The 121,808-nt window shown below is 39.5% G+C and overlaps 3 protein-coding genes and 2 long non-coding RNA genes across 13 annotated transcripts in view; 2 read left to right on the top strand and 3 right to left on the bottom strand.

The window, feature by feature from the left end:
• LOC131504713 (UDP-glucuronosyltransferase 3A1-like) overlaps positions 1 to 15,115 on the bottom strand; it is a 29,568-nt gene extending 14,453 nt beyond the window's left edge. The window contains exons 1-2 of one of the 4 annotated variants that reach the window (XM_058717360.1): positions 14,954 to 15,115; positions 8,961 to 9,062 (exon numbers count right to left, since the gene is read on the bottom strand). In XM_058717360.1, coding sequence (XP_058573343.1) covers positions 8,961 to 8,994 — 34 coding nt within the window. In that variant the 5' untranslated portion in view covers positions 8,995 to 9,062; positions 14,954 to 15,115. The other 3 variants (XM_058717353.1, XM_058717343.1, XM_058717369.1) reach the window with 3 other exon arrangements.
• On the top strand, positions 11,646 to 17,055 carry LOC131504770 (uncharacterized). Its single transcript, XR_009258148.1, has 2 exons — positions 11,646 to 11,741; positions 15,546 to 17,055. It is a non-coding gene; the product is annotated as an uncharacterized LOC131504770 (long non-coding RNA).
• LOC131504768 (uncharacterized) lies at positions 15,409 to 19,556 on the bottom strand. The gene is made up of 3 exons (XR_009258147.1): positions 19,197 to 19,556; positions 17,174 to 17,319; positions 15,409 to 16,489 (listed from the first exon to the last, which is right to left on the bottom strand). It is a non-coding gene; the product is annotated as an uncharacterized LOC131504768 (long non-coding RNA).
• A 7,944-nt stretch (positions 19,557 to 27,500) lies between these two features.
• Positions 27,501 to 81,842, bottom strand: LMBRD2 (LMBR1 domain containing 2). Of its 6 annotated transcripts, none has more exons than XM_058717499.1 (18): positions 81,502 to 81,842; positions 68,494 to 68,720; positions 62,155 to 62,252; positions 60,724 to 60,819; positions 57,730 to 57,897; positions 56,286 to 56,496; positions 53,145 to 53,219; positions 51,883 to 51,996; positions 51,332 to 51,515; positions 48,266 to 48,447; positions 47,524 to 47,657; positions 46,069 to 46,174; positions 45,310 to 45,407; positions 40,081 to 40,184; positions 38,860 to 38,906; positions 37,227 to 37,332; positions 34,471 to 34,597; positions 27,501 to 33,592 (listed from the first exon to the last, which is right to left on the bottom strand). In XM_058717499.1, the coding sequence occupies exons 2-18, from the start codon at positions 68,665 to 68,667 to the stop codon at positions 33,508 to 33,510; spliced, it is 2,109 nt and encodes a 702-aa protein (XP_058573482.1). In that variant the 5' UTR covers positions 68,668 to 68,720; positions 81,502 to 81,842; the 3' UTR covers positions 27,501 to 33,507. The 6 variants fall into 6 exon arrangements, 5 of the variants coding, with proteins under 5 accessions (XP_058573482.1, XP_058573473.1, XP_058573499.1 ...); XM_058717490.1 differs by having other exon boundaries at positions 34,471 to 34,600; XM_058717516.1 differs by having other exon boundaries at positions 27,501 to 33,568; positions 81,502 to 81,841.
• A 200-nt stretch (positions 81,843 to 82,042) lies between these two features.
• On the top strand, positions 82,043 to 114,799 carry SKP2 (S-phase kinase associated protein 2). Its single transcript, XM_058717544.1, has 10 exons — positions 82,043 to 82,221; positions 82,722 to 82,993; positions 94,181 to 94,292; positions 96,737 to 96,880; positions 98,167 to 98,301; positions 99,895 to 99,993; positions 101,402 to 101,532; positions 107,979 to 108,030; positions 108,200 to 108,307; positions 112,852 to 114,799. The coding sequence occupies exons 1-10, from the start codon at positions 82,178 to 82,180 to the stop codon at positions 113,063 to 113,065; spliced, it is 1,311 nt and encodes a 436-aa protein (XP_058573527.1). The 5' UTR covers positions 82,043 to 82,177; the 3' UTR covers positions 113,066 to 114,799.
• The last annotated feature ends 7,009 nt before the right edge of the window (positions 114,800 to 121,808 follow it).

Raw genomic sequence — 121,808 nt, forward strand, 5'->3', positions numbered from 1 at the left:
AAGATCTTTGCTTTTTAGTGCTTGTAATTTCATTTCTTTATTAAAGTAGTAAATAAATTAACAAGATGGGGAAATATGTCCAAAGAAGGAGTTAATAAACGGTTCAAATGTTACAATACAGGAGGAGTTAAGATGGCATAGACATAAGGAGATCCTGGGCTATCCTTGTCCTTCAAACACAGCTGTATTGAGGTCAGACCCTAGGGGAGGCAAGACTCCCTTACAACAAATTCCTCCTTCCCATTCCCCTCCCAACCCCCCGCATGAGGCACAAGCTTATTTACTGGGGCAAACTGACTCTGAACCAACACAATGGGCCTCTCCACCAGAAGACCAGCAAAGGCAGCACCTCACGTGCACCAAGGGTACTGAAAATCAAGGGCTTCAAAATGACACCTGCAGTTCTGGTGATACTAGGACCAGGCTTAATTTTTTTTTTTCTTTTTTCACTTTTTTTTTCTTCCTTCTTTGTTTTGGAGTCAGGCTTGCAGTTTCTTCTTAGTTTGTTAGTTTTCTTTTTTTTCATTTCCTTTTTTCTCTCTGTTTGTTGTTGTTGTTGTTTGTTGTTTGTTTGTTTTTCTTTTTGGATCAGACTTTTTTTTCCTTTCTTTCTTTTTCTTTAGAATCAGGCTTATAGTTTTTTGATCATTTGGCTTTTTTCACTCCTTTTCCTTTTCTCTTTTTTTGGAATCAGGCTTTTTTCCTTCTATTTTTCCAGGCTCATATTAACAAACTAATCAAAGCACACCAAGTAAAAGGTCCAAACAGTCACCACTGCAAGCAAGGAGGACCTCTGCAGAGGACCGGCCAGTGGGAAAGAGCAGCCAAATTTCAATAGCAGAGTGCACAGTGTACACTAGAGATACTTCCTGAAGTGCCAGACACTCACAGTGTATAACCCCCTTTTTTGAAGTTTTTTTTTTTTAACATTTATCCATCTTTGAGAGACAGAGAGAGACAGAGCATGAGCGGGGAAGAGGCAGAAAGGGAGACACACAGAATCCGAAGCAGGCTCCAGGCTCCGAGCTGTCAGCACAGAGCACGACTCAGGGCTCGAACTCACGAATGGTAAGATCATGACCTGAGCCAAAGTCGGACGCTCAACCGACTAAGCCACCCAGGTGCCCCTATGACCCCTTTTTAATAGAGCATTATTCTCAGGTGCAGGAAACATAACAAGCTTTGAAAACATGCAGAACACAGAAACTTAGCCAAAATGACAACACAGAGGAATCCTCCCCAAAAGAAAGGTCAAGAAGAAATCACAGCCTGGGACTTGCTCAAAACAGATATAAGCAATATATCTGATCAAGAATTGAGAACAGCAGTCATAAGATTACAAGTTGGGCTTGAAGAAAGCATAGAAGACACTAGAATAACCCTTGCTTCAGAGATAAAAGACTTAAAAACTAGCCAGGCTGAAATTTAAAAATGCTATAAGTGAGATGCAAAATCTAGTGGATGCAGTCACAATGAGGATTGAAGACATGGAGGAAAGAATAGGTGACAGAACATAAAACTATGGAACATAATGAAGCTGAAACAAAGAGGGAAGGAAAACCATTAGATCGCAAGGGGAGACTTAAGAATCTTAGTGATTCTGTATAATGAAATAATATCCATACCACAGTACTCCCAGAAGAGAAGGAAAGAGGGCGAGAAGGTTTATTTGAACAAATTTTAGCTGAGAACTTCCCTAATCTGGGGAAGGAAACAGGTATTCAAGTCCAAGAGGCACACAGACTCCCCGCAAAATAAACAAAAACAGGTCAACACCATGACATATCCTAGTGAAACTTGCAAAATACAAAGATAAAGAGAGAATTCTGAAAGCAACTAGGGACAAAAGGTCCTTAACCAACAAGGATAGACACATAAGGTTAGCAGCAGACCTGTCCACTGAAAGGGAGGCCAGAAGGGAGGGGCAGGAAATATTCACTTTGCTGAATGGGAAAAATGTGCAGCCAAAAAATTCATTATCCATAACAGTTGTCATTAAGAAAAGAAGGAGAAATAAAGAGTTTTCCAGGCAAACAAAAACTAAAGGAGTTCATGACCAACTAACCCAGGCCTGCAAGAAACTTTAAGGGGGACTCTTTTGAGTGGAGAAAAAAAAAGGCCAAAGCAATAAAGACTACAAAGGACCAGATAACATTGCCAGAAACACCAACTCTACCGGTAAATAATGGCACTAAATTCATATCTTTCAATAATTACTTTGTGTGTAAAAGGACTAAGTACTCCAATAAAATGACATGAGGTATCAGAATGGATAAAAAAATAAGATCCATCTATCTGCGCCTAAGACAGACTCATTTTAGAGCTAAAGACACCTGCAGATGAAAATGAAGGGGTAGAGGACAATCTATTATGATAACAGATGTCAAAAGAAAGCCAGAGTAGCCATACTTGTGTCAGACAAATTTTATTTTAAAACAAAGACTGTAACAAAAGATGATGTAGGATATTGTATCATAATTAAGGGGTCTAGCCATTCAAGAAGATCTAATAATTGTAAATATTTATACCACCAACTGGAAGCACCCAAATATATAACTCAATACATTAATAACAAACATAAAGAAACTTATTGATAATAATACAGTAATAGTAGGGGACTTTAACACCACACTTACAACAATGAACAGACCATCAAATCAGAAAATCAACGAGGAAACAATGACTTTGAATGAAACACTGGACTGGATGTACTTATATCTGGACAATTCTTAGATATATTAACAGATACAGTCAGAACATTTCATCCTAAACCAGCACAATACACATTCTTCTCGAGTGCACGTGGAATAGTCTCCAAAATAGATCATATACTAGGTCACAAATCAGCCCTCAATAGGTACAAAAAATCAAGAGCATACCATGCATATTTTCAGATCATAATGCTATGAAACTTAAAGTCAACCACAAGAAACAATTTGGAAAGCCCCCAAATACATGGAAGGTAAAGAACATCCTACTAAAACTGAATGGGTTAACCAGGAAATTAAAGAAGAAATTATTTTTTTCTTTTTCTAATGTTTATTTATTGTTGAGAGAGACAGAATATGGGGAGGGTGGGGCAGACACAGAGAGGCAGACACAAAATTCAAATCAGGTTCCAGGCTCTGAGTTATCAGCACAGAGCCTGATGCAGGGCTCGAACCCATGAACTGCAAGATCATGACCTGAGCTGAAGTCAGACACTTAACCAACTGAGCCACCCAGGTGTTCCAAAGAAGAAATTAAAAAATACATGGAAGCAAATTAAAATGAACACACGACAGTTCGAACCCTTTGGGATGCAGCAAAGGCAGTCCTAAGAGGAAAGTATATTGTAATTCAGGCCTCTCTCAAGAAGCAAGAAAGGTCCCAAATACACAACCTAACCTTACACCTAAGGGAGCTAGACAAGGAACAGCAAATAAAGCCTAAAGCCAGCAGAAGAAGGGACGTAATAAAAATTAGAACAGAACTAAATGATATAGAGACAAACAAAAACAAACAAACAAAAAAACCACAGTAGAATGGATTATAGAAACTAAGAGCTCATTCTTTGAAAGAATAAACAAAATTGATAAACCCGTAGCCTGACCTATCAAAAAGAAAAGAGAAATGATCCAAGTAGATAAAATTCATGAATGAAAGAGAAGAGATCACAACCAACACAACAATAATAAAACAATTATAAGAGAATACTATAAAAATTATATGCCAACAAATTGGGCAATCTGGAAGAAATGGACAATTCCTAGAAATGCACAAACTACAGAAATTGAAACAGAAAGAAATAGAAAATTTTAATAGGCCCATAACAAGCAAAGGAATTGAATTAGTAATCAAAAATCTTCCAACAAACAAGAGTCCTGGGCCACATGGCTTCCCAGGGGGATTCTACCAGACATTTAAGGAAGAGCTAATGTCTATTCCCCTTACATTGTTCCAAAAAATATAATGGAAGGAAAGGTTTCAAACTCATTCTATGAAGTCAGCATTACCTTGATCCCAAAACCAAAGACTCTACTAAGAAGGAGGATTATAGGCCAAAATCCCTGATGAAACTGGATTCAAAAATTCTCAACAAGATACTTGCAAATCAAATTCAACAGTGCATTAAAAGAGTTATTCACCATGATTAACTGGGATTTATTCTTGGACTGCAGACGTGGTGCAATATACACAATATGATCCTCTCAATAGATGCAGAAAAAGCATTTGACAAAATACAACATTCATTCTTGATAAAAAAAAAAAACCCTCAACAAAGTAGGGATAGATGGAACATACCTCAACATACAGGCCATATATGAAAGATCCACAGCTAATATCATCCTCATTGGGGAGAAAATGAAAGCCTTTCCCTTATAGTCAGGAACAAGGCAAGGACGCCCACTTTCACCATTACTATTTAACATAGTACTAGAAGTCTTAGCCTCAGCAGTCAGACAACAAAAAGAAATAAAGGGCATACAAATAGAGAAAGGAAGAAGTCAAACTTTCACTATTTGCAGATGACATGATACGCTATGTAGAAAACCTGAAAGACTCTACCAAAAAATTGTAAAACTAATACATGAATTCTGCAAAGTTGCAGGATATTAAATCAACCTGCAGAAATCTGTTGCATTTGTATACACCAATAATGAAGCAGCAGAAAGAGAAATCAGGGAATCAAACCCATTAAAAATTGCACCAAAAACAATAAGATACCTGGGAATAAATCTAACTAAAGAGGTAAAAGATCTGTACTCTAAAAACTATAAAGACTTATAAAAGATATTGCAAAGGACACAACAAAATGTAAAAGCATTCCATCCTCATGGATTGGAAGCACAAATATTGCTAAAATGTCTATGCTACCCAAAGCAATCTACACATTGATTGCAATCCCTATCAAACTACCACCAGCATTCTTCACAGAGCTAGATCAAACAATCCTAAACTTTGTATGGAACTATACAAGACCCCAAATAGGCAAAGCAATCCTGAAAAGGAAAAAACAAAACTGGAGACATCATGATTCTGCATTTCAAGCTATATTACAAAGCAGTAGTCATCAAGACGGTATGGTACTGGCATAAAAACAGACACAATTGTACAACTATGTAGTCAACTCATCTTTGACAAAACAAGAAAGAATATCCAATGGAAAAAAAGTCTCTTCAACAAATGATTTATGGTTAGGTAAGGGAAATGAATGCAAAAATGAACTATTGGGACTTCATGATAAAAGTTTCTGCCCAGCAAAGGAAACAATCAACAAAACTAAAAGGCAGCCTACAGAATGGGAGAAGATATTTGCAAACAACATATATGATAAGGGGTTAGAATCTAAAATCTTTAAGGAACGTACCAAACTCAAAACCCCAAACCCAAACAACCCAGTTAATAAATGGGCAGAAGACATAAATAGACACTTTTCCAAAGAAGACATCCAGATAGCTAACAGACACATGAAAAGATGCTCAACATCATTCATCATCAGGGAAAGAAATACGCATCAAAACCACAATGAGATACCACCTCACAACTGTCAGAACACCTAAAACTAACAACACAGGAAACAACAGCTGTTGGGGAGGATGCAGAGAAAAGGGAACTCTCTTGCACGGCTGGTAGGAATGCAAACTGGTGCAGCCACTCTGAAGAACAGCATGGAGGTTCCTCAAAGAATGAAACACAGAACTACCCTACGATCCAGCAATTGCACTGTTAGACATTTACCTAAAGGATACAAAAATACTGATTCAAAGGCGTACATGCACCCCGATGTTGATAGCAGCATTATTAACAATAGCCAAACTATGGAGAGCCCAAATGTGTGTGTGTGTGTGTGTGTGTGTGTGTGTATATGTGTGTGTATATATATATATATATATATATATATATATATATATATATATAAGAATATTATTCAGCCATCAAAAAGAATGAAATCATACCATTTGCAACATCATGGATGCAGCTAGAATGTATTATGGTAAGCAAAATAAGTCAATCAGAGAAAGACAAATACCATACGATTTCACTCATATGTGGAATTTAAGTACGAATACAGATTAACATATGGGAGGTGGGGGGAAGAGAAGAAAGGGAAACAAACCACAGGAGAGACTTTTAACGACAGAGAATCAACTAGGGTTGATGGAGGGAGGTGGGTGGGAGATGGGTGATGGGTATACTAAAGAGGGAATTTGTGATGAGCACTGGGTGTTGTATATAAGTGATAAATCACTGAATTCTACTTCTGAAACCAATATTTCACTGTATATTAACTAACTAAACTTTAAATTAAAAAAAGAAAAAAAGAAAATAAATTCCTAAAGCAAAGGCAGTTATTGTGACCTGAAGGTCACAAAACAAGAAGCATTCCACACAGCCCTCCACCAATACATCACATGCACAAATAACACTGGGTGTGTTATTTCCTAAGGTCGGGAAGACAGACAAGTCTACACACAGGCCAAGAAGCACCTCTGGATGATTCATTTTGAAGAAATTCTAAGAACTTTTCCTCCAAAAGTTTATCCCCACATTTGCTTTCCAAACACTCTGTTAAACATTTACTTTGGATCAAAGATCAGGCTTCAGTTTAAATGATGGTGTAAATGTGAAAATATCTATCCCAGTGCTAGTCACATAGCATTTCCTAAGTAAATGTTTACTTTCAAAAGAAGCCCTCCAAATAAAGCCCCCCTCAAAAAAACACAAATGTTACATTACACTGAAATGGGAGGCAGGTCAGAAATAACACCCCAATCATGTGTTTTCCCTGTTTGCAGATGTTTAATAAAGCTCTATTCCTGAAGTAAAGAATGAATATGCTGTTTCAAAGCCTCAGAAATGCTCGTGATTGGGGCATATTGAAAGAAACTCTACTCTAGACTCTTTCTTGTTTTTTTTTATTTAAAAAAATTTTTTTAATGTTTACTTATTTTTAACAGAGAGAGATACAGAGTATGAGTGGGGGAGGGGCAGAGAGAGAGGGAGACACAGAATCCGAAGCAGGCTCCAGGCTTTGAGCTGTCAGCACAGAGCCTGACTCGGGGCTGGAACTCACAGACGGCGAGATCATGACCTGAGTCGAAGTTGGGCACTCAACCAAATGAGCCATCCAGGCTCCCTTAGATGCTTTCTATTTAAGTTTTATTTTATTTGGGAGAGAGAGAGAGAACCAGTGGGGGACGGGCAGAGCCACAGGGAGACACAACCCGAAGCAGGGTCTGTGCTAACAGCAGCAAGCCCAATGCAGAACTCAAACTCACAAACCAGAAGATCATGACATGAGCCAAAATCAGATGCATAACCGACTGAGCCATCCAGGTGCCCCTGCTGAAATTATTTTTTAATCAATCTGAAATTCTAATTTAACATAACTTCATTTAAATTTTAATTAAATTTAATTGCAATTTTCAAAATCAAGATTAACTACACTGACAAATTATCATCAACAAACTACAGCTCTTTATTCATGTCTGTCATCAAGGCAGATACAAAGAGATATGTATATAAATAATATTCACTGAAGAATGAAGAACCTAATCTAGAAAGTGATTTAAATGGCCTTAAGTAGGCACTCAAAGACATATTTCTAGAGCAGCTTTCACGACAGCATTATTCACAATATCCAAAAGGGGGAAACAGTGCAAATGTCCATTGACAGATGATGACTGGATTAACAAAATGTGGTATGTACTTACAATGCAACATTATTCAGCCTTAAAAAGGAAAGAGATTGTGATCCATACAACAACATGAATGAGTCTTAAAGACATGATACAAAGTGAAATGAGCCAGACACAAAAAAACAGATACTGTATATTTCTATTTAAATGAAATACCTAGAATAGCCAAATTTTTCGAGAAGTAAGGCACAGTAGTGGTTACCAAGGGCTTCAGGCAAAGGGTATTTGGCAGTTACTATATAATCAGTACAGAGTTCCTGTTTGTGATGATGAAAATGTTCTAGAGTGATGGTTGCACAACAATGTGAATGTACTTAAAGTCACTAAACTGTCCAAAACAAAATGTTTAGTGATCAATTTTATGCTGTGCATATTTTACCACAATAAATACCTTAGAAGAAATTTTCACAGTAAAAAAATTTTGTTTTTAATAAAATCTAAACAACAACAAAGGCTGATCACCTTCAAAATTTTATAATTTCTCAGAATTTTATTCCTCAAAGATGCTGATTAAAATTGAATCTTTTTAAAATCAAAGCCTGAGAAAACTACAGATTGAGCAATCCAGAGCTTAAAGTCCTAAAGCCACCCAACACTATTATTAGCCTGCCATATGACCTTGGGCAATTCATTTCAGTTCTCTGGGTTGCTGATGTCTTGTCTGTCAACAGAGAAGAGTTGATAAGATTTCCTTGCTCATTTTGACTAACATTCATTGGATTCGATGATTCAGTTAAGAACATCCAACATCATTATCCACAAACTCATGGGCAGTCATTGATTTTTCAAAAAAACAAAATCATCTCAATTATGGGATCTGATCTCACCTGCCTAAATAAGGGGCTTCCTGAGAGACCTTTCTTAAATTTCAGTTATCATAGGAAGAAAAGTAATCTCTGATATAAAAAAAAAAAGAATGATCCTTTCCTATTAGAAATCTTATATATGGATGAACACTTCTGTTCACATATTTTCAAGCTATGTTATGAAGTGCCATTTACCAAAATAACCTGTAATAATATGTGGACTGTTGGTTGGGATGAAGGTAAGGGAGGAAAATATGAGACTACAGAGTGTGGAGTGCTGGTAGACATAGCCAGCAAGTTTTACAACACCTTACTTAAATGCGCGCGCACACACACACACACACTTTTCATTGTTTGGGCCCAATTAGATTTTAAAAACACTTTTCTGAGCCCATTTATGCAAAAGGCATTGTTGCTTCACTCTACACTTTGCATAGAGCAGAAGGAATCAAGGATTAGTGGGAAAAGATACCTGATATGAATGAATTCCCTCTCTGGTGAAGCATGGTGACATTATGACCATGATCTTGAAGAATCTGAGACACCCGGTCCAGCAGCAGATGATGGCTCCCACCTAGGAACAATTCACAACTGCATCTTTGTAATCATGAGAATAGAGTGCCTGAAGTTGATGGGGTGATAGAGCCAAGACATGAGAGATAGAGAACAGAAAGATGACGGTGAGTAGAGGAAGATCAGCTTCATCAGTCACGCTGCCCATCTCCATCTGGGTAAGGCACAGCCACTCACCCTGAGCCTACTTGCCCAAACCCTTGACCTTGGCAAACCTCCCTCTGATTCTTTTGTGTGACCCTGGTCACAAAAGTGACCAAACATCAGTGTGATGAGCCTCTCTGTGCTTAGGCTTTAAGGAGTTCCTGATTCTAAGCACATGCTGATTCTAGCCAGGCCTTATGGACACTTGGTGCCCTACAGAAATAACTGTACTGATGGAAAGTTTGGCACAGTGCTATATATGAGTGTGAAGGACTCCTAGCGGAAAATTAATCAGAGCATTTCTGGAATCCTTCTCTCTGGAAGTTTAGGCTAATGTGAGGGCCAAAACATGGGAACTTAACATCAGTCCAGGAAAGAGCCACTGGAGCAAAGGAGAGAGAGACACCACTTAGAGCCAAAATTCTTCAGATTCAAATATATTTGGCAGGAGGCTTCTCAGTTGGGGTCTGCATTTTGCTGAATATCAAATTAAGGCATTCAGAATTATTGTGGACCCTTCCAGTGGAACTGCAGGATCCTGTATGCATGAGAGACTGAGACACCACCCATCGTAGAAATATCCTGGGATCCCAAGGAAACAGAGTATGACCCCCTGGGGAGGTACAGTTTCTATCACATCAAGTTGTATCTAAAACCATATGCTACCAGGGGCCATTTTTATGGAATCTATGAGTCTCAGCAATAGTCAAAGCCAGACCACACGGGAAGGAATAGAATTTGCCCAAGCTGGGAACTGGGGGTTGTTTGGAAGATGAAGGTCCCATGATGATTGGGTCAGCTCACATGGATGTGGAACCACAGTAATAAAAAAGTTTAAAAAAGAACTACAGCAATAGTGTGCATCTAGTTTCTTATACTCTAGTTTTTAATAGCTATACTTGTGTTGCCCTGAGGTAACACAGATTACATAAAACATGAACCCTACTCCCTCAGACTCCCTGCTCTGACTCTACCTTTAACCCATGCAGGAAATGGATTCAGGAGAGAAGGCTTCCTGCACCTGCACAGGCAGCCATTCCTAAAGGTCTTGGTGAGCACAGTGCATTCTGGAACAGAGGCAGGGCTTCAGTGCCTCCAAACCACACCTTCCTCCCCACCTCACAGAGTCCAGAGGACATGTACTCACAAGAAGGGAGGGAGTGCTTTTGTGTCACTGCTACTAACAATCAGAAAGAAAACTAAATGAATAAAAAAGGAATTCAAATGCAGTTACAGGGTTTCTTAAAGAGTGATTTTTAAAACTACCCACTAAAAGTGCATGAGATTGGAAGCTGTGAAAAGGCTGCTCCTGGGCTGAGAGAGCGGAGTAAATTCCTGCTGTGTGCCTTTAAGGAGGTCCAGTGTGCTCTGGCAAAGGTGCCCGACCCTTAAGTTTCTTGTTCAAGAAAACACTGTGAGGGCTAAATGAGATGATTCAGCGTCCTTCCAGCTCTAAGATCCCCCGATTCCCAGTGGCCTATACAGTCAAGTGACCTAAAAGAGCCCCCTGTGAGTTGAAATACAATGTTGGGGAAGCTCCATCCTAGGATGACCCTTCATCCTGATATGATTTTCCTTTTCATCTGCTAGTCCCTTTGGTGCAAAAGTAAAGGAGATAAAACTGAGGCCACAAAATGCAAAATTAACAGTCCCTCAAGTCCTTCAAACACTTCCAGCCCCACGGGTGAAAAGGAGTGGGCACTGGAGAGACCTGAACGCCCAGGGTCCAGTCCCCAACCCTGGCCAGTTCTCTAGGTTTTCTCTGGATGAAAACACCCTCCTAACTGTTATTGAAATGGCTTCCCTTCTCCAATTGGCTCCCATGCAGCCTCAGAAAATCCGCGCTGCTGTCCCCGTGAGCTCTTCCCTGGGCCTCCAAGAGCCTGCAAATGCTCCCCCCGACCCCGTCTCTGTTGACAATTGCTACACACCCCTGAGAAGCTTAGGGTGAGCCTCTGAATGTCCAAACCACCCTGGGGAAGACGCTGCCCTGCGTCTCGAGCACAGGGAGGGATCTCAAACCTCTCGCCCCATCCCTGTGCCTTGGAGAGCTAGTCTGAATAGGAAGAGAGAGGAAAGGGTATTCTACTTTCTCCGGAAGTATCTTCTTCACCCCTACATGAGGCAGGGGCTCCTCATGCCCCAACAACCCCCTCCCGCCTCTCCCTCCTGCAGCCTGGGACCCAAGCGCTGCCTGGAAAACCCCACAGAGTGACCCTTTGGCCCAGGGCTATGTGCCTGAGCCTTCACGCAGGTAGAGTCTGGGACGAGCCTGTGTCTGATTCTCCAGCCACGCACTCACCCACCAAAGACAGGGTTAGGATCTTGGCGGCCTCAGAGAGCAGGAACCCGGGCAGAAGGAAGCCAGCTAGCAGCAGCACCCACTGCCCTGCCATGCTCACTCCTGTACCAGCTGCGGAGCCCGGTCCTGTGCCCAGAGCCTGCACCCCAGGCCCCAGACAGTAACCTGTGCGCCCTGGGGACATGCACTGCACTGGCAGCCAAGGAGATGCGCTGGCAGGCAGCTTGGGAAGAGGTGAGAGGTGGATCCTGCCTGTCGTCTCTTTCTGTCTGTGACTTCTTGCCCTTCTGCTCCTCCTCCCCGGGTGTTTGCTCCACTGGCTGATATGTCCTCACCCTCCCTAACCTCAGGCATCTGGCAGAAGGAAGGAGGGGTTAGTGAGCTCTCCTTAACCCCTCTCCTTCCATGGAATCACTACACTCTCTGCGGAGAACATACTCTGAACCAGGAATGGCAGGGACTTCAGGAAGTCATTTCCAAGATAGTGCCACACCCAGGTGACTCAGACCCATCTCCGTTTTAGAGATTCTTCCACGAATTTTCCCACCTCCTAACTGCACTATTGACCTCATACTGTCATCCCCATGCCCCATTTCCCCAGGTACCTGCTTAAAATCTCTGCGAGTCTTCCAATCTCAAGACACCGCTCCCTGGAAGGAGTTGTGTCTACTCTCTAGAAGTCAATCCCCAAGAGAAGTCCACCTATCATTCCTGGACTGTATTCTGAGGACCTCTTAAGGAGGTCATTTATTTATGAAGACGTGCTAGAGTCCTAACTCTACAAGTCCAAGTCTTTACCTGAAGGTTTGAACCTCTACTGCTGAGACTATAATTCCAATGAGCATCATAAAATAGGACTGGGGATATTTCCACAGTCTCCTCAGGCACAAACTGAGGACATCTTGTCATTCTGACTCTGCAATATTAGCCCTGGGAAGGACAGGGCATGCAAGCCCCAGAAGGCATTTTTGCATTTTCTATCCTCAAAACAAGACTGGCTCTTATAAAGGATTTCGGTGCAGCTTCCCTTACAGCCTTGAGTTGTCAGGTGACAGAATTCTGGGGAAGGAGGACGGAGTCTCTTTTCCAAGTGGAGGGGTACGATAATTCTGGAAGACTTTTGCTTTCCATGAGGCAGGGGCTCCTCTTGCCCCAATAAGATAGATTGACAAGAGTTTATAGGAAAGGCAAATAGAAAATGAAAAAGTTTGTCAGGTGCCTGTTTTCAGTGTTATAGCAGGTGGCGGAGGCAGGAGCGAGGGAAACAGGCTGAGAACGGACTGGACATGGAGGCTGGAATGGTTCAGGCTGATGCTCCTCCAACAGGGGCATGACAAAGAAGGTGGCTTCAAGGCTTAAAATATGAGAGCCACTGGTCCAAATTACCGTGGGAACAAAATCATACAACAGCCCTGCCTGACTGGCAAATAAAGAAGGCCATACAGGCTGAATAAAGAATTCTAATTTTAGGAAGAAGCCAATGAGCAGGTATTTACAACAAAATTAGCACATGGATATGATATGGATAACAGGAGTTGCCAGAACTGGTGGGAAGCTCATAAGAAATTGTAACACCTCCCCTCCAATATGGCATCCCCCAAGCCTACACTTGGCTTCGGGCCTTCAGCTTCAGGGCCCACACAGCCACCTGGCCACCACACTCAACAGCTTCCCACACAGCCACACAGTGCCCAGGGTGACCATCAGCAGGGACAATAAGACATTCAGGAGGTACGTTCATGCCACAGTTATTGGAAAGTGTGGGCCTGAGTTGTGCTACACCCCCTACCTGGAGGATGTGGTAGATCCAGCCCACCAGCCCCTGGTGGGGGTGGGGGGCTCAGGGTGCAGGAGCATCTGATGGTGCTGGGGCCACCACTGCTGAAACGTACAGGTTGGCAGAGACAGAGGGTTGGTGGCAACATTAGATGGCAGGTTCTCAGCAGCTTAGGCTGAACAGAGAAGGCTGGTTTTCAGGTAATTATAACCTGGCCTGCAATTTACCAGCTGGATGCCTTAAAGAGTTTAATTTTATTAAAACTCCTGTGTGCACAGAATCCAATTTAATGCTGAAAGGTAAAGCTGCCCTTTATCAGTCCCTACATTCATGGAATTTATGATCTACTAGACCAAAAGATACCTATATGGTTGCTAGGTGTGCTCATTGCTAACAAAGTGCCACTGTTTATAATCCTTTCAGTGGACAGAATTAGGAAATATATGGCTATAGATGTAGATATCAAGATCCTATATTTATTTCTCTGCCTATAGATGTTGTAGCTATGTCTACTAGTCAGAAAAAAATTATTAATTCATACTGATATCTCAATTTAATATATCACAGGGGTTGTTCTAATCTTCCTCATTTCCACATTTGTAGTTGTCTTTTCCTAATGTAAGAAACAACATCAATACATTTCCTCATTTGCTCAGTCCTATCATGCCTAGAAAGTGAGGTCAAATACACTACCCCACACAACTGTAAAAAACCTACTCAGGGGCGCCTGGGTGGCGCAGTCGGTTAAGCGTCCGACGTCAGCCAGGTCACGATCTCGCGGTCTGTGAGTTTGAGCCCCGCGTCAGGCTCTGGGCCGATGGCTCGGAGCCTGGAGCCTGTTTCCGATTCTGTGTCTCCCTCTCTCTCTGACCCTCCCCCGTTCATGCTCTGTCTCTCTCTGTCCCAAAAATAAATAAAAAACGTTGAAAAAAAAATTAAAAAAAAAAACCTACTCAGTAGACAAGTTGTGTTTGCAGTTCTTTCTGTATTTAGACTGAATATACATAATTGACCCTTGAACAGATGGGTTTGAACTGCACAGGTCCACGAATATGTGGATTTTTTTTCAATAAATACAGTTTAGTACTATAAGTATATTTTGCTTCCTTATGATTTTCTAATAACATTTCCTTTTCAGTTTTGCTCATTCACTTTGGGATTTCACACAGACTATGGAGGGAAAGAATAAAAAATAGTGGTTGCCTCACAGTCAGATTTATAGCCTCAAATATTTAGTCTGTATAAATGCAGTTTGGTTGTTGTTGAAAATGCAAATTACCAGGATTCAAACCTGGAGATTCTATGCAGTAGTTCTTGGGTGGGGCTTAGAATCCGTATTTTTAATAAGCATCTCAAGTGAACCTGACAAAGATGGGCTAAGAACCACACTTTGAGGAAAACTAATGCAGAGTGTGACCTGCATAATCCAGAAACACCAGTGTGGAAGGGTAATGGCTCACTGGAGCTGTATATATGTAGACTGGGGTTGGGTTGGGAAAGGCTCTGACAAGGCAGCATATACAACTGATGAGACACCCATAGTAGAGCACCAATTGTTTCAGTGCTCCCAGGGCCCATATATCACCTTATTTCTCTGAAAAATGAAATATTTCTTGTCAAATACATGAAGTGAGCAAATTATTTGAAAAAAAAAAAAAACGCAACTTACTGGGGTGCCTGGGTGACTCAGGCTGTTTAGCGTCCGACTTCGGCTCAGGTCATGATCTCATGGTTCGTGAGTTCCAGCCCCGCATCAGGCTCTGTGCTGACAACTCCCAGCCTGGCACCTGCTTCAGATCTGTGTCTCCCTCTCTCTGATCCTCCCCTGCTCGCACTCAAGAGCAAAACGCACATAAGAGTCTGCGCTGGCAGTGGGGAGCCTGCTTGGGATTCTCTCTCTCCCTCTCTCTTCCCCTCTCCTGCTCGTGCTCTCTCTCTCTCTCTCCTCTCTCTCGCTCAAAATAAATTTAAAAAAACTTAAAAAAAGAGAAAGAAAATATAAACATTAACTTAATATGAGAGAGAAAAGACTTGCATAAATAGTGTTAGGCCCTGTAGGTCGCACTCTAAAAGTGTATGTTCCCTGCTAAATCTAGTTGGAGGATGGGAGAACAGAGGGAATACTTTTCATTTGTTTAGGTCTGTTTTGTTTTGTTTTGTTTTGTTTCTGTGCCTATTGGCCAGTCTCTCAACTCCCTCCAATATTCTCCCAATAGGATTTTCAATAAGGTCAACTTATTGACTAATTTTTTTCCCCCCAGAGATGTTCTTCCTGGATTCTTCTATCAATTCAACCTGGACCAACTGCTCTCCAGGCCAACTGCACAGCTGATACCTTAGGACAAATCTTAACACTCTCTTGCTTTGCCACTTCTATATACTTACCCTTTGTCTTCCTCTTTCTTGGTCACCCCATTGTTCTGCTGGGACTAAACTCTGTAATAACTTCTTAAGAAGTGGTATATGAAAAGGAAAACCTTTGAGACTATTTTACTGTCAAGTCTTGTTGGGTTTTCTGTGTCCACTGCTGTATGTCAATGCTAAAAAGTTTGATGCCATTCTGAGTCCTACTCATCATTGCAGTATGTCAAAACATTTACGTTGCTTTTAAAATAGTTTTTTTTTTAAGTTTATATTTACTTTGAGAGAGAGAGAGAGCACATGTGAGTCAGGGAGGGGCAGAGAGAGAGAGAGGGAGAGAGAGAATCCTAAGCAGGCTCTAGACAGTCAGCGTGGAGCCCCATACAGGGCTCAAACCTTCTCTGTGGGATCATGTGGGAACTGTGAGATCATGACATGAGCTGAAATCAAGAATCAAACACTTAAGTGACTGAGCCACCCAGGCACCCCAAAACATTTAGATTGCTTTTTATTAATCACTGCTATTCTGAAATGTCACCATGATTTCCCCTGGTGTAGGTCATTTTTTTATTCTTTGTGTTGAATGCTAGGTGGGATCTTTCAGTATGGAGCTACACGTATTTTAGTTCTGGAAATTTTTCTTGTATTAGTTGTTTGATAAGTTTCTCCTGCAATTTTGCTGTTTTCTTTTCCTGGATTGTCATCAGAAAAATCATTGTGATGGGGTGCCTGGGTGGCTCAGTTGGTTAAGCATCCGACTCTTGATCTCTCAGCTCAGGGTCTTGATCTTAGGGTCTTGAGTTCAAGCCCCAGGTTGGGGTCCACACTGGGCATGGAGCCTACTCTAAAAAGAAAGAGAGAAATCATCTTGATCCAATCTCCACAAATTATACACAAGGTTTCATGCAACATAAAGCAGCATTTTGTCAAATTGATCTGGAAATGTGTGCAAAGGGTTTGCATGAATGGGTTGAAGACACAAGTGAGAGGATGTGAGATGGAGGGATGCAGAAGATGATGAGGAGAGTGAAACAGTGTTTCAAACTTTCTTATGCTAGAGTTATGGTTTAAGATGGACTTTGAAATAAACACAGATACCACACACATATCATTTTTCATCGTAATAACTCAGTAGAACTAAAATGAAGTTTTGCTGAACATTTAACATATGCAAGGTTTATCACCTATGGTAGGAGGGTCCAAACACTACTGTCCAATATGGCAGCCATCAGCTACATGTGGCTACTGAACACTTGAAATGTGGCTAGTGTGAATTGTGAAATACACACCAGATTTCAAAGACTTAACACAAATAAATGTGAACTATCTCATTAATAATTTTTATATTGTTTACATGTTGAAATGATATTTTGGATATATGAGGTTCAATAAAATGTATGATAAAAATTAGTTTGACCTGTTTTTATTTTTCATGTGTCTTCTGGAATATAAATACATCATGGGGCTTGCATTTATAGCTCATGTTGTATTTCTATTGGACAGAACATGGAATAGAAAGACAGGATACCTAATGTGAACGAAAGTCCATTCTGTTGAAGTAAGATCACATCATGCCCATGGTCTTGAAGAATCTGAGATCCCTGGGCCATCAGTAGATAATGGCTTCCCCTTGGGAACAGGGCTTCATTTTTGTGAGGTCCATGAAGAGAAAGGCTAGGGTGGGAGGGTAGGGAAACAGAGAAGCTTCAGGATAAACCTTCGCTGGATGGTGAGCAGAAGGAAAGCTTCATCTGCCTCTTCATTTCCTATATGGGCAACCCCGCCCTGGACCCTCAGAGTCCTCATGCAGAATGATTCCTGACTCTCTGAGCCCTCACCTGCCGCAACTCTCCTCTACAGTTTCCCTGGCCTGTGACCCAGAATGATAGGTAGAGAGGAAAAGGTTAGGACTTGCGGTCCCTGGATGTAGAGAAAACACATATTTTAAAACAGTGCTGGGAACATCTGACCATGAGAGAAACTCCCTCAGACTTAAAGTTTTTCTTAAGAATGTAACAAACACTACCTACTCCCTCCCCCACTCACGTTTCCCACAGAAATGAACAACTCAGCACCTACAGTTATCAGGCCAACAAAGGAAAAAAAAGTTGGGGGGGGGGGTTGGGGAATGGACCAAAACCGTATTAGATAAAGTCCCTTGCCCATAGTTGGGGGCATTCACTTTCAAACGTCCCCTCTCTGTAAAGAGAGCTTTCATACTATAATTACTTTCTAATCTTATATTCTAATAAACTTTTGCCTGCTGCTCATTTTATTTTGTGTCCACTTCTTCGTTTTTCCAGGTGGGGAGACAATAAATTCTGAGGAAGTGAGGTAAAAAAAAAAAAAAAAAATCCTGCAACGGGAGGGGCTCTATCCATGACAATGTGATAAGTTCTTGAGGACTTACTTAGAGCTTAAAACATTCTTCTTTCTAGGAAATAGACTACATTTTTTAAAAGGTCAAGCCCGTTGGGGCACCTGGGTGGCTCAGTCAGTTGAGTGTCCGACTTAGGCTCAGGTCATGATCTCACTGGTTGGTGGGTTTGAGCCCCACAATGAGCTCTGTGCTGACAGCTCGGAGCCTGGAGCCTGGAATTCTGTGTCTCCCTCTCTCTCTGACCCTACCCCCCTCGTACTCTGTCTCTAACATAAATATTAAAAATTAAAAAAAAAAAATTTTAAGGTCATGCCCCTTAATCAAGCTCCAAAACCTAATTCCACTTGGTGGTATACCTACGACTTCCTATAGCAGACAGCAGATCAGGGGTATCCTAGATACCCAAAGAGGAGGGGTATCCTCCTCTTTGGGAATTTTTGCTACAGTGGAAACCAGGAAGTGGCTGGAAAGTGAGCCCAGGAGGCAGTCATGGGGCGGAGGTGGAACTAGTCCTTAAAACTAGAAACTTCCTTTAAGTGTAAATGCTTTGTGCGGGGGGGGGGGGGGGGGGGGGTACTTATTTTGGGTCTGAGCTTGGCTCCAGTAAGAATTCAGACGTGGTGGGTGTGAAAATAAAGGAAACCTTTAAAATAGAGCGAGGTGGGGCGCCTGGGTGGCGCAGTCGGTTAAGCGTCCGACTTCAGCCAGGTCACGATCTCGCGGTCCGTGAGTTCGAGCCCCGCGTCAGGCTCTGGGCTGATGGCTCGGAGCCTGGAGCCTGTTTCCGATTCTGTGTCTCCCTCTCTCTCTGCCCCTCCCCCGTTCATGCTCTGTCTCTCTCTGTCCCAAAAATAAATAAAAATAAATAAATAAAATAAAATAAAATAGAGCGAGGAAGCCCTGAAGGGGGAGCTCTCACGCACGCACCACACAGCCCACGGAAGCAGCAGGAAGAAGGAAGATCATTGTTTCCACCACGGGAGGCGCTTTTCACACGGGAGGTTTTTTTTTATCTCCTGCCTTTAAGAAAAGAAAAGGAGCTCTCAACCTGCCCCAGCTGCCTGCAACCAATGAGGAACTACCCCAGTCTCAAACTCTTGTTCTTCTCCAAGGAACTTTTGTTCAGAATAAAACCTCCCCAATTTCCTCCTCAGACCTAATAAAAGCTGACCTTCTCTTCGTCTCTTGGGCTTCGCATAGGTTCCTTGTCCTGAATTGTAGTTCCTTTGCTATCTCCACATACATTCATTCATTTTTTTTGCTTACATAACATTGCTCTTTGCTCTGTTTAAAGTTAACGAACGGTCCCTGCAGCCCGTCCTCACTCCCGCGCCAGAACTCTGCCCGACCAGATTGACGTGAAGGAGCGAGGGAAGGCTGGCGGAGACCGCCTAGGGCAAAGGGCACAGTCCTCCTCGCCGGCGCCGCCCCCAGGCGCCCGCCTGCAGTCACCTTCCGCCGGCGCGCGGCGGCGCAGCCTCCGGGGGCTTCCCCAGCCCAGCGGCGGAGGGGCGGCCCAAGCGCGCGCGCTGCCCGCCCGGCACTCACCCCAAGAGGACGCGGCCAGGATTTGGGCGCCTTCCGGCAGCAAGAGCCCCGGCGGCAGCAACGCCAGAAGCAGCGCGGTCGGCCCTGCGCTACTCGCGCGCGCGGTGCCCGCCACGCCGGGCGCTGTGCTGCGCCGTGGGCCTGGCACCGCTTGGGGGGCGAACTCCAGGCTGCAGGACCCGAGGGCGGGGTGCCTTCTCCGACCGGGTCGCAGCCAAGGGTCTGGCCTGGCTTCTTTCCCTCGCCCCTGCTCGGCCCTTTGATAGCTGTTGGGGCCCACCTCTTAGGCCCTGCCTAGAAATCCGGGGTTGGAGGGTCTGCATGAAAATCTCTTGAGGACAGGCACCTCCTTGAAGTGGGCAGGTGAAACTCAGCAGCGCTAGCCTGGAATGCTAACTCAGGATACCCGGATTCTTCTTTTCGTATCCCAGGGTCCCTTTTTTTGGACCTTTCTTCTGACTTTTGGGTGCCCATTGCCCTTCTCACTAATTCTAATAGTCACACATACCTGATCTCCAATTCTCCCCTTCTTCCCCCAGAGGGTGGCGATGCTGTTTAAATCTCCTCCCAGAGGTGTTGATGTTTTAACAATATCCCACTCAAGCCCCGGTACCTCCGATAATTAGCAGTAGCACAAATCGGGCGGAGATGGCGACTGAGTAAATTCACCCATTCAACACAAATTTATTGAACACTTAGTATGGGTCAGGCAAGAGTGGGTGTGCAAACAAAACAAAAATCATTCCTCACGGAACTTCTGTTACGGAGATGAGTACAGTATTGGCAATAGTATGTTAGGTAGTGCTAAGTTTTAAGGAAAAAAAATTAAGTAGGGATGGCCCCTCTGAAAGATGACTTCCAGATAAGGCTCTGAAGGAAGAGGATGAGCTTGACAACGAGGATGTTCGCTGTTTCTTAATAAATGAGTGTCTGCTATGGGGCAGCACTATGCCTTGCCTTGCTTTGCCTTTCTTCTCTCCCTCCCTTTTACCTTTCCTTCCTACCTTCCTTCCTTTTATTTATTTATTTATTTATTTTTTGGTGTTAAGGTAGCATTATTTATTTTGGCATTTTCAAATACATTATTTGATTATAATCCTCACAACCACCCTGATGAGCTCTGTTATAAACGATCTCACTCCCCAACTTTTTCTGACAAAGGAATCTGAGGTTCAGATTTACTGGGAGTCTCTGACTTAACCAGGATTCAGGGGATCCAAACACCATATTAAGAAATGCCACTTTCTTATCGATTCTTACAGTAAGATGTATATTTTTGGTGTTTTTTAAATGTTTATTTATTTTTGAGAGAGAGAGAAGGGGGCAGAGAGGGAAGGGGCAGGGAGAGGGGGAGACAGAGAATCCCAATCAGGCTCCACACTATCATCGCAGAGTCCAATGATGGGCCCGAACTCCAGAACCCGGAGATCATGACCTGAACCTAAACCAAGAGCAGGAGGCTTAATGGACTGAGCCACCCAGGAGCTCCTCTATATTTTTGGATCTTCCACATACATAACCATCAAAATCAAGATAAATAAAAGTTTCCTTCTTCTTTTCTCATCCTTAGGTCTTATAATTATGGAACATACAATGCTGAATAGAAGTGCTGATAGTAGGCAACCTTGGCTTGTTCTGGAACTCAAAGGTAAAGCCTGTAGCATTAAGGATGATATCTGCAGTAGTTTTAGGTTCCTCTTTATATGTATACATGTGTATATATACATATATAGATACTCATCCTTTATAAAAAAAAAGTTCTTTTAAAAAATGGGACTTTAAAAATATATAAATGAATTTTATCAAAATGTTTTCAGCATTTGAGATGATGATGTGATTTTGCTGTTTTCAACTATTAATGTGATTTACAGAAACTGACTTTCTAAAATCTTACATTTTGAAATAGAGACATTCAGAAAAGTGCATACGATACAAATGTATATTGTGTATAGTGTATAATGTATATAGTTGATAAGTAGAGACATGCTTGCAAAAAACACCCAAGTGAAGAAATTTGTTGCCCTTAGTAACCCTAAGCCCCTCTGAGCTATACCCCTGAATGTCCATTCCTCCCAGAAGCACTACTCTGACTTAATGTTAAATCACTTCACATGACTTTACAATGTGCCCAACTATGTGTGCATTTCTAAACAATAAAGTTTAGTTTTTGCCTGTTTTTGTTCTTTTGCTGTTTTGAATTGGATTTTTTTTTTTTTTTTTTTTTTTGGTCATTCCAACTTTCCTGTATTTGAAGCTATTTCCTATTTCTATTCTTTCAGTGACGACCAGAGAGATTATAGCATGCATCCTTAACAAAGTCTAGCTTAAGCGATATCTTCATTCCTTCTGCATGTTACCATGAGCTTAGAACACTATAATGCAGCTTCCCCCACTCCCAATTTATATGGTAAATTATATAATTTAATTCTCTCTAAAGATGTTAACATTACAAAATAAAATGCACATATAGCAAAGCACACATAACTACTCAACACTACTCAACAATTCATTACAAAGTGAACACCTATAAAATTGCCACTCTACAGGGGCACTTGGGTGGCTCGGTCGGTTGAGTGTCTGACTTTGGCCCTGGTCATGATCTCATGGTTCCTGAGTTCAGGCCCCATATCAGGCTCTCTGCTGTCAGCCTGTCAGTGCAGAGCCCACTTCAGATCTCCTGTTCCCCTCTCTTTGCCCCCATCCCCACTTGGGCTCTCCCCAAAATCAGTAAATATTAAAAAATAAAAATAAGTGCCATTCTACAAAGAGAACACAGGCAATGCAGAAGCTTCTCTTGCACTGCACTTCAATCACTAATCCCTTCCTCCTCCTCAAAGTTAAGCAATAGTTTGACATCTATGGTTATTTCTTCCTTAATTTTCTTATGGTTTTACTACAAAGCATTCATGTTTTTACTATACTTGGTTTTGGCTGCTTTTGAAGTTTGTCTAAGTGTAATCACACTATATTACTTTTTCACGTCTACCTTCTTTTGATACACATTTTGTTTCATCTATGTTGTTGCATAGCTGCAATTAACTCATTTTCATTTGGTTTTTTATGTACATATCCATCATGTTGGATAAATAAATCTATTGTTTATTGAACTGTTTATGGCTGAGGCTATTATGAATAATGCTGCTATGAACATTCTTGTATGTTTTCTTGTGCACATACACATTTTTGTGTGATATATATATTCATTGCCAAGACCAAAGTCACCTGTTTTCTGTTATCTTCTAGAAGTTTTATAGTTTTGTTAGTTTCAGATTTATGATTCATTTTGAGTTAATTTTTGTGAAAAATGTAAAGTCAGCAGTGTCTAGATTTTTTTTTTTTTTTTTTGCATGTGGCTATTCAGTTGTTTCAGCATCATTTGCTGAAAAGACTATCCTTCCTCCATTGAAGTACCTTCATTCCTTTGTCAAAGATCAATTGTCTATATGTGGGTCTATTTCTGGGCTTTCTATTGTGTTTAACTCATCTGTCTAGTCTTTTGTCAATCCCACAATGTTTTGATTACTGTAGCTGCATAGTAAGTTTTGAAGTTGGGTAGTGTCAATTCTCTGACTTTTGTTCTTCTTCAACACTGTGTTGGCTTTTCTGGGTCTCTTGCTTCACCATTTAACTTTGGAATTAGTTTGTCAATATCCACAAAATAATTTATTGGGATTTTTATTGGGATTGCATTGACTCTGTAGGTTGGGAAGAACTGACACCTTGAGAGTGTTGACTCTTCTCTCCATGAACATGGAATCTCTCCAGTTATTTAGTTCTTTAATTTCTTTCATCAGTTTTGTACTTTTCCTCATATACATCTCATATATACTTTGTCAGATTTATACCTAAATAGCTCATTTTGGGGTATGCTAATATAAATGGTATTGTGTTTTTAATTTAAATTTCACTTGTCCATTGGCTATATGGGAAAGTGATTGACTTTTGCATATTACTTTGGACCCTGCAAACTTGCTATAATAATCACTTATTCCAGGTGGGTTTTTTTGTCAATTCTTTTAGATTTTCTACATAGACACCATGTCATGTGCTAACAAAGACAGCTTTATTTCTTCCTTCCAAATCTGTGTATCTTTTATTGCCTTTACTTGTCTTAAATTGCATTAGCTAGGACTAATATAAATGGTATTGTTTTTATTTAAAACTTTTATTTAAATTCTACTTAATGCAGGGGTGCCTGGGTGGCTCAGTCCGTTAAGCGTCTGACCTCAGCTCAGGTCATAATCTTGCGGTTCATGAGTTTGAGCCCTGTGTCAGGCTCTGTGCTGACAGCTCAGAGCCTGGAGCCTGCTTCGGATTCTGTGTCTCCCTCTCTCTCTGCCTCTCCCCCACTCATGCTCTGTCTCTGTCTCTGAAAAATGAATGTTAAAATTGTTTTAAAAATAACTTCTATTTAATACAGATGGTAAAATGGGTTTCAGGTGTAGAACTTAATGATTCATCACTTACATATAACCTAGTGCTCATCACAAGTGCCCTCCGTAATACCCATCACTCATTCCCCACCCACCTCTCTCCATCAACTCTGTTTTTCTATACATAAGAGTCTCTTGTGGTTTGCCTCCCTATTTTTATCTCATTTTTCCTTCCCTTTCCTTATGTTCACGTTGTAAATTCCACATATGAGTATTTGTCTTCCTCTGATTTTATTTTGCTTAGCATAACACACTCTAGCTCTATTCATGTCGTTGCAAATGGCAAGATTTCATTCTTTTAATGGCTGAGTAATATTCCATTGTGGGTATGCGTGTATACATATATACACCACATCTTTATCCATTCATCAGATGATAGACATCTGGACTCTCTCCACAGTTTGGCTATTGTTGATAATGCTGCTATAAACAACAACCTCTTTGACCTCAGCCACAGCAATTTCTTACTTGACACATCTCCAAAGGCAAGGGAATTAAAAGCAAAACTGAACTATTGGGACCTCATCAAGATAAAAAGTTTCTGCACTGCAAAGGAAACAATCAACAAAACTAAAAGGCAACCAACGGAATGGGAAAAGATATTTGCAAATGGCATATTGGATAAAGGGCTAGTGTCCAAAATCTATAAAGAACTCACCAAACTCCACACCCGAAAAACAAATAATCCAGTAAAGAAATGGGCAGAAGTCATGAATAGACACTTTTCCAAAGAAGACATCCAGATGGCCAACAGACACGTGAAACGATGCTCAATGTCACTCATCATCAGGGAAATACAAATCAAAGCCACACTGAGATACCACTGGTATCTCACACTGGTCAGAGTGGCTAAAATGAACCAATCAGAAGACTACAGATGCCGGCGAGGATGTGGAGAAACAAGAACCCTCTTGCGCTGCTGGTAGGAACGCAAACTGGTGCAGCTGCTCTGGAAAGCAGTATGGAGGTTTCTCAAAAAATTAAAAATAGAATTATCCCATGACCCACCAATAGCACACTGCTAGGAATTTACCCAAAGGATAGACACAGGAGTGCTGATGCATAGGGCACATGTACCCCAATGTTTATAGCAGTGCTTTCAACAATAGCCAAATTATGGAAAGAGCCTAAATGTCCATCAACTGATGAATGGATAAGGAAGATGTGATTTATATACACAATGAAATACTACTTGGCAATGAGAAAGAATGAAATCCTGCCATTTACAGCAACGTGAATGGAACTAGAGGGTATTATGCTAAGTGAAATAAGTCAGTCAGAGAAAGACAGATACCATGTTTTCATTCATGTGTGAATCTTGAGAAACTTAACAGAAGATCATGGTGGGGGGGGTGGGAAGGGAAGGGGGAAAAATAGTTACAAACCTAGAGGGAGGGAGGCAAACTGTAAGAGACTCTTAAATAGAACAAACTGAGGTTTGATGGGGCAGGGGGGAATGGGAGAGAGGGGAAAGTGGGTGATGGGCATTGAGAAGGGCATTTGTCGGCATGAGCATTGGGTGTTGTATGGAAGCCAATTTAACAATAAATTATATTAAATAAATAAATAAGATAATGCTGCTGTAAACATTGGGGTGCATATATGCCTTTGAATCTGTATTTTTGTATCTTTTGGGTAAAAACCTAGTTGTGCAATTACTGGGTCATAGGGTACTTCTATTTTTAACTTTTTGGGAAATCGCCATTGTTTTCCAGAGTGGCTGCACCAGTTTACATTTTTATGTCTCTGTCAGTCATCTGGATGTCTTCTTTGGATGCCTGTTCATGTCTTCTGCCCATTTCTTAACTGAGTTGTTTTTTGGGTGTTGAGTTTGATAAGTTCTTTATAGATTTTAGATACTAATCCTTTATGAGATATATCATTTGCAAACATCTTCACCCATTCTGTAGGCTGCCTTTTAGTTTTGTCGATTGTTTCCTTTGCTGTGCAGAAGCTTCTAATCTTGATGAATGAAGTTCTAATAGTTCATCTTTGCTTTTGTTTCCCTTGCTTCAGGAGTTGTGTCTAGTAAAAAGTTGTTACAGCTAAGGTCAAAGCAGTTACTGCCTGTGTTCTCCTCTAGGATTTTGATGGTTTCCTGTCTCATATTTAGGTGTTTCATCCATTTTGAATTTATTTTTGTGAATAGAGTGGTCCAGTTTTCCCAACACCATTTGTTGAAGAGACTTTTTTCCATCGGATGTTCTTTCCTGCTTTGTCGAAGATGAGTTGACTATATAGTTGTGGGTTCATTTCTGGGTTTTCTATTCTGTTCTTCTGATCTATGTGTCTGTTTTTGTGCCAGTACCATACTGTCTTGATGAATACAACTTTGTATTGTAGTTTGAAGCCTGGACTTGTGATCCCTCCAGCTTTGCTTTTCTTTCTCAAGATTGCTTTGGCTATTTGGGGTCTATTTGGGGTCTTTTGTGGTTTCATACAAATTTTAGGATTGCTTGTTCTATTTCTGGGAAGAGTGCTGGTGGTATTTTGATAGGGATTGCACTAAATGTGTAGATTGCTTTGGGTAGTATAGACATTTGAAATAATATTTGTTCTTCCAATCCACAAGCATGGAATGCTTTTCCATTTCTTTGTGTCCTCTTCAATTTCTTTCAGAAGTGTTCTATAATTTTCAGAGTACAGATCTCTTACCTCTTTGGTTGGGTTTATTCCTAGGTATCTTATGGTTTTTGATCCAATTGTAAATGGGATTGATTCCCTAATTTCTCTTTCTGCTGCTTCATTATTGGTGTATAGAAATGCAACAGATTTCTGTACATTGATTTTATATCCTGTGACTTTGTTAAATTCATGTATCAGTTCTAGTAATTTTTTTGGTGGAGTCTTTCAGGTTTTTTACATAGAGTATCACGTCATCTGCAAATAGTGAAAGTTTGGTTTCTTCCTTGCTGATTTGTATGTCCTTTTACTTTTTGTTGTCTGATTGCTGAGTTTAGGACTTCCAGTACTATGTTAAATAACAATGGTGAAAGTGGGCATCCCTGTCTTGTTCCTAAATGGTATTATGTTTTTAATTTCAAACTTCAATTTATAAAGGAAAGCAACTCTCTTTTCTTAGCCTAGCTAATGGTTTCACCAATTTTATTGATATTTCCAAGCACCCAGCTTTTGGTTTGTTGATTTTCCTTATTGCTTTCCTGCTTTAAATTTCATTGACTTCTAAACCCCGGAGCCGGCTTCAGATTTTGAGTCTCCTTCTCTCTGCCCCTCTCCCACTCATGTTCTTTCTCTCAAACATAAATGTCAAAAAAAAAATTTTTTTTTAAACACAATTACTTATTTTAACTATAAACACAGGATAAAGTAATGTAGAACCTAAAGTACATTTAATTATTTATCTTAAAATATTTTGTTTGTAATACCTGTTAATATATTTGTAAGAAACAAAGAAAGCTTCAGGCTCCTTAAGAGTTTAATCTCTTAGGATAGTATGAAAAGATGGTATGAAATCAAACGCATAATCTGCAAAATTCTTAGGAACTTGTAGAAATGTACTTTATTTCATGCAAAGCTACATAATTTCCTATATTTTAATAGCTAATCAAATAAACATTTCAAAAAATTCATTACATCACAATAAGTTAAAATACTACAAAGCAACTGCAAGTCCACGAGTTTGTCAAAACCAAACTGAGAGAACATTATGCACAGATAAGGCCAAAGATGCTAACTCACGTATAGGTAGCACTTTGTAGCTTTTTCCACATACATATTTGAAAATGTAGTGAGAATATGCAGAGAAAAATAGTTAAATCCACAACCCATTGGTCAGACAGGAAAACATTTGTCATTACATATCAGGTAGTAATGGCTGATTAAAGATACATTTGGCATCATGCACCAAAAATCAACATAATGAACATTTAGAAAAATTATCAGATGCACACTTGAGAAAAACCTATCTTCCATTTCCCCTAACCCACTGAATTAAAGAACAAGCACTTTATTAATGCAACACAGGAATTGAGCTTTTGGTATACTTTGCTTGGGTACTGTTAGTTATAAAAAGACACTGAAGGGATGAAGGAATATTTCAAATTCACACTGGACTGAACTTCAGAATACTGCCCTAAGTAAACAGGATGTGGGTAGAACTTATTTGAGAAAGATTTTTAAACTACTTAAAAGCACTACAATTAGTTACTACAAAAACATTTTATAAAAATTAAATATCAGAAAGTAACAACATATTAGAGCTCTTGTTTCAATGCTATATAATTTATAAATATATATTAGATTACAGTAATTTAAAAGACACGTCCACATGTTCTCTACCTTCTAAGATGAGAAAAATCCTTCAAGCTGTTTTCAAAGTATGGACAAAAACAAATCCATTGGATTGCTTTTAATAAAATAAATACACAGTCTCTCCCCTACAACTTGGTGTACTAAGTTAGGAAGATGCTAGCCAGCACTCTTTTGAGACATACAGCTCTAAGTGACTAGGTTGATACGATTTTTATCAATAATATCAATTCAAAATTGTGTTGTATAGTCAGATTAATAAATTATGACTTTCCCTTACATCATGTCTGCCATAGTAAACCACTCTTTCTACTCTTTTGCACTAAGTACAGAAAAAATATTTTAGAAAATGATGGGAGATCAAGATAACCACAAAAGGAAAAGATTTTCAGGAGGAAAAAAAAAAAAAAAAAGGTTAATTATCCCCAGGGAGTGTGTTAAAAACAAATGTCTCTTAGAATATCAACGAGAAGAGGAACATGCCAATATTCTTGCTTTATCAACAAATTAAAAATTACAGCAAGGTTTCAATCAACCTCAACAGACAAATCTTTTGACAATAAAATTTTAGGAAGACCAGGCTGAGCATGAAAGGAATTAGAGGTGAGGTCATGCTCCCACTGATGGGACTCAGATGGGGCAAGGCTCGTGCCTGCTCTGCTGGGGGAGATGATCACAGGACCTGGTCCTCAGGAAATGGGATAGGGGATGACACGCCTTGGTCTTCCAGCTCTCTGAGCAGGAAAAAAGTCCTTTGGGAAGAAGTACCCTACATCGAGGGAATTCATATTTTAGAAGGCCTCCTGTAAACCCTCATGTAGTGTTCCAACCTCTTCTAATGAAAACTTTGCCAACGATGTAGGTTATTTATGAGTTTCTTTTCATAAAAAGATACCTCAAGGCTCTAAATCTTTTTGGGGGTTTTGTTTTGTTTTTGACAATCACTGGTTTTGGAAATCCATTTTTATGCCAAAACATTACACTGAAAATAAGGCATTTTAATGAAGTGCCCTCCTTAGTGACCTAAAGACAACACACCAAGCCAGCTTACATCACATTCACATTCAGATGCTGCTTAGTTGTCTAGAAAAATCTGTTTCACTACTTTAGGTGCAACATTGCTATTCAAGTAGTGGGATCTGGCATCAGAACTAGTTCCTTTTGAGTGTACAGATCATCAGAAACAACTGTGTACACAAAACAGAAGAAAAATCTGTCAGTACATTAAAAATCACACTATAAAGAGAGGGCTCAGGTAAAAAAGGAATGAGGAAGGGAGGAAGTAAAGAAAGGAAAGATAAAACTCTAAATCTATTTACTTCTCAACATTTAGAATTTAATGTAATGTGATCCACTACACTTCAGAGATTCAAGTATGTTAAGATCTTTCAGGGACATGTTTTGCCTTTTTAGTGCAAATACACTTATCCTTATGATTTTCAGTCATGGTCCATTCAAATCACAAGTACAAAACTCAACATTACTGAACAGTGTAAATTATAATAAGGGAGAGTTTGTTTTTCCTTTAAGATGGTAATCAACACACAACCAAGAACATTCCCTGAATCTATTACAAGGTAAAAAATGAGGTTTGTTATTGCACATAAATGAAATTCTTTCATTCGTATGCTAAAGTATACTTTAAAAAAAAAAACAACACAAATTGACTTTCCTCTCCACATTTAATTTCATTTGGGTACACAACCAGTGTAAATTTCAGAAGTGATACTCTAATCAAATAGAATTCAAAACCAAATCAACTGGGGCGCCTGGGTGGCTTAGTCAGTTAAGCGTCCGACTGAGGTCATGGTCATGAGCTCAGGTCATGATCTCACGGTCCGTGGGTTCGACCCCGCGTCAGGCTCTGTGCTGACAGCTCAGAGCCTGGAGCCTGTTTCAGGTTCTGTGTCTCCCTCTTTCTCTGACCCTCCCCTGTTCATGCTCTGTCTCAAAAATAAATAAATGTTTAAAAAAAAAAACAAAACAAAAAAACAAATCAACTCACAGCATTTTTTGATGGTATGGGTTGTCTAATTTTCCAATCTATTTTTTATAAATGGAAAATCCTTGAAAGTTTTAATTTAGCTCTTACCACTCTTGTGAAATGAGGGCCTCTTTTGTGTTGCAATTATTCCACAGCCCTGTATTCATTTGGAAAGAGAGCAAATTCTAGTAATTAGGCTTATCCCTTATGTTTTATTTTAGTAATGATTTTTATAAAAATGCTCTATTGATAACAAGTTATTGATGTAACAAAAGTTAATTAGCAACTTACAGGTGATTCATGAAATTAATAAATTATTATTATTTTCTGCAATGGCTATTTGAATTACTGGTTTACTGAATATCCTTACCTAACGATTATTTACAAAAATAATTTTAAAAGTGTAATCAGTTATCTATTATTTTATAAGAAAGACATCAAAAGCTAATTGTCAGAAGTAAGTCTTCAGGAAATTACTCTGCATTTACAGTATCTGAATTTAGCAGTAATGTTTTGCATAAGCTTCCCCCAAAAGAAGACTTTTGTTCGTACTCCAGTTTTTTACACAAGGTGGCTTAACAAATATTAACTTAGTTCTCCAGCAATAAACTCTTTATTCTTCAGGGGTTAAATCATTACCTTATGAACTCAAATTTACCCAGTCAGGTAATGCCGTAAAATCCTGTAAGATAAATTCTGCTTAAAAAGTTGAACAGTCTAGATCACTTAAACAACCAAAAATCATTTGGAGAGTAACAAAAAGTCACAAAGGGAGCTATATTGTTTGTGAAGTATTACATATACTTCAATTACTATAATCATAACAATTTTAATAATAAAGGAAAGTAGTACATTCCCCTACATATTCCTATCAATCTATTTTAGGGCATTATAAGTTACAGAAGTGACTGCATAATTTCTTCTCTTTTTCTGCTTCTACTTCTACAGCATCTGGGTTTCACGACAAAACCTGATGAGAAACAACATTATACTTAAGGAAAATATTTCAGGGTAAACCCAAAGATGAAAAATACAAAAATATTATTTTCACAGGACTTTTGATAAATTATTCTAAAAACTGTTTTGCTTTGGGGACTTATAAGCTTCTCTGTAATAATAAGAAACTGAACCCCTCTCTGGGCTGATCATTTCTCCACCCCACACCTTCAAGTACCACTAGGAAAAATAGTACAGCTAACAACTTATTTTGTTTTGTTTTTAACTCCAGCATACAAACATCAACTGAATACCCTCACAATAGTTTTGTGAGGTAGATCAGTAGGTAAATAGCAAGTATCATCTTCATTTCACAAATGAAGAAATTGAGGCACTGAAAGGTTACATAATTTGCCCAAGGTATTCAATGGTCGATCATGAAACTACAAACAGTACTGAATTATCTCTGCTCCTGGCCCATAGCTCACTAACCACACTTTACAATGAAAGGTTGTGTGTGTTCTCAAATGGGCAGTCTAAATGATCTTTGACTTTTGAGACCTTTGAGAATAAAATCTATCCATTTATAATTATTTTAAAGGGGGCCTAACCTCAAAGATCATAAAAATTGAAAAAAAAATCAGATAATTAGGATGATATACTATTCCTTTCAGTATCTGCATAGAACTGTCTTTAAAAAATTTACATGGTAATACTAACAGCAAAATAAAAAATTTAAAATTATGATTCAAGAGAGGATTACCCTCAAGAAACATATAATCATATTGTTAGGGTGACTATAGAATTCATTTTCAAACTGGGATATCTAAGAGTGAAAGTGAGCACAATTAACAATTACACAGAATTAACAGGTGTTAACCTGAGACTGTCGTGGGCAAGCTCAAGAACAGTCACCACTGGGTGAATCCATAGCAGGGGTCTCTGAATTGTAACCATTTCAGGGACATAAAAAACTCTCTGTAGCATGCTGTGCTCAACAGTACAGTATTCATTGTGCAATAAAACACTGATGATTTAAAATGTAATACGTAACTTTGGCTTAAACACAAAAGTTAATTTTTTTTTTTTAAATAATAAGCATGTTTAACGAAGTTATTGCACATTTCCACTCTATAAACCACCACTTAGGGGCACCTGGCTGGCTCAGTCAGTTGTCCGACTGCAGCTCAGGTCATGATCTCATGGTTCCAGTGTTCCAGCCCTGCGTCAGGCTCTGTGCTGACAGCTCAGAGCCTGGAGCCTGCCTCAGATTGCGTGTCTCCCTCTCTCTCTGCCCCTCCCCTGCTCATGCTGTGTCTTTCTCTCAAAAATAAATTTTAAAAAAATTTAAAAAGATTGAAATATGAACCACAATTTAGGTGTTAGTAATAACTATTTTTTTTTTACCTTTTAATAACCAAATGTTATTTTTCAAAAAGCATAAATAGGCACCTTTAAAAATTAGAGAATTTTTATGGGACTCTTTGGCTTTTAAAAAAAAACCACCTGCTATTTACCATTAATGCTTCAGATTTTCCTTGAGTGGAATGATCAACACGTAAGTCAATATGCTAAATGATAAAGGTGAACATTTCTCCCTGAAATGAAAATCTTTTACAAAGCAATACCAAAAGCGTAAAATAATTTCCAGTTTCTACCAAAGACTGAAAGAATAATACATCATCTGATTATAGTACACATGCTGAAGATACTGTCAGTTGAAGTATCATCTTAATTATACATGCAAAAACCCCAAAAATTTGCATATAGAGGTGAAAAAGAGCTTTCTACATTCAGTTATGTCTGGTAAGTAAGCCTTGTTTTAAGACATGGGTTTTGTAAATACCATTATTATTTGTGGTCTCCATCTCTTTGGGAAATACAGGATTAACATATTCTTTAGAAACAGCAAAAATGTAAATCACAACAATAAAACGTATGATGTTATTTAGTCATGACTTATGGCTTTCCTGGACCTTTAAAACAACTTTCCTGAAAAAAATTAACCTGAAGCAAACTGAACTATATATTCTCAACATATACTGATTTCTATCATGCACTGAATCCTTCCATTACACCTGCACTTCTAAAGCAGACACTTCAGGAATAGTAATAAATCCTATGAGAAAAGATGACACTCTATTCAATAGGCAATAAACTATGATTACTGAGATGTGATTAACTTTCAGTGCCATTTTTGTCCTGACACTTTTCATTAAGAGTACAGTGTAAATTCTAGGGCATACATATGTTCGTAAAGACTGAACTGATGTGTTGATCTTGGTTAGTTGTTCCAGAAATTCTTTTAGACTTTAAACATCATCGAATATTCTGCTGTGAGACATTGAGAGGTATCGTCCACCAGGCTGATACCTGAAAGGTGGATAAAGAAATGATCTGAGGCATCAAAAATAACAAAGGAGGAGAGAAAAACAAGGACACATTAAAAGGAAGTGGCTACATAATTAGTAAGCATAATTTGTAAAATCTATTCAGTAGCTGAAAGCAGAAACTTACTCTCCAAAGATATTACCCCAAGAGATTTACTTAATTATAAATTAACCAACAGCTTTTCTGGAGCCTAGAATACACATATGAGAGGGTGAGAGATGTTAAAAGAAAGGGAACACATATATCATGGGATTGAAGATTTAATAATCACTCTTAATTATTCAGTATAAATAGAACATTCTAGTGTTTTTCCTATTTGTAGGCAAACATGTCTTCACGCATATGATATTCATGCATATTTTCATGCATATGATATTTTGCTTTTGTTTAATCATTTTCACAGAGCATAGTGGCTAAAAGCACAGATTCTACAGCCAGAGTCCTGGGATTTGAACACCCAACTTTGCCACTTGCAAGCTGTGTGACTCTGGTTGAGTTACTAAGCCTCTCTGGATTCAAATCCAATTGGATTTACAATCATAAAATGCAGTATTATGGTTAATGTGCTTAGGATAGTGTCTGACACCCAGTCATAGCTATGTAGCTATTCCTAAATACGATAAATTTCACAGATTCTACCAATTTTAATTCTTTCTTGTTTATAATATCACTAGTAGTTTATGGAGACAGCAATTTCAACTACCATCACTGGATGCCATAATTTTTAAAATATAAAAGCATTAGAAGGTATAAAAAGGTACCAAAAGTTGATTAATATGGTTTTTATTAGCAGTAAAGAATATTTTCCTTATGCTTATCTCATCAAATTGTATGTTATTAAAATTTCAGAATACTGGAGCCAAAATGACACAGCTAAAGCTTACCTTCCTGGTTCAGATTCAAGAGGATCATCAGTGAATGTTTCTGCATTAAAATCCAAAGGTTCTACATCTTGGAGGAGCTCTATTCGGTCCCTTTCCGTCCTGTTATTAGCCCTGGTATATTTGGATGCTGTAAAAAAAGAAAAAAATTATGTCTACTTTTCTATGGTCTTTATGGGTCACAGTCTATGGACTCCCCCAAAATAGTCAAGATTATAAAGGACATGAATTTTGATTGTGAAGACAACAGTAAGGAAAGATAACTACTTAATTCCTTAAAAATCAAATTAAAATGATTAATAGTATGACAGAAAATAACAAGGAAAAGTTATCCCTTATAGCTAATCTAAGCTCAGAAGCAGGTACAATGCAAAGACTCAATTAAAATGAATCAAAATTAACATTAAACTATGGTATCATAACAGTGAAACTGTTCATTATCAAGTTTCCATTGGTTTCACAGTGAATCCAGGCTTGCTATATCTCAGTTTTTGACTAGAATTTTCTTTAAAGTGTATTCAACTTAAGCTCTTCAAGAAAGGCCTGAGTCTTTCTCCCATTAGATAAGAGTTTAGGGCAGCAATGTCCAACAGAAATAAAATGCAAGCCCCATATTTACCTTGAAATTTTCTAATAGCTACATTAAAAAAGTAAAGAGAAACAGATGAAATTAATTTTAATATGTTCAATTCAATACATCCAATATATTATCATTTTAACATGGGACACCAGCCACATTGCAAATGCTCAAAAGCCTCATGTGGCTAATGATTACCAGCTTGGTCAGCACAGATCTAGAGAACTAACTCTCCCTTCTCTATGTGGACGAGGCAGATTTTCTTCATAAACAACCTAAACTTTCACAATGTTGTTTCGAGCAGTCCAATAGCTTCAAAAGAACTTTATGACATAGCTCTTTTTGAAAATTTAAAGTAAGCCAATTCTATCGTATCTTACACTTTTGTCATCCTGGACTCTGCCCTTCATCTTTTCTCTCATTCACTTAGCACATATTGGTTGCCTCCCATATTCCAAGTTCTAAGTCATCATCCTTTATAAAGCACTGTATTTCCTCTTCTCTTGACTGTCCTCCCACACTCTCACATCTTTCCACTGCCCTACTCTGTGATAAACAAGCTTCCAAATCTTTCTAGAATTCTCCCTCTATTACCTAGCTTTTTATTTTTTAATTTTTGAGAGAGAGAGAGAGAAAGAGAGAAAGAGAGAGAGAGACACCACATGAGGGTAGAGGGGCAGAAGGAGAGAAAATCTCAAGCAGGCTCAGCTCGATACAATGACCACAAGACCATGACCTGAGCCGATATCAAGAGTCAGACATTCAACTTATTGAACTATCCAGGAACCCTCTATTTCCTAGTTTTAACTAAAACTTTAGCCCTCTATTTCTTCTTCTCTTTTCTGAAGTTTATTTATTTTGACAGAGACAGCGTGAGTAGGGGAGGGGCAGAGAGAGAAGGAGAGAGAGAATTCCAAACAGGCTCTGTGCTGTCAGTGCAGAGCCCGATGTGGGGCTCGACCTCATGAAAACTCGAGATTATGACCTAAGTAGAAACCAAGAGTTGGACCCTTAACCTACTGAGCCACCCATGTGCCCCTCCCATTTCTTCTACCCTAAATCTCATTCAAACACATCCTTTCTTCCTCATCTCCAAGGTCACTGCTTATTTTAGGCCCTCATCATGTCTTGATCGCATTACCAAAACAAACTAAACAGGTTTCTGTGTCTCACTTCCCTGGAAATCATGCTGTATATGGTGCTATCAAATTTATCTTCTAAACCAAAAATCTGAGCATGCCCCTTTCCTGATTGAAATCTTACCTTTGGGATAAAATCTAAACTTCTGGGCATGGTAATACCTGCTTCCCAACTATCTCTGCAGCCTCCCCTTATCAGGCTCCTCATACTTCAGGCTCTTGTCACAGAAACAAACTTGCGTTATTCCCCCAAAGATTCTCACAAGTCACTCATTCGCCCTTCTGCCTAAAGCACCTTAATCTGGCTAAGTACTGTTCATTCCCAAATACCCAGTGAATATTTCTTTATCACAGAAATCCTTTCGCAGTAAAGATCTCTTTTTCCATCCCCTGAGTTGAGTTCCCTCGGCATCAGGTGTGTACCCTCTACTCTCTCAGCGTTTCTGCGTCTCCCCCAAAGACAAGCATCCTCTGCCATCTACTCAGGTCAGAGTCCTGGGCAAAAACAGGTTTCTTGCCACCTTCCCAGGGCAGATGGCAGGGTCGAGGATGTGAGGAGGTTTCCCTATCTCAACCCACCGGCAAATGTCTTCTGCTTGGTATCAGTCCGTCACTAAATTAATTAGCAAACCCAAGGACGGGAAATTTATCTTCTCCATGTCACTGTGTATCTAGGAAAGTACGTGACATATATGGGTCAGTTAGGAAACTGTTATAAAATGACTGAATTGCCTACATCTACTAATAGAAAAGTAAAGAACAACATCGAGGTAAATAGTAGAAATCAGCATCTGCCTACAACATGCCTGGGTAAGTACTGATTACAACTCTTCATTCGCTCTCCCAATTTCTCCTTCTCCTCCCAGAATGCATATTTGGGTTTCCCTTCCTTCTATACACTGAGGGATGAGAAAGGAAAGAACTACAGAACCACATTTACAGTTCTATAAACACATTTTTGAGTGGATACCCTAATTCTCAGTCTCCATGCAAGCAAGCATAATAAAACAGTTTCTAAGGGAACAGGAAAATAAACTACTTACATCGGTTGGTACTAATATCTGAGAGGTTTGATTCTTTTGGGTCAACATGAACATTTCTGTTTCTAGTGGAGTCTTCTCTATTGTGTCCATAACGTTCTTTCCATTCCTAGGACGGAAACACAAATAAATATATAACAAAAGAACTCACAGGCAGAAAATAATTCATCGCTTTCAACAGATTACATATGCAGAGTAATAAAATTCAGTTATTCTCATCAGAAATTCACCAGATAATCAATATGATTAGCTTACTGCCATTAAAATTTTCAAAAATAATTTTTCTTGTCATTACATGATTTTAATACAGTCTCCAAAGTTTTACAAATGAATATTTACAGACATATTTGCTAGCTATAATTAACCATTTCAATTCTTCTATCTAATGTCAAAACATTAACCTTTTCAATTCCTCTAAAATGTCAAAACATTATAGCTACAGTAAGCTTACCTTGACCATATAAAAGTTATAAGAACTCATAATAATTCATGAGATGTTAACAAAATTTTCTCCCATATGAATAAACTACAACTACCAAAGACCTGAAAAGTCACTCTGGATAGCAAAATCAGAGTTGTGTACAAGATGATTAGATAACTGCAGTCAAACCATATTAAGGGAGATACTACTCAATAAATTATTAGAACTGAAAGGAACATTAGAGGTCACCTAATTCAACTGCAGTGCAGTTTCATTCTAAAATAGCCATGCCATGGGCTCTCTTATTAGAGGACATGGAAATTTCTTTCTTTTAGAGAGAAAGTGCACATGCTCTTGCACAAGCGGGGGAGGAACAGAGGGAGAGAGAATCTTAATCTCATTCTCCAGTGCAGGACTCGACACAGGGGCTTGATCTCATGACTGTGAGATCATGACCTGAGCTGAAATCAAGAGTCAAGAGTCGGACGCTTAACTGACTGGGCCACCCAGGGGCCTCAATGACATGAACGTTTCTATGTGTGAGCGGTCCATCACAATTCTGATAAACTGTGGAAGTTAGAAATTTTCATTGAGAGGTGAAATCTGTCTCCAGTAACTTCCCCTCTCTGTTCCTAATTATGTCTTCTGAAATAAACAAGTTTCCTTTCATACAACACACACTTTGAAGACAACCATCAAGTCTCCTCCTTTGAGTCTTCTCTTCTCCAGTATAGATAACACCAAGGTGTTGTAAATTTTGTGGTAACTGTGACTTAGATTTTTCTAATTTTATGCCCTTTCACTCTCTATGAGGAGATTAATTTGCCTCAGCAAACAGAAAACTGAAGAAAAATTGAAGAGGAACAAAATTAATGTCATATTACCAAAAAAGTATAACAACTTTAAAGCAATCAAAAGGACTTTAATAGCAAGACTGCATGAATTTATTAATTCATTCAGTATTTCCTGAGCACCTTTAGGCAAGAAACTGCTAGACACTGGACATGAAATAATTTAATACTAATAACTTTTAAAACAGGTCTGACAAGACACTTAGCATATACATCTCAAAGTATTAAAATTAACTTTTTAAAACAATGTGCCCTACGTCATTTTCCCACTGTTCTTTAGACTTTAGCCAATTCTAAATCAGTAAAATTCTCATGATACTTCACATTAGTCTTTAGGTCACGGCAAATTAAGTACTATACTTACTCTTCTTCGATTTTCACCTTCTTCTTGCCTTTGCCTTTTTCTCTTCTCTAGAGACAGAAAAGCGGTCTCAAATTTGGTATAACATGGTTTAATTAGACGTAGAGTAACTGAAGTAAAGGTATCAGGCTATGACCAATTTCCTTTAAATTACTACAAAGTCAAAAGTAATAGGTTATTGTTGGAAAGGACCTTAGAGGCCACCTAAGTCCACAGAGAATCTCTTCTGTATTTTTGTTGGAGATAACCTTTAGGCTTTGTCTGAACAGTTTTAGTGAGGAAAAAGTTCTTCTTCATTTGAAATTTGTTTGTAACTTCTCTTTTCTTTGCCTTATCTTCTAAATTAAGTTGATACTTCTTTCTGCATAAAAGTCCTTTCCTTTATTCTCTTCAGGCTATATACTCAGTGTTTTGTGCGTGTGTGTGTGTGTGTGTGTTTTATAAGATATGCTGTACATAATTCTGGCTGTCCTTTTCTAAATACCTTCTAACTTGTTAGTCCTACTCTTGAAATCTTACCCAGGACTGAATATGATACTCCAGATGAAGTCTAATTAATGCAAAAAGCAGAACCATCACATCAACTAGACCCCACCTTCCTAGGAGAGAATGTAAAGGCTACAACAACTTCTATTGGAGCTACAACACATTTTGGCTTACACTTAACTAATGATCACATAAAAACTCCAGACACACATAGGGAGAATGTCTAGGAATCCATGTCCCGACACTCCAGTTCTGTTTTCTTTTTTCCCTACCATCACTTAAACATCAGGAAATTTGATACATTCAGTGTTGGAATTAGATTCTAGTAGAATGCCACGCATTCTAACAGGTTGTTAACAATTATCACATTCTAAAAACCAGCCTTGGCTTGAACGATTTCCTGTGTAGTATTAAACCAATGATTCTTTCAACTCATGAATTTTACAGTTGTACTGAACTTGGCAAATCTGTTTCCAGACAAACATGAAAATGACTCCAACACCATCCAAGAGCATTATTTAGCTGAAGACATACTAATGATTTCTGCTACAATATTTCTTAAAGTCAGATGAAACCATTTGTTTTCAAATTATTTTTGCTATGAAGCCTGTACATAGATTTTTAGTTAAAAATATTAATTTCTTAAGATAGAATAATAATGACAAATTATACAATTTGAATTTTTAATATTTTGAGTCTTAGTACTTTCATTCATTTATTTTAAAAGACAAATCTTACCTCGTCTGATTAATTCTTTTCCTTCATCAACCAAGTCTGATGTCATGTCATTATCTCCCATGAACTGCTGGAAACCAAGCAGATTCAAACAACGCGTTCCCAAACTAATAAAAGATTTTAAAAAAGACAAGTATTATTTCTCATTGCAAATGTTTAGATAAACTGTTCTTTAACATTGTTGCCCCAAAGAAGCCTACGTTTTATTGTTAGTTAGCATGGCAAGTTACATAATTAAATTTGTCTTTTTTTTTTTTTTTTTAATGTTTATTCCTTTCTGAAAGAGAGAGAGACAGAGCACAAACAGGGGAGAGGCAGAGAGAGAGGGAGACACAGAATCCAAAGCAGGCTCCAGGCTCTGAGCTGTCAGCACAGTGCCCAACATGGGGCTTGAACCCACGAGCCACAAGATCATGATCTGAGCAAAAGTCAGACACTTAACTGATTGAGCCACCCAGGCGCCCCAACATCTGTCTTTCTTGAAGAAGGACTTATTTCTCTAAGGAGCTTATATACCCAGTATTCCACTGACAGGGTATGTACCATACCCAGATTCCTTACAAAAACAAATTAAATTGGGCCATTAGAATACCTTCAGAAATCATACAGGGATAAAAAAGAAAACAAACAAAAAAAACAATGCAATCACTATAACACAAATACAATTCATTCTTTCCTTATATTAAAAAATTTTTTTTAACATTTATTCATTTTTTGAGACAGAGACAGAGTATGAGTGGGGGAGGGGCAGAGAGACAGGGAGACAGAATCCAAAGCAGGCTCCAAGTTCCGAGCTGTCAGCAGAGCCTGACGGCGGGGCTCGAACTCACGGACCGTTAGATCATGACCTGAGCCAAAGTTGGACGCTTAAACGAATGAGCCACCCAGGTGCCCCTCTTCTCTTATATTCAAACAACAATTTTAGTGTTGAAAATACGCACAATCTGTATCTCCAAGTGTAAAATATCCTGGTTTAGACATCTTAATTATGCAAGTTGATATTCATGTTCATTTTTTTTAACCTGAGAGCTAATCAATTCTATTAAATAGCTTTTATTATAAACTCAGAATTGATTACTATATCTTACCTGGGGGCTATTATTTTATCTTATTTGGTATTTACTTTAAACCTCATTGCTGTGCAGGACAAGAATACTCTGAAAATATGATACACAAGGAAAGAATCAATGGATAGACAAGCAGGATTAATACTTAAGATCCCATTATACATCAGCCAATTTACAGATACTCTCTTATTTTCACTGTAATTCTAAGAGATAGATATCATTTTACAGATAAGGAAACAGAGGCCCACAGGGTTAAATACTTTGCTAATGATCACTGAATAAACTTTAGAGCTGGGATTTAAATCCAAGACAAAACAAAGACTAAGCTCTTTTTATTACCTTAGTTTTCAAACTTTTTTACTGATGTACTCCTACTGACAGAAGCCTGAACACACACATGGAGCAAGGAGGGAGAGAAAAAAAGGAGGGAATAAGCGTGTGTGTGCACACAGGTGCATGCACTGGGAGGAGAGGAAAACAGTGGAGCAGTTACACGAAAGTGAAGGTCTTCCATTTTATATTACCAATGTGTAACACTCTGATGAATTCATAATGTCTGCTTGCTTTAATATATAAAGAATGTTTTATATAACTTATCACTGAGCAAAATTGGGGTGTTGGGTAGATGGTCATGCTAATTCTGTGACTTTAATTTTTTTTTTTAATGTTTTTATTTATTTTTGAGACAGAGAGAGACAGAGCACGAGCAGGGGAGGGGAAGAGAGAGAGGGAGACACAGAATACAAAGCAGGCTCCAGGCTCAGAGCTGTCAGCACAGAGCCCAACATGGGGCTCGAACTCACTCACGGAGTGTGAGGTCATGACCTGAGCTGAAGTTGGACGCTTAACTGACTGAGCCACCCAGGCGCCCTGCTAATTCTGTGACTTTAAATATTCCTTTACTATATTCATAGCCTTGTAGGAAGAATATGACACCCTAGTATGAGAAGCCCCAAACTAGATCATGGTCTCTGAGAAGGTCATAGCTTTTCCTAAAGTATCAGGAAACAGCCTTATGTTCTCTAGGCAGTTAAGTCTGAATATGAACTCTGGGCATGGCTGTGTTGTTAGTAATATGAAAATTAGACTAATTATGGCAGCATTCCAAAGAAAACAGAACTAGGAAGAAAGTTACCATTAAAACGTCAGTAAGGCATTGCTTCATACGTTTCTATAATAGAATATCTATTTTGAAAGGTAATTTGAAAATTCAAGAAATCTGCCCTTTTCCTAAAAGACAAATTGTGACTTTGAACTAAAATAAAAACTCAACTTGTTAAAAAATAAATAAAATAAAATAAAATAAAATAAAATAAAATAAAATAAAATAAAATAAAATAAAAAAATAAAAGACAAATTGCAAATCAAAGCTTATCCTAGTTCTAAAACAATACCTTTAATGGATTATTTTCAATTTTAACAAATTTTCTTTTAGACATAATTCTTTATATTTAAGATTTTATAGTTGATAAACCATTAGTTATTCTACCCATCTATTACTTTATCCACATAACAATCTAATAAGGTAGGAAGAGATGCTAATCTTGCCAACAAAACTACTAACGTGTGAAAACATAATTCACATATCACAAGCTCTTAATGTTTCATTAATAGTTTTATAAACTTAAAAAATTTTTTTAAATTCATTTTTATTTTTTTGTTTTAGAGATAGAGTGTGAGTGGAGGAGTGGGGCAGAGGAAAAGAGAGAGAGGGAGAGAATCCTAAGCGGGCTCCACACAGTACAGCGCCCGACACAGAGCTCAATCTCATTGCCCTGGGATGATGACCTGAGCCAAGATCAAGAACAGGATGCTCAACTGACGGAGCCACGCAGATGCCCCAGTTTTGTAAACTTTTAAAATGAATAAACATATAATCAAAACTAAGTTTTGGACATGCAAAGTACAGTGTCTTCCTTTACTAGGCCATTTTCACGGTATAAACAAAACTATTGTCTTTTTTACTTTACGGAAAAAAACTTGAAAATCAGACGCATTATTAGTTCATAATAGTTCATATATAAAACAGTTTTATTTGAAAATATAATCCTTTATTTTACCTATGAGAAGGCAAAATATAAATGTTTTAATTTTTTTTTAATTTTTATTTATTTTTGAGAGACAGGAAGAGAGAGAGGGACAGCATGAGCAGGGTAGGGGCAGAGAGAGAGGCAGACACAGAATCAAAGCAGGCTCTAGGCTCCGAGCTGTCAGCAGAGAGCCTGACGCGGGGCTCAAAGTCGTGAACCGTGAGATCATGACCTAAGATGAGGTCGGACGCTTAACGGACTGAGCCACACAGGCGCACCTGCATTAAACAGAATTTAAATAAAAGCTTGAAATAAAAAACAATACCATTTATATTAGTCCTAGCGAACGCAGTTTCAGTAAAGGCTCAGGTCATGATCTCATGGTTCAGGGTCTGAGGTCTGCATCAGGCTCTGTGCTAACAGCTCAAAGCCTGGAGCCTGCGGATTCTGTGTCTCCCTCGCTCCCTGCCCCTCCCCAGCTCACGTTCTGTCTCAATCTCTCTCTCAGAAATAAAGAAAAATGTTTTAAAAAATTAAAACATTTATATTTTGTCTTCTCATAGGTAAAATAAGAGATTATATTTTCAAATAAAACTGTTAATATGAACTGCTAATACGTCCGATTTTCAAGTTTTTTTTCTATAAGGTAAAAAAGACAATAGGTTTGTTTATACTGTGAAAATGATGTAGTAAAGGAAGACACTATACAGAGACAGGGGAACAGGAGATCCGAAACGGGCTCTGAACTGACAGGCTGACGGCAGACAGCCCAATGCGGGGCTCTAACTCACGAACTGTAAGATCATGACCTGAGCACAGACGTTCAACTGACTGAGCCACTCAGGCACCCCTATAAACGTTTTAAAACATCCAATAGAGAATTTATTTCAAACAATATTTGTTTATTTAACTTCTTAATGAGTACATATACATTATCTGTAATAACTAATGGTATGGGAAGTTTTTTTTTTTTAACGTTTATTTATTTTTGAGAAGAGAGAGACAGAGCATGAGCGGGGAAGGAGAGAGAAAGAGGGAGAGACAGAATACAAAACAGGCTCCAGGCTCTGAGCTGTCAGCACAGAGCCTGCTGCGGGGCTCGAACTCACGGACCGCGAGATCATGACCTGAGCTGAAGTTGGCCGCTCAACAGACTGAGCCACCCAGGCGCCGCTAATGGTATTGGAAGTTTTAAATGAAAAGTGGTTGGATAAAACATTTTCATCAGAAAAGCGAAGTGATTTACGTCAATTTTTTTTTTTTTTAAATGGTATTTTTGGCTTGTCACAGAGCACTTAGGCAGTCAGCAGAAGAGGGCAGACACAGTACAGGATGAGGGTACCTGACGTGGAAGTAGGGGAGACAGGGTGCTAGAAGCCAAGTAGATCTGTCTTTACCTCCTTGTGAGTCACACCGTTGCCAAGAATCAAGCATCTTTCTAATCCTATAAAAAAACATACCCTGTGTCCTTTCCTGTCCAACCTCACATGTACGTACTGCCTAATTACAGTTGCTCCTCACCTGATGCTTTGTGCTGGCTAAGGTCTGAGGCATCTAGAAACCTGGCGATGATTGTGGGGAAAGCCTTAAGACTCATTTTTTTTTTCAAGTTTATTTATTTATTTTGAGAGCGAGTACGTCTGAGAGCCAGGGAGAAGCAGAGAGACAGGGAGAGACAGACTCCCAAGCAGGCTCCGCACTGTTCTGACCACGAGATCAGACCTGAACTGAAATCAAGAGTCAGTTGTTTAACTGACTGAGCTACCCAGGTGCCCCACCCTCAGATTCATTTATGTTACTGGATAAAAGATGGGCCTGGGGGGGTATTTTATGAGCTACACTGGCTGTCAGTGCTGAAGGCCAGAACTTAAGAGTTAACATTCTATCCTATTATCTTGTAATCTAAAAACTTGTAAAAGAATAACTCTACTTCTCTTTTCTTAAAAATCCCTTCAGAGGGAGAACCTGACTTGATCATTTAAGCAAAGCATTTAAGCTATCCCTCACTCTCCCAAAGCCACAATAAAACAAACAACCAAAACCTAACAACTGAATATTTAAAAAGGCTTTAAGGAGAAAGGATACCCAGATTGAATAAGAGTGAGAGGAAAAATAACTGAGGTTAAGTTTCTTACCTAAAGTAAGTAGCAATGCAGAGAATAACCACCAACATAGGATAATATATGTAGAATCCATCTGCAATAAAGGATAAAACTTTCATGGAACCCATAATCTAAAGAGGCAAAAAAAAAAAGTAAGTTAAATTAGTACAATTCTGTATTTTTCATTCCTTTCCACCATTAAAAAAAATTCACTCATCACCAGTCTTATTAACAAATTTGGACTTTTCAAAAAGTAGAAATAAAGCACTAAATGGACTGATTTTAAGTTCTCATCACAAAAAAAACTTGTAACGATGTGAGGTGATGCGTGTTAACTTTTTGTGGCAATCATTTCAAAATACCTACACGTATCGAATCATTCTACTGTACACTTTACACTACATACAATGTTATATGTCACTTATATCGAATTTGCTTATTTATTAAGGTTTTCACATAAAGAAAATTAATATTTTATAAATATTACTAAAAATTATCATGTACATGAAGATTATAAATATGAAAGCTAATATTATAGATCAGGTCTATTGATATTGCTCATCTGGTCAACCTATGTGAACCAAAAAACTTTTTTTTTTTTTTTTTTTTTTTACAATAAAAGAGAACAAAATCATTTTTACCCAGTCAGATACAACCTTTAAAATAAGTTCGATATTTTAAAATATCCTAATAACACTACAGAACATTTCTGCTGGCATTAAAAGAAATTCCACAATAATACATCTTGTAGAGACAACAAATCTAAAAAAACTGTTTCCTGACCATACTTACAGATGTATAAGCAGTTGGCTGAGTATTCTGGTGAGAGATGGATGAATCCATATGGGTCAAACCCAAGAAATTAAGACATAAAGGAGGAGTCAAACGGCAAAATAACCTGCAATAAGCATATATAAACAGAATAAGAAAAAATATAGCAGCAAAGTACATTTTATTATGTTGTTATTGTCATCTATTTGTATTACATGTATCTTGAATTCTTAATGCAAACTGCCCTTATTTGAGAGACATTCTGAATAGCCTATTAATCACATCTCCCTAAAACATCAGGGCAAAACTCCAGCCTCAGGCTGCCTGCTTTGGTTGTGTCTGCCACTGTTTCATCCTAAGATTTGTGCAGTACCTGAAGAATTTTCGTACGCACTTTATTCAAATCTACCATCTGTGCAATCCGTGTCCACATGACCAGGACAGCAATATCCTCGAGGGGAACTGTACTCAGCACATAAAGGAGCTGAAGTTGTATTGAAGTAGGTCGCTCTGACAAGTTCAGGTACAAAGAACTGTTAGAGCTCAGTTTTGTCCAGATAAAAAGAGAACCTCACAGAACTACAGAGTTGGAGAACAGATGGGGAGGAAAATGAAGGGAGGGTGTGAATATAAAGAGGAAATATGGGGAGTTATTTTGTGATGATGGAACAGTTCTGTATCTTGATTGTGGTGGTGGTTATGTGAATCTACACACATACACACACACACGCACATGAATGAAGGATAAAAAGTGGTAAGAACTAAATAAGGTCTGTAACCTGATTCAGAGTAATATATCAATGTACAATTCCTGGTTTGGATATTGTACAATAGCTATATAAAATTTCTCCATTCGGGGAAGCTGGGTGAAGGTTAGTTAGTAGGACCCTTTGTACTGTATTTGCAACTTCCTGTGACTCTATAATTATTTGAGGGAAAAAAGCTTTAAAGAAAAAAGTCTTAAAGATGCTTCAGATATGGATTTCTCTGGGAACCTGCCTAAATGCAGCCTATTTTATAAATACCTAATATGACCAACTTACCAACAGGGACAAACAATAGCACAACCTAGCTATTACTAGCAATACTCTCTTAGCAAAGGATATTCCTGTTCATTTTAAGTCCTGCCCAATGCAGTTTGATGCCACTGAATCACCAAACACTCTAGGTCTGACTTAGCCTCTAAACTCTCAAATGGTCCTAGTATTTACCAACCTATTTATTGAATCTCTAACTTGTAAATCCAGGTTGTCTTTCTTTTCGTTCCTAACCTAGTAAACCTCTTGTATTATAACCTTAAACTTCAAGCAGGATTTAGCTAGCAGTCAGCAAACATCTAATGCTTAAACGTAATCAATGAGCTCACATAAATGCAGGTGTTAGTGGAATGCTCAGAAACAATAAGAAAGAAAAGGGACATCCATAGACTACATGCAGTGGGGTCACTCCCTTGTGTTTAAACACACTCCTACTTACATGCCACTGAAGAGAAGGCTGTAAGCATCAGTCTGGTGATGTGAAGCCAAGTAATAATAGTTAAAGACACGAATCCTGAACACAGTAGAATAAACACAGATACTCAGAAAGAAGATACTCAGGAAGCAAGCAATCTGAAAAACAAAAACAAACAAAATCAGTTTAAGACTAACAGACTTAAGACGAACGGACCTTGGCACTTTATACACTCTCACAAGCATTATCCTTTATCTCCAGCTAACATTTATTGACATTCTAAAAATTTTAGAACACAGTTCAGGTTTTAAACACCTGTAACTGGTTTAAACACAGTAACAGGGTTTTTTTTTAACCACCTAAGAAAATGAATTTATGAAAAAAATCTACGTCTTAACCAGTTCAATATCCTGTCCATAAGTTTCAAATCCACCTCCTGAAGTGAGCCCGTTGGCTACCCTCCCGTGCCCTTGGCTACCCTTCCCGTGAAGACTGTACATTATGCAGCTTCACTGGCATCAACAGGATCAAAGTATTCTCATAAAAGAATTCTGCATAAAAGAATTTGCACCTTGTCATCCCTCCTCAAACACAGTTTTTAGTTTTTATGGTCTGATAAATGGATGAAGCTCATTTTTGAAAGTCTGAATAACACTATGGGCAACTTCACTGCTTTCATTATTATTAGATTATATAAAGATAAAACACAGTTGATGACTAGACTATGAACTGACGTATGTTTATGACAGATGTAAAATAAACTGACCTCTATATAAATGTAATTGTATGTTTTCTCAGCCAGCTGTATGAAGACTGCGAAGAGGGATAAGACAGGTGTAGTGCTAAAGAATGTGCATTCTGACCACACAACAATCACAGAGAAGATGGACAAAACCACAGCAAGTATCCTATAAAACCACGGTCTCAAAAGACATTCCCAGTACCATTCTGAAAGACAAAAGAAAAAAATGATTAGGAAAAATCATAAAAGAGCAAGATATTTATATTGTTTCAAAATATCTCCATACAGGATTCATAACTGCAAAGAAGAAAACAGTAATATCACAGTAGAGGAACCAGGCAGGTACCATGTTCACCAAATAATCACCAATAACAGGATAAACTGACATCATGTGCCTCCTGCTATGAAGCACTAAGAACACAATGTCATTGCTGCAGCATTCCCACCAAAAATGCAAAACCTGCATCCAACATGAGAAAATACCAGACTCAAATCCAGGGACACCTAATAAAAGACTGGCCTATAGTCTCCGAAAACACCAATGTCAGAAGACACAAACAGAGACTGAGAAATTATTCCAGATGAATGAAAACTAGGGAGACTGGACACCTGAATATACTGCATGATCTGGGATTTTTTTTTTTTACAAAGAATATTTTAGAACAATTCGCAAAATCTGAGTAAGGTGTACAGAAACAGCTCTGTATCAAAGTTCATTTCCTGATCTGGTCACTGTATTTGGTTAGTAAGAAAATGTCTTTATTTTTAGAAAACAGACACTGAAACATTTAGGAGCAAAGAGGCATCATGTCTGGAATTCAACTTTGAAAAGATTAAGGAAAAATACATATACAGAGAGAAAGATAAAGTAAATGAATCTAAGTATATACAAAAATTCTTTGTACTATTCTAACTTTTGGTTAAGTCTGACATTTTTTAACAACAACAACAAAAAAGATTGCTCACCGAATTGAAAAGGCTACGTTTTCACTTCATTCACTGAAGCGCTGAGCGAGCTCTGAGCTCAGACTCTAAATCTTGCAACCCTACTCTCAGCACAATTCCTGATGAATTCAATGTCCACACCAGTGATCCTTTTTTCAATATCCTAGGGTCTTTCACTTCCTTGACCTCCTTTCCTCCAGTGATCTCATCCTTCACTCCACCTCAACTACTCATTCTCAGTCATCCCTAAACCTCTAACTGCCCCTCCTTCCTTATAATCTCATTAAAGCATCCCTGTTTCCAAGCAATACCTTCACCTAATATCCAATTCCACTGACTGACTCTATCTGGACCAACCATCCATTCATCGTACCACCTTTATATTGCCACTTAATACCCTGGGATCCTGCTGCTTCCTTTATCAGCTCAGATTCCATAGTCTTTGAGGATAATTATGCTCCAGCATCCCAATTTCTTTTCTCTCTTGCTTCCCTGTACTTGCTAAGCAAGACCACACCCTGGTTAGGATCCAACTCCCTGGCCACTCTGAGCCTGCACCCATGGAGCTGTACCCTTCAGGAGTGAGGCACACAACTTTGCTGACTGGTCTCATTCCAAATTCCTAATCACCAACTTCAGGTGGATCCTGAGCACTGCCTGGCTGGCCTCCTATAATTCAGTCTTCTCCCATGCCTTCACTCCTAAGCAACTATTTTGCACCTTCTCTCTTCAGATCTTCTCTTCAGATCTCCAAAATCTCTTACCCTACGCTTTACTCTCAGCATTTCACCGAGAAACTGGCAGAAGGGAACCTCCCCAAGTTCCTGCCACTACCTCTTCTCACCTGCTTAGGTACACCCATGCCTTACCTCCTAATCTAAGGGCAATCTCTACATTGTTCACTATTTCCCATGTCATCTCTGCTACTCATGAACATCACCCCAGCCATGCTCTTCGCTCATTACATTTCCTCTAAGATACTGTTCCCAAATCACATGCTATAATTTATCTTGACCTTGCCATTCTCCTTCAGCTACTGCCTCTTTTCTCTACTCCATTTTATAAGGAAAACATTTTGAGAGTTTTGTATTCTCCTTGCCTCTAATTGCTCTCCTCCGGATTTCTTTTAAATTCAACTGGGCTTTTGTTTGTCTGTTTGTTTTTTACCTTTTTCTCTTTTCCACCCCCACCTCACTTCTCTGAAGTCAACCTATTGGGAAAGGTACTTTACACACACCTTTCCTCAAAACACCTCACTATCCTGCTTTTCTTCCTTCCTCACTGGGTTCCTCCCTTAACCTGATGTCTACATTCTGATATCTTCTTTATACCTTTCTGTGTACATAGTCTACTTTCTCACTCCGTAAGGCCAGGAATTTTTGTCATTACACTTATTGATATATACCCAACACCCAACAACATACAGCATATATGTCTCAAGTATTTGTTGAATGAATGAAAACAAGTATTTCTTTCATTTAATTAGAAAAGATCTTTGTTGAAGTAGTTTTCTAACATATGTTATGGCCATTATGTCTTCATACTCAAGACCAAACACGGCAAAAAGAATCAAATGAACATAATTGTTCATGTAAACAAATAAGCTAAATGGAAGCTTTAATACTGTGACACTTGGCATACTTTCATTAAGTTCTTCAAACTAAATTTGATAACATTGAGAGAGTATCATAAATAATCATTAAAGAGAATGAAATAATTCTGACTACTTATGTAGATTTTATAAATAGACTAACAGATGTAAATAATCAAAGAGGACTTCTTAGGGGAATATTTTAGTAGTATGTCAAGACTAAAGAAGAGACCCAAGCTTGTGATATAAAACTGCTTAAAGTTCTAATTATTTTAAGTATATATTATGAATATATAATATACTTGATGTATTGCATATATTTTTGCATAGCATTTTGGTTATCTGTGAAGTAACAGTGGAAACTGACAGATTATATGTTGTATGACAAGTAAAACAGTTTTGGAGGGGGAAGTTTATCAGACACATAATATTACCACATGGTATATGTCAAATAATACAAATACAATTCAACTCTGCACTGGGGAAAATATATACTTTCTTTCTCTAGAAAAATTATCATCATTAAATTCTGAAATTTATGTAAAATTACATACCAACTGTAGGATTATAAAAATATTGGAGAAATTTATTTTCTGGCTCTGGTGACTGAAAGGTGTGAACAAACTGATGAGTAGCACTAGTTTCATTTTTTGCTACATCTTCGAGATAAAATGCTTGTTCCAAAAGAATCTGCCATTGTACTTGAGTTCGACGGTGTCTCTGAACTGAATAAATCACCTAAAAAAGAGAATTTGGGTATATCTGTCAATGTTCTGATCCATTTCTATACATCCCTCCAGAGAGCATGTTTTGATTGTCATAATAATGGGGAAGTGTTAATGGCACGTGGCATTTAGTGATTGGGGCCAAGAATGTTAATAGTCTAGGACATATTCAATAATTAGGCTCAGTGAGTAATTTTCCCTCCCCAAATGCCAACAGTACCCCTGTTGAGAAACACAAAGTTAAAACACCTCAAAGAATGATACAAGGATCAAAGAAAGCTTCAAATACACATTCACTCGAAAATCGCTTTTTGTGGGCAGCAATTATAAATCTAATTAAAATCATCAGTAAGTAAAAAAGCTATTATTAATAAAGTCACCTGTTTATGTAGTTTTACCAGACTTTTTTCACTTGGGTAGGTATTATGCTTTTCATCAAAATCTTCATAATCATCCATGTTCCTGCCCATTTTTTCCTGATACTCTGTAGGGCACTAAAAGGGAAAAGTAGATATTTTTAAATCTCATGTGCAAAAAAGTAAAATTATATTTTTATTTAAAAATTTGCCACTCTTGGGCATATCTAATTTTCTCAAAAACATCTTCTTCCTTTACTGGCATCTCTAGATATTTGGATTGTTAGTGGCTGACATTTCCTTGAAAATGTTCTAGAAGATGTATTAAGTGTCTCCTTACCTCGAGAGCTTACCTACATGAAGCAACTAGTATTTGAGAGGATTAGGCTATGCAGGCAACCTGACAGAACTGTCAATTATTTTCCTAGCTAAAAACAAAAAAGAATTGCAACAAACCCAAGACGTTGAATTTTTAAAAGGCGTTGTAGAGAAAAACAAACACGGAATTTGGAGCCATCTGCCCTATTATTTATTTATTACCTATCTGAATTTGGGCAAGTTACTTAACCTCCCTGAATAGGTCTCAAAAGGTAGCAATATAAAGAGAAAAGGTTAGAGAACTGATTCTCATTACCATCAACTTAGCCAAAGGGAACACTAGCTAATAATCAGTATAATAGATTTAAAATATAGAAAAAGAAATAGTTCAGTGGTTCTATGGTTGCAAAGACAACAACTGAGAAGTCCATTTTTAGAATAATCATTTTGGAAGTATATGAATACCCTAATTCAATACCAATGCATCAAAACCTTAATTTTATAGCTTCTTGTTAAATATCTGTGTTAAATATCTCATAGGGTCATTCATTTTACAATTTATTTCATATATCATGAAATGACATGGTAGAAGCAATTGAAAGAGATTATTAAGGCTCTAGTTTATTATGGGAGGTGCACCTTTAGTGACCACATTCAATGACACTTAGAAACTGTGAAGGTCCATCTCCATCACCGTGTCAGCAATCATTATCTATTACTTAACTTCTACATCCACATTTCAATGACAAATACTGCCAATAATTAAATGTCACACTTGTATTAACAAAAGAACAAATTCTAAGTATGGATTACTACTGATTTATGGTTAACATTTCCATGAAAATGGAAAGGAGATGGGAAGACCACAGTCACAGGCTGTTCTCACACTTTTCTGATGCTTTTATTATAATGTTACAGTCTATAAATTTATATTTCAAAAGAAAAAAGATGAGAATATGACAAATTACCTTTTTAAGTATCGTGTCAACGCATTTTCTCAATGGGTGGTTATACTTGATGCTTTCATTCACTTTACGAACCTCCTATAAAAAAAGTAAGAAGAATAAAAATATTTCCATTTCTATACATCATACATTTCAAATGAGACTGCCCTAGGTACTGTATGTGTTCTCATAAGTTTAATTTCAACCCAAGTTACTTAGCATATACATGAAGTTCTGTTCACCAAATAGAAGTTCTTAAGAACACAAGTAAAAATACAAAGTTATAGAATAGCAATATCTATACCCTCATGATTTTTACTATTTTTTAAGATTTACTCTCTTATCACCTGCCTCTTGGTACACAAAGGTGAATGAGCATTATAAAAAGGTCATGAAAGATCAGACAAATTTTGCAATGCTGTGTTCTTCCACCTTGCTCAGCAAGCTCAGTTATCTCATTATCTAAAGTACAGTGAAGAAACCAGAGGAAGAAGCAACAGGCAACAAGCGTCACAAAGCACCAGCTCCTTTCCAATGAGAGAGTTCCCTACAGCAGTCACAACTACTGACTCATTCCACATTCGTTACAAAGAGCACACTCTATGCCAGCACTGTGTTAAGCATAAGGTCACCACGATCCATGCTGAAGGGTGTGGTAGGGAGACATGATGTTACAGGTCTTTAAAGATGACAGGCTGGTGATGAGCTAATTTAATACCCAATTTAGTGAGTATGAAAGCATAAAGGGGTTAGGAAGGGTAATCTTTACAACCAGCAGATCTCAAAGAAGAACAATAATTTCTATACTAATGAAACTTTTAAAAAGTTGGAACCACTGCTCTAGGCAGAAGAAATGGCAGGTTCAAAAGCTGGGAGGCAAGAGAACTGACCAGGACAATAAAAAGGATATTCTGATTGGAGAGTAGAGAATGGCCCCAAGGAATACAAAACTAGAGGCAAGGAAACCACCTGGCATACAAAGTTAAGAAAATATATTTATATCTTATATGACAAAAAAAATCATTTTCCCTAATATATATGTGCTATCACAAATCAAGAGAAAATTGGGAAGACACAAAAGCAATACAATTGGCCAATATACGTCTGGAAAGATAGTCAAGCTCACTAAAAACAATTACAAATTTTAAAAATGAGAACAGTTTTTGGAAAGTAACTTAGCAATAACCATCAAAACTTATAATATGCAGACTTTAGGAATAACCTGTACCAACAGACATTGCTCCTGTCAGCAGCTCAGCTTATTGAGGAAAACAGGTATTATTCAAATAGAAATGGTATGGAAACTGCTGTGTAATCTAGTGTGAGAGGCTTTCTGATAAACTGATTGTTCAAGCTGAGATAAAAGCTTGAGTAGGAGTAAGGTCAGCAAACCAAAGGAAGGGGCGAGAATACTCCAAACAGCGGAACAGCCAGTACAAAGGCCTCCACGCAGAAGTGCGTAAGGAGTTTCAAGGAACTGAAAGTAGTACATGTGATCGCAGGGAAAAGGACAGTCAGCGGCTGCCTGAGCAGCACTTGATCGGGCTAAAGAAAAGCAAAGCACTCCAGAAGGCCTTTATAACGGTTTGTTTGAGGTCAACAAGTGACCTAAATATAGCAGGGACAAGAGAAGACTTGGGTTTTTTTAAAAGATGCTTGAATCATCATTACATTACAATTTTCTATTCCTAAACTGCCTTAAAGATTTGTTGACTTGTTAGCACAACTTTGAATATGAACCATACTGATTATATGTTATATGTAAAATATTGTATTCTTCCTTTAAATTCTTCAGCCATGTGACACAAAAATATGTACTGAAACAAGTTAACTACTGATATTTGCTATATCTGTTATAAATCTAAGGCTCCTTCAAAAGTTTGTAACTTTTGGGGCACCAGGGTGGCTCAGTTAAGCATCCAACTCTGGCTTAGGTCATGATCTCACGGTTTTGAGATCGAGCCCTGTGTGAGATTCTTTCTCTCCCTCTCCCTCTGCCCCTCCCTTGCTTGCACGTGTGTGCTCTCTCTCAAAAAAATAAAATAAAATAAAATAAAATAAAATAAAATAAAATAAAATAAAATAAAATAAAATAAAATAAAATAAAAATAAAATAACAAAGATGGCACCAATGCCAGTCCTAGTTTTCCACATCCTATGCCTCAGTAGAGAGTTCCTACTTAACAAACAACAACAACAAAATCTATCTTTCTTCAGTCACTGACAATTCCTCCTAGCAAAATCCAGATCTTGCATAATTAACTGGATTTATATTTCTTGAAGGAATACTGAATAACTGGTAAAATCCATATTCCTCAAATCTGAAACAACTGAATTAGTACCAACTTTACAGGGTAACAGTATCAAATTTAAATTATCTTTTAAAAATTATAGGGGCGCCTGGGTGGCTCAGTCGGTTAAGCGTCCGACTTCAGCCAGGTCACGATCTCACGGCCTGTGAGTTCGAGCCCCGCGTCAGGCCCTGGGCTGATGGCTCGGAGCCTGGAGCCTGTTTCCGATTCTGTGTCTCCCTCTCTCTCTGCCCCTCCCCCGTTCATGCTCTGTCTCTCTCTGTCCCAAAAAATAAATAAAAAGCGTTGGAAAAAAAAAAAATTTTTTTTAAATTATTTTCTTACCAAATACAAATTTTCAAGTTTTTTTCCAAAAATCTGAATTTTCAAATATAAACTTCCAAATATATCATAAATAAATATAAAAATTATCAAACATACATTATCTTCTTTTGAAACATGTAATAATAGCCAGCAGATGCCTGAGGAAATGTAATAGAATACTATCTGTGAATTTACTCCTACATTTTCAAACAATATATTCTACTACAGTTCTTACTTTTTGCAGGGAGTAAGTGCCAAAAAGCCAGTATTAGATTTTTCAATCACAACACTTTTAAGAGTAAAAGAAGGGCTCTGTAAGGTTACCCCAAGATGACAAGCATACCCTGCACTGTTGAATAATTGTTGCTGAATCTGTGGGTTAGAAGGTAGAGATGACACCTCATGAAGCTGGAACGGCCAACAGGAAGCCATCCTACCGGATGGGACTGAAGGATAGCACATCACCAAATTTTCTGTGTGAAACCCATTAACGTGCTAACAACAACAGCAACAAACCAATAGTGACTGTTAGTTTAAACTTGCTTATTACCTCCATGACATCTTCCAAAGTCTCTTCTGCATCTGCTTTTTCTGTCATCAGTTTGGCTGCCTTAAAATATGTCTTCATAAGTAGATAACCTCTTTTTGCTCCATTCCAGTACGACCGAGGAATTTCTACCAAACCATATCCCAATAACAACACGAGGAGAAACAGGCCCCATGTATTTGCTGCAGCTATTCCAATTGTCTGAAGCTGGTTCCTGAGAAAGAGAAAACAGAAGCAGATAGCTGTGAGAAAGAAATTTTTCCAACAATTTTATATATATATTTTTTCCAAAAATGTAAAATAAAACTAGTGTTAAATGGTTTTTCAGGAAATAGCCCTACAAGATGGCTAGGATCTTACATGAAAAAAAGTATACCTTCCAATCCTCAGCTACTTTTTTAGCAACAGCAGATAATCTGTGCGTTTTAAAAGGAAGTTAGAGCTTAACTGCAGAAATAGACTTTAACACAGGAAACACTGCTTCTATCATAGTTAAAATTAGAATCTAGGATAGTTCATGGTGAAAACTATATATATTTTTTCCCAAAGAAAAGATATTTTTCATTAGGTGCTTTCTTACTCAGTATTAACCAAGAGAAGCCTGAAAAAAATTTTAAAGTCTAAAAAATTTTATGTTGAGCCACACCTACACAAATCTCAGGAATGCAACAGTGAGAATTATCATTACTACTCTATTCCTAAATTTTTGAGATCTCTTCACATTATATAGATCACAAGTATAATACAGATTTCAATTTTATTATAATGTCTGAATCTAACATCAAAGAGAAATATGCTCTCAAGGTATAGTCAGAACAAAAGAAAAAATATTCAACAAGCTCCAAAGAAAAAGAAACCTAAGGGGCACCTGGGTGGCTCAATCAGTTAAGCATCTGATTTCGGCCCGGTCATGATCTCATGGTGCATGAGTTTGAGCCCCACATCAGGTCATGATCTCATGGTTCATGAGTTGGAGCCCCACATCGGGCTGTCTGCTGTTAGCACAGAGCCCACTTAGGATCCTGTCTCCCTCTCCCTCTCCCCTTCCCCTGCACGTGCACTCTTGCTCTCTCTCAAAAATAAACATTAAAAAACAAACTAGTTATTTTGTCATGTACAAAACTGTACACCTGAAACTAGTATTACACTGTATGTTAACTGGAATTAAAATAAAAACTGCAAAAAAATCATAAGCGTTAATACTTCTAACACATAGCTATTAGACAAATCATTAGTCCTTCATCTAATAGCTACATTTAATAGTTGTTCCATTTTTTTCTTCTTAGAAATATGCGTTATTCAGATTTCTTTTTGGGGAATCTATAAAACACATAACTCGGTATGTTTCTCAGTGAAATGTCTGCTTACCTGCCCATATGAGAGAAAAGTAAATTTTTAAAAATGCAAACATACATTAAAATAATATTAAGAAAACAACTTTTCTTACCATTCTAAGTGCAAATGTGGGTTTACAGCTACATATATTAAAAATGCTCCAAAAATCAGCAAATACGTGCCATAATAGATTGCATTCTCAATCAGTGCAGTTTTGATCTTCCCAGTGATGGAAAACCCTCCTGATCTTGCATAGGACTGCATAAAAGGTAACAGAATCCTAGACGGTTGGAAAAACATGATTACAGAAACAATTGACATGCCTATTTATTCTCAAAATACCAGAATGATGTGAATCTCAATTTTAATGTGTAGTTCTTTTCATAAATATGATTTTGAGTATTAATACTGAACAAACTATAACAGATAACTGAATATTTTTGTAATATTAGATTTTGGGGAGACCAAAGTACATTTCTGGGAGCAAAAGAGACCACAACGACCAACGGCGAGTACAACAGTGTCACGAGTGACTTTAACGCCTTTATGAAGACTTTGGACTACATTCAGACAATGAGGAATCTTTTTCTTTAACAGAAAGGAGATGTGATCAAATTTAAGTTTTCTCAAGACTGGTAAGTCTTCAGCAGGAAGAATGGACTGAAAGGAAACAAAACTGGGACTATGTGGGAGAGGGTAAGGGGTGGTGATATGGTAAGAAGCAGGAAGGGAGAAGTCTGGTTGTGAATACACTGATCAGAGGTACTTAGGACACATCCCAAAGAAGCTGCACTGGAAGTAGTTGGCTATCCAGCTTCAGAATTCGGGAGAGAGGATTAGAAATACAGATCGAGGAGTCATCACCGTTATCAGTGGTTCTGAAATAACACCAGTAGATGAGATTTGGAAGGGTGAATATGTAGAATGAGAAGGAAAGAACTAAGGCTGGCCCTGGGAAAGATCATCTTTTAAAGGAGAGGTAGAGAACTAACAGGAGGAGCCAGTAAAGGAGAACGAGACAGAACAGTAGATATGGAAGAAAACCAAGGAGCACGTGGAGGAAAAAACAGAAGAAGAAAGCGTTTCAAAGTGGAGAGAGAAAACAATAATCAAATGCTGCCAAGAAGTCTAGTAAATTAGGAACCTGTCTGTGTGAGTGGAGAAGTGGAGCTAGAAAATAGAGTTCAATGCGGGGAGGAAAGAGTAAGCAATGAGGAAATGAAGACAGTAAAAGTAAATGTAGACAATCCATTTAAGAAATTTGGCTGGGTAGGATAAATTGCAGTATATTCATATAATGGAAGATTTTACATAAATGACAAAGCAGAGAATACTGACACGTACAATAAGACGCAGATGAATTTTCCAAATATGCGAGCAAAAAAAGAGGTGCAGAAAAATACATACCATATTAATTCCATGTTTATAAAGTTCAAAAACAGGTAAAATTAATCTATAGTGATGGAAGTCAGAATCATGGCTACCTTTGGGGAGGGTAGGACTGGGAGAGGGACATGAGGGAAGCTTCTAGACTTAGCATGAACATTGTTAATATTCTATAATATCATCTGAGTGCTGGTTATATGGGTGTACTCACTTTGAAAAAAAGTCAAACTGAACACAATTTGTGCACTTTTCTGTACTAATTTATACTTCAATAAAAAAGTCTCCCCCACCCCGAGGGGCACCTGGGTGGCTCAGTCAGTTAAGCATCCCACTTCAGCTCAGGTCATGATGTCTCGGTTCGTAAGTTCAAGCCTCAAGTCAGGCTTTCTGCTGTCAAGGCATAGCCTGCTTTGGATCCTCTGTCTCCCTCTCTCTTGGTCCCTCCCCCACTTGCTCTCTCTCTCTCTCTCTCTCAAAAAAAAAAAAAGTCTCCCTCTCAAAATTAAGCCGTGATGAATAGATCAATGAGGTTAGAAGCTAGGAAGTTGGAAAAGGTTGCATTTGAGAGATCTGGCTTTTTTTTCTTTTCTTTTTTTTAAAAGGATGAGAGAATTGTATATGCTTTGTTGAAACCGGAAGCTGAAAGTATAGGTAGCAAGAGCTGAAGGAGATGGGTCCATACTTCAGGAAGAGGGATTTCACTTTGTAATCACTTTGAGAGTGACTCTTCCATTCTTTGAGTGGAAGGGAAAAGGACAGGTAGGGAGTTGTGCTGGTGGGAAGCTGAAAGAGTACCATGTGAGGACTTCTATTTTCACTGTGAAGTAGAAAGTAAAGTACTCTGAAAGGAGAAAAGGTGACTGATTCTAGGATGTAAAAGAGAGAGAAAGAGCCACAAAGGGAATAGTAGAGGTTTGAGGTCTGTAGTGATTAGAAGGATTTACTGTGGAGAACAAAGAGCGAGCAGACTAGAGACGCATAGAAGTCTGGCAATGCTGGGAGCCTGGATGAGTCGGATGAACACGAATTTACAGGTGCACTACCTGACTGTGCCGTGTGATTTCTCTCTTGCAATATTCACTAGCTTCAGTTTTAGAGCTTAGTTGCCTGCAGAATATCTAAAATGCTCAGTAGGCAGTGAATAATGTGAATTTGGAACCCAGCAGAAAGATAAAGCTACCGTGGGTAGAAAGAAACATTTGGAATGCATCCGATTATGCTTACAATTAAAGCTATACAGAGAGGCTCAGGTAACAAGATGACCAAAGATGGGACCCTAGGGAATGCCAACATTCAGGAAATGGGCCACAGAAATAGAACCCATGAAGGAAATTCAGCAGGTTGGGCTAAGCAGATAGAAAGAAAACCAGGAGACAATGATGACCTTAGCAAGAACAGTTTCATTTAAAACTGGGACTGGAGGAAGACTGAATGGAAGAAGGTCAAGAGAGAAGGCAGTAACTGGAAGGGAATGGTGACAAGGAAAATTTTTGGTTTCTGTATTCTATTTCTTGTTTGTTGGGGGTTTTTTGTTTCATTTCTTCTAAGATAAGATGGAAGAGAAGTGAATGAGCAGAAAAGGAGAATACACAGATTTAAGAAAAAAAAAAAATTAACACTTGAATAAACCCTAAAAATGAAGGTTCACAGAGAAAGTATAATCTTTTTCTTTTTACTTCAGCCAAAATTTAAAAACTTTTTATCCTTCACTATCACTTACCATGTTAAAAATTGTGATGTCCAATATACTACCCTCCAGAAAATTGGCATGATTCCATCAGGAATGTAACTCCATGGCTTGAAACATGGATGTTGGCTGTTTAACAACAATTTATAGCCAATCAATAAATGATGACTACTTAAATAAGTTATATAATTAACTTGTGCATGGCAAAGTTCATTTACATTCAGATATTAAATTACCGACTCTAGCTTCCAAAATTTCACAGAAAACTTAAAACTCAAAGCAGACCGTCAAACTAAAATAAAAAGAAACAAAGGGAACAAAACAGTTTGTTCTAGAGAGGAATGCCACTTAAATTTTCAACTTTCAGTGTATTTTTAGTCCTTGAGTAAAAGAGGGCATAATGTTCACTTAATAGACTGATAATGTGAGTCTTTAAAAGTGAATGAATATGTCATGAAACTAAACCTCTGATTTGACTGCCTTTAAAACTGGTAACTGTCTTTAAAATACACACTCCATTTTGTGGGATTGGTTATTTTCTGGGGAGAGGGAACAGGGAGGTGAAAGAAATTAGGTGATTAACTCCTGGTAACTGGAGCCCTAACTGATTAGTCACTGTGGCACAGATCCCATGGACAGAGATGCCAGTATCTGTATATAATTCTGTTTGAGTTTTTTGAACATATGTGTATCTTCCATTAATAGTCTTCCCTGACTATAAGGATACTGTTTAGTCTAGGAGCTTCCAATGATTCACAACTGCTGCTGATCCATATTCAATTTTTAATGTGCTTTAAAGGGAGTAACAGTTACATTTTAAATTTACCCTTATTCAGGTTAGATTAAAAAAATAATAAAAGCTGCATAAAGAAGCATGCAAACACTACTTAGAGCATTGGTAAAAGCTACAGTCAACATTTATTAAAGCTATTTACTTGGAAGTTTGACATGGATTTAACGTAACCTTTCGATAATTTGAACTTTATTCATTCTCGGTCTAAAACTATGATGGTTTCAAAGGATGCACAATATGAAAAGAACATCCTACATACAGAATAATTCCCTTATACAAACTTGTAAATCAGGCAAAAGAGAAAATGAAGTTTTTTTTAGACTAGAGAGAGGCTGAGAAGAAAAAAAAAAAGCCATTGGAAGTCACATTCTTAGTAAGAGGTAGAACCAGGGCTAAAAAAATCAGGTCTTCTCCAAGTTTCTTTTTAGCATCTACTGAAAGGCCTCGTGCACCAATAAATATGTAAAATTTATTTAAGCTTTACATTTAAATAGAATACAATGTAATTAAAAGTCTACTAGCAAAGGATGGGAGAGGCGTGGGGGATGAGTAGAAAAAGAAGATAAACTTTATAAATTTAAATCCCGAATGGTAAGAATAGACAATATTAAAGTAATTTTTCCTCTACACTATTTAAAAAAAGAAAAAGAAAAAAAAAAGGAAGAAAATACCTTGGAACTGGGGTAGCAGTTGCGTGGAATCCTGTAATGTTGCTGTTCTCGGTAGGGCTTGAGTTTGCGGCTGCATGCTTACACCGGTTGTATATTGTCTAAATCAACGAACACATGGTTTAAAAATGAAAATCAGAAGGTTACAGAGTTAAGGGATACTGGGGGGTATCAACCTATCCACCAGTGACCTTCCTGGTTATGTTTTTTAATGATTACATTCACAAAGTAAGATTTAAATACAAAAAGTTAAGCATGACCTTATATAATTTAGCTGTTTTAAGAACATATCTCAAACACGCTGTATGGGAAGATGGCGGCGTAGGAGGACGCTGGGCTCACCGCGCGTCCTGCTGATCACTTAGATTCCACCTACACCTGCCTAAAGAACCCAGAAAACCGCGAGAGGATTAGCAGAACGGAGTCTCCGGAGCCAAGCGCAGACGAGAGGCCCACGGAAGAGGGTAGGAAGGGCGGCGAGGCGGTGCGCGCTCCACGGACTGGCGGGAGGGAGCCGGGGCGGAGGGGCGGCTCGCCGGCCAAGCAGAGCCCCCGAGTCGGGCTGGCAAAAGCGGAGGGGCCGGATGGACTGTGTTCCGACAGCAAGCGCGACTTAGCGTCTGGGAGGTCAGAAGTTAACAGCTCTGCTCAGAAAGCGGGAAGGCTGCAGGACAAAGGGAGGGAGAGCTGCTGAGCCCCCCAATGGCAGAGCTCAGCTTGGCGGGGAACAAAGGCGCTCGCCAGCGCCATCCCCCCCGCCCATCCCCCAGCCAAAATCCCAAAGAGAACCAGTTCCTGCCAGGGAACTTGCTCGCTCCGCGCAAACACCCAACTCTGTGCTTCTGCGGAGCCAAACCTCCGGCAGCGGATCTGACTCCTTCCCGCTGCCACAGGGCCCCTCCTGAAGTGGATCACCTAAGGAGAAGCGAGCTAAGCCTGCCCCTCCTGCCCCCGTGCACCTTGCCTACCCACCCCAGCTAATACGCCAGATCCCCAGCACCACAAGCCTGGCAGTGTGCAAGTAGACCAGACGGGCCACACCACCCCACAGTGAATTCCGCCTCTAGGAGAGGGGAAGAGAAGGCACACACCAGTCTGACTGTGGCCCCAGTGGTGGGCTGGGGGCAGACATCAGGTCGGACTGCGGCCCCGCCCACCAACTCCAGTTATACACCACAGCACAGGGGAAGTGCCCTGCGGGTCCTCACCACTCCAGGGACTATCCAAAATGACCAAACGGAAGAATTCCCCTCAGAAGAATCTCCAGGAAATAACAACAGCTAATGAACTGATCAAAAAGGATTTAAATAATATAACAGAAAGTGAATTTAGAATAATAGTCATAAAATTAATCGCTGGGCTTGAAAACAGTATACAGGACAGCAGAGAATCTCTTGCCACAGAGATCAAGGGACTAAGGAACAGTCACGAGGAGCTGAAAAACGCTTTAAACGAAATGCAAAACAAAATGGAAACCACGACAGCTCGGATTGAAGAGGCAGAGGAGAGAATAGGTGAACTAGAAGATAAAGTTATGGAGAAAGAGGAAGCTGAGAGAAAGAGAGATAAAAAAATCCAGGAGTATGAGGGGAAAATTAGAGAACTAAGTGATACACTAAAAAGAAATAATATACGCATAATTGGTATCCCAGAGGAGGAAGAGAGAGGGAAAGGTGCTGAAGGGGTACTTGAAGAAATTATAGCTGAGAACTTCCCTGAACTGGGGAAGGAAAAAGGCATTGAAATCCAAGAGGCACAGAGAACTCCCTTCAGACGTAACTTGAATCGATCTTCTGCACGACATATCATAGTGAAACTGGCAAAATACAAGGATAAAGAGAAAATTCTGAAAGCAGCAAGGGATAAACGTGCCCTCACATATAAAGGGAGACCTATAAGACTTGTGACTGATCTCTCCTTTGAAACTTGGCAGGCCAGAAAGGCTTGGCACGATATCTTCAGTGTGCTGAACAGAAAAAATATGCAGCCGAGAATCCTTTATCCAGCAAGTCTGTCATTTAGAATAGAAGGAGAGATAAAGGTCTTCCCAAACAAACAAAAACTGAAGGAATTTGTCACCACCAAACCAGCCCTACAAGAGATCCTAAGGGGGATCCTGTGAGACAAAGTACCAGAGACATCACTACAAGCATAAAACATACAGACATCACAATGACTCTAAACCCGTATCTTTCTATAATAACACTGAATGTAAATGGATTAAATGCGCCAACCAAAAGACATACGGTATCAGAATGGATACAAAAACAAGACCCATCTATTTGCTGTCTACAAGAGACTCATTTTAGATCTGAGGACACCTTTAGATTGAGAGTGAGGGGATGGAGAACTATTTATCATGCTACTGGAAGCCAAAAGAAAGCTGGAGTAGCCATACTTATATCAGACAAACTAGACTTTAAATTAAAGGCTGTAACAAGAGATGAAGAAGGGCATTATATAATAATTACAGGGTCTATCCATCAGGAAGAGCTAACAATTATAAATGTCTATGCGCCGAATACCGGAGCCCCCAGATATATAAAACAATTACTCATAAACATAAGCAACCTTGTTGATAAGAATGTGGTCATTGCAGGGGACTTTAACACCCCACGTACAGAAATGGATAGATCATCTAGACACACAGTCAATAAAGAAACAAGGGCCCTGAATGATACATTGGATCAGATGGACTTGACAGATATATTTAGAACTCTGCATCCCAAAGCAACAGAATATACTTTCTTCTCGAGTGCACATGGAACATTCTCCAAGATAGATCATATACTGGGTCACAAAACAGCCCTTCATAAGTTTACAAGAATTGAAATTATACCATGCATACTTTCAGACCACAATGCTATGAAGCTTGAAATCAACCACAGGAAAAAGTCTGGAAAACCTCCAAAAGCATGGAGGTTAAAGAACACCCTACTAACGAATGAGTGGGTCAACCAGGCAGTTAGAGAAGAAATTTAAAAATATATGGAAACAAACGAAAATGAAAATACAACAATCCAAACGCTTTGGGACGCAGCGAAGGCAGTCCTGAGAGGAAAATACATTGCAATCCAGGCCTATCTCAAGAAACAAGAAAAATCCCAAATACAAAATCTAACAGCACACCTAAAGGAAATAGAAGCAGAACAGCAAAGGCAGCCTAAACCCAGCAGAAGAAGAGAAATAATAAAGATCAGAGCAGAAATAAACAATATAGACTCTAAAAAAACTGTAGAGCAGATCAACGAAACCAAGAGTTGGTTTTTTGAAAAAATAAACAAAATTGACAAACCTCTAGCCAGGCTTCTCAAAAAGAAAAGGGAGATGACCCAAATAGATAAAATCATGAATGAAAATGGAATTATTACAACCAATCCCTCAGAGATACAAACAATTATCAGGGAATACTATGAGAAATTATATGCCAACAAATTGGACAACCTGGAAGAAATGGACAAATTCCTAAACACCCACACTCTTCCAAAACTCAATCAGGAGGAAATAGAAAGCTTGAACAGACCCATAACCAGCGAAGAAATTGAATCGGTTATCAAAAATCTCCCAACAAATAAGAGTCCAGGACCAGATGGCTTCCCAGGGGAGTTCTACCAGACGTTTAAAGCAGAGATAATACCTATCCTTCTCAAGCTATTCCAAGAAATAGAAAGGGAAGGAAAACTTCCAGACTCATTCTATGAAGCCAGTATTACTTTGATTCCTAAACCAGACAGAGACCCAGTAAAAAAAGAGAACTACAGGCCAATATCCCTGATGAATATGGATGCAAAAATTCTCAGTAAGATACTAGCAAATCGAATTCAACAGCATATAAAAAGAATTATTCACCATGATCAAGTGGGATTCATTCCTGGGATGCAGGGCTGGTTCAACATTCGCAAATCGATCAACGTGATACATCACATTAACAAAAAAAAAGAGAAGAACCATATGATCCTGTCAATCGATGCAGAAAAGGCCTTTGACAAAATCCAGCACCCTTTCTTAATAAAAACCCTGGAGAAAGTCGGGATAGAAGGAACATACTTAAAGATCATAAAAGCCATTTATGAAAAGCCCACAGCTAACATCATCCTCAACGGGGAAAAACTGAGAGCTTTTTCCCTGAGATCAGGAACACGACAGGGATGCCCACTCTTACCACTGTTGTTTAACATCGTGCTGGAAGTTCTAGCATCAGCAATCAGACAACAAAAGGAAATCAAAGGCATCAAAATTGGCAAAGATGAAGTCAAGCTTTCGCTTTTTGCAGATGACATGATATTATACATGGAAAATCCGATAGACTCCACCAAAAGCCTGCTAGAACTGATACATGAATTCAGCAAAGTTGCAGGATACAAAATCAATTTACAGAAATCAGTTACATTCTTATACACTAACAATGAAGCAACAGAAAGACAAAGAAACTGATCCCATTCACAATTGCACCAAGAAGCATAAAATACCTAGGAATAAATCTAACCAAAGATGTAAAAGATCTGTATGCTGAAAACTATAGAAAGCTTATGCAGGTAATTGAAGAAGATATAAAGAAATGGAAAGACATTCCCTGCTCATGGATTGGAAGAATAAATATTGTCAAAATGTCAATACTACCCAAAGCTATCTACACATTCAATGCAATCCCAATCAAAATTGCACCAGCATTCTTCTCGAAACTAGAACAAGCAATCCTAAAATTCATATGGAACCACAAAAGGCCCCGAATAGCCAAAGTAATTTTGAAGAAGAAGACCAAAGCAGGAGGCATCACAATCCCAGACTTTAGCCTCTACTACAAAGCTGTCATCATCAAGACAGCATGGTATTGGCACAAAAACAGACACATAGACCAATGGAATAGAATAGAAACCCCAGAACTAGACCACAAACGTATGGCCAACTCATCTTTGACAAAACAGGAAAGAACATCCAATGGAAAAAAGACAGTCTCTTTAACAAATGGTGCTGGGAGAACTGGACAGCAACATGCAGAAGGTTGAAACTAGACCACTTTCTCACACCATTCACAAAAATAAACTCAAAATGGATAAAGGACCTGAATGTGAGACAGGAAACCATCAAAACCTTAGAGGAGAAAGCAGGAAAAGACCTCTCTGACCTCAGCCGTAGCAATCTCTTACTCGGCACATCCCCAAAGGCAAGGGAATTAAAAGCAAAAGTGAATTACTGGGACCTTATGAAGATAAAAAGCTTCTGCACAGCAAAGGAAACAACCAACAAAACTAAAAGGCAACCAATGGAATGGGAAAAGATATTTGCAAATGACATATCGGACAAAGGGCTAGTATCCAAAATCTATAAAGAGCTCATCAAACTCCACACCCGAAAAACAAATAACCCAGTGAAGAAATGGGCAGAAAACATGAGTAGACACTTCTCTAAAGAAGACATCCGGATGGCCAACAGGCACATGAAAAGATGTTCAACGTCGCTCCTTATCAGGGAAATACAAATCAAAACCACACTCAGATACCACCTCACGCCAGTCAGAGTGGCCAAAATGAAGAAATCAGGAGACTATAGATGCTGGAGAGGATGTGGAGAAACGGGAACCCTCCTGCACTGTTGGTGGGAATGCAAATTGGTGCAGCCGCTCTGGAAAGCAGTGTGGAGGTTCCTCAGAAAATTAAAAATAGACCTACCCTATGACCCAGCAATAGCACTGCTAGGAATTTATCCAAGGGATACAGGAGTACTGATGCATAGGGGCACTTGTACCCCAATGTTTATAGCAGCACTCTCCACAATAGCCAGATTATGGAAAGAGCCTAAATGTCCATCAACTGATGAATGGATTAAGAAATTGTGGTTTATATACACAATGGAATACTACGTGGCAATGAGAAAAAATGAAATATGGCCTTTTGTAGCAACGTGGATGGAACTGGAGAGTGTGATGCTAAGTGAAATAAGCCATACAGAGAAAGACAGATACCATATGGTTTCACTCTTATGTGGATCCTGAGAAACATAACAGAATCCCATGAGGGAGGGGAAGGAAAAAAAAAAAAAAAAGAAAAGAGGTTAGAGTGGGAGAGAGCCAAAGCATAAGAGACTGTTAAAAACTGAGAACTAACAGGGTTGATGGGGGGTGGGAGGGAGGGCAGGGTGGGTGATGGGTATTGAGGAGGGCACCTTTTGGGATGAGCACTGGGTGTTGTATGGAAACCAATTTGACAGTAAATTTCATATATTAAAAAAACAAAAAAACAAAAAAACAAAAATAAACAATACATTTTGACTTAAAAAAAAAAAAAAACATGCTGTATGACTACAATTGCCTTTCAAATTGCAAAACTCAGTTTCACCTCTTACCGTACTAACATCCAGAGGCAGTATGAAGACGATAAGAAAGCAGAGATACCAAGCTAGAAGTGTTCCAATAATTACAAGTCTATGCTGTTTCTTAAAGTCTCCATATCGATGAAGTAGGAATAATGCCAGAAAAAAGACAAAAACAATCTCGAGTCCCAAAGCTGCACCACTCATTATTGAATGTTCACTCTAACCAAAAGTCATTCATGTGCAGGTCTGGATCATATCTGTAAAGTGGAAAAGAAAAAAAAAAGTAGCATTAACATAAACAACCACTTGGAAATTTCCTAAATATTTGTTTATTGACATATTAATTAATTCTTTGGAAAATTGTCAGGCTTTACATTGAACTACAAATAGAAGGAAAAAGGGTATGCCTGGGTGTGTCAGTCGGTTGAGTGTCCCACTTCGGCTCAGGTCATGATCTCACAGTTCGTGAGGTCAAGCCTGGAATCAGGTTAGCTGCTGTCAGCACAGAGCCTGCTTTGGATCCTCTGTCCCACCACCGCCTTCCCTCCCCTACTCCACCCCCACTTGCAGCCTCTCTCTCTCAAAAATAAATAAAACATCAAAAAAAAAAAAAAGAAATAGAAGGAAAAGGATAATTCCTACTCTCAAATACATATCTAATTTTTGAAAACAGATCTTAAAATCTTGACATAAATTGTATCTTCAGGAAAAAAGTTATCTTAATGAAAATTATACTACTTCTAAAAATATTGCAAAATAATACTGAACGTGAACTGTTTCAAAAGTATCATTTGGAGTTTGTTCCTTACAGTTATAAGCCCCAACAGAAGTTTTATACAAATACACAATTGACTAGATCCTAAGTAATCAGACGTTTCATAAAATAAAGTTTTCCACAGTCCATTACTTAAAATGTTCCAAAAGAGGGAAAAACAGCAAGAAAAAGACCATTTGAAAACATTTCCTTTGTTTGAAATAGTTTGTTTTTGTGTGTGTGCTAATCTTGTCTTAACAACTTTAATGACTTGAAATTCTTATTTATTTACTGCTTCACAAAACACAGTACTTGACACTTGAACAACTTAGGTTTGAGCTGTGTGGGTCCACTTACACACGGATTTTTTTTTTTTTTTGATAAATACAGTACTTTAAATATATGTCCTCTTTATGACTTTCTTAATAACATTTTCTTTTCTGTAGCTTAGTTTATTATGAGTAATATGCATACAATATATGTTGAATCATTATGTCATACACCTGAAACTAATATAATGCTGTATGCTAATTATCTTCAATAAAAAATACTCACACTATAAAATAAACGTCAAGTTCATCCAGTAAAACACACACATAGACATACATTACAGGTAAGGCTTCTAATCAACAGTAGGCTAGAAACAGTTAAGTTTCCAGGGAGTCAAAACTTATACACAGATTTTTGACTGTACAGGGTTTGGCACCCCTGACCCTTTGCAAATGTATACTTACCACTTTTCCATTTACCTATATAAATCTTATTTTCTTGGGGCGCCTGGGTGGCGCAGTCGGTTAAGCGTCCGACTTCAGCCAGGTCACGATCTCGCGGTCTGTGAGTTCGAGCCCCGCGTCAGGCTCTGGGCTGATGGCTCGGAGCCTGGAGCCTGTTTCCGATTCTGTGTCTCCCTCTCTCTCTGCCCCTCCCCCATTCATGCTCTGTCTCTCTCTGTCCCAAAAATAAATAAAAAACGTTGAAAAAAAAAAATTAAAAAAAAAATCTTATTTTCTTTAAAGAAGGTTACCTATTTTATATGTAGAAAAATTTACCAATGATTATTGAATAAAATCATACACTTGAGAATTGGTTTTTAATTTTTAAATTTTATTTAAATCCAAGGTAGTTAATATATAGTGTAATAATGATTTCAGGAGTAGAATTTAATGATTCATCGCTTATACAAAACACCCAGTGTTCATCCCAGCAAGTGTCCTCTTTAAAGCCTATCACCCATTTAGCCCATCCCCCCACCCAAAACCCCTCCAGCAACCCTCAGTTTGTTCTCTGTATTTAAAAGTGTCTTATGGTTTGCCTCTCTCTCTTACCTTATTTTTTCCTTCCCTTCCCCTATGTTCATCTGTTTTGTTTCTTAAATTCCACATATGAGAGAAAAATCATATGATGATATTTATCTTTCTCCGACTCACTTATTTCACTTAGCATAATACACTTTAGTTCTATCCACATTGTTGCGAATGGCAAGATTTCATTCTTTCTGATTGCTAATATTCCAGAGTGTGTGTGTGTGTGTGTGTGTGTGTGTGTATCACATCTTCTTTATCCCAAAACCAGCAGAAGAAGGGACATAATAAAGATGAGAGCAGAAACCAAGGATATCAAAATTAAAAAAAAAGAAAGAAAAAAAACACACAACAGATCAACGAAACCGCGAGCTGGTTCTTTGAAAGAATTAGAAAATTGATACACCCCTAGCCAGTTTGATCAAAAGGATAGGATCCAAATAAAATCACAAATGAAAGAGGAGAGATCACAACCAACACCACAGAAATACAAACAACAATATGAGAATATTATGAACAATTATATGCCAACATATTGGTCAATCTGGAAGAAATTCCCAGAAATACATAAACTACCAAAACTGAAACAGGAAGAAATAGGAAATTTGAATAGACCCATAACCAGTAAAGAAATTGCATCAGTAATCAAAAATCTCAAGAGTCCAGGGCCAAATGGCTTTCCAGGGGAATTCTACCAAACATTTAAAGAAAAGTTAACAACTATTCTTTTGAAGCTGTTCCAAAAAAAAAATAGAAATGGGAAGAAAACTTCCAAACTCATTCTATGAGGCCAGCATCACCCTGATTCCAAAACCAGACAAAGACCCCACTAAAAAGGAGAATACAGACCAAATTCCCTGATGGAACATGGATGCAAAAATTATCAACAAGGTACTAGCAAACTGAATCCAACAATACGTTAAAAGAATTATTCACCATGACTAAGTGGGATTTATTCCTGGATGTAGGGCTGGTTCAATACCAGCAAATCAATCAACATGATACATCACATTAATAAAAGAAAGGATAAGAACCACATGATCCTCTCAGTAGATGCAGAAAAAGCATTTGACAAAATACAACATCCTTTCTTGATAAAAACTCTCAAGAAAGTAGGGATAGAAGGATCATACCTTAAGATCATAAAGGCCACCTACGAAAGACCCACAGCTAATATCATCCTCAATGGGGAAAAACAGAGCTTTCTGCCTAAGGTCAAGAACACAACAGGGATGTCCACTCTCACCCATTGTTCAGCATATGTTGGAAGTTCTAGCCTCAGCAATCAGACAACTAAAAGAAATAAAACGCATTCAAATCGGCAAGGAAGAAGTCAAACTTTTAATCTTCCCAGATGACATGACACTCTATGTGGAAAACCCAAGAGTCCACCAAAAAACTGCTAGAACTGATATGTGAATTCAGCAAAGTCACAGGATATGAAAATCAACATACAAAATCTGTGGCATTTCTATATACCAATAAAGAAGCAGCAGAAATAGAAATCAAGGACTCGGTCCCATTTATAATTGCACCGAAAACCATAAAGTACCCAGGAACAAACTTAACCAAAGAGGTTAAAAAGTCTATAGAAAGTTGGGGCACCTGAGTGGCTCAGTCGGTTAAGCGTCCGACTTCGGCTCAGGTCATGATCTTGCGGTTCGTGAGTTCAAGCCCTGCGTCGGGCTCTGTGCTGACGGCTCAGAGCCTGGAGCCTGTTTCAGATTCTGTGTCTCCCTCTCTCTCTCTGACCCTCACCTGTTCATGCTCTGTCTCTCTCTGTCTCAAAAATAAATAAATGTTAAAAAAAATAATAATAAAAATAGAAAGCTTATGAAAGAAACTGAAGAAGACACAAAGAAATGAAAAAACATTCCATGCTCATGGAAAAACATTCCATGCTCATGGATTGGAAGAACAAATATTGTTAAAATGCTGATACTACCTGAAGCAATCTACACATTCAATGCAATCCCTATCAAAATAACACCAGCATTCTTCACAGAGCTAGAACAAACAATTCTGAAATTTGTATGGAACCAGAAAAGACCCCAAATAGCCAAAATAATGTTTAAAAAGAAAACCAAAGTTGGAGACATGACAATTCCAGACTTCAAGTTATATTACAAACCTGTAATCATCAACACTTGAAAATATTCTTAATTATAAATGCTTATAATACAGACACCAGCAAATGGTTTATTTTTTCTCTCTCTATGCTTTTAAAATAATTTACCTTTACTAACTAAATGCAGCATGTTTGGTTCACCTTTGTAAAATCAATTTTGGGCATTTTTGTTGGGTCCACGGACAAACTACACTATTCCAAGTAATAAATATCTTAATAGTGAATCAAGATTGTGATGCAAAGGGGTGTCTGTGGCTACATCAGTTGGGTGTCTGACTTCAGCTCAGGTCATGATCTCAGGGTCCATGAGTTGGAGCTCCGCATCTGACTCTGTGCTGACAGCTTGGAGCCTAGAGCCTGCTTCAGATTCTGTGTCTCTCTCTCTCTCTCTCTCTGACCCTTCCTTTGTGTATTTCAACTAAACATTCCTTTGTGTATTTCAACCAGTATTTTCATATTTTTTAAATATCTCAAATTGACCCTCTTTCATCACTCTATCACCATATCCTGCAATATCTTTCTTCAAAGCACTTGTCCACCTGATATAATATTTATATTTATTTTCTCCCTGTAGCCCTTTTCCTCCATCCCCACCTCCCAGACTTTATGAGAGCAGAGACTTGACTATTCAGTACTATATCCCATGTCTCTAATATAGTATTCAGCATACAGTAGATATTCAAAGAGTATTTGTTGAATGAATGAATAAATAAGTGAATAAAAACATTACATTTCAGTATATACATAATTTTTATTAATGCTGACTCCAAGGCAACATAAAACTCTTGTTATGTTCTTCAAAACCGATTTTACAAATACTTATCACAACTCAAAGACTTACTACATCTCTGCCACTACTAACTACTACTCAAAATTTCAAATTTCATTTTCTATGAGAAAAACTTATACCATCACAATAAGAGTAGGTCAAATCTTATTTGTAATTCAAGAATAGATTAAATGGATAACTCCATGCAGAATGTGCTGATGAAAGCCATTACCATCTTCAAGATCCAGCTTTTTTTTTTTTAATTTTTTTTTTTTAATGTTTATTTATTTCTGAGACAGAGACAGAGCATGAGTGGGGGAGGGACAGAGAGAGAGGGGGACACAGAATCCGAAGCAGGCTCCAGGCTCTGAGCTGTCAGCACAGAGCCTGACGCAGGGCTTGAACTCACAGACTGCGAGATCATGACCTGAGCCGAAGCCGGACGCTGAACCGACTGAGCCACCCAGGCGCCCCAAGATCCAGCTTTTAAACAAACATAACTCAATGTGAATTTAAATGTAACATAGTTATTATCTGAAAATCCCTTTATGGTTTGACTGAGATATTTACTTTCCTGAAATTGTCCAGTCCAAGGAATATGGTAATCATGGAAAAAAGACTGAATATCAGAGATTACCAAGGAAATGCTAAAGTATGGCAGAAGCAAATGATAAATTATTGAAGTATAAGAAATGATATTAAGATTATCTAGTAACATTTGAAAATTACCATAACATTAATGGAAAAACTCAATTCACACATTTTACATTTATTATAATATGCATGAAAAACACTTAAGACATTGGGGTGCCGGGGGGAGGGGGCTCAGTCGGTTAAGCGACCGACTTCAGCTCAGGTCACGATCTCACAGTTTGTGGGTTTGAGGTCCGCCTGGGGCTCTGTGCTGACAGCTCGGAGCCTGGAGCCTGCTTCGGATTCTGTGTCTCCCTCCCTCTCTCTGCCCCTCTCCTGCTTGTACTCTCTCTCTCAAAAATAAATAGACATTAAAAAAATTTTTTGAAAGAAAAAAGGAAAAGAAAACACTAAGACAAAAATGAATTATAAGATTATTGGCACAGGCAAACAACAAAATCAGTTATAAACTTACCACAAGCTACTAATATTTTTTTACAGTAGCTGTCAATTTTTCAGTCTGATTCGATTGCACTTTAAAATCTTATAGATGAATAAACAACTATGGATCCCTTATTCTAGTAATAAAGAAATGGTTTGGTTCTATCTCTTCCATTCTCAGTGTATTAGTCTCCTATTCCTGCTATAAACAATTCCTATAAACTCAGAGGCTTAAAACAAGACCCTTATATCATAGTTTCTGTGGGTCAGATGTCCAGGCACAAGTTGGCTCAACTGAATTCTCAAGATCAAAAGCAAGGTGTCAGCAGGTCTGTGTTCCTCTCTGGAGACTCTGGGGGAAGAATGTACTTCTAAGTTCATCCAGGCTGTTGACATAATTCAGTTTGTTATAGTTTTAGAGCTGAGATCGCCATTTCCTTGTTGGCCGTCAGTTGGCATTTACCCTTAGCTCCAGAGGCCTCTTTCAGTCTTTGCATGTGGCCCTATGTACCTCAGAGACAGCAACGGTTTGTCAAATCCTCTCAGGAATCTTGGACTTTCTCTTCTACTCTCGGGGGGGAGAAAACTCTGCTTTCAAGGCTTATCTGATCTCACTGGGACAATATGGATAATCTAGTCATATTTACTGGTTCCAAGGATTAAGGCATACATATCCTTTAGGGTCTATTATTCTGTTTACCACACCGTCCATTCTGTTCAACCTGAACTCCTGTTGTCTTGTTATGGCACAAGGTTAGGCCTAAGGGCCCCATTAAACTGGAGATGAAAATTGGGGTTTCCCTAATCTTAGGTGAGAAAATAATAGTTTCAAAGTCCATGGCTTTGACCTGTACCTAAATTCAAGTGAGGAATTATTTTTTTCAGTCTAGAATGACAGCACTTTTCAAGGTTCTTTATGAATCTCTATATCCTGTTTTGGTTATTTCAGCTCAATAATTTTGTGTTCAAAGCTAGAGGCACACCTTATTCCCCATCTGATCTAGTTATCTGTATGTTCAATTAATAAAATAACTATCAATTAAAATCTAATAAAAATATAGATTAGACAACTCAGGTTTGGTTTAGTAAAAAAACTCACAACCAAGGAATACAGCAATTTGGCGATATGTATCAGATACCTTTAGAAAGGTACATATCCTTTGTCCTAGCAATCCCTCTTCAAATAACCTAAAGAAAACCCAAAACCTGAACAAAAATTGATCTATATTATCTTTCATGGCAGCATTATTTAAACATGAAAACATAGCAACAACTTAAATGTTTGTCTAGGAAGTCTCAAAAGCGTCCACCAGTCTCATTGCTGTCCACTGCCCTTTTGAAAAAAGAAGCCAAGGGTTTCATAAATCACTAATCCTGCAAACCTGTCCGTACTGATGGGAGCAGGGATCTGTGCATGAGTCAAGGACTACAGAACAGCAACACTCCACTACAGGCTGTGATTCAAAGAAGCCACCAGATTCCCCAGTCTGGAAGAAAGGTGAGATCCACAGGGGCACTTTAGAGATGGCAAAGGGACAGGGGTGAGGTCCGAGGAAGTGCACATAAGAAACACATGGACAAATATACATCAAAATGCTAACAGTGGATGTCCTAAAATGGTAAAGACATGATTTCTATTTTCTTCTTTGTGCTTTTGTGTTATGTGTTTTTAATTTCAAATAAAGTATTATTTTGTAATTTTAACATTATTTAAAAATCAGTGTAGTAATATGAAGGTAAAACACACAGCAAATAGAAAATGAAAAATTCTGCTGCGGTGCTGGGTGTCTAAAGTTCAGCTATTTTAAAATACTAATGTTTTATTGTACTGTGATAAACCTGGGTTCCAAATCCCAACTCAATTTAATAATTGCATAACTTTATACAATTTAAGCTGTTAAGTGAGGATAACCTCATGCAGGTTGCTATGAAGATCAAAGGAGATACAAAAGTGAAACACCAAATAGGAGTTCAAGGCCCAGAATAGATCCTCAATAAATGCTATTTGCTAATCTCCATCTCCTTTATATCATGTGCTTCTAGAGGATAACCATTTGCTTCAACAGTCTCAAAGCATAGCTTTATACCATATAGTCTCCTCCCCCACCAAAATATGGATACCAAATGCTTTTTGCTTCTCATTCTCTGTGGTTACCACAGCCTGAGCCCATCCTCATTCCTATAAAACAAAAAATGATTTTCGCTCCAAGAAATTGCTCCCCTTGCCTCTCTTAACAAATTGGGATTACCTCCATAGGTCTACAAAGTAGCCCAAACACCCCTTCATCTGTCTGTTGTGAAGGGACAGAACCATGTCAAGAAGGTGTATAAGACATGGCAATGTCGTGTAGAAAGACAATGCCATTCTCCTAGGAACATGATCAAAGTGGAGGTAGATAAAAATGGATCATCTGCTGACCTGAAACCATGTACAGCTGTGCAAAAATATACTCCAAGGACAAAAGAGGAAATGTGCTTCCACCCACAAAAGTGGTCCTTCCAGTAGTATTCTTCAAATATTAAAATAACATGTTTAGGCTAAATGACAAAAATGAGTGAAGAATATGCAAAAATTTGGAGGCAAATCAAAATTCAGTTCCATGTGATTAGAAATTGAACAGGAGATTTAAAGCTGTCACAGGGTGGCATGAACACCAACAGCAGCAAAAGTAGATTTTACTAAAAATCAAAACGCCAATTCATTCATTCAATCAAATTTTAGTACTTGAAATCCAGACATAGTCTCCCTTTCAAAATACCAGTTCTAAAGTCTTAAACATTTAAAATCCAATTCAGTCTTTGAACAAGTATCAAGATCTCATACAATCCCTTTCAAATGCCTTTCATAATTAGCTTGTTATTGTTACTGACTTGCGGTGTTGTTTCCCAAGTACTTTATGGCTGATAGGTTTTTTTAGGCTAAATTTAAGTGGAAAATTTACAGGTTAAGAAAATTTTGGAATTTGAAGCATCCTAAATATTTTCAAAAAGAAAGAGAAAGAAAAGGAAAGGAGAAGAAGGGAAGATGGCAGGAAAGATTTGTAGTAGCAACAGAACACAAATATTTTGTCCAAACCTAAGGTTCCAAAACTGAATGAAAGATTTCTAGCTAGAACCTAGTGATTCATCAGGCTCAGATTGTATAAATTTAAATGTGTCTTTATTCAGATATGTAAAATAATAAAAACTAGGAGGCAACTCAACATCTTAATAATGAAAAATTGAAAGTATCAGAACTAGATGGAGTGATGAAAGTCAACAATTCTCTACCACCAATAAAAAATTAAATCTTTGAAATATAACCATTATTCCATGTTTAAAGATTTCAGGGAGATGTACAGGGAGAATTCAGTTTAGGATATACCACAAGAGAATGTGGCTCCTACTCTAAAAATAAAAACAGTTGTAATATTTTTTGAAGTCATTTTCAAAAAATGAGCTGAGTTGCCAAATCAACCAGGTAAGCTGAATTCCAAAGTGTGACAAGCCCTTCTGAAGAAAGACAGATGCGTACAAAGTGCTTAACTTTTGGTAAGGCATGGGAGAGAGAGAGAGTGAGTAACCATGTAAGCAGGTAAGAAGAAAACAATTGGAATTGTATTGGATTCTTAAAGATTTCAGGTAAAGAGATTGTAAGACTTATTTTGGTAATTAAAGAATAATCCTTAGAATCCTTTAAAAAAAAAGTTTATGTAGTTTTGAGAGAAAACATAAACAGGGGAAGAGCAGAGAGAGAGGGGGACAGAGAATCCCAAGCAGGCTCTGGGCTGACAGCAGGGAGCCCCGTGCAAGCTCGAACCCACTAACTGTGACACCCTGACCCAAGTCAAAGTTGGAGGCTCAACCAACCGAGCCACCCCAGTGACCCCTTAGAATCCTTCTTACTAAAGTAATTAAAAACAACAACAACAACAATAGCTAACATTGAGTATGAGTTTACTGGATTCCAAGCATTATGCTAGCACTTAACATACTTTATCAAATTAGACCTCACAACCTCATAAGAAAGGACTATAAATATCCTTATTTATAGAACAGAAAAGGGTACATAGAGTAAGTAGTTTGTCCACATTCCCAGTCAGTGAGTAGCAAAGCTGGGATTCAAACCTACACATTCTAACTACAACATGGATACTACAGAGTCTCTTTGAATCCAGACATACTTAATGCAATTTAAATTGTTTAAATGCTTTCTTTTGCTCCATTTCATAGTAAACAAGAAACATTCTATTAATTGTTCCTTTACATATATCAAGATAGAATGCTAGAAAAGTCATGTTTAATATAGAATTAACTAAGAATTTTTACCTTCAGGTAAGACTGCTATTACTTAAGACTGCTAATCTACATGAGGAAGGTAGAAAAGAAAACAGAGCAAATCAGAATAGAGAAAGAACCCTTTTGTTCTTGCCCCAATCTGTCCATCACAGAAAACATCAAACTACAGAGATCGAAAGATTTACTTTAAAATTAATGGAGGGAAAAGGATCCTTTTGAAATTTGATGGCAGGTAGAAACTTCTTGCTATGTAATTGTTGTTAGTCTTTTGTTCCCTTAAGCTAAATAACATAAAAAAATTAAAGAAATCTTTAAGATTTCATGCTATGATGGAACTAAGAAAAAAGCACATCACTCTTCTATTTAAATACAATCTCTTGTCATATTTAATTTTCAAAAAGAACATTAATATATTACTGAACATATATACATATATTTATTTATTTATTTATTTATTTATTTATTTATTTATTTATATATCTTATTGTCAAGTGTAGTTTCCAGTCTTTTTTGGCCTCTCCTGTGCCTTCATTAATATTGACTATCTTGTCCCTTTTACAATAAACACTTTCCCAATTTACAAAGTTACTTTGTATTTTTTTTTTTGAGAGAGTGGGGAATGCACAGAGAGGGGACAGACGGGTGAGAGACAGAGAGAGACAGAGACAGAGAGAGAGACAGAGAGAGAATATCTTAAGCAGGCTCCATGCCCAGGGCTGACTGAGCCTGATGCAGGCTGGATCTCAACAACCATGAGGTCATGACCTAAGCCGAAATCAAACCTGAGCCACCCAGGAGCTCCAAAGTCACTTTGTATTCCATCTCAAACTTCCAAACAGTACTAAACACTACTTACTCTGATGTCATTTCCAGAGATAAAACAATTATAATTCATCTATCCTAGATAATGATCTAGTAATTCTAGTTTTAGGAATATAGTCACACCTCTCCACTAAAATGGGGCATGGGGCATGCTGAGCAAGATTAAACAAATACAATTAATCAGGGGAAAAAAATAATCCATATCAGTAGCAATTACATGCAATTCTTGAAGAGACCAGACAGCAATTATATATGTAGCTGATAATCTCATCTCTTCAATGGACACAATTCCTTGTATCAGACACCTGTACCAATTTAAACTTTTATTTACTTAGATAGAAAACAGCCATGATTAGAAGACATGCTGAAAAAAATGATTCCTATTTCAGCAAGCTAATGTTTTTCTGTTGCCAGGGCAAACTGTTAGTAAGGTATCTATTACAGAATTTGAAGACAGATTTTCAAAGTTGAAAGGCTCTTTTTGAAGTCCTATAGAGGACCTCCTGTCCACCAATTCAGATATAAAACGTATTCTGACAACTAGAAATGTTCCCTAGTTCCTAGGTAAATCCTTGCTAAATCCTACCACTAGAAATTTCTCATCTTTAAATTTAAAATCATCCCATTAGATCTTCCTATCTATACGATCTCCTTTATATCTCAAAATTTTGTTTATTCTCATCACGACATATTATTTTCTTGTTTTCTTTCTCCTCCAGAAACATTCCCTCTGTCTTTCTTGAAGGAGACTATAACTTTTTTTGACAAAATTATTTTTTCTAATCAGTTGCCAACTTAAGGGAAAGGATGTAGATTCCAACCCAGGGCAACTGCTTTCTCCTTAGCCAAAGTAACATAAAGGTAGCTTTATATAAAAAATCAGAATATTGCATTTAAAAATATTTTCTGTAACATCAGAACAGTTTAATGAGTTGTGACAATTCAACCTAGTATCTTCACATAGTTTAAGGCAAAATTAATTTGTGAGCATATCCCTTCTATAGGCCAATTTCGCTTACTTTCAAGAAAAAACTAAAGGTTCGTGAATACCTTAATCAAGAAGTAGTCACTTTTCAAGCTAAGCACCAAGCCTGAAACAAACACATACCTGGACAAGATAGGTTTTAGGTTTAAATCCAACAAAAAGCGAATCATTTTTTTAATGGTATGTCATACTATTTTTTAAGGTAAGTCATCCAGCATACCGAAGTAATACTCCAATATTAATTTTTGTGATGACGCGGGCCTGCTTACTTCCGAACTTTATAAATCCTCTCCATTTTTATTAGGGTTGGAATTTGTTCCCCTTCTCTCTTCCAATGTTTTCCAAGGGTCACAGTTATGGTATAGTGTGCACAACAGATTTCGCATGGTCATCCTATCTGGAACATGGCACACTCCCTCCTCTAGCTGCCCCCAAACTCTTCTCTGCCGAGACAGGCTAAAAGCAGCTGGTTTTTAGACGGCGACGCAACCAGACGCAGCCGGTCTTAAGAACCGAATGGCCCTGCTCGTGGCCCCGAGAGTTGCGCTATAAAGCCCTCTGCAAACATACAGTCACCGTATTCGTTCCCTTGCTAACATTCATGAAATTCGTCAAGGCTGAAAGGGTATGCGCAGCCTTCCCACTGCACACGGGAACCACTGGTCTGCTCACCTGAAATTAAAACACCGCCTCGCCTCTCGTTCGAACAGCGCTTTTGTTTACAAGACGCTTTCACAAGCGTTATCTGACTTGACCCTCACGCCAAGCCTTCGAGATGACCCCCGATATCATTAGTGCCTGTTTTACTGTTGAGGAAAGGATCCTGTCCGCAGACCGGTGCTAAGGGTCACCCTCTCCCCGATGAAAGAAGCAGCTTCCCGGCGGAGGGGACAGCACATGTGACGCCCGCGGCCCCCATCCTCTCACCTGGCCAGCGGGCCGGGCTACCACCTCCTCTCCGTGACCGGGAACTTAGTTAGGCCCGTGGCGGCGGGTGACCGGGGTCTCCGTGGTCCTCTCGATCTCCGCTTGCTCTCGGCCTCAGACCCTCGACCCCACAGTGACTCACGCTCTCCCCATCGGGCTCACGGTCCGATCTCGCCAGACAGTGTCTGGAAGGACCGGGAAACCCCGCGTCGGCCGCAATCGTCCAGGATTTGGGACCCACTCTCCGAGGCGACGGCGGTGATGATCACTAGAAGGCCCGCAGGCTCCGCCGTAAGGAAAACGCGTCCCCAGTCAAGAGGCTGACATTTCCCAGGCAGCCTGAGCGCCGCCCACTTCCGTTTCCCCGCCTACCCCATGGGTCGCCCAGCCTCCAGCCGCAGGGGGTTGTGGGTATCTCAAAGGCGGGTAAAGTAGCCAGGAAGGAAGTAGCGGAGAGCCTGCTAGACTGCAAGTCAGGGCTGAAACTACAGTTCCCAGCAGGCAGCGGGGCTGCAGACGGCCGCGGCGGAGGAGAGCGAGTAGAAGAGCGTTGCGCGCGCGGTGAGGATGGAACGTTGCTAGAGTTCGCGGGTCTTGCTGCTGGGGGTCGGAGCTGCATGCCGCGAGCCGCCGCGTGCCAAAGCGGGAATCCCGGTGGCGGACAGTTCTGCAATTAATGCACCCATTTAAAACTCCAGAACTTGTGGACGCCATGCACAGGTAAACGGATTGCAAAAGGGGGCAGAGCGTGCATGAACCGTCTTAATTGTTTTAGGCCGCGAAAAATGCTACTTGCTAATATTGTTACTAATGCTGTAGAGTGAATAGTTGCTTAGCCCCTTTGGGAAAGCGTGGATGGCTGGATGCTTTAGTGCGGTGATCAGTGTGCGGTTTTATTTGACTTCCCTTACTGAGCTTTCCTGCTATTTTCAGTCGCTGTATGATTGCTCTCCCTCTTGTCTATTCCCTCCACTTTAAGACATTCTCAAGGCCTTCTACGTGATCGTAAATCAAAAAGCCTTTTTGATTTGCTTGGTTATTTTCTCTTTCCTACTTGGAAACTCGCCGCCGGCGCTTAAGATATGCAATTTTGTGAGCCACTGTGAAAGTTTTCTGCATTGCATAACTTGCAGTTTCATTTAGGCCTATCTTTTAATTACTCGGGTGTGTTTTTGAAAGGAACGGGCCGGGGCGGGGGGGGCTTTTGTGCATTTCTGCAGGAAACACCTCCAGGAGATTCCTGACCAGGGTAGCAACGTTACTACCAGCTTCACATGGGGATGGGATTCTAGCAAGACTTCTGAACTGCTGTCAGGCATGGGGGTCTCCGCCCTGGAGAAAGAGGAGGTGGACAGTGAGAATATCCCCCAGGAACTGCTCTCAAACCTGGGCCACCCTCAGAGCCCCCCACGAAAACGGCTGAAGAGCAAGGGGAATGACAAGGATTTTGTGATAGTCCGCAGACCTAAACTAAATAGAGACAGCTTTCCAGGTAAGGTAAACTGGCGGTCACATAAGAGGTGTATTGAACTACTTTATTGGTAATCTTTGTTTAGTGATCTTTAGGATGGCACATTTTCAAAATTGCCTACTTCTGAAGTCATTTTCCAAAAAAGTGGGACAAGTCATTTTCACAAATCTGCAGGAATCTTGGTAGATATATATTTTTAGATGCACAGTTGACTTTTAACCCATGTGAAATTTTAACCCAGGAGAAGACATACCTACCTCTTAACTTTGAAGTGAATCTGCATGTTCAAAGGCCAGCTCGGTGCTACTGATAAATGGGAACATAACCAATAATCTTGTAGGATTTTGTTATTGTTGTTTATATTCTGCTCTGTAGCCTTGGTTGAGGGTTTTGGGGTTTTTTGTTATTGTTGTTTTGTTTTTTGGCCATATTTGCTTTAGTGATTTCCAAAGAACTGCTAAAGTGAATGTTAACTATGTGTAGGGACTTCTCTCCCCAGGTCCCTCCCAAGTGGGATTCTTCTGGTATGCTGTGTCTACATTACTGCCAGCATTATGTGTTCAGTCACCCAGCCAAAAACCTGAGGGTCAGTCCCATTCTGCCATCCTCCAGCATCCAGCCAATCATTGAATCTTTCCCTCTTGTCTCCAGGATGTTTTTCAAGCTCTCATTATCTCTTGCCTGAATATTGGAATGGCTCATAATTCCAGGCTTATCCTCTGCAGATCCATCCCCAGAGCTAGAGCAGACTGACTGAAATGTAGAACTCACCATATCATTTCTGGCTTTGATAGCTCCCCGTCTCCAGGCTTTTCAAACAGATCAGCATGTGCCTCCCAGAGTGGATCAGAGCCCCAAGAGTACAGAAGGCCATAGGGTAAAGGTAGTGCAATAATACTGTTTCTTGCTAGAAGGTATTAAAAACATTAAGCCAGCACATTTTTGCTGAGCACTTACTGTGTGCTAGGCATTGTTCTAGGTGTTAGGGATTGTTAGGGATTTGGCAACAAACAATGTAAACATTCCTGATCTCAGGAAGCTTCTGTTGGAGAGAGAGGATGCAACAGACATAATAAATGTGATATGTAGAATGTTAGAAAGTAATAAATGCCATGGCCCAAAACAAACATAGAACAAGTTGAGAGGGATTGGAAGTCCTGGGGTGGGAATATGGATTGCAGTTTTAAACAGGGTATTGAAGGGAAGCTTCACTGAGACATGAGCTTTTTAAGTAAAGGCATTAAGTGTGAGGAATGTGCCACGCAAATATCTTGGAGAAATGGGTTCCAAGCAGAGGGCATAGTCAGTGCAAAGACCTTGGGGCAGAAGCATGTCATGTTTGCTCAAGGAAGAAGGAAGACATGTGTGGAATGAGCTAAGGGTTGAGTAGTGGGAGATAAGGCTAGAGCTGGTATTGAGCAGAGTTGTGATGTGACCTTTTAAAAGGACACATTGATGGGATTAAACTGTAGGTGGTCAAGGGTAGAAATTTAGAGATTTGTTAAGAGGTATGGGGGTAGTAATAAGTGTCACGTTCTGGATAGATTCTGACGTTAGAGTTGACAGAATTAGGCCATTGAGGTAGTCTGTAGAAGAGGTGATCAGAGGCTAAACAGGAATTGGGTGGGTGATAGCAGAGAAGAAGAGACAGATTAAAGAAATATTGAAGACGAAGTCTTACAGAGCCGGGGTAAATAAGTATATTCCTTAGTCCTCCCATTTGACTATCTTTGAAAAAGGGTTGGTTGTTTGTTTGCTTTGCTTTAAAAAATCTGTTGTTTTGGGGTATTGACCCTTTCGTTAGGAATGAGAACCTACAGGTTATCGTCTGGAAATCTACATCAGGGGAGGGGGTGAATTAATTAGAAAGGCAATAAAGGATTGTGATCAAGTCAGACAGATCTGGCTTTGCATCCTAATTCTGCTATTTACCAACCTTGGGAAGTTATTTGAGCTCTCTTTGCCTTCATTTCTTTGTGAAATAGAATAATAATACCCACTTCATAGGTCGCTGTGAGGATTAAGGGAAAGAGCGCCCACAAAGCTCTTAGCATGTTGTGTGCACATAATACACAATAAGTAAATCCAGTTAATTTGGTCAACAAAATTTCTGACACTCATTTGGGAAGCTACTTCACTTTTTCTTTTGTCCTTAGTCCTGTTAGCCTGACCTGGTTAGTACAGAATTTTTTCTTTCAGAATTTAATGTTTCTGTTATTTTTAGCGTCTGGAGTGTAGCACTAGCAATTTGGTGTTTGACCAGCCAAATGTGGTGACAGACACCACATTTCTGCTAAGATGAGCATATTTTGATTAACTTGTCCAGGGCCAGTTGCTTTTAAACATTCAGTGTGATTCCTGTATGTCCTTCCGCATTCATACACAGAGATAGAGATGTATAAATAAAAAAGTCATTGTTAAGCAAGGCACTGTGGAAACAAGAGAGATTAAGGGATGGTTGCTGGCTTGTAGGACATTGCAAGTCAAGTTGAGGAGAAAGACAACACACCCTAAGAGAAGCTCACGGCAGAAGATGGCGACCAAAACACTAGCATCCAATGAGTAGTCTAGGTAGTAAGTGCAGTTGGAGGCCAGAGGAAGGGAACCCCTTGGGCCAAATTGAACCAGGTACAGCTTCCCAGGTGCAGAAGGGCTTCCAGGGTGATTCCCAGTGGACGTGGACAATCTTCCTCCTTCCACTCAGCAAAAGTGGAGGCTCTGAGGAGAGGGAAAGATCTGGAAATGGTCCACTCAATATGTCTACATTGTTAAAACTGACCTCAAATATATATGCCTGAAGCAAGAAGAGAAAAAACAATGTTTTATTTTTATGTTTGTTACTACCTAAGGGAGAGGCAGGAAGGAAAACTAATAATCTACTTCCTATGTGTGTGGAATTGCACACAATATAGACTGGCTAATTGGTATGGAGTGTGGAGAGGTGGATTCCCTGATGCAGGATGAGAGACAGCTGGGTAGAGGATTCCCAGTGGGCCTCCAGTGTCTGTCTTTCTGTCTGTCTCTCTGTCTCTGTCTGTCTGTCTCTCTCTCTCTCTCTCTCTCTGGATCATCATTCCAGGGAGTTTTGTCTGCAGTTGTCAAGACAGGTGGCTAATGGCTCTGCCAGGATTAGGGCAGAATAAGCCACACCTGCTTTATGTAGGGATCTGGTGACAGTGGCCCTGGGCTGGGAGTTTTTCCTGGTTCCTCCCTCAGCAGTCTCCCTGCAGGCCCTCAGCCAGACTCATACACATCTGGCAACTAAATCCTCCTCATCTTTTTATTTTGGAAGATAAAAACTGTGTGGCAAACGCTGTATCAGGACAGGTCTGTTTTGCCCTCGGGGTGAGTGTATGGAAGGAATTGGAAGTAAGTGGCCCAGTAGTGGGGTCAGTAACAAGCCCAAACAGGACAACTTCATTTTATTCATGTCATTAAATGCCTGTCTTGGTCCCTTTTCTCCCTACCCTCCGCCCCAGTGAAAACAGTGAAACACAGTGAAAACACCGTTGAACTAATTTGTTGATTAGCTTTCCCAGGGCTGTTAAACTGCTTGACATTCCAGAGCCTGCAGTGGTTCTCAGACTGGAGACTCTAAAGTTTAGTGTCTGCTGATATCCCCAAAGGAACTTGTTCAAAGTGCAAAATTCCTGAGATTCAGATCCAAGAAGTCCTGCCTTGAGCCCGGGAATCTGCTTTTTAATGCTCACAGGCAAACATTTTTCCTCCAATTTTTTTTTTTTTTTAAACCAGTAATAAATATATTTTACATTGCGATGCTGGGTGTGTGCCTGAAACAGAAATCTCACAAAACTGTAATTCCCCTTGCTAAGATACTTCCTATTGTGTTCCATTCCATTCTTTCAAAACAAGGCTGCTTCAACTGAATTGATTTCATGACTCACCAATGAATCTCAGCCCCCGGCTCCCAAAACTCAGCTCTGCAAGAGCCTTTATAGGGCCCTATGAGGCATCTCTTTGCCCCGCAGCTTCCTTTCATTTATTCATGCAGCCAGTAATTAATACTGAGCATTCTAGAGGTTACTAATACAGCAGTGAACGTAACAGGCAAAAGACCTCCTCTCAGACCTCTTAGAGAGTGTATATACTTTACCTTATTCTCCAAATCCTAATTTCCATGGTTTCTCCACTCTCCCCACATTTCAGAGTTGAGCAAGTTTCTTACAGAAGTAGAGGGTTCTGGGGCTGAGGGGATCATTTGGGACCTGCTTTTGTTTTACTGTGTTTTGCTTGGCAGAATGTTTGTGGTTTTTCAGAAAGGAAGCATAGATTGTTAATACCTAAAACAAGCTAACACAAGCAAATGTGAAGTGAGCCCCCACCCTTAAATATAAGAAACGGGAGGTGTGAGTGCTGGCTTATCCTTCAAGTCTAATTTGTTTATCCATGCTGAAGGAGAGGAGCAGTTTTGAGAGTCAAGAGTTTGTTTGTGATTAAGATTTGGAATTTTAATTTGAATCTGAGTGTGGGTGATGTTCCAAGAAATAAATATTGCAAGGAAGTTGAGTAACCTATAGGGGTGCCTGGGTGGCTCAGTCGGTTAAGCATCCGACTTCGGCTAAGGTCATGATCTCACAGTCTGTGAGTTCGAGCCCCGCATCAGGCTCTGTGCTCAGAGCCTGGAGCCTGCTTCGGATTCTGTGTCTCCCCCTCTCTCTGCCCCTCTCCTGCTCATGCTCTGTCTCTCTGTCTCAAAGATAAATGAACACATTAAAAAAAAAAAAAAAAAAAAAGATGAGTAACCTATACTGCAAAGATTTCATACATGGAAAATTCTTCAATAAGCCGCTCTCCCCAGAGGAGTTTGAGGCATGGGCAGTGGCGAAGTTATAGACGTGGACAGCTGGGTTTGCACGTGAAGGGTAAGTGGAAATGATGGTGGCTGAGGGTGACAGCCAGCAGGTTTGTGAATCTGGCCTGTTTTCACCCCTTCATGGCTCCAAAGTGTGTTTAACAGCCTTTGTGTAGTTGAAGACTGGTGGCCGTGGGCTTAAATAATTGTTTCCTTTTCTGTGCAGGGCTGGTGTGCAGCCTTCGGGGTGTAGAAGAGGTGAGTGGAGGAAAGTCCTGCTCTGGACTCTCCCATCCACTCAGGCAAACAGACCAGGCAGCAGAGGAGTCAGGAATCCAGGAAACAGATGGCTGATGTTTGGAGAATTAAGTATGGCAAGTAAAATTAGATTAAGCATATCACAAGCCTGGATACCAGCCGCTGGAGCTGGAAGACAGACTTCTGCCCCATCTGCTTATACAGCAGCCAGTCTCAGGCTTCAGTACCTCTAGCGAGGGGCCCTAAGGTCCATGTCCTGTGATCAACTGAGGGAGTCCTGGGGACTTGGCTGCCAGCTGGGGCGTGCATTTCCTTGGCCTTCGTTCCTTCCCTTCGGGAGCCAGCCTGCTTGATAACTCTTAGCATCTTTGTTTTACTCCCTCTCTCTGCCAGCCCTCCCTCCCTAGCCCTGATTGAGTTCTCTTCGCATTATAAGTCAGGTTGAATTCTTACCTTCCTCCGTCTTGTAGAGCATCAAGCACTTAGAACAGGGGAGAGTGTGGGATGTTAGAGCATCCTGTGGTAGAAAGGACATCATTTGGAGTCAGACCTGGGTTTGAATTCCCACCCTGCCACTTGCTAGTTGTGTGGCCTTGTCGCACTTGTGTGTTCTTCTGCACTCCTCCCACCTCCCATCTCACAAACTACTCGTGTACTGACCCAGGTACATTATCTTTTCGTCCTGGGTTTTTGTCTTCAGGCTTCTTGCCTCTGCATAGCAGCACCGTGCCATTCCTTTGCAGGTACAGGGCCCACACCTGCAGTGCCCTCTGCTACCTGGCCAGCCTTCACATAGCCACCTCTTGGGGCTCTGCACCTGCACCTCAGGGTGTGGGGTTTTGGCATACTCAGAGCAGCCCCAGCTTTGCCTCCTGGCTCTCCTGCCTAACAGCCAATAGCCCCTTGGTGAGGTTATTTAACCCTGCTGAGGCCAGTTTTCTTATCTGTAAGATGGCATGCTACTAAATACACAGGGTTGTTGCATTTAGAGTCAGTGTGCTTAAATAAATGCTCGAGACTTTAGGGCTTTCAGTAAATGGCAGTGTTTAAGTGTTAAGTTATGTATTTGTTTATTAGTTTGTCTCCAAGTGAGGCTGTTGGGCAGGGACTGTAGCTTACACCCAGCTCCCAGCACTTGTGCATTAATTAGGCACCCAGGAATGTTTGCTGAAGTGGAGCCATAGGCCAACCTTATCATTTTACAAATAAGGAAACTCACTGGTCCTAAGAAGCCAGCAGTCTTGCCTGTGTGTAGAATAAAGCCAGCATTCTTCTTTGGGCTGTCAGTCATTCCTTCGTGAAACATCATTTGAGTACTTTCTAATATTCATTGTCAGGCTCTCTCCTAGGCATTGGGTGTGTGGTATTTTCTTGATTAGCAAAGGGTAACTAGTCAACGCAAATGCAAACGCAGAATTGGCATATTCAGTTTGCATGAAGGGAGAGTAAAAGGTATGATGCATCTAGCAAAGCTTTATTGGATGCCAGTTACGGGCTTAGTATTGTGCGGTGTGCTGGGTGTGCAAATCTGGGTATGGGGGCTGTGGTGGTGATCTGTAACGCTCCTCTGAGGGGGTAACAAGTTTAAGCTGAGATCTGAAGGATGAGTAGGAGTTGGACGGACGAAGACATCCAAATTCTAGTGTTAACCTTACTAGTGTGCTTCACTGCTTAGCTTTGCTGTCCTCTGCAAACCTCTGTGTTCCTTGCTGCCAATAGTGACTAGTTTTCCTCCTCGCATTTAAAAAAAATTTTTTATTAGAGAGAGAGAGATCATGAGTGGGGGAGAGGAGCAGAGGGAGGGAGGGGGGAGAGAGAGAGAAAGAGAGAATCCCAAGCAGGCTTCATGGAGCCCAATGCGGGGCTAGATCCCACAACCCTGGGATCATGACTTGAGACGAAATCAAAAGTTGGATGCTCAACCAACTGAGCCACCCAGGTGGCCCTCCTCCTCGCATGTTAATTACCTAGCTCATGTTGTTCTAATTGTTTCTGATTTCTTGTATGTTCCCAATAAAATAGGCACCAAATTCAATAATTTATTTCTCCTGCCCTGCACTTCACAACAAGCCTCCCTAATTTCCTTTTCCACTGTCTTTAGAGGACGCATCGTGCCCCATCCATAGCCCCTTGAAGCTCAGCACTCCTTTATGTGCCAGGTTTTCTCCTGCATACAGATATGACTGCTTGATGCCTTTCTCTGGGCAGGCATGTGGGAGTTAACATTTCTGCCCCACTCCCAGAAGCCCACACCCAGTGACTGAGAGTTGTTGGTGGATTAATACCCCAGCACCCATGCTCTTGGCTGAGACAGACAGCTCTGGGGCAGGGTGCTACAGGGTCTCCTGGAGTCCCTGGCAGACTTGAACTCCACTTGGCAATGGCGATAACCTGCTGATTAACATTTCCCCGAATTAGCTTCTTTCCCTTCCATGTCTCTTCACTTTCCAATGCTTCCTGGGATTACTTAGCAAAATAAACTACTTGACTTCAGGTCCTCAGGATCTGCTTCTGGGGGTCCCAAACTTAGATAGAGGGCTGTTTGGGCCTCTTGGTCAATCACATGCTCCAGCCCTCATCCAAACCCTATTAAAACCCAGTGTGTTTTCAAATAAGTGAAATTCCAAGCAGCAGTGAAAAGTCATCACAAAAGGCAAATGTGCAGCTTTAATGGAGAGAGGAGAGAGATAGAGGCAAGAAGGAGAAAGGAAAGTTTGACTCTGCTGCTTGATGTCTTCCCTTATATTATTTAATCTCCACAGGGAACTACTTTCCAAAATAAATCATTTTATTCCTGTTCCTGCAGATGTAGAAACCGAGCCCGAGGGATTAGGTAACTTGCTCAGTATTCACAGACTTGGGCCACAGAGATGCATTCCCATCAGCATGCTTCCCTTCCAGTGGTTCTCACCCTCGGGGAGGCCAGGCACCTGGTGTCACGAGGAGTGGACAGATCGTAGTGCAAGCCCCAGTGTGGTCTCAATATCCTGGATTTGAAATAACGAAGCGTGTGACTTTGTTGCCAAATCCAATGCTAGAATCTGATCTACGTATTCAAGAGGCACCAGAGGTCAGGGAGTTCAGAAGAGTTAATGGAAGGAGAACTTAAGAAAAGCTAATGTATCAACTTTTTTGAATTTGGGAAGCAGAGCAGGAGCCGTATTTGAGAACCCCTGTCCTCTGTCCATGCTGAGCTTGGAGGAGCCTTGTGGTGAAGGGGGGTTGTTGCCGCACTGAGAAGCCTCAGGGTGATCTCCAGCTGCCTCCCTGCATTGTGGTCCAGGGTCAGCATGGATGGTCTGCCCTCATCCCTTTACTTCTGGTTTCAGGGCCTCAGTGAATCATTTTGTCCTCAGGGAGGGAGGGGCAGGCATTCATTGAGCAACTGCATATTTCCTCATTTTTCAGTAGAGCCCACTTCCTCCAGGAGGGCTTCTCTGATCTCTCCTCTACCACCATCCACTGCACAGCACAGCACAGCACTGTGATCCCTGTTGCAGCCCATTATGATACTTCATTGAAATTTCCCATTTGTGTCTCAAACCCTGAGCTGGCCATCCCTTTTCATATTTGTAGAACAGACACCCACAGATAGGACATGTTCAATAAGTATATGCATGTATATATCATACGAATGTATCAGACACCATGCGAGTTCCAGGAAATACAAAGATTATTTTTTTAAAAAATACTTTTTTGTTCCCAAGAACTCATGGCCCAGCAGGGGCAGGGGCTAAACAAATGAGTAAGTAAATAATAAAATTGTGGTTAAAAAAAAGTGACCCATTTTTGGTGATGTCATGGGAAGCCTTCCATAAAGCATTGGGGCTCTAATAGCAACTTGATTTTAAATTAATAGCAATCGGGGCAGGCACAGCACGTACAGGGCCTCTGAGATGTGGCGCAGAATGACTCATTCTATAAATTACAAGTAAGTCCAAATGGCTAGAACATATTTCTAGGTAATGAACCTAGAAAAATGAGTGGGTCCGTGACATAAATTTCATGCCAAGCAGTTTGAACCTTAGGCTACATATTTGGGGGGGACCATGGAGATGTTCAAACTTGGAAAGATTGCCCAAGAATACCACCCAGAGACAGCAAGTGCCACATTTATCACCCTCAGTGCTTTTCTCCATCATGTTCTCCACAGAGCCTGGTTCAGTGTACCTGTGCAGGAAATCCACCTTTTAGATAACGGGGAGGAGGGACAGTGTGTTAGTAATCAGGGTTCTCCAGAGATGTGGAAAAAATAAGAGATGTAGGGAGATGTATTATAAGGACTTGGCTCACACTATTACGAAAGCTGGGAAGTACCCAGGTCCACAGTGCAAAGGCGCAGGGACCAGGAGAGCAGATGGTTCCAGTTCACGTCTGAAGTCAGGAGATCCATGTCCCAGCTCAAAGGCAGGGAGAAAACCAGTTCTCATCAGGACTTGGATTGACTGAGATTCACTCACGTTGGAGAAGGGAATCTGTGTTTCTCAGTCGACAGACTCCAACGTTCATCTCCTCCAGGAACCCCTCACAGACACACCCATGATAGTGTTGAACCAAATATTTAGCCTGCCCCTGACTGGCTAACTGACCCAGTCAAGCTGACATCAGTCCTGTGAACCATCACAGAAGGGAGAGGATAGCGCTAGACTTGGTGTACAATAGCGAGTGGAGGTACAGGGAGACTGACTAGGAAGGTGAGTTACTGAACTGATCTAAACACTCAGTATTTCTTCCATGTATACCTGTTTCCTTCTTGGCCATTGTCCTATTATCCTGATCTTGTGGGTTACGTTCTGTATGTTCCTATGTAAGAGTTCTATTTAGACATTGCTTTTATAAGACAAAACTCATCTTAAAATATCCACCTTTTCCCCCCTTCAGTTTTGTTTTGTTTTTAATGTTTTTGTTTGAGAGAGAGTGTGTGCAGGGGAGGGCAGAGAAGGAGACACAGAATCTGAAGCAGGCTCCAGGCTCTGAGCTGTAAGCACAGAGCCTGACACAGGGCTCAAACTCGCAAACCATGAGATCATGACCTGAGCCAAAGTAGGACCCTTCTACTGACTGAGCCACCCAGGCGCCCCTCCAGTTTTTTGTTTGTTTGTTTGTTTTTTAACACAGCCCAAGCAATCCTCTCAGAACTTTCTGTGCTCCGCGCTCTCTGGTGGTTCCTCACAACATTCAGAGTCAGAGCTGAAGGTCTCATGATGTAGAGTCCTGCATGACCTGGCCCCAACATCTCTCATCTTCTGTCACCTCCCTGCTCATTCTTCTGTTCCTCAAAACAAACATTCTGTTCCCTGTACCTAGAAAACATGGCTCCCTAATTTTGTGCAAGCCTTTGCTCAGTGATCGCTGTCTCAGTGAGGCCTTCCTTGACCGCTTTGTTGAGATTCTGAACACTGGCCCCTGTACCTCCTGTCCTCTCTTTTACTCTGCTTAACTTTTCTGCATAGCACTAATCAATTTTTCCAGATCTTGTAATTTATTTTTACATGTGTGATTGTTTCCTCCCACTAGAATGTAAGTCCCGTGAAGCTAAAATGCTTTGTCTATCTTATTTATTGCTCTCTCCCCAACACCTAGAATGCTCCCTGGCACCATAGTAAATAGAGAGATAGATGAAAGCACCCTTCTGATAGTGCACTTGTAGGCAAATGGACTTCTGAGTGCTTTCTGTAAATCTGAAAGAAAGAGGAAAAAACTTCATTTGCCTTGTAGATAAGGTCAATACTTGATGGCTGAATCCACCACCGAATCCACTTCTGAGAGAAACCAGGCATTTCTTAGCCATGGAGGGCATCAGTGTCTTAGACATTATTGTATGCCATGGAGGGGGGACTTGCTCTGTACCACCTTTAATATAGCCATTACTAAGGTTGGCCAGCAGATGCTGAAGGGAAAAATGATATGAAAAGTATTCTTGGTTTTCTCTTTTCTCCTTTGCTGAGAAGGTGTGGTGCCTCACCGCAGGGTACGGAGACAGTGGGTGAACAGAAAAACAATTGTGGGATGAGTAATTCGATTACCCTGTAAGTTAAATGTTGTGTATCCTTTAAGTGCATGAAAAGACTCAGTAGACTTAATTGGGTGAATGAGTGGTGATTAGAATCAAGACACATTGTTTTTCTCCCTCAAAGGTGTTTCATGGGACTCCCTTCCGGACGAGCTGCTCTTAGGAATCTTTTCCTGTCTGTGCCTCCCTGAACTCTTGAAGGTCTCCAGTGTTTGTAAGAGGTGGTATCACCTAGCGTAAGTATTTTTTACCCCTTTTGGTTTATGTGTGGAAGGAGAAAAGAAGGGTTATTTATTTATTCATTTGGATCTAGTGAAACTAGAAAAACAAGAAAAATACAGTACCACAAAGCAAACTAGGTATCTTCATATATTAATAATAGTGACTTCGTTTCACAGCGGAAGGGAAGAGTCTCCTGGAGGTGTAAACATACCCACCTCGGAGAACTTTTTCCTGTATTATTGCTGGTTGGATGCCGACTCTCGACCAGGTGATGTTCTAGGAGTGAAGGGGGATGCCAACGGTTTCTCACACCCATGGGCCAGGCAGTGAGCGCAGAGGGGAGAACACAGGTCCTGGTATTAGATCCAAATGCGAACCCAGTCTCTGCTACCTAGTACTCTGGGACCTTAGTGATGTTCTTGACACTTCTGAGCCTCGGTCCCCCCATATATACAATGGAGATCGTAGTACCTTCCAGACAGTTAGGAGGATGAAGCATAAAGATGGCGGTGCAGTGCCTGGCTCGTGGAAGCGTGTAGCACGTGGAAACCAATAGTTACGGGTGTCTCTGTTGGTTCGGGATTGCTGCTTTTCAAGTGTTAACGGTGAGCTGCACAGGGAACGTCTTGGTGAGTTGGAAGGCAGTAACAGGCCAGAAGTGGGGGAAGGCTTTGTTTGCAGTTAGAACTTTTGTCCGTTCTTCACCACCTGTCCTCCCTGGCCAGCCACTAGCCATCCTTTGCGCTTAAAGGCCATCTATCTCTCTTCTCCCTGCACATCTCTGGAGTTCTTATTGTGAGCCAGCAAGAGCCCCTTCCCGTCCATTCAGGGGTGTGTGGGCAGTAAGACGCCCCGGGTATTTACAGAGTGGGTTGTTTGCTTAGAAGAGCCACGGGGAGGTGTGCACCCCTGGAATGCTGGAGCCAGTGGTGGCGGAGTTTCCCTGATCCCTCCATAAGTGACCCCATATTGATTTTCTTTCAGCCAGCTCTCCTCTTCATGCAGAGTCTGTTAATCTTTGTATCAGTTGTCATAAAAGCAATAACCAGCATTTATTAAGCACTTGTTATGTGCCAGGTACTGTAGTCGTGCCTTCTTGTTAATAGAAGTCAAATAACACGTTGACAGTTTCTTTATGCAGCGATATTTCAAAGCCCTGCCGGTGGTCTGCTTATTTCAAGTAATATTAAAGAATAAAATTCTAGTAGGCATTGAAAATGTTCCCTCATGTGCTTGATCTCATGTTTTCTTTTTTTTGTTAAGTTGAATTAAACTGTGGCTATTATACAGCCCCCTGGTTTACTGTTCAGTACATTTTAGTACCTCATTTTTGCTTTAGAAACACTATCCAAAATCTAAGTAATATTTTTCCTTTTTCCTTTCACATTAGTTCATACAACTACATATATTTCCATGCATGTATATACGTTTTTTGTTTTTGTTTTTAAGCTTAAAGGGTATTGTAAAACAGCCAAACTCCTTTTTAGGGTTCCTTTTTCCTAGTAGATATTTGATAGTACTATTTCTTAATAAAGTACAGTTGACCCTTCAACAACATGGGGGTTTGGAGCACCGACCCCACCCAGCTTAGTCAAAAATCCACATATAACTTTTGACTCCCCAAAAATTTAACTATGAATAGACTACTATTGACCAGAAGCTTTACCCATAACATAAACAGTTAACACAGGTTTTATATGTTATATGCGTTGTATACTCTTATTCTTACAATAAGGTAAGCTAGAGAGAAAATGTTAAGAAAATCATAAGAAAAAATACATTTACAGTACTGTGCTATAAAAAATCTGCATGTGGGGCACCTGGCTGGCTCAGTCGGTTAAGCGACCGACTTCGGCTCAGGTCACGATCTCGCGGTCCGTGAGTTCGAGCCCCGTGTCGGGCTCTGCGCTGACAGCTCAGAGCCTGGAGCCTGTTTCAGATTCTGTGTCTCCCTCTCTCTGACCCTCCCCCGTTCATGCTCTGTCTCTCTCTGTCTCAAAAATAAACGTTAAAAAAAAAAAAAAAATTAAAAAAAAAAATCTGCATGTTAGTGAACCTGCATAGTTCAAACCCATGTGCAAAGGTCAGCTATAGGGCTAACCTCCCTCCTTTTAGTTATATTTACATGTTACTTAGGGTGATTGTGGTAACTCATTTATGCTTATCAAAAACAGCAGGTGGGATCATTTAGGCAACTTTGAACCTACCTACCTATTCAATAATGTATATTGAAATACATATATAGATGAAGATGGAAGCTAATCTGTGAGATGAGCAAGAAATGGTCAATAGTATCTCAAAAGTATCATAGCTAATTGTATTATCAACTCAGAAACACAGCTTCCTTCGGAATTTGCTTCAAGGTGATTTATGGCCATCTCCCCCTTGTTCTGTAACAGTGGTGAGAGCCTCTGGTATCCAGTGCCCCTGACTTAACTAAGGACCTCCTCTTTTCCAGGTTTGATGAGTCCTTGTGGCAGACCTTGGACCTCACAGGTAAAAACCTGCACCCGGATGTGATTGGCCGGCTGCTGTCTCGAGGGGTGGTTGCCTTCCGCTGCCCACGATCATTTGTGGATCAACCATTAATTGAACATTTCAGGTAAAAAAAAAAAAAACTAGAAAAGACAATTTCTAAATCTTGAGGTAGAAGCAGATGAAAACTTACGTTTTTTCTGTGTCCAGCCTTCTGGCCTATGACAAGTCAGCTATGCAGTGGAATGTTAAGTGCATGCTTTGCTGTATGGCCTTTATGTTGAAACTTGGCACTGCTTACCGTGATCCCATTCCCACTTTAAGTCAGGGTTACTTACGGGCTCTTCCTGAGAGTCAGAGATGCACATTTTGCTTCTCAAGGGGGTGGTCCTCAGCAGATGCTCCTCGTGAGTCGCTTGAGGCAGGGGCCGTGCACAGTACTCAACCAGCCTAGCTCTTGCCACACTGGCCAGTTCTGATAAAGACAGTGTGTGAGGAGTCTTCCTGGATTTTGTAGCTCTGGGTTTCTGATCCAATGGTAGACAGATTTGCAACCTGAAAGAAATGCCCTCTTTTTGTTTGCTTTTTGGAATGTTTTTGAAAAACTGCTTCTCTTTTCCTCGTAGTTTTGCAGTATGGTTTAATGCCATCCCAAGCTTGAGTGGGATGACTAGATACTGAACAGAAAGATAAGCTAAAAATGGCAGAGTTAAGGACAAAACAGGGATCCCAACTCTAGTTCTTTCCCCTTCCCTCCATGGTCATATGACTGCACCCCTCTTCCACTGGTGTTTATCCTTCTCCCATGGCTATTCCTTCTGGGTCTTCTTCACATGTGCCTCTTTTTCTGCTACTCTGGGGTCTGTCCCTGGCTGCCTTCCTCGATCCACACACTGTCTGGACACGCTGTCATACACCCACAGTTGTGCCAGAACCTTCCAATCCTCTTCTCTGGTTCATCCCTCTCTTTCAAACAACTAGGTCCAATTACCTAGAAACTTCCACACCTGTGTTTCCTCCAGGCCTCTCAATATTAACCCTTTACAGCTTGCTCTTCTGCTGTCTTTTCTGTTTCAGTAATTCACTCACTCACCTTTGCCTCGAGGCATCATACGCAGAATCTTCTTGTCGGCCACCTCCAGCTCGTTCTCATGATGCCCACTGACTAATTTCCTAAGCAAAATGGGCAGCACCATTTTGACCTGGCAGAAATCCTCCTGAATTTTAAAATGAGTGAGGGAAAGGAGTTACTAGTAGCAATTATTTTAAGACCAAAATTGTACTTGAAATGTGTAGTAAGGATCCTGTTTGTGATTGGCTGCTCATTTGGGGAGGGGATGAGGTTGGATTTGATCTGGAGGTACTTGTGTGGGCCACCTTACGTAGCCTCTCTTTTCTCCCGTCTGTGTTCAGCTCTTTCCGTGTGCAACACATGGATCTGTCCAACTCTGTAATCGATGTGTCTACCCTCCACGGCATTCTGTCCCGGTGCTCCAAGCTGCAGAATCTAAGCCTGGAAGGCCTCCAGCTGTCAGATCCCATTGTCAAGTGAGTGGCCGTCAGAAACATGTCCCACAGGCAGTTGTTTTCTGTATGTTAATTTTGTTTCTGGAATATATGTGGGGTGCCCTTCTGTCCATCTCCAGATGGACTCAAAGTATCTGTGCTTCTGCAGTACTGTGCGGGACTCATCCAGGCAATGCAAGTTGGCATGCTAACTATATGCCAGGCCTTATGCGAGGTTCTAGACAAGCAAGAATGAATAGAGGCCCACTCCCTGCCCCATTCATGGGAGAGACAGATAATTACAGTGCAGTGTGTTTGTTAGATGCATGCATCCCACAGAGAGACCTAGTTAAATTTAGGGAGGGCAGCCTCCTCAGAGGAAGTGACTCTTAAGCTGAGTATTGCAGATATTCAGGTTGGAGATTCCCATGTGACAAGGTAAAGAAGCAGTCTAGGTAAAGCCGCCTGTGCAGTTCTAAACTCTGAAGTAGTTGGGAACTGCTGGAGTGTAGGGCACAGTGAGGAGGTGACAGGAGGTGAGGACCCGATCATAATGGGCCCCTGCCATGCTATAAGAAGTCTGGACTCCATGATAGGCACTGAAGAGGGAAGTGTCGTAAAGAGAGTGGATCTGAGAATGGAAGGAACATGTCAGAGTTGAAATTTAGGAAAATAACTTGTTAGGCACCTTGGCAGGTTAATCAGACAAGGAAAAAACTAGACTACTTAAGACGGTTTTGTCTTCACTCAGGTAAGAAATGATGAAACGTGATGTAAAAAATACATAAAATTAACTACCAACATTTATTGGGCACTTTCAAAGGTCATCTCATAAATTCTCACAGCAACCTATGATGTAAGCTGTTGTTCAGATATGAAAACTGAGGCACAGAGAGGTTGAATAACTTGTCCAAGGTCTCACAGGTAGTTAAGTGGCAGAACCAAGATTTGAACTTGGTTATAGATTGTGATTCCAGAACTCTAGCTCTTAATCACTGAATTCCACTAACACAAGGCATTTGAGAATGCAGAAGAGAGGGCAAATTTGAGAGAAGTTTAATTGAAAGAACCTGGAGACTTGACAAGTAAAAGTGTGCCTACAAGTTAGTGCTAATCATGGATGAAAAAGAAATAATGTTTATTCCATCATTCTTTTCTTTTTTTAATTTAAAAACTACATTGGGGCTCCTGGGTGGCTCAGCCAGTTAAGCGTTCCACTCTTGATCTCAGCACAGGTTTTGATCTCAATGGTCATGAGTTCAAGCCCCGCATTGGGCTCCACGCTGGGCGTGAAACCTACTTAAAAAAATAATAAAAAATAAATAAAACTACATTGATTAGTATTTCTTGTGTGCTTCCTTTGTGCCAGGCATGTACTGAGCCCTCTATCACATTATATAATTTAATCTTAACAACCCTACCAAGAAGGTACTGATACTGCCATTTCACAGATGAATTAACTGAGGCAAAGCATCCTGCTTGGTGTCATACAGAGTGAGACAGGAGTTGAAACTCACTTCTGGCTCAAAGCCCTGTGTGTTTGAGTACTTAACTTCTCTAGCCTGTTTTCCTCAGAATGCTTACTAATTGAGTAATAGTGCGTATTGGTATTCTGACATTTTCCTCCTTTTCCAGTAACCTAGCACAGAACTCAAATTTATTGCGACTAAATCTTTCTGGGTGTTCTGGATTCTCCGAATCTGCCCTGAAGACTTTGCTGAGCAGCTGTTCCAGGTAAGAATGATGTGAGATTTGATTATAGAACTGTTTTGGCAAATATACAACTATCCCTCCCATGAGAGTAGAATCGAATATATTTCTTGAGCTCTTCCTGACTCTGTGCTCCTGATGGTAACACAGCATCCATCCTTTACCCTCTGAACTTTCTGTTCAAGCTGAGGAGGCAGATCACTTGGGTTTGCTGGGGATACTTGTATAGTGATCCCCCTTCTTTTTTTACTATTAAAATAAGGGAAATTTAGTACTGTGTTTATCAACAGTCCGGTTGAGATTAATCTGTTTATATGTGACTATGCAGTCAGGCCTTTTCCCTATAATATCTGTAGACCTAACTTATGCAAATATCATAAATTTGGGTGGCTCCATGAAAAATAATTTTTGTGTCATATAATAATGTTAGTATATAAATAAAGGCTACAGTTACAGATACTACTAAATGGGAGGGGGACATGGCTCACAGAATACACAATACTGTGTTGTGTGTGTGCATTTGTGTGTCCTTTTTAATAATTCTTAATCTTTCTACTGTAGCATTGTATGTGTGTCTCTTTAAATTTTTTAATGTTTATTTATTATTTTGAGAGAGAGCACAAGCAGGGGAGGGGCAAAGAGAGGGAGACACAGAATCCGAAGCAGGCTCTAGGCTCTGAGCTGTCAGCACAGAGCCTGACATGGGGCTCGAACTCACCAACTGTGGGATCAGGACCTGAGCCGAAGTCGGACACTTAACTAATGAACCGACCACCCAGGCACGCCCGTATATCTCTTTAATCTGTTGAAAGTAGATTACCTTTGGATAAAAATGTTCTCAGTGAAGTAAAATGTGTAACCCTACATTTATTCAGCAGCAACCCTATTCAGGAATAGGTTTTGTGGTTTAAGGGTTGGATATTGTCTTTGAATCCTTCATTTGCTCAGTTAGCAGAGGCCAGGTAAGATGAAGTGGCTTTTTGCAATGTCAGCATTTCTTTATTGGGAATCCCTGGTATAATCCACCGATACATATTTTTTTAGTGTCTCGAGTGATTGTTCAGTCTCTGGTTGTTTGCTAACAACATGGTTGGTTGAAAAAGAAAACAGCCTAGAGTTTCTCCATCTAGTCCTGTAATGAGGTTTGAGCCATCTAGAGGAGAGTGTTCCTTCCATTTCCAGAAGGGGGCATCACTCACTAAGGCAACTTTCTGAGGCAAACCAGGGCAGCGGAGTGTGTCAGGAGGGGAGAAGGCAGTTTCAGGTGAGCAGAGGGAGGTAGCTGCTTAGAGAAGCAGAGGTTCTGTGCGTGAAATGGCAAGGACTCTAGCCATGGCTTTGTGTTCTCTTTGCAGCTTGAGACAGTGCTACCTACAGAACTCATTCCTGTGTTGTGCTTTCACGCTTTCCTTATTTCCCCTCTGGTGTGCAGATTGGATGAGCTGAACCTCTCCTGGTGTTACGACTTCACTGAAAAGCACGTGCAAGTGGCTGTCGCGCATGTGTCAGAGACCGTCACCCAGCTGAACCTCAGTGGCTACCGAAAGAATCTCCAGAGGTCAGGTAAGACCCACTGGACACTGGACCCTTAACAGCGACCACACCGGCAGAAGGTTTCATTTACTGCAGAGCTTCTAAGTGCTGTCCTGCCTCCATTGTCTCAGTCCAGTACGCATAGTCTTGTTCCCATTGTCCAGAGGAGGTAGCAGCTGATTGGAAGGGTTAGGTGATGGACAGCCGGTGGGGAAGCATCAGGATTCGAATCCAGAATCTGGAAGTGAAAGCCTTTGTACTTTCAACCAATTTAAGCAGAACTGCTTTTAGTCAGCTGAATTATTAGGTAAGACCCCCAACATAGAATAGATGAATGCAGTGTTTGATCAGTAAGCAGTGGTGCTCAACCAGGGAGAGTTTTCCTGCCAAGGGGACATTCGGGGACGTCTGGAGACATTTGCGATTGTCACAGCTGCAGGGGTGCTACTGGCATCCAGTGGGCAGAAGCCCGGAATGCAAGAAAGCAATGCACAGGACAGCAGAACACAAAAAGGTAATCTGACCCAAATGTCAGAAGGGCCAAGGTTTGAAAAACCCTGTTCTCAGCCCTGTTTATAAGATCATATTACAACTCTTCTTAATTCAGTCTAAGAGGATCATGATGTTGTTTAGTTTAATACGGGCATTTGAAGTCAGCGGTAATGTGTGAATAGCCAATAGTCTTTATAAGCCTCGACATTCAGTTGTGCTTTAATCTTCTGATATTGGCAAAACCTCGATTTGCAGAGACAAGTGTTTGCAAATGGCACAGGTTGTTTTTTTTTTTTTTTTTAATGGCTTCCCCTTGAGCTCTCAGGCTGCGGACCACACAAAGCCTTGTGAAGCTGCCACCGCACCTCAGCCGTGTCTTTATGACGTGATGTTAGCTCATAACTGTCTTATTTATTATAGAGTTTATTATACTTTAAAAGATTTGGATCAGACATTTGGAGAATGTATCTTCTTAGAATATTAGTATTTGAGACATGCTTCTCCAGAACAAATGTGTCTTCGGCCAAGTAAGATGTATCAGGCAGCACAGAAGAGGAGCTAGATTCTCGGGAGCGGCCACGGAGTTGAGTCCTTTGCCTGTGCCCAAGTCCAGACGCCCGCATCTTCAGACAGGGGATTCTTTTGTTTTCTTTTTTTTTTAATTTGATTTTTTATTTTTTTAAATTTATATCCAAATTAGTTAGCATATAGTGCAACAGTGATTTCAGGAGTAGATTCCTTAGTGCCCCTGACCCATTTAGCCCATCCCCCGTCCCACAAGCCCTCCTGTAACCCTCAGTTTGTTCTCCATATTTATGAGTCTCTTCTGTTTTGTCCCCCTCCCTGTTTTTACATGATTTTTGTTTCCCTTCCCTTATGTTCATCTGTTTTGTCTCTTAAAGTCCTCCTATGAGTGAAGTCATACGATTTTTGTCTTTCTCTGACTAATTTCACTCAGCATAATACCCTCCAGTTCCATCCACGCAGTTGCAAATGGCAAGATTTCATTCTTTTTTGATTGCCGAGTAATACTCCATTGTATATATATACCACATCTTCTTTATCCATTCATCCATCGATGGCCATCTGGGCTCTTTCCATACTTTGCCTATTGTTGCTAGTGCTGCTATAAACATGGGGGTGTATGTGTCCCTTCGGAACAGCACACCTGTGTCCCGTGCATAAATGCCTAGTAGTGCAATTGCTGGGTTGTAGGGTAGTTCTATTTTTAGTTTTTTGAGGAACCTCCATACTGTTTTCCAGAGTGGCTACACCAGCTTGCATTCCCAAGGGGATTATTTTTTTTAGGCATCTGTAAAAGCAGCAGAGTGTTTTTCTTACCACTCCCCTATACACATGATACTTGTGTTTTACATTTTTCTCCTTTAAATACTGTTTTAAATCTGATTGCAGTATTATACATTCTCAAAAATACAGAAAATATGGAAAAACAGCAAGAAAAACAAATCATCAGTAATCTCACTAACATCTTGCTGCTTTTTTTCCTGCATAAAAGTGTTTTTATTTATTTATTTATTTATTTATTTATTTATTTTTAAATTTTTTTAACGTTTATTTATTTTTGAGACAGAGAGAGGCAGAGCATGAACGGGGGAGGGGCAGAGAGAGAGGGAGACACAGAATCCGAAACAGGCTCCAGGCTCTGAGCTGTCCGCACAGAGCCCGACGCGGGGCTCGAACTCACAGACCGTGAGATCATGACCTGAGCCGAAGTCGGACGCTTAACCGACCAAGCCACCCAGGCGCCCTTAAAAGTGTTTTTTAAAGTGGGACATAGTGCATGAAATACTTTAGAAAACCCTTTTATTCCCTCCAGATAATCCCATTTTTAGTAGCTCTCCCACATCATTGTCAGTGGCTGTTGATATTCCATCAAATAGATAAAGAATGATTTATATTGATTGAATAATAATTCCTTCACTTGATCTCCTTGTAATGGACTTTTAGAGTCTTTCCAGTTTTTTCCTTTTATAAACAACCTTGTCATGAACATAAACAGACCTTTGAGTGCATTTCTAAGGGTGGGATCTTAAAAGTGAAATTGCTGAGTCAAGGATTGGGCTCTGTTCTTAAGGTCTGGGTAGTTCTTGCCAAATTGCCTCCCAAGGATTTTAAACTCCCACCAGTGAGCAGCCTCTTCACATTGAATCTCACCACTAGTTCTCTGCTCATCCCTAATGCAAGAAAAGGCAGTGCCTCATATCTGAATTTGCTGTTTCTTTATTGAGAGTCTTTCTGAATGAAGGATGTGCTAGCTGCAAGGTTGAGGAACTCTGCTATAGGCAAGCTGCTGTTAATTTGTCCCAAGCTTGGCTTAAAACACTTCTCTTGTTCCTCCAGAAAAGAATAGAGAGCCTGTTTACCAAGGTTTGGCAAGAATAATGGGTAATAAAATCGTGCTTGCTAGACACATTCAGGGCAAGGACAAAGACCTAGAGTTTAAGTTGAAGTATGTGTTTTCTTAATTATATAGTGGGAATCAGATTTTTTTAAATATCTTTAACAATGGCACACACTGCTTCACTATTTAGAAGATAATATAAATGTCATTTTAGCTCCCAGACTGGTGCCAGTCCACCCAGGTTCAACTTCCTGCTCTGCCATTTACTTTGTGGTCGTGAGCAAGTTGCTAAACTTTCCTGTTCCTCAGTTTCCTCATGAGTAAAATGGAGGGAGTGGTAGTGAAGCCTGTCTCTTAGAGTTGCAGTTAAGAATAAATGGTTTAATCTCACATAGCATGTTAACGCTAGTGAGAGTACAATAATTGTTGGCTGTTACACCCCCACCGACCTCCCCATGGGGCAGTAGGGGCTGACTGAGGTCTTGGAGGACCCAGCTCTTGGTCTTGGATGTGCCCTTGACTTCTCTAGATGAAATCGCTCTCCCCTAAAATGATGGGTTAGATTTGGGGATTTGTAAGATGCCTTCTGGCTCAGGCAGAGCTCCGGTTAGTGGTGAAATGAAGGGGATCGTGTGTAGAGGGAATCTATACTCGTAAGCAGTGCCTACTATTTACTAACCCTTTCTGCTGAGGGATGGCCAGGGCTTAAGTGAGGGCTGGAGACCAACCAGTTTTACCCCCCCAAGGTTTTGTTCTTTCCTGGGTGGCATCAAAATAACATGGTATCTGATTTTGAGTTTTGTTGATGGCTAGTTGGCTGGCTAGGTGGTGGGTCACTCAAAATTGTACTGTGCGCTTCTTCGTTTTTTAGTCACTCATTAAACAAATGTTTATTGAGCACCTACGATGCACAAAGCCCTGTTCCAGACTTGGGAGCTGTGGCCTTGAACCAAACTGATGAAGTCACCCCTGTACAGCTTATGTTCTGGTGGGTGAGGCAGGCAACCAACAGATGACTAAATGTGATGAAAGGAGATGAGATGGAGGGAGAAAGAATGGAGCAGAGTGACCAGGCAGAGCACAGGCCAAAGGGGTTTATTTTCAAATGGAATGGCCAAAGAGGACCTCTTGGAGGAAGTGATGCTTGAACAAATGCCTGAGTGAAAGGCATGAGCTGTATAGATAAGTGAGGAAAGAACATTCTAGAACTGAGGACCAGCAAGTGCAAAGGCCTTATATGGGAGGCAGTGTGTGAGAGGGAGGAAGGAGGACAGTGATAGGAGGTAAGGTAGCCCAGGGTTCTCTAAGCCAAGGCAGAAGCTTTGTTCGGAATTTTCCTGAGTGAGCTGGGAAGCCGTTGTAGCATTTTGAGCAGGGAATGATGTGATATGATCTCACTCACCTTTAAAAGTCTTCTTCCAGTGCCATGTTGAGAAAAGGCTGTAAGAGCCTCGGGTGGTGACTTTGGAGGTGGTAAGAAATGATCAGATGGTAAAAAGCCAACAGAACAGGCTTCGGTAACAGACTGGATGTGGGATGTGAGAAAACAGTTGAGTGTGACTTCGGGGTTCCGGCCTAAGCAGCTGGATGGGTGGCTTGAGCACCTTCTCTGAGATGGAAAAGACTTAGGGAAGGGGCAGATTTAGAGAAGAAATGAAGTTTTGCTTTTAGGCATGTCACCTGTCACAGTGGGTGTGTTGAGGAGACGGTTTAAAATGCAAGTCTAGAGGCACCTGGGTGGCTCAGTCAGTTGAGCGTCCGACTTCAGCTAAGGTCACAATCTCGCGGTCCGTGAGTTCAAGCCCTGCGTCGGGCTCTGGGCTGATGGCTCAGAGCCTGGAGCCTACTTCCGATTCTGTGTCTCCCTCTCTCTCTGCCCCTCCCCCGTTCATGCTCTGTCTCTCTCTGTCTCAAAAATAAATAAACGTTAAAAAAAAAAAAAAAATTTAAATGCAAGTCTAGGTCTAGGTTGCAGGGGAGGGACTGGGGCTGACGGCAGCCCCATGTTTTCCTTCCCACAGGAAATGAAGCTGGTTTTAAAAATAAATAACATCTACTGATTCATTTTCTGATTGCAAAGTAGCACATGTGACTTTCTTCCAAATTCTGCAAAGGTACCTGTGATTCCGCCACCCTTGTGTATATTTCCTTCTGTCCTTCCCCTGCTACACCCACTGGTTTTGTTTTCACTATACAGTATATCTTTAGTATTTTTTCATGTCATTAAGTGTTATTTAAAAGCTTTTGAAGGGGCACCTGGGGGGCTCAGTCGGTTAAGTGCCCAACTTCGGCTCAGGTCTTGATCTCACGGTTCATGAGTTTGAGCTCCGCATCTGGCTCTTTGCTTTCAGCACAGAGCCTGCTTCAGATCCTCTGTCTCGTCCTCTCTCTGCCCCTCCCCTGCTCTCTCTCTCCCTCTTTCTCTCAAAAATAAATAAACATTAAAAAGGTAAATAAATAAGAGCTTTTGAATAATCGTCATTGGCATTGTGTTCCACAGAATGGAGGGAGGTTAATGGATTAAAATAATTGGGGGAAGGGTTAGTATAGCTATGCTAAAATGAATGTCTTCGTGCACACCTAATTGTTTTTCTAAAATTGGAATTACTGAGCCAAAGTGCCAAGTGTATAATGCTCAGAACACACACACACACACACACACACACACACAAAGAATCTGCTTATCCTAAAAAAAATCCATTTGCTCCCCTGAATGGCTGCAGGAAATTAAATATCCACTTGCAGTGTATGTGAGATCTGCTTAATTATATTTCATCAATTCTGGGTATTATGATAGATTTTTTTTTTTCATTTGATGGCTAAAAAGCAGTATTTCAATTTTATTTTGCTTTTCTTGTTCCATTTATACCTGTTTTGCCAAGTATCTCTTCATATTCTTCACCCATTTTCTATATTTAGCTTTCTCTTCTCTTTATATAAGACCATTAACTGTCTATTGCATGTATGTTGAAAACATTTGCAGTTTTCTGACACTTCTTTAATTCTGTTTGTGTTTTGTGTTGCTTTAACATGGTAGAGTTAAAATTTTTATGTAGCAAATTGTCAGTGTTTCTTTTGTGTGTTCTTTTGTGTTTAGAAAAGCCTTACCTATCCCAAGATCCAGTGAAAGAAAATACTCATATTTTTGCATTTAGGACTTGTTAATATGTATGGAATTTATTTGGGAGTATTATTTGAGTTGGAGAAATAAGTCTTTTTCTGCCTGTGGTATCAATATCATTTTTTAAAAATAATCCATAATTTCCCCTATTGATTTTAAGTGCTACCTTTATAATATGTTGTTTGTTTATATATGGTGGTGTTTGTTTTTGCTTTTTGCTATTATGAATGGGATTTTTGTTTGTTTTCTTTTCTTCCCCAGCCAGTTTTTGCACATACATAGTTGTGTTACATAGTTCTCCTACTATTTTCAGTTGATTCTCTTGGATTTTCTGGGTTCAAAAATCTTACATGCCAAGATGATGACTTTGTGTTTTGTGTCTAATAGAGTGACTCATTGCATTGTCCCAAAGTTTTATTAGCACAATGTTAAAGATAGTGTTAATAGCAGATACCCTTGTGGTGTTCCTCATTTAATCGTGCCCATCATTTTTTCCCCTAGATGTGTCTACCTTAGTTGGAAGATGCCCCAATCTTGTCCACCTAGACTTAAGGTATTTTTTTTTGTTTATTTCTTTTCAAACAAAAATTGAAAAGTCATGACTGATCATTGAAGGAGGAAAGCATCTTAACATGTTGAAGGAACCAAACGGTCAGCTAGTTCTGTCTTCTCCATCTGAATTGATGGATAGGTTGGGAATTTTTTCTTCTGCTCTGTTACAGTGATAGTGTCATGCTGAAGAATGACTGCTTTCCAGAATTTTACCAGCTCAACTACCTCCAACATCTATCACTCAGTCGATGCTATGATATCATACCTGAAACTTTACTGTAAGTATTTTCATTGTCTAAAACTAGAAGACAGGGAGCAAAGGAGATGCCACTTGGGATTAATATCTGTTGTTATAAGTAGCAGATGTTTAAAACTTGAGCATCAATATTAGTGGGCCACAAATAGGTTAGGGAAGACCAGCAAAATAGAAAACCCAAGGCAAAATTTTTTGTTTAAAATATCTAGAAAAGTTGAGTTGATTGGGATAGTTTACTAAACATTTATTATTTACCTAGAAGCAGGTTTAGATATTACAATACTGTACTAGTATCTGGAAGATTTACAAAAGGAGAAGACAGTTTTTACCTCTGGGGAGCTCACAGTAATAACTGGGAGGCAGATCAGTGGAGGCTTCCCCCCCCACCCCATATTTTTCAAATCAACCCCAGTTGACTGTGAAAGCCTCCCTCTGGGCTTGGAGGAAAATTGTGTAATCTTCTAGTGATGGCTGTTCTGGATGGTAGTCAGGGAATGGGAAGAATGGCAGAATGTAAATGGTAAATATCAGAAGAGTCTAATGCTGTCTTGGAATAGGGGGAGATTGAAGTCCAGAAGAGAAAAATGTTTTAACCCAAAGCTGTAAAGTAAGTTAATAACTGAGCCGGGTCTATGTCCTAGGTTTTCTGGACGGATGAAAATAGTCTATATCTAATCCGGTAGCTCTTAGGAGGGTTAATTTTGTACCTGCTCAGCAACTTCCACAAAAATTTGCACAAAGGAAAAAGAAGTCTGATCTGTCTTTCTTTTGGAAAGTGCTATGCTCAAGTCATCCCAGGAATAATATTATTTATTTGTTTGTTTTTAAAAAGTTTCCTTTCTTTTATCCCCAAAGGGCTGGAAGATCCTTCCTCATGTAGAATGTAAATGCATAGCAATTTCATTGAAAACCACAAGAAGTCAGTATCTTGAATTTGGTCAGGTGCCCTTCTTTCTTATTCCAGCAGTATGCCCTGAAAGAGGCTGCTGAGCTCCTGTATGTAGCTCACTATCCAGATGAAGGTAATTTAGCCTCTGGCGTCTACCAAAGAAAGGTGGTGAATTTGAACAAAGAATTTATGTGGTCTTTGAATGATTGGTTTGAATCTTCTAAGTTGGTTTTAAGAATTAATAAATCAGACACTTCAGGTATCTGAAGGTAACTTCAGGTTAACTAGTAGAATTAGAGAGTCCAGTAATTCTATTTTTAATTAATCGCTTTAATTAATCTTGGGGCTCAGGGTCTCTGCTGGTATCTCATTTGAAAAAGCACTGCCTAACAGGGATGCTAGGATTTACATCCGTGGCTCTGAGAGGTAGGGTGTAAATTCATATCCATGGAACTGTTACTGAAATCTCCTGCCCTTTCTAGTATCCCAAACTCCTAGGAGCCTCTAGCATCTACCTAGAAAGACATTTCTGTCTTCCGTCTTTCCTGTCCTTGCCCTCTGGGCTTCAGCCTCATTGCCTGTGCAGCCCCCTGGGGATCAGTGTGTTTTGGTTGCTTTTCTCAAGAGAATCTATCCAGATGTCTCACTTTCGTTCTTTCTCTCCAGAAAAAGAAGCTAAGCAGGTAATCCCCAGATGTTCTTTTTTTTTTTTTTTTTTTTTTTCTTGAGCAGAGGCTAAGGGAAGGCTGTGAGCTCTCACAGTTTAGTATTTTTATCCAGTAGGATAGTAACACTTCCATGGTGTAATACCTGCAGGCAGTATGACTTGATGCTTAAGCGTACAGACCTCAGGTCACAACAGACTTAGGTTTGAACCTTCACTGCCTTCTTGTGACTTGTCTAAATCTTACCTTGAAATGAGAGAAATAGGGGCATCAGGAGTTTAATTTACAAATCAGACCACCAAAAGAGTAACACAGAGAGAAAAGATGCTGTGCTTGAACTTTAAGGTAAAAGAGGATGTTCCTTCAGGCATTATGTAAATAATACGTACATTGATTTACCTTCTGAACCCATTAAGATTAGTTTGCTTGTACCCTATCCCTAGGAGTTTTTCAAGATAAAATGTTATTCTCTCTATTTCCATTCTGGCAGCTGATGTATTTGAAATTCATAGTAAGAATTCTAGGATCCTCAGTAGTAATTTTGAGAAAGCCGTTTATGCTAAAGAATTTTTATTTCTTATCTCAAAAGTGGGAAAATAAAATTTGAATGACTTTCAATCTGTAATGATAGTGCTTTAGAATACTTGGGTAATCAGATTTTTCTTCCCCAGGATATGTCCACATTGTGTCTATTTTCTTATGCCTTTATCAATCTTATCCCATATGTCTGAACTCTCTTCTGATTGTTCTGTATTTCTCATTCAAGTAAGAAAGCCAAGCTGGAGGTAGCAAACTGATCTGGCATTAGGAGAGACTAAATAAAAAGTCTGTTGTAGGGAGAATTCCTAGTTAGGCATTTACTAAATTTTATAAGGAAAACAGGATCGTGTAGTGGAGGTGAGGTATGAACGTGTAAGGGGATCTGTAAATATCTTCTGTTTACTGAGATTCAGCAAAGATACTAAAGACATTACCAGTGTCCATTTATACTTCCTAAATTAGAAGTCATTGCTCTTCAGAGATTTATTCCTATTCACCAGCCTTCAGTTGCTTTTCAATCTAGAAAGATGCTTAGAAATTTGTTCTGCTGTGTTGTAGATGGTACATGTACGAAGGGGCTCTCGGTGTTTTTTTATTTTTGTGGTCTCGTTAAAAGTGTAAAGACTTTCTGGTTTTTTGACTTGGGTTGGTCCATTGTCCACCATCCCATCAAATGCAGCTCCCTCCTTTTTCAGCTGGGACACCTGAGTGTCTTCTGAGAATCTGCTGTCATGTCCTTCCTCGCCAAGCGTCCTTCCCAGCGCTGTTGCAAGAACATTTCCTCTTCTGCCATCCACTGTACCTCCTTTCCTTGCTCCCACCTCTAGGTTCTGCTTCTGACACCGTCCACTGTAGAATGACTTACGGTTTGTCCAATTTGGATATCGCAGCACCTGAATTTTCATCACAAAGTTCTCAAGTACTCAGATTGCACGTCAGAGGGACTTAAGGTTGGGGCAGAATTGCTGTCATCTTAAGCAATGACGAGTATAAACATCTATGAATTGTGATCTTTCTTTGCACTTCTGTCTCTATGGTCCAGAGGTTAGTTTACTTCAAGAACAGCAGTTTGTTCTTCCTGATTTTCTTTGGGGTCTGTTGTAACCTCCAGATCTTATTGGCCTTTTATGAACACCAAGCATATTTATTTTATTTAGATAGTACTCGTATTTTCTAAAGTGCCCTTCATCTTTATTCAGCTAACATGTATTGAACGTCTATGGTGTTTACTATGCTTTGTTGAATGTAGAATAAATACATTTAGAGGGTAGTGGGGTGACTGGGAGAACAGGTTGAACGTGGAAAAGTCCTAAGGCCAGCTGAACAGTTTGAGTTCCGTAAACAAGAGGGCAGCATCAAAGGCTGTGGAGCAGGTGAGTGGGAGGGGTGACATAATCTGAGCCAGGCTCTAGGAAGATGCCTTGGGCACTGTTGTATGGAATAGGCTGGAAGGAAGAAAGATTGGAGGCAAGGTGACAATTACTGTGAGGAAAGTTTGGTTTTTTAGTAGTTACCAGCAAAATGAAAATATAAAGGATGCTTCTAACTCTAGGTCACTGATGTGTTCATTGATCTGCAGTGGGATTTTGTTGATATTCCAAACTAAATATTCCCTTTCCTAAGACTTTGTACTGTGTGTCCCAACCTGGAGCAAATACAGATCAGAGAGATGAATTTCTAAGCACATAGATCTGGGTTAAGAAGAAAGAATCATTACCTAAAGTATTTACTTTGGAGAAATAGGCTCCCTTTTTTGTGGACCAGAATTTCACTGTTGACAGAGTTGAATTTCACTTAATGGGAAATACCTGAGAAGAGGATTGGCCTATATGTGACCAAAACCAAACCAAAACAACAGCAAAAATGGTAATGTGTGGAGAAGTCGGATGGCTCTTGCCTCTCGTAGAAAAGGTGTGATTATTTCTTTTTTTCTGTCTGCACCCAACTATATAACCCCATCTAAAAGATCTTAGTGAAGTCACTGTTAGGTTTTATCACAGGTAATGGACTTATTAAGAAGTTACCTTAACTTCTGCTGCTGATCTTTTGAGAGGAAGAGCCTAGTTCAACTAAAGGTCAAGTCCATATTTTGAAATTACATGTAACTTGTGGTGATTCTTTACCATCACTACCTTCTAGCTTCTCACAACACAGTAACACCTTTCGTTTTAAATCAAGAATGGAGAAAGGAAGCAAATATAGTTGGGTTTTAAAGAAACCTCAGAGTTTTTAGGTTGTGAGAAATTTAACAAAATGCGCTGCGTGTGTCCTAAGGCTGTGTTGTCTTGAGCCTCAGTCTGTGCTTTCTGGTTTGATTCACCTTTGCTGTTTTCTCAAATCCTTGATTGCGAATTATGTTTTCAGTTTGCATTTTATAGGATATGATACAAATTGTAAAAATTGGGTCATGTAACCCTAGTGGATCTGTTACCATAGATACTGCTACTCTGAAAGGTTTCTCTTCCTTTCCAGTGAACTTGGAGAAATTCCCACACTAAAAACACTACAAGTTTTTGGAATCGTGCCGGATGGTACCCTTCAACTGTTAAAAGAAGCCCTTCCTCATCTACAGATTAATACTTCCCATTTCACCACCATTGCCAGGCCGACCACTGGCAACAAAAAGAACCAGGAGATATGGGGCATCAAATGCCGGCTGACACTGCAAAAGCCCAGTTGTCTATGAAGTATTTTTTGCAGGATGGTGTCTCCTCTTTTCTTTGGAACAGGGAAAATAGGCAGGAAGCCCGCTTGCTGGAGCACTCAGCTGTTGTTATTCTTGGTTTTCCCTTTGCCTTCATTCTGCAAGTATATTAGACAACCATTGAGAGAGAAAACTATGAAGTTTTGCTTTTTCTAAGTAACTATAAAAGCTTCCGTCACTGCTTCTGTGCCTTTAAAAGCCTAAGTTTTAGGCCTTTTGAAATTTTAGGAGAACTGGTAATTTCAAGAGACCTTAAACAGCAAGATTTGAGCCACCTCTTCCAAGTGCCCTTCTTATTCAATCTATTTAGAATCAAGTATAAGAGTCACCACCAGCAAATCATTCTCACAGTCTATATGGTAACTTTCTTCTATTTAACTTTTCAGTATTGCTTTATGAGACATAGATTGGTAGAAGAATAAGCTATTTGTATTGTGAGTGGAACAAAAGAATCATAGAATGGATAGTAGCATTTGTGGTAATCTCTTCTGGAGATAGAAAAATATGCATTTCAACTTTGCCTTTAGATTTGAAGCTAGGTTCATGGAAACAAATAGCCCTGGGCAATTCACCTTGAAACCTAAATTTTAAAAAACAGCTAACCAACCAGAGGTAAAGAATTGGTATGGACTTTGAAGGCTCAAGAGGCAACTTTCTATGACGAGTTAATCTGAGGTACCCTCTAATGCACGTTACTGAAGTTTCCTTAATGGACTTTGTTCCCAGAATTCTGTATTAGCTGAGGAAACAGAATTGTGGTCTTCTAACTTTGCGATCAAATCATGTTAAGTGGGTTCTTTAGCTTTTTAAATGGCTCACTTTGTTTTAGAAATGTGGTGGTAACCAGTCTTTGTTCTCGAAATTTTGGACAGAATGCCAAACTGAAGTTGCCTGCCATTTTCCTTTATTGCCAAGGCTCTTAAAGTTATTTTTATATTACTCTGGAATCAAGTATTTTAAATTGCCTTTAAAAAAAAATTGTCTCCCACAATAATTGTTTGAAAGCCATTGTTTTATAAAGTTACTGGACCTAGAGTCCTGTGAGAGGAACTGCATGCTCGTTCACTCAGAAAGACACACCAGAAGTAGGTATATGTTCCATGCAGTTTCAAAGCAGTAAGACAGCTTGAACCTATGTAAAAGTTAAAACTCAGGTGTGGAACCTTTTGATAGGAACAGTGATTTTTTTTTTTTTTTTAATGGTGTCTAGAAGAAAAATGATTAAGTTCTACTTAAAAAAAAACAAAACAAAACAAAAAAGACACAAAACACTAACTTCCTATTTACACTGATGACCTTCCCTGATGTTCAAAATGGAACAAAAAAAGCCAAAACCCATCATTTCTATTAACGTTGTTTTCAAATCAGGTTTTTCAAATGTTAGAAACAACGATGCGAAGTGCCCTTATCTGCTCAGACCTAAGGACGAACATTTTACAGTGGTGTTATACAAGAAATGATTATGTTTTGATTTTGTACTGGTTAAAAAAGTGCTAAATTTACTACATGAAATTATTGTTTACAGATTAGTGACAAGGGCTGATGATAGGATCCAGATGGGCTGTGATTTCCAGATGCCCTCAGACACACAGTACTTCCAAACTCAAGTCCAGCCATAAGCTATTTTGCTAACATGTCAGAGTAATCTGTATTTTTGTATGTGATTTCTACTTTTATAGACTTGTTTTAAAATAAAACACATTTTTATAAAAATGAGTACTTCAGCTAACTTGTATTCCTTTTTTCTTTCTCTCTCTTTTTTTTTTTTTTTCTTAAGTCCGGTGGTTAAAATTAGAAAGCATTTGGTGTGGTGTGCCCTTGATCCTGGCCCTCTAGTTAAGGCCCTACAAAATGAGCCCTAAAATGATCCTCTTTGTTCCATCCACTTCATCTGCTTATTATCAAATTAAAATGATAGTTTATAAGGCTTTCGGAGAAGGTGCTAAATACAGGCTTTTTCTTTACAGTGCTTCTAAAATAGTAACATTTCTAAAACATTTGCAGTTCAGGTGATGAATGTGATAGGTACTATCAGTGAAAGGCAGCTAGTAGCACTCTTTAAATAGAGACTGGGTCAGCTTATACTGCATATTTTACTTTCATTAGGAAACTTTGAATAGTTCAGTCTGTACCTACAGATCTTGGGAATTCAGTTTCTTTTGAACCCGTCCATTCAAATGGTAGTGTGATTCTTACTGAACATTACCCAGCTTTTCTGGCTGCTTTTCATTATGTTCTGTTATTATCACTACTATGCTTCCTTTTTTTAATGATGAAAAATGTCAAATACATGCAAAAAGTAGACAATATCATAACCTCATTATTTTTTTTGTCATTAAGTTATGGCCTATCCCATTTTATCTATCATTGCACCCCCCCCAACACACACTCATACCCCAACCTGCACAGATTACTTTGAAGCAAAATTTATAAGTATTTTAGTATATACATCTGAAACATATTCTCCTGAATTATTTCTGAAACATTAAATATCAAGATGCTGTTGAAAGTTCCCCATTTGGTCTCAAGTGCTTTCTAACATGAGTTTGATGAGGCTCCAGACATGATCTGTACATTACATTTGATTGACATTTTCTTAAGTCTCTTAATCGTTGGGGTCCGCCCCTGGCCCCCGCCCCAAATTTTTACTTTGCAGTTTGTTTATAGGTGAAACTAGGTTGTTTGTCCTGTGTTCTACATTGTGACTTTTGTTGATGTGATCTCTGTATAACAGGTTAACCTGTCTCTTATTTCCATAAACTGGTAGTTCGATTCAGCAACAAAAAGCTCTAGACCAAGGGTGATTTTGCCACCCGGGAGACATTCGGTAATACCGGAAAATGTTTTTGTTTGTCACAAGTAGAGAGGTGCTATTGGCATCTAGTGGACGGAGGCTATGGATGCAGCTAACCACCTTACGGTTGATAGGACAGCTCCGCACAGCAGTGTTACCTGCTACAAAATGTCAGTAAGTGCCAGAGTTGTGAAACCCTGATCTCGAGGCTTATCTTACAAGTTCTTTTTTTGGCGAATCGATACTTGCTAAGTGGTATTATTCTTCCATCAGGAGACACATAACATCTGGCTGTCATTCTTTTTATGATTCTGGCATCTGCCTGTGGCCCTTGATTCCTCCCTCTCTTATACTCTAGCCACAAGTTCCAGAGATCCCAATTTCTGTATAAAGTAACATATCCCTTCTGTCCTGGTCAACTTCATTCCCGTCCCACGTTTACTGAAGATTTACAGTGTGGAGGATACTGTGTTTGAGCAGAAGCACCGGGGATGATGCAGAGCCTCTGAGGAAAGGCACTAAGTAACCCAGGGACTGGGAAAACTAGAAAGAAGCTCCTTTCCACTGGATACCCTCGCCCTGGAACAAGCAAAAAAGCAACCTCTTTCCTCTCCCTTTTCCAAACTAGCCAAATATCCAAGGAAGTCATAAAGTCTCTTCATCAAGAGGCTAACTCTTTGTGATACAGGTTGGAGCTCTAGACTTTGGCAATATTACTGCATTTCAAGTGGATAATCTACAATAGCCCATTTAAAATGCTTACAGAAGTATTTATAAGATTAATACAATGACCCTGTGAGGAATCCTTTCATGAAGAAAAGATGTCTCGAAGAGAAGATTGGAGGCAGGAGGAAATAGCAAAGTATAATTGCCAGAGATATTTAAATAGATTATTTTCTTGTGAAAGCCAAGAAGAGCCAGTTCAGTATGGCAACAACATCATTCAAGCCCTCCTTGTCCATTCAAAGAAGGTAAGTGTGGAGAAATAAACTATTTGTAGCTGGGGGAAACGTTTGTTTAATAGAAGTTTGTAAAAACCTGGTTCTCAAATACTGTATACTTACTTCACACATCCGTATATCAGGTCCCCCCACACACACCGTAAGTAAAGAACGTTAAATTTCAGTGTATGAAAACTATTGTTTGTTCTTGTAATTAGCAGTTTCTTCTCTGGTAGTCCCAGTCCTTATTCATTGTAGAGGTACAGATGAGAACTCATCCCTACTCCCCAGAAGCTCTACTAGTGGAGAAAGCTGTATGTTATTCACATCTCTTCAACGGTCTTTTCAGAATCCAGTTTGATTTTATTTTCTTTAGCAATTGATATTTGACTTTTTAAAAGGGAGAAATGAATGAGGTTAGTTATAATCCATCCCTTTACTATCTTATAAAATATTCAAATTAAAATGTTCTTTTCAGGGCACCTGGGTGGCTCAGTTGGTTAAGCATCCGACTTTGGCTCAGGTCATGATCTCACGGTTCGGGAGTTTGAGCCCTGCATCGGGCCCTGTGCTGACAGCTCAGAGCCTGGAGCCTGCTTCAAATTCTGTGCCTCCCTCTCTCTGCCCTTCCCCTGCTCTCACTCTGTCTCACGGTCTCTCAAAAATAAATAATAAACATTTAAAAAAATTTTTTTAATATTCTTTTCCATTTTTCTCTTTAGTCCCTCCTTGTGTAGTCAGTAATTTTCTTAAAAATGTATCTTAAAGCCTATGACACTTTAAAAAAATACTCTTCCTATTTTCCTTAATGTAGAAAACTTAAACCTTCTCATTGACTTTCACCCTAATCTCGTGCTTATTTTTAATGTTAATGTCAAGAATAAGCTGCATTTGAAATAATTTCTCCTTGTAGCTCAGCAGTTCATCAGTGTATTTACTCTTTTTCTTCTCATATATATAATTTTTTCTCATATTATTTATCTGTCACATTATCGCTGGGAACTTTTTGCACAATTGTCTTGGTAGGTACTACTATCCTTAAGTATAGTGATACATATATGGTACATTGGCACAATGGAATGAATTTTTTAGTAATTTAAGTCCTAAATTACGTTTTTTCTAAGCTTTTTAAAATTGAAGGATAGTTTTATTTTTATTAGTTTTTAAACTAATTTTATTAGTTTCAGGTATACAACAGTGATTTAACAATTATACATTAATAATTATACATTATGCATTAATAATTATACAGCACTCACCATGATAAGTACAGTTGCTATCTGTCACCATACAACATTATCACACTTTTATTGACTTTTTCATTTCCATGACTTATATTATGACTGGAAGCTTATTCTTCACTCCCCTTCGCTTGTTTCACCTGACTCCCTACTCCTCCCCTCTGGCACCCACTAGTTTGTTTCTGCATTTATGAGTATGTTTCTGTTTGTTCATTTTCTTTTTTTAAATTACACATATAAGTGAAATCATATAGTATTTGTCTTTCTATGACTTCTTTCACTTGGCATAATACCCTTTAGGTCTGTCCATGTTGTCACAAATGGCAAGATTTCATTTTTTAATAGGTAAATAATGTTTCACTGTATACCACATCTTTGTCCATTCATCTGTCGATGGACACTTGGGTTGCTTCCATATCTTGACTATCGTAAGTAATGCTGCAGTGAACATAGGGGTGCATATATCTCTTTGAATTAGTGTTTTTGTTTTCTTCAAATATTTGGAAATGGTATTGTTGCATCATATGATAGTTTTATTTTAAATATTTTGAGGAGCCTTCATATTCTTTTCCATAGTGGCTACATCAGTTCCCACCGACAATGTACAAGGGTTCCCTTTTCTCCATGTCCTTGCCAACCCTTGTTATTTCTTGTCTCTTTGAAAATAATCATCTGGTAGGTATGAGGGGACATCTTGTGATTTTAGTTTGCATTTCCCTGATGATTAGTGATGTTGAGCATCTTCTCATGTGTCTATTGACCATCTGTATGTCTCCTTTGGAAAAAATGTCTATCTAGGTCTTCTGTTCCTTTTAATGAGATTATTTTTGGTATTGAGTTGTGTGAGTTCTTTATATATTTTGGTACTAACCCCTTATCGGATATATCATTTGCAAATATTTTCTTCCATTCACTATTTTTCTTTACCTCTATTTTTTTAATTGACGGTTTCCTTTGCTGTACAAAAGCTTTCTATTTGGATGTAGTTTCATTTTTTTTTTTTTTTTGCTTTTGTTGCCGTTGCCTGAGGAAGCACATCCCCCCCAAAAAATTGCTAAAACTGATGTCAAAAAGTTTACTGCCTATGTTTTCTTTTAGTTTTATGGTTTCAGGTCTTTAAGTCTTTACCCCATTTTGAGTTTATATTTGTATCAGGTGCAAAAAAGTGCTGTAGTTTCATTCATTTGCATGTAGCTGCCCAGTTTTCCCAGCACCGTGTATTGAAGAGGCTGTCTTTTCCCATTGTATATTCTTGCCACCTTTGTCACAGGTTATAGTTGATCCTTGAACAAAATGGGTTTGAACTTTACAGGACTACTTATATGCATGATTTTTGAATAAACCTATTAGAAAAATTTTTGGAGATTTGTGACAATTTGAAAAAGTTCGTAGGTGAAATGTGTAGCCTAGATATATCAAAAATGGCTAAATATGTCATATGTGCATAAAATATATGTAGATACTAGTCTATTTCATCAATTACTACCATAAAATACACACAAATCTATTATAAAATGTTAAAATTTATCAGAACTTCCATAAACACACACAGACGGTACTTGGTGCCATTTGCAGTTGAGAGAAATGTAAACAATGTAAAGATGCGGTATTAAACCATAACTGCGTAAAATTAACTGCAGTCCATACTGTACTATTGTAGTAGATACGTAGCCACCCCCTGTTGCAATTGCAGTGAGTTCCAGTATCGCGAGTAATCACTTAAAATACCATGTGATGCTAATAATCTCATGAGCAGTTCATCTCCTGTAAGTTGCATATTGCTTTTAAAAAGTGACCTCCCATGGTTCTCACATATTTTTCATTGTGCTTAGTACAACTGTAAGCCTTGAAGAACACCTGAGGACCCATATGAAGTGCCACTCGTGACACTGAAAGTGGTCCCAGGAAGCAAAGTCATGACATTACAAGAAAATGTCGATTGTTTGATCAGTCTACAGTTGCAGTTGCCCACCATTTCAAGATAAATAAATCCAGCAGAAGGACCACTGTAAAAGAAAGGAAATTTGTGAAGATGTTGGTACAGCTGTACTAGGAGGCATGAACACCCTGCCCTTCTTACCAAATACCTTCTTATCTTGTATTGAAAATGCAGACTTTTTGCAGGTTGGGGATCGCTGTAAAAAAGGCATACACCTATAGACTCTAATATGATTTGAGAAAAAGCAAGGTCGTTATATGACAACTTAAAGCAAAACGAAGTAAAGCATTTAAAGCTGGAGAATTTAATGCCAGCAAAGGATGGTTTGATAATTTTCTAAAAAGGTTTGACTTAAAAAACGTCAAGATAACAAGAGAAGCAGCTTCTGCCAACAAAGCGGCAGCAGACAAGTTCCCAGACCCCATTAAGAAAATCCTTGAGGAGAAGGGATATTTGCCTGAACAGGTTTTAATGCAGATGAAAGTGCCCTATTCTGGAAAAAAACAAAAGACATTAGTAAGGAAGAGAAGTAAGTAGCAATATATAAGGCAGGAAGGGACTGCCTACCTTTTTGTGCAAATGCACTCGGGTTTATGATCAGCACTGCCCTTTGCTAAGCCCCGAGCCTTAAAGGGAAAAGATAAACACCAACAGCCAGTCTCTTCACTGGACAACAAGAAGGCCTGGACAATAAGACCTCTTTCTAAATTGGTTCCATCGGTGCTTCGTCCCTGAAGTCAAGAAGTACCTTGCCTGTAGGGAACTGTTTTTTAACATTCTTTTGGTATTGAACAATGACTCTGGCCACGCAGAACCTCGTGAGTTTATCAAAATGGTCTACTTGCCCTCCAACACAATGTCTCTAATTTGGCCTCTTGCTCAGAGGGTCATAATGATCTTTAAGGCTTACTACCCACAGTATTCTATGGAAAGGATTGTGTATGCAAGAGAACCTTGCTAGAACATCATGAAAGCCTGGTAGAATTTTCCATTGAAGATGGCATTGTCACAGAAAAAGCCAGGAAAGATGTCAAGGCCTAAACAAATTCTTGCTGGAGAAAACTGTCCAGATGTTGTGCATGACTTCACAGGATTTACAACAGAGCCAATCAAGGGCACCATGAAAGAGATTGTGGGTATGGCAAAAAAGGTGGGGGATGAAGACTTTCAAGATACGATTTTTGGAGAAATTCAAGAGCCAAGAGACGCCACACCAGAAGACTTAGCTAAAGATGCCTTGATGGAGACGAGTGCTTCTGAACCAGTGCCGGATGATGAGGAAGAACACCTAGAAGAAGCAGTGCCAGAAACCAAATTGACATTAGACAAGCTGGCAGAAGGGTTCCAGTTATTCAAGACTGCTTTTGATTTATTTTACTCCATGAATATGGGCCCAGAAACTAAAGCAAATGGTGGGAGAAAAATTGGTACTGTATAGAAACATTTTTAGAAACGTGAAAAAGCAAATAAGACAAATTGCAATGTACTCCCATAAAGTTACACAGAGTGTGCCTCCTCCCCGTCCTCCCCTTCCACCTCCTCCCCTTCTTTTGCCTCTGCCACGCCCGTGTCTGTGAGCAAGACCACTCCCTCCTCTTCCTCCTCCTCCTCCTCCTCCTCCTCCTCCTCCTCCTCCTCCTCCTCAGCCTATTCAACATGAAGACAGGATGAAGACCTTTATGATGATCCACTTCATGAAAAATAATCTTGCTGTATAGTTAATAAAGTGCTGTGTGTACGTGTGAGTGTCTTAGTGTGAAAATCTGACAATTGTGTGGCAAGAACTCTGATATGTTTTTGTGTCATCATC

Source organism: Neofelis nebulosa, chromosome 1, assembly GCF_028018385.1.
Source record: "Neofelis nebulosa isolate mNeoNeb1 chromosome 1, mNeoNeb1.pri, whole genome shotgun sequence".
Classification (NCBI taxonomy): Eukaryota; Metazoa; Chordata; class Mammalia; order Carnivora; family Felidae; genus Neofelis; species Neofelis nebulosa.

Bases quoted from the DNA above. Each gene is read 5' to 3' on its own strand.
- LMBRD2 (XM_058717490.1), bottom strand. From the start codon at position 68,667: ATGAGTGGTGCAGCTTTGGGACTCGAGATTGTTTTTGTCTTTTTTCTG. The intron at 46,175-47,523 runs GTAAGTAGGAGT...TGCTTATTGCAG, and splicing joins AGCCTTCTCTTCAGTGGCAT to GTTATTTTGCCGTTTGACTC. The intron at 37,333-38,859 runs GTAAGTATAGTA...TTTCCGTCCTAG, and splicing joins AAGGTGAAAATCGAAGAAGA to GAATGGAAAGAACGTTATGG.
- SKP2 (XM_058717544.1), top strand. From the start codon at position 82,178: ATGCACCCATTTAAAACTCCAGAACTTGTGGACGCCATGCACAG. The intron at 82,994-94,180 runs GTAAGGTAAACT...TCTCCCTCAAAG, and splicing joins AAATAGAGACAGCTTTCCAG to GTGTTTCATGGGACTCCCTT. The intron at 108,031-108,199 runs GTATTTTTTTTT...GCTCTGTTACAG, and splicing joins CTTGTCCACCTAGACTTAAG to TGATAGTGTCATGCTGAAGA.